The following is a 142,628-nucleotide window of genomic DNA, read 5'->3' as shown; positions in this document are numbered from 1 at the left end:
CATGATGTTATGTCATTCGAGCGTGCGACTCATATGACCCAAAAATAGAACCGTTTTGGCCACCGATTTTTTGGTCGATGGTTCGACCATTCGGTTCAAATGGACATCCCGTTCTAACAACAAAAATTTTAAAAATAAAAAAATGGCAAAAAACCATCGAACGAGTCAACGGGTTGACGGTTCGACCACTAAGATCAACCGGTTGCCTAGACGGTTCCCAATTAAAAAAATAAAAAAAAAATAGACGACCCGTTCTAACAACAAAAATTACAAGCAAAAAATTAAGTGTATGGGGTCCATTAAGTAGTACCATACGTGTTATGTCATTCAAGTGTGTGACTCATACGACCTAAAAGCGGAATTGTTCTAGCCACTGGTTTTCGGTTGACGGTTTAACTGTTCAATTAGAACGGATGGCCCGTTGTAACAACAAAAATTAAAAAAATAAAAAACGACCAAAAACCATTGAACGGGTCAATGGTTCAACCACCCGGGTCAATGGGTCATTGACCAATTCAATGATTTTTTGCCAGGGACCGAGATTAGGATAAAACGAAACCAATTGCCTAGATGGTTCTCTATTAAAAAAATAAAAAACAACGAAAAATCATTTTACGGGTCAATGGGTCAATGGTTCAACCGCTCGAGTCAATGGGTCGTTGACCGACTCAATAGTTTTTTGCTAGAGACCATGTCAACAGGTTGACGGTTCCATTCCAGCCCCTACGAAGCAGGGCCCATCCGCTAGTTCTATGTTAAAGAGAAAGGACGATCGAAAACCTGACTTTGTAATTTTACTTGATGAATTTGGTGGTATGGTTGCACTATCCTAAGGTTCAATTTGGAAGGAGTACAAATACAAATATGTAGAGTGCATTTTGTATTATTTTGTATGTATTTATGTTGTACATATTTGTATTTGTACTCCTTCCAAGCTGAGCCTAAGTTTGTGTTTGGTTGCAATGCAAAGATATGCAAAACTATGGCAATGCAAATGATTTGAGTGTAAATTCTAATCTATTTTTGTTTCAAATTTTAGTTTAATTATTTTGTTTGATTGCAATACAAATGAAGTACATTAAGACATGAAACAGAATAAAGTAAAACACAAAATAAAATTAAACAAGAATTTATACTTTTTTTCATTTGCGCTTCCATGCATTTGTACTAATGCAAATAAAATTGCACTGCAACCAAATGCATCCTAAGGGATTGGCAAGATAACAAGGAATACAGTTTTTTTTTTTTTTTTGAAGGCTTAAAGCATATTTCATTCATTCAAGAAATTGATACAAGTATATAGATTTGCCAACAAGGCCAATCAAAACCCATATACAATTTCTCAAGAAGAACAAAATATATAAATGGATGAATGAAAACATAACTAACTTCTGCAATCAAACAATGGTGAATTAAATCACTAATAGAAGTAGATAAGAACAACTCCAATCCACCACAACCGGCAAAAGAAATGACAGGAGAGGTTCCCAAAAGAGGCTGCAAAGAGCCGGTAATAGGATGTTTGGGGTAGATCCACAAAATATGGCAAAGCCCAAACATTGCAACCGTTACCAAAGACTATAACTGTCTTCCATAACTGCATCTGTTGGAGAATTACGAATGGAACTGACCATGAAATGCATCTGCCGACCCGTGAATGGACGTTACCATAGATGGAAAAATATAAATCAACTTCCACTGGTATAAAATGCCTAATATAGGATCAATATAGGATCCAAGAGAGAAAGTAACCCCCTTGTCATAACACCTATAAAAAGAAAAAAAAGCACAAAAAAGACAAATAATAGAGAGAACCGGATGGGAAAGGCGAATGAAAAGATAGGAGGAACAACAGTGGGAAGAATGAAGAGATCGAGGGAAGGGGGACTCCTCAAAGGGAGCCACACCAAAAGAATTTTTTAGGACAGAACGCGAACACCGATCAGAGAGATCGAGGAAACCTCGAAAAACTCGAGAGGGAAGCTCGATCTCTCTAAACAGAGAGAGGGGACAATTAAGGAATACACTTTTAGTTATGACTCATAAAGGACCAAGGCATACAATTGAAACCAGAAATTCAGGTTTAACATCATCAAATAGAAACTAGATCTCCTTGTAGTAGGTGAGGGTGAAGATGCCAAGGTCAATGTGGTTGAGCCACGTTGTCAAATTGGCATTTGTTGGAGGTGGGTGGTGCCGTTGGGGCAGGAGCAAGATGGGAACAATGGGTTCTATAGTGTTTTTTTTTTAATGAAACTGGGGGTTTTATGGGGTGGGGTGATAGAGGGAGAGAGATGGTGATAGTGGTGGTGGTGGTCATGGCAACAATTTTGATGGGCAGCCATCGTAGGTGATGGCAATGCCAGAGAGGAATAGAGTAATCCGACATCTTGTACAGTTTTATGTGGTTCTCTCGTCAAGGGTCTTTGAATGAGAAGAAAAAAATGATGATGATGATATGACATATTTTAAAAATTTAATGAATAGTTAATGATATCTTTGTATTTTAAATTGTATAGGTTTTGAAATTTCATTATAAATTTAAGTAGTTTCCTAAATATACAGGCACCTCTAACGTGTGCCTAATTTTCTAAAACATACCACCAGTCAAATACACCCCTTTAATGTGTTAAATGGCTGAATCTTAACGTAGGTAGTAAGGCATCTCTAAGGTTGTGTTTGGTACCATTGTCACTTTTAATTTCAATATTTTAGGTTGGTTAGTATAAATTTTATAAGAATATATCTTTCTTTACTACAAATGCTTTGAGTTGTCAATACAACATTTGGTACCATAGTCATTTCTTCAGAAAAATGTCAATTTTGGTGTTTCATAAAATGCCAATACCCAAACCAATGCCTATATTTTTTTAGCTGAAGTGATAATCTAATGTGATATGAGAAGACAATTTCTCAAAAATTTGAATTGACCAACCTAAAACGTTGCAAGTAGAAGTGGCAATGGTACCAAATACAACCTAAGTTTCTAACTAAAGCAAATTTATACTATGCTTATTGGATGGTGGAGAAAGGTTTTCTAATATAAATAAAGAATAGTGGAAATGTGTTTTAAGCATGGTTTTCTAAACCCAACGATCGGATCAGAAAAACCGGGAACTGGTTTGGCTGGTTTTTATTGTTTTCTCCAAAAACCATTGATTTGGTCAGTAAACCGCTGACCCGGGCATTCGAACCATTCAATGGTTTGACCGGTTTTTATTTTTTTTAATTTTTTATTTATTTTTGTTAAAACAGGTCATCCGTTGAGTTCAAACCATCGGAACATTCAACTTAACAACCTGACCGATTCATTGTCCATTTCAGTTTTAAAAACCTTGGTTTTAAACGTGATAAGTGGACATGACAGAGAGAACCTTTGTTCAAAACCAGAGTTATAGTCATATGGTTACTAAATTTTAGGGTAAATTACATATTATTACCTGTAATATGAGAGTAACATCACTTTATTACCCCAACTATAAAATGTCTCACTATTGTAATTGAACTTAAAAAAATCACTTTAGCCCCACGTTAGTTATTTGACGCATGCATAGTTACATACGATTTAAAACTTTCAAATAACAACGGTCAACGATGAGTAGTCCTAAATCCATCACCGGTCCACCTCCTTTCAAAACTCTTGGAGTCATAGTAAAGAATTCCTTGACTCAATATAGGCGGCATATGAAAGAGGCCAAGTAATCGACGACCTTACAAATATGAGAAACTTCGTGCTCTTTATAGATTTGTGATATAGGTGCATGTGGCAAAGCCTAGGATGGTGCTACGTGGCATCATCCGGATGCAATCCTGACTGCCCATTACTAATAACCTCCTATTATTCCCAAAGCAAGGTCAAGTATAAATAAGGGTGCCCCCTTTAGGTAATGGATTTTGTTCACTTTTGCTCTCTTGCTTATTAGCGCTCGAGTGGCCTCGTCTTAGACCTCGTTCGACCCCTCTCATACACTTGACTAATTTGACCGTCGGAGTCTCTGCCCTTACAGTAACACCTGGGGCCTCTGACGCGTGCTCTCTTACCCTCAGGTTGGACACATCGATCTCGACTAAGAAAGAAGATTTACCTTGTTGCCCTCGAGCCCATCCTTGGTAGTAACAATTGGCGCCGTCAGTGGGAACCTCTCTCGAGACTTCCCCCAAGAGAACATTGAACTCAAACAACTAAGCTTCCAAAGAAAATGGTTGATAAACAAGACAATAATTCAAACACTCAGAACCTGGTCACCAATGACCAATTCAGAATGGTCCTCGATAGATTGGACAACATAACTCAGAGACTAGATGAGGTGGGGTGCCCAATAAGAGGCCACCCACAAGGTGGCCACCCTATTGGGAGCCAGTGACAACACAGTGGATGCTCCACTCATGCACCACTAGTCCAACTCCCCATCGGCCCTCGCAAAGCTGACCCCTCAGCATCCAACAACAATAGCTGACAGGCAAGAAAGCCCCAATTAAAGATAGCCTGCCTCCCAAGCCAACAAGGAGTTATCCAAGTAGGTCCTGAAACAACCGTCGGGACCATGAAAGCTACCACCATGTAGAGAGCAATCAGGATGACAACGGGCGTTCTGGTCACTACACTCATCCTCTAAGGGTCGGCAGCCAATGCTACCTCTCCCTCACCAGTATCGGACCTGCGTGATCTCCTCAGCAATCATTGGGCCCGAAATGTCTAGGACATACCAACATCCAAGAACTCCAGGAATCGGGCCGACCCATTTCGTTCAGAGAAAACCCCAACAAGGCCCAAGCTCCCATTGACCGACGTTTTGGTGACCTATAGGCGTAGATCGGTGACATTAAAGATGAAATCAAACAGGTGAAGAGGGCCACGATGATGCCTCCACCAGTCAGAACCCCTCGTCCACCAGGATTGATGCCTTCACTGACTCCATCACCTCAAAGTTACTCCCACCTCACTTCACCCCCACGTTGGAGAAATACGATGGAACCATCGACCCGGACGACCACTTGAAGAGTTTTCAAGCACTCATGCTTCTCTACGGGTACTCCAATGACCTGACATATCGGTCTTTCCAAACAACCTTCAAGAGAGTGGCGGGCAAATGGTTCTCCATGCTCTCTCCCCGGTTCATCAACTCGTGGGAGGAATTCATTGACCTCTTCCTCTCCCACTTCGTCAGCAGTTGACGGTGCTAGAAAACAACCTTCAAGAGAGTGGCGGGCAAATGGTTCTCCATGCTCTCTCCCCGGTTCATCAACTCGTGGGAGGAATTCATTGACCTCTTCCTCTCCCACTTCGTCAGCAGTTGACGGTGCTAGAAAACAACCTTCAAGAGAGTGGCGGGCAAATGGTTCTCCATGCTCTCTCCCCGGTTCATCAACTCGTGGGAGGAATTCATTGACCTCTTCCTCTCCCACTTCGTCAGCAGTTGACGGTGCTAGAAGATTGTCATCTCATTCATGTCAATCAGGCAAAAGTGTGGACAGAGCCTCTAAGCATACATTGACCACTTCAAGAAGGAAGAACTCAAGGTATGAGACCTCAACCCCTCGGTCTCCAAGTGTGCCACCATAAATGGCCTCCAGCTTGGACCCCTCAATTGATCCATTTCCAAAATACTGCCCAAGAACAAAGTGGAATTCCTGAAGAAGGTGCAAAAATACATCACCGCTGAGGAGGCCTCGACCGGCAAGTGCCTCCAAGAGCATAAGGCTGACCCCAGCCGAGGGGCCTCGGAGAAGAAGAGAAAGGATAGAGACAGCTGCAGCCATGGCCACCACAACAAAACAAAGACGCTGATAAGAAGTCGTCAGCCCCATCCTTCAGCAAATACATGTCACTCATCCGAGAGGTACAGTACCCTAACTGGTTGTCCAATGTGGTCATGGTTAAGAAGGCTAACGGGAAATGGCGGACCTGTGTTCACTTCACAAACCTCAACCGAGTCTGTCCAAAATATAGCTTTCCATTGCCAAGGATTGACCACCTCGTCAACGCCACCTTAGGGTACGATCTATTGAGCTTAATGGAGCGACCTTCCAATGACTAGTGAACAAACTAGTCAATGACGAAATAGGAAGAAACGTTGACGACATGGTAGTAAAGAGCTTGAAGGCTGACCAACACACCTCGAACCTCTGTGAGACCTTTGTAGTGTTGAGAAAATACAATATGAATCTTAATCCAAGCAAGTGTGCATAGAAAGCACTAAGGCAAGGGTATTTTTGGCCGACCATACAGAAGGATGCACCGAGCTAGTGGAAAAGTGTGAATGATGGCAGAGACAATCCAACATCTCCCATCAGCCAACCACAATCCTCTCAGCCCTCAACAGTCTATGGGAATAGGAAATGAATCTAACATCTCCCATCTCCCTTTGCCAAGTAGGGAATGAATTTCCTTGGACCCTTCCCTGAAGGAACTGGGAATAGGAAATACCTCGTCACCGTAATAGACTACTTCACCAAGTGGGTCTAAGTCGAGCCCTTGGCGACCATCATGGAGAAAATGATTTAAAACTTCTTTTGGAAGAATGTCATCTGCCACTTCATCATCCCCCACATGCTTGTCACCGACAATGGTAAGTAGTTTGATGACGCCAGGTTCAGGGAATGGTGTACAAGCCTCAACATCAAATAGTAGTACACCTCAGTCGACTACCCTCAAACTAATGGCCTATCCAAGGTCACCAACAGAACCATCCTGGAGGGACTGAAGACAAGATTGGATAGAGCCAAGGGTATTTGGGCCGATGAGAATCAATCAGCTACCCCCAAACTAAGTTGGGGGTGTGATAACTCTATATTTTGATACCTTAAGGGCATAATTTTAGAAGTATTTTTGCCTTAAAATAGTCAAAGTATGCCATTTTCACAGTTAAATTCAATGTTGTGACCTTTGAGGGTCTCTGTGCAAAACTGGGAAGCTTTCATGGCTGAAATGTAGCTTTTGGGAAGCTGGTGTGAAGTCCAGTTGAGAGAGGGGGTGTTATTGTGAAAAAATGAGAGTAGGAGGGCAACTCCTATATGCTAAACCCAATTTGGCGCCCCTCCTACTATATTAGCATGCTCCCCACTCCTTAGCAAACCCTAGGGCGCCTTTTAACCCATTCTTTTCACTCTGAGCAAACCCTAGCCGCCCCTAAGTGTTTAATCTCCACCTTCCACCTCTTTTAATCTCAACTACTCATTCTAGGGCACTCTTTTTGCAGCTTTTAAACCCTAGGGTGCCACCTAACTACTAATCCTCACCATTCAGCCGCTCACCACTAGATCTCAACCCTCCACTCCATCTTATATCTCAGTCATCCACTCTAGGGTGTAACCCACCTCTTTTAATCTCCACTTTTCAACCCTAGGCACCTCAATCTCCTCCATTCATTTTTTGGTGCCCAAATCTCAGCCCTACATAATATTGGGCACCCTCTTCTTTTCTTCTCAGCCCTAGGATCACCCCAGAATCATCCTAACTCTCCACTAGAAACCCTAAGGCATCCATAACTTTGCTAAAACCTAGCTGTCGACCCCCTCTTTCTCTCTAATCCCAATTGTATCCACCATCCTCTATAAAAAAGGATCAAAGATGTCCTGAGAATGGGTTGGATTCTACCCCCAAGTATGATAGAAGGCTGATCTTGAGAAGTTCAAGGGCAGAGGAAGAGGAGGACACCCAGGCAAGAGGAGGGGTTCCAACTTGCAGTTCGCCAACACCACTACTACCACCTCTGGAATCGGATCCAAACCACTTTTACTTTATTTTAGTTTTAATTTATGTTCTTTCAATTCTAGTTTTGTTATTTAGTTTCTGCAATTTATTTTCATTCCGTTTGATCTTCGTTTTATTTTCTGCAGATCTGCAATTCGGCCAGGTAAGACAGAAGGCCTAGCTCGAGAAGTTCAAGGGTCAAAGGAGAGATCCGGAGACTGCTACCTCTAATCGGATTACATATTTTTATTTTGTTTCTTTTGTTAATTTATTTCTGTATTTATTTATGTTTCTACACTTTTAACTTTTAGTATTGTTCGAATTCTATAGTTTTCTCAGTTTAATTAATTAATTTTTATATTTCTGTACTTCCCTCTTGTGTTCTCTTGTCTATATTTGAGTATATATTAATTTATAAATGTTTAAATTGGTGTTCCAAAGTGCTTAACGACACACTTCTGGACACACCAAGTTTTTGGCACCGTTGCCGGGGAAGCAATGGAGAAAAAAAATTATTTCCTTTATTTGGATCTGTTTCATTATTTTTTTTTTCATTTTATTACTTGATCTGTTATTTCATTTTAATTCTTGTTTCTCTTTGATTCTATAAGATGGAATAGTGAAAGGTGGGGTACTGGAGCGTTACGAGACTGCGGGACGAAGATAAGAGAAATTGGATTGCGTTTCAGGTGTAATTGTCCCATTTTATTTTTTTATTTTTTTTTTATTTTTGAACTCTTTTTTTTTGTAGAATAGTGATTTTTGAATGTTTAATTATTTTTTTTCTCTAGGCCCAATTTATTTTTTTAGTCTTATTTTTCTTCCATTTTGTTTTCTAGATATATTTTTCTTTCTTTATTTTAATTTCTTGTTAGAATTCTTATCTTATTAGGTTTGTGTTTTTCTTTTATTTCAAATAAAATTTAGAAAAAATTTCATTTATTTTATTTTATTTATTTCCGCATAATTTTCTTTTGTTTATTTTATTTTCTGTTTAATTTTTAGAATAGCAATTTTCTTGTTAGAATTTATTTTGGTAGTAGTTGATTACGTTTTTAGCACAATTATTTCTTTTATTTTTTGCTTGTTATAATTAATTGTTGCTTTATTTAATTTCCTTTTTTTAGTTATTTAATTGAATAATTAATCGTAAATAGGAAATTGTTTAAATTTTTGAATTTGAGTTTAAATTTCGAATTTGAATTGGAATTTAAATTTTAATTCAAATCTGAATTTGAATTTGAATTGGAATTTGAATTTTAAATTTAAATTTTCGAATTAATAAATAAATCGAGAAAAAAATATTTTTTGCATTCCAACATTTAGGTTTTCATATTCAAGAGCATGCATCATATATGTTTATTTAATTGCTAAAGTTATTTTGTTAGTTGTGAATGTACTAGGTTTCTTTTTATTTTAATTGCTTCTTGTGCTTAGTTTATTATGTTATACTGCTTAATTGCATTTTAGAAATAATTGTTCATGCATTGTAATTAGTGCATTTGTTGTGCTTATTTTGTCTTTCCGTTAATCCATTTTAAGGGCATCCAACTTAAATAAGATAAGGTGGGGATTTCATCACCCTTCCTTGGCCCAAAGATCACACAGCTACACCTAAACAGGTTTTGTGGTTACTTAATTAGGTCCTTGCGAGAGCAAGGGGAGCCTCCCACATCCCCACCTCTTACCTGGCTAACCAAAGGAAGTGGTGTAATTCCAAGTGAATCTAAAAGGATTCACATTGGTTGAACCAGTAGTTTAGGAAAGCCTAGGTCAACCCTAGGTCGTGTGGTTGATTTGCTTGCAATTAAAAATAAAAAATAAAAATTTGAATTTAAATTTAAATTTCAAAATCGAAATTTGAATTTAAATTTCAAAAATTTAAATTTTGATTTTAAAAAAAGAAATTAAAAATTAAAAAGTAAAAACATAAAAAGAGGAGAAATTTTCAAATTTTGAGTTTAAATTTTAGAATTTAAATTTCAAAATCCAAAGTTCAAATTAAACTCAAAATTTAAAATTCAAATTTTAACAAGAAGAAAAGTGGCTTTTGAGTTGTATGTTGGGAAGTAGATCTCTAAGGAGAGAAACTGTAGAACCCATACCTGAAATAGAGAGATGCCTCCATCACCAACGCCGCAACCAAATGGCTGGAATCAATGATGCCCAACCCAGAAAGTTGAAGGAATACTTCACTCTGACCTAATACAACCCTTCATCCTGCATTCAGTTACTAGATACTCAGGCTTTACAATATGAGGTTAAGTGAAGCACAATCCAGATGCTCCCATCTTTTTATGGGAACCCGAGTGAGGACCTATACAAGCACATAGACGAGTTTATGGAAATATGTTCAACTGTAAGGATATAGAATTTCAATGATGATGCCCTTAGATTGACTCTTTTCCCATTCTCCTTGAAGGATAAGGCCAAGCACTGGTTTGGGACTATAGGGAAACCCATTAGAACTTGGGCAAAAATGCAACAAGAATTAGGCAGAACCAATACCATGAGAAGAGCCATCACTGGATTCACCCAAACACCGGGTGAACAAATTCGTGAGGCTTGGGAGAGGATGAAGGAGTTAATGAGAAAATGCCCACACCATGGCCTGTCCTACTGACAAATTGTCCAGGCCTTCTATGAAGGTTTGATAGATCAATACAGCCAAATGGTAGATGCATCCTATGGGGGGGGCATTTATGAGCAAGAGCGAGGATGAAACATATGCTCTTTTTGAGTCCCTGAGTGAGAATTCCATTAACAATGCATCCTTGTATTCCTACGAAATGCTGGTGGGACCCTCAAAGAGGGCAGGGCTCTATGAGGTTAGGAATAATATAGAGCCCGATGCAAAAATGGACTTAAATGCCATTTCTAGAAAGTTGGATAGGGTAGATCTTCTATCCAGAAGCTTGACCAGTTTTTCACCTTTAACCAGCAATCGGGCCCATCTACATCCTATCCTGAAGTGTGTTCCATTTGTGCCAGTCCAGCCCACCAGGTTGATGACCGTCTTACGACGGCCCAATTTTTACCCTTTATCCAAAAACAAGTTCAGGCATTCCAGAGTTTCTCAAGGCTCAACAATGATCCATATTCCAATACTTACAACCCTGTGTGAAGAAATCACCCTAACTTTTTTTTGGAGGACACATCAACAATCTACAGTCCGAGAAATATTAGCATCCGTCCAACTTCATTGCCTAGCAGTTTCAAAGGCCATCAATACAAAGTCAATTCTAGTAGGTGTACCCTAGGAATCAACCGACTCAATCGTATCAGGGTTACCCACAATCTCTGCAATCCCGTTCAGTAGATGATAAATTCATGCAGCTTCAGCCACTGATCCTAAATTAGCAGTAGTCCAATGCTAGGTTAGAAAGCTAAATAGGACAGCTAGCCGAAGCTAATGCAATGAGAGAAGTGGGGCAATTACCGAGTCGACCGGTTGCAAACCCTAGGAATCAGCCACCGGGTTTTCCTCAACAAATTCAACCACCTCTTAAGAAAGAGATTTGCAACGAGGAGATCAAGGAACTCTTCAAAGAATTACACATTAACATCCCTCTCCTCAATGCAATCCAACATGTCCTGGCTTACGCCAAGTTTCTAAAAGAGCTATGCACCCAAAAGAGGGAGCGACGATTGGCCCCACAAAAATTGATGCTCTTAACAGATGTGAGTGTAGTCCTCCTGAACCAACTTCCCCGGAAGATGAAAGACCCGGGTGCTCCTTTCATCAGTTGTATCATCTATAGAATCACCTTTGATCGGGCCCTATTAGATCTTGGGGCCAATGTAAACCTGCTTTCGTCCATCATTTACGAAAGGTTCAGGATCGATGAGTTGAAACCTACCCCGGTAATTCTACAACTCGCTAATCAGTTGGTCAAGACCCCTCGAGGTGTTATCGAGGATGTCATTGTTGGGATAGAGAACTGTTATTTCCCTATAAACTTTGTTGTCCTATACATGACCCCAACTGAAGAACCGAACCATAACCCGATAATCTTAGGATGACCATTTCTAGCAATGGCCAATGCAAATATCAACTGCAAGTCGGGGAAAATGGACATCTCATTTGGGGAGTAGAAGACAGTTGAATGTTTTCAATGCCTCCAAGTATCCAAACCTAGGGGAAAATGAATGCAATGTGGACATAGTGGACAATCTTGTAAATAACTTATCTACCCCTTGGTTAGCCGAGTCTAAGCCTTGTTGGTATGAAGAAGAAAGTGAATCCGAGAGTCTAGATGGAAGAAGTGAGTAAATGTGTCTAGCTGAAGACGTTAAACTTAGCGCTGGTTGGGAGGCAACTCAACATAGTTTTTTTTTGTTTTTAGGATTTGAATTTTCTTCTCTTGAATCGAGACTAAGTGGCAGACATTGAACCCCTCAGGGAAACCGTATTCATTGTTCCCTTTGGCCCAAATCCTTTTTGCATCATTCTAGTCTTGCCATTAGGGACAATAGATTTTAAGTTGGGGGTGAGGAAAGAGAGAAAATTTTGAAAAATTGAGAAGCTAAGTCTTTAAATATGTAGAATTAAAATTTCACTGAAAATTTTAAAATTTTTTCCAATAAAAGAAATTCCCAAAAAGAAAAGTTGAAGAAACTGATAAAAGAATATTGAATTTTGTAGAAATTAGTAGCAAGTGATAAGAGTCAAAGTTAATCTTATTTGAATATTGTCAAAACCAATTAGAAATTGGAAAATACTTCCAAGTTTTCCTCTGCCAAGATAAGAAGAGAAAGATGGAGAAATTAGATAAAAATTCTTCAAATTGTTAGAAACATTGGACTCCCCTAAACAATGTTTGCAAAAAAAATGGTTAATAGACACCCTAGACTTAGTAATCGGGTTAAGTGTTGACATTCGCGTTAAATGGGAAAGGGAATGCCAAAGACAATCACCTAATACTTAGTAATCGGGTCTCTTCACTTAAGGCAAATGTCAAGATTCGCGTCAAACAGTCGAAGGTAACAATAGAAATAAGTGTACAAGTCAAGTTCAGGGGTAGAAATCCACTGTCATAAATGATAAGAAAAATACATGTCTGATTTTAAAAATCAATCTCAGCTTATCAAGACAATCTGCAAATGGAAGGGTAAATAAGATTTTTAAGCAAAGTTTCTGTAATATTCAAAGTAAGACAATTTTACTCCTTAAGCCCAATACCGATCTCTACAGAGTTTGAGAATTCTAGAATCAAGATGCTTGACTAATTCTATCAGGGATGATCTTGAGATGGGAAGGATCTCTATGCTTAGTGTAATTTTAAGGATGCATTGCCAAGGGACTAGCAATGGTTAAGTTTGGGGATGTGATAACTTTGTATTTTGATGCCTTAACGGCATCATTTCAGGAGTATTTTTTGCCTTAGAATAGTCAAAATGTGTCATTTTCACAGTTAAATTCAATGTTGTGACCTCTGAGGGTCTCTGTGCAAAACTGGGAAGCTTTCATGGCTGAAATGTAGCTTTTGGGAAGCTGGTGTGAAGTCCAGCTGAGAGAGGGGATGTTATTGTGAAAAAACTGAGAGTAGGAGGGCGCCTCCTATCTGTTAAACCCACTTTGGCGCCCTTCTGCTGTATTAGCATGCTCCCCACGCCATAGCAAACCCTATGGCGCCTTTTAACCCATTCTTTTCACTCTTAAAAAACCCTATCCGCCCCTAGGTGTTTAGTCTCTACCTTCCACCTCTTTTAATTTCAACCACTCATTCTAGGACACTCTTTTTGCAGCTTTTAAACCCTAGAGTGCCACCTAACTACTAATCCTCACCATTCAGCCGCTCACCACTAGATCTCAGCCCTCCACTCCATCTTATATCTCAGCCATCCCCTCTAGGGTGCAACCCACCTCTTTTAATCTCCACCTTTCAACCCTAGGTGCCTCAATCTCCTCCATTAATTTCTAGGTGCCCAAATCTCAGCCCTACATAATATTGGGCACCCTCTTCTTTTCTTCTCAGCCCTAGGATCACCCCAAAATCATCCTAACCCTCCATTAGAAATCCTAGGGCACCCATAACTTTACTAAAACCCAGCTGCCACCCCCTCTTTCTCTCTAATCCCAATTGTATCCACCATTCTCTATAAAAACGACCCAAGAGCTCTTAAGAAAGGGTTGGATTCTGCCCCCAGGTAAGATGGAATGCTGATCTTGAGAAGTTTAAGGGTGAGGAAGGGGAGGATGCCCAGGTAAGAGGAGGGGTTCCTATTTGCAGTTTGCCAACACCACTATTGCCACCTCTGGAATCGGATCCCAACCACTTTACTTTATTTTAGTTTTAATTTATGTTCTTTCAATTCCTGTTTCGTTATTTATTTTCTGCAATTTATTTTCATTCTGTTTGATCTTCGTTTTATTTTCTGAAGATCTACAATTCGGCTAGGTAAAACGGAAGGCCTAGCTCGAGATGTTCAAGGGTCAAAGGAAAGATCCGGAGACTGCTACCTCTAATCAGATTACAGATTTTTATTTCGTTTCTTTTCTTAATTTATTTTTGTATTTATTTATGTTTATGCACTTTTAACTTTCAGTACTGTTCAAATTCTATATTATTCTCAGTTTAATTAATTAATTTTTATATTTCTACACTTCCCTCTTGTGTTCTCTTGTCTGGATTTGATTGTATATTATTTTTCCCTTGCTCCCTTGTGGATGTGACCCGTTCTCATCCATTTACTACATTAGTATTTGTTTAAGAGTTGAAAAATTTTATAAATGTTTTAACTAGTGTTCCGAAATGCTCAACGACATGCTTTCGAACACACCAGTCATACACCTACTCGCCTTCTCGCTTAGGCAAACTACCTCGAGGACCTCGGCCACAACATTGTCCCGCAATGATGGCCCACTACCTAATGAACAAATACACTAAAATAAGCAAGCTACTTCGCTAAGGCAAGAAACGCTCTATAACCTCAGCCAGGTGCCATTTTGTTGAGCCTCGATTGCACGCGGGTCCATTCACTAAGTCCCTAAGGAAAGTTAGACTAGGCAGGCTAAAGCATCACCTCCCCTTCCTTCTTTCTAAGGAAAGGGGCCCCGAGTCCTCAGTGGTGAAGCTCAGCCTCGGCCTAACTACCTTGACGGGGATGAAGAGCAAGCCAAGATAGCTAATGCAATCACCTCCCTTTCCCCTCGCTAAGGAAAGGGGCCCCAAACCCTCGGCAACAAAGCTTGACCTCAGCCTACATTCCTCAATTTAAACTCGTAAGCAAGTGGCTAAGTAAAATACAACAAATTTTTACTACTTGTGAATTGTGACCTCTCAGAGGGGGGCATCAACCCCTAGCATAACAAGGAAAGGAAAGAAGGGAAAGAAATAAAAAAGAGAAAGAAAAGGCATAAGTTAGGCAAAAAATTTGTTCGTTTCATTCATTATCACTATAAGCTCTACAAAAAATCAACCTCAATTGGGGGAGGTCGAGACTTTGGAGCTATAGGAGGATAGACAAAAGGTGGCCCCACGAAGAGCATCTTCAAGCTTTGACGTTCACATGCTTGTCCGCAGCTTTGGGCTATGTAGGCTACCCATTCATAGCTTTAGGCCATACAAGCGGCTCATCACTGTCCTGACCCTTAGAGGGCTGCACCAGATCGGCTGGCCTTGACTCCTCAACTGTTGAATCAGGCTAAACTCCCAACTGGCTGATGTTGAAATCAGGTAGTAGAGCCAACACCTTGGCCTTTGTATCTTTGATGCCCTCCAAGTAAGAGACGACACCAAACTTGGCCATCTCAGTCTCATAGGCCTCAGTAGTATTCCATTCTTCAATGGCCCAGGTCAAGGCCTCCTTTGCTCTCTCCTCAGCCTCTTTTAGCTTCTCCTTGGCCTCCTTCCGTTTTTCCTTAGCCTCACTTAGAGAGGCCCGGGTAGCATGCAACTTCTCTCTCTTGGCTGAGGCCTCAGCCTCCATCTCCTTTTGATGGTTGCAGTCCTCACGCGTCGCATGAATTGCAGTCTCTCGACCATTCTCGGCCTCGGTTAACTGCTGATCCAACTACTCCTTCTCCTCTTGCGAAGTCCTAAGTTGCTGCAGGAGGACTTCGACTTTGTTGCAAAGGCCGATGGCAGTTGGAGAAGTCTACAGGGAACAAGCAACCGTTAGTTAAGAAAAACCAAAGAAAGGAAATTTGACTAAGTATTCAAGGAAAGGAATCTTACCTCGCCCAAGCTATCCAAAAGGGTGTCCCACACACCCTAGATGCTCACCTGGGTCCAGGACTGCCTGTCCCCATCCAGAAGCATTCCAGTCACCAGGGCTCAGCCGACCCTTGGGGTGCTCAGAGTGTCGCCCTCTCGAACATTCCAATGAGGGCAGAAGATACGTTGTGCCACCAACGACATCTCGTTGCAGAAATCCGAAGAATGAGGCCTCAACTACCGCGAGCCCTGGGCAGCGCCCTCAACTGGATGCGAGCCCCTGGTAGTGCCCTCAACTGGATGAGAGACCCAGTAGCACCCTCGGCTAGACACTACTTCACCGCCAATCTTTTTCCCCTTAGAGGTTGGAGGGGCTCTACGGGTCTCTTTGGGATGGGCTCCTTCCTCCTCTCAACCTCAACGGGAGTCATCGCCCGAGGCGGTTCCTTCGCGGCAGTAGCTTCCCTCGTCGCCAGCTTCCAGACGAACCCCACCCGAAGTCGTCTTGTTGGATTTCGCCATCTGCATGATCTTGTCCTTGATGTTTCCCTGCATCTCTGCAAAACACAACAAGGCATGTTAGTACACGAAGCAAAGTAAGGAGGGAAGATGACATGTACAGCCGATAACAAGAGTTCCCCTACCGAAGCGAGCAGGGTTGAGACTAGCCCATAACAAGGCGTCCTCCACCACCAAGGGCTCAACATGAATCGTCCCTGACAACCAAATCTGGGTCATCACATCGGCCTCCTCGTTGTTATTATAAGGCGGTATCCTCTTGGCCACAAGATCCAGCTTCCCCCAGTTAGGCCTGAAAGGCCAACCCTTTGGATAAGATCCGAAGAAGTATTTCTTCTTCCAGATATGGATGGATGATAGCTTGTCAATCACTCTACCTCGTCAGCCTTGGAAGTAGAATAGACCTTACCCAACAGGGTGCTTCCTTAGGATGAACATGCACCAGAAGATGTTCACGGTCACATACACACCTTGGAGGCAAGCCATCACCAACACAACTATGATAGTCCTAATGGCGTTGGGGGCTAGCTAACTGAGGGAAAGGTTTTAACAATTCAGGAGATTGCAAACGAGAGGAGGAATGGGGGATCAAAGGCCGAAGTGGAGGTAGTGCTCATGCACGCACACCTCCCCCTCGGCTGGCTGCCATGGTCTATCGCCTACATTGGGAACTCTAAGCCTATAGCCCCTGAGGATATGGTACACCTCAGCAAGGGACCTCACTTGTTCCTTGCTTAGTTCTCTATCCAGGTCAGAGCGCAGATAGTGCATCATTGTAATGCCTCGGCCTTCGGCCTCGGCTATGTCATCAAGGCTCAGGTCCTCAGCTTCCTCAAACTCCACCACTTCGGGTTGCGCCAAGGCATTCCCAATGTTGTTGCCCCTCAACCTCGTAGAACCATTACTTTCATCAGAAGATTCACCACCTCACCAGTTTCACTCGATTCCTTTAGGAGCAGTTCTCACCCTCAGTACTTGGACCTCTGGTCTTCGAGGTGAGCCCTCAGACCCACTACTAGGACTCTCACTACTAGATGAGGTGGAACAGGGCGTGCTAGTGTTTGAGAGGTTAGGAAGTTCATAGCATTTGGGACTGTAGTCAGAATACGACATGGCTATGGAAGAAGTACTTTACCTAGTAGTCTGAGTTGAAGAAGAAGGCTAAGGGTTCGACTAGTAGGTGGTCGAAGTCTTTGAAGACTTAAGAGAAAGTAAGCAAATGGTAGCAACCACCTTAACGAATGACCCTATTTAAAGGGAAACGAACAGCTCAGATCTCTTTGATCCAACCGCCGTGGAGCAGTTGACCTAACAGTCCAAACTTATGCGTGCCATGTGGCGTCGACCTTGGGAATGCGAAATGACACTGAGCGAGTTAGTCGGTTTGCCCGCCAATCCCAGATCAGAAGCAACCCAACTCGGGTGACCCGTTGCCCGTCTTGCGTATGACCACGATCAACCGATCCGTCACCCATCTCGCACACAACCACAGCCAACCAACCCGTCGCCTGTCTCGCGCATGGTCATGGTCAGTTGACGCTAATGCACGTACCACGTACGGATCCACGATGACACCCGTGAAGAACACGACCAATGAACGCGGACTTCTCACGCCCGTACAGGACATGGCTTCTCGCCCTCAACCCTCTATGATTCTCCTAAGAGGCGGAGTCAACGACGAAGGAACTGCCACAGGACTTCCTAGTGGAGCTCTCACCAGTCAAGGCCAATGCCTTCGCATTTATGAACGATGCTCTCTCAACCAAGCTGAGGCCTTTGCATGATGCACCATCCAATTCCTTTCATGACACCGTGGCACTCTCTTCTTCCGAAGTCAAGGTCTCCGCTCAACGTGGCATCGATCGGATGGGGCAAGGCCTAGGATGGCGCAACGTGGCATCGATCGGATGCAATCCTGGTCGCCCACTACTAAATCACCTTCAGCTACTCCCAAGGCAAGGTCAAGTATAAATAGGGGTGCCCCCCTCGAGGTAATGGATCTTGTTCACTCTTGCTCTCTTGCTTATTAGCTCTTGAGTGACCTCATCTCATACCTCATCTGACCCCTCTCATATACTTGACTAACTTGGCTGTCGGAGTCTCCGCCTCGAGAATAACACTTATGGCCTCTAACGCTTGCTCTCTTATTCTCAGGTTGGATACATCGACCTCGGTTAAGGAAGCATATTTATCTTGTTGCTTTCGGCCCTATTCTTGGCAGCAACAATTGGTATATGGAAGAGATCAATTCACCAATTTTATAGATATATTTGGTTATTTACGACAATAAAAGAGTAATTTGGTAATTTAACTATCCATTCTAACAACCAGACTAAAATGGCAATTTTGGGAAGTTGAAGTATTGCACTAGCACGCTTTAAAGTTGAGATACTAAATACAAGATACTAATAAAGTAATACCCTAATAAAGTAGTACCCTAATACGTAATTCATTATCCTCTTTTTGCTCGTTGCAACTATCTTTCTACTTTCCTATGTAAATTATTTTCTTAAATAGATAAAATCAACCACTATCTATAATAGTTACTTTTTTTAATAGCTATTATTGAATAACGTCAATCTTCAAAGGCAATCTTCTTATGATAACTATTCTATTTTTTTTAGAAATAAAGACATGCTAGGAATTCAATTATCTTCTTTAAAAGGCATGTTGAATCTAAACTATTTTGATATCTATTTAGATTTCATTTAGGAAATAAAATGACCTTACAAATTTGTTAATAAAATAAAAAAATAACAAAATTATTAGCCTTAGAAAAAATCCCCTAATCCAATTAGGAAAGTCATAATGCTCCTTATTGGGTGCAACTTGGTTGAGTTGGGTTGGGTTGAGGGCCAACCCAAGCCCAACCCTAAGTCTCAAACCTTGAGCATAAACTTAACCTAACTCAAGGTTAAGCTTGAGTGTAGCAACCCATGCCTAACTTGAGCTTAACCCAAATCTCGGGTTGGGTATGCTGAGTTTTGTAGTTTAATTCTTAATAGATTGATAACATATAGATATGTATATCATAAAATATTGGGCAGGATCAAATTGGGTCAGGTCAAGTTGGGCTACCCAAGGCCTTAATTTAAGTTAAGTTAAGCTTGAATTTTATTACGCAAGACCAGATTGAAGTTCAAAAACTCAAGCCCAACTTGTACAAAAGCTTTGGTTGAGTCAAGTAGGACTCACCCAAATTGCACCCCTATCTCCTTTTGCTTTAAAATCTTTTGACAAAGCCCATGCCTATATGCATATATCATATATAGAAAATCTATGTATATCTATGATATATATTAGGGTTGGCAACAGGGCGGGTATGGGGCAGGGCACCCACTCCCCGTCCCCACCTTGTAGCTTAAATCCCCGCACTTGTCCCTGCCTCGTCCTTGGTACGGGGTGAAGATTCAACCCCCATCTCTGGCCCCATTGGGGATGGGGAATCCTTGACATGTACCCATCCCGCAAATGCACATAAGATTTCAGTTTACAAGAACAAAAAATTCAATTCGTTTGTTCTGTTTTGATTCAATTAGCAAGACAGTCTTTCAGAAACCCTCAACTATTGGACGATGAGGAGAATTCTCTCCATTCATCTTGGAAGTAGTTAACCACAGTAACAACCATGCGACTTTTATGACCTAGTACTAAGTCTTGCATTTAGAAAAATTGCTTAGGATTGCATGTGCAGATAATATGAGTTTTGATATACTTGAAACTTTAAGCATGATGAATCTTAGTCTAAAGAAGCTTGGACCTGATCTTGATGCGGCGGTCGGCGGACGAGCGGAGAGCAAGAAAGATTGAAGAAGATTGCAGACTGAGAAAGGTTGAAGAAGATTGCAGACTGAGAAAGGTTGAAGACGATTGTAGACTGAGAAAGGTTGAAGATGATTGTAGACTAAGAAAGGTTGAACTGTTGAAGATGATTGCAAATGTAGACTGAGCCGCAACTTTGTGCTACGGCGGTCGACATTCCTCTATGCTACGGTGGTGGTGGCGCCTGACGGTCGGCGATTGTGCGAAGGTTGAAGACTTGAAGGACTGAGGACTTTGAGTCTCCGTAGGACTGTAGTGAATTGCAAGTTTGCGAAGAAACACAGTACACAGGAAACACAGACCGAACTTAATAACTCCTAACCTAATAGGCTAATACGTTTAACACATTATATATATAAGGGTATATTTGTAAATAACAATTGGGGTTGGGCCGGGTTTGGGGATTTATAGGCAGACCCCATCCCTACCCCGTCCCCGGTCCGAGGCAAAAGAAAATTCCTCGAACCTGACCCGTATGCATTTGTGACTGGGGAAAATCCGCCTAGTTCGGGGTAGGTCGGATTGGGGACCTGATTGTGTGGGTAAAATTGCCACCCCTAATATATATATATATATGATATGATATGATATGATATTACAATGATATGGTACGAGAAGAGTTTGACCAATCAAAGCATTTCCTCTGAATTTTTTATGAATACCATCTAATTGATCACCTTTATGATACCAATTTGTTGGAAAATCTGATTGATTACCAAGACTTTCCCCATAGCCTTAAAAAAAGCGAAGAAGTACGAACAAGCCCAATGTGGATTTTTTATTTCCACTGCAGAGCTATAAACATTTAAAAGGTCAAAAATCCACACTCTATGCACCCATACCCACCCATGAATTAGCATCAATTACAAGATAGCACCTGCCCCAAATGTACTTTGAGCCTGCAAATTCTGACCTTGGGCTGAATCGTCATTCTCCTTAAAAAAAGGGAAAATTCCACTTTAGCACCCTGAACTTTGGGGGTAATGTCAAGTTAGTACCTGAACTTTCAAATGTGTCATTGCAGTACCTAAACTTTCAAAAAGTGTCAAATTAGTCCCTGCCATTAACCGACCATCAATTGTCTGTTGAAAATGTCAAAACTACCCTTCAAAAGAAGACACTGTTCATTGTCTTCTACCTTGAGGTTGAACCGGTTATCTTCAAAGAAAAAGAGAAAAAACATGAAATATGATAGAGGGAATGCAAAGAAATAACTAGACAAAAATGTGTTTCAGATCTAAAGGTAGAAGACAATGACTTCATTATTCTAGAATCTCAAACACCTTAACTGGTTCGGTCTCAAGATAGAAGATAGTGAACAATATATTATTTTGAAGGGTAGTTTTGATATTTTCAATTGATAACCGATGATCAGGTTAACAACGGGGATTAACTTAACATTTTTTAAAAGTTTAAGTATTACAATGACAGATTTGAAAGTTATTCACATTACCCCAAAGTTTAGGCTACTAAAATAGAATTTTCCCTAAAAAAATCATTTTCTTAATCGGCGACGACGAGGACACCACCCGACCTTTCTTTTATTATTTAAGAAAGATCAGAAAACAGGACTCTCTTTTTTTCCCTTTTAATCTTTTCCTTGCATAACTCTCCCTGCTCCCTTTCTTATCCTTTCATTTCTCTCGTTTTACTCATTTCCTTACAGGGCGAAAAAAAGAAGAAGAAAAGAACCGAGAAAAAACGAAAGAGCGAACAGAACAGACGCTTCGAACGAAGCACCGACCGAACTCCTTTCAACAAATAACGGGAGAAAAGGAAATTACCAGTCGCGGCGAAATAAGGGTTTTCTTTTCTATTTTTCCTTCTCACCTTGGACCTTGGGCGGCAGATATGTAAGTCAGAAACCTCTTAATTTATCCGATTTCCCTGTTCAGTCACTAGATGTCCATTGCACTTCTCTAAATGAATCTGCACAATACGAGCTGTGGTGGCAACGAACCGCACTGGTTGGAAACCTAATCGATCCATTTTTCACTTAAGGTTTCGGGGATTCAGGACTTTCATGTTTTCAAATAAAGGGGAAAGATACCGGAGCGCCATTTTCTGTATTTAGCGCCTTTTCAGGTTTCGTTCTTGTACATATATATGTCTATTTTTTATTGGATGAGAAATCATGGCATTTGAATACAATCCCGAGAAGAACGTAGGCTAGGGTTTGCTTGGGTAAAGATTGGTTTCTCTGTTAATTTCGTCTTGGGGAATTGCTTGGATTCAAAGAAGGGTTTTATTTGTTCTAGGGTTCCTTGGTTATTTGGAAAAGATAGGTGCGTGTTAGAGGATAATGTGTATACTGTGCGTCGTTCAGAAGTGGTCTCGGCGGGTTGCCACCATGCTTCCGTGGTTAGTAATTCCACTTATTGGGCTCTGGGCGCTTTCGCAGCTGTTGCCACCTGGTTTCCGGTTTGAGGTCACGTCTCCGAGGCTGGCCTGCGTTTTGGTTCTTTTGGTCACACTTTTCTGGTACGAGGTTTTGATGCCACAGCTTTCAGCATGGAGGGCGCGTAGGAATGCTCGTCTTAGGGAAAGGAAGAGGTTTGAGGCTATTGAGATGCAGAAGCTACGCAAGACCGCCACACGTCGGTGTAGGAACTGCTCGACGCCTTATCGGGATCAGAATCCAGGCGGTGGAAAGTTTATGTGTTCATATTGTGGGCATATATCTAAAAGGCCGGTTTTAGACTTGCCGGGTCCTGCTGGGTTGGGGATTGATAATTCTGGGATTGGGAAGATATGGAACGGGAAGCTTTGGTCGGAGAATGGATGGATTTGTGGTCAAGATTGGTTAGACAGCGGTAGTTGGGTTGGTGGATCTTTTCCCGGTAAGTCCAGTCATTGGGAGAAGAATGGAGGTGCAATTTTTGGCAGTGACGACCGTTGTTTGGCCGAGAGATCTTATTGTGGTGTTTTTGTTTGTGCCTGCAAGCTGTTGGCATCGCTAATCTTAAGCATTAGGTGGCTCTGGAGAAAGATTTTTAGGGTAAGTACTGAAAGAGGAGATGCTTCATTGGATGCAGAACACAAGGACATGTTGTCTAAGAAAGGAGAAAATGGGGTGAATTGTCATGAGAGCAGAGGTGAGAGGGCTCGGAGGAAAGCTGAGGAGAAGAGACAGGCTAGGTTAGAGAGAGAGCTTTTAGAGGAGGAAGAAAGAAAGCAGAGGGAAGAGGTGGCAAGGTTGGTGGAGGAACGGAGGAGATTGAGGGATGAAAAGATGGAGGCAGAAAAAGAGCGTGGAAAAGGATCATCTCCTGTCAGGGAAAAAGACAGTAAGAGAGAAGCAGAAAGGAAGCGCCAAGAGAGGAGGAGGGAGAAAGACAAAGTGTCCTGTAAAAGTAATTCTGATGGGGAGGAGTTGGAAAGGAAGGCTGGGAAGGATAATGAAAAGAAAAGGGATTCTGACAAGAGGAGTGAGCTTGAAAGACGAGACTTTCAGAAAGTGATAAATGAAGGTTCGAGAGTGCAGAGCTCAGAAGTGGGCCATGGTGTAAAGGTTATAACTGCAAACAATTTTATCAGGGGAAGCACTGGTTCTAGATATCTGGACCATGTGAAAGGTTCCTTCCTTAATTCATCTAAAGCTTTTAATGGAGCTAGTCTCTTTGGGAAGGGGACTCACCCCTCTGCGACTGTTATTTGTAAATCCAACAAGTTTAGTAATTCTGTAGAGCAGGTCCAAACTTCTGGCAATCGTAGAGAGGTACATTTGACTGAACGTACATCTGGGAAATTAATATTCAATGGAGATGATAAAACCAATGAGGGCAGTTTGCAACGGCCTGTAAGTCATGCTCATTTATTCTGATTTTGTATGTGCATTTTGGCTATAAGTAGTTTTTATACTTCTTGACCAGGTAAAGGTAAATTATTAGAAATCCTGTATTTTTATTTATTGAACTAGTTACATGATACATGTGTAACACAATGTCATTATTCTCTATGGACATTCCCTTGTTGAATGCATTTCACTACTAATTTTTTTAATCTGAATTGCTTAAATGGAGGGATGCCGCATGTAAATTTTGTAAAATTGCTTCTGATTAATGAAATATACTTTACCCTTTTCAAAAGAAGGGAGGGATGCTCAATGCCACAACTTCGTGACCTAAAGCCTAGGTTACTTGGACACCTCTGACCGATTGACAACCAACACTTTGATTTCCCTTTTGTACATTTGAACTTAAAGGGGCCATCACTTGGTATAATAGTAAAAGTTTGGGCTGGCAAGCATGAGAATGTGTGTTTGAGACTGAGAGTGGCCACGTTTTTTTTTAAGAGAAAGGTAAGGTAATTTTATTTATATGTAAGTGATTGTGGCCACTTTGTGTGAAAAAAGGACAAAGGTTAGGACCATATCCAGTCTACCCCTCCAAAGACTCCAGATACCTGGGATCAACATTGGTTAATGGCCTTTTTTTACCTTTTGAACTTAATGTTCTTTCAGTTCAAGTTTTACCTGGAGACTACAAAGTTGAGCTCTTTTATGACTCTGCCTTCATTAACCTTCCAAGGCCTACCATTGATTTAACAGTCTTGAAAAATGATTTTGTGAACACCATGATAAACCCTTGGGGGAAGGGGGTCTCATCTGTGAGGACTGCCAGATGGGGGTGGCATGTTCATGTATTGGATGTGAGGGACTCATTGTATAACATTTTCTCTACTTAAATATAACACCGAAATTACTTGCTATGCTATTTACTGTTGTTTTTCTGCTTACCCCTGATTCTTATCATGCAGGTAGCTTTGCACCGCCAACAAACAACACCAAAAAAGTCATGGCAGCAGCTGTTTTCTCGCAGCTCTGCAACTCCATCTTCAAGTGCAAATACCATAAGCAGGCATAATCATAAACCCCAGGCAGATAATGAAAACCTGTTGTTACCTGGTCAAGCATCACCATCACATCCTTTGGGCAGTCCAATCCATTTTGGAATGTCATCTCCTTTTACAATAGTCTCCTTTCCAAATGTTCTGGCAAGTAATGGTTCAGTTTCTTCTGCAGCTGAAGCTATATTTCCTCTTGTTGGAGAATCAACACATGAATCTATAGCTGAAGAGCCAGAGCTTTTTGAAGATCCGTGTTATGTTCCAGATCCAGAGTCCTTACTTGGTCCAGTTTCAGAATCACTTGACAATTTTCCTTTGGACATAGGTGGTGGATTTATAACAGACTTAGGACTGGAGAAGCCCCGCACTCTACAGGATGCCTCTGTTGAAGTTCACAGGCCATCTCCAATTGAGTCTCCTATTTCGCGTTTAAGAGTTGCTGAAGAAAAGCAAGCTAGCCTTCCTTGCACCCCAAAGATTGGTGATTTGCATCCTTCATCCTTGGAATCAAGCAATACCCATGAACAAGGGACATGGCAGATGTGGGGCACGTCTCCACTTGGTCAGGATGGACTTGGTTTAGTAGGTGGGCCTGTGAACTGGCTCTTGCCCCTAGGACAGAACAAATCAAATCAGGAAGATGCTGCACATCCTTTACCCTACAATACTATGCCATCTCAAATTATGAAGGAGAATCAAATCCTTCCTGGCACTCCACAAAAAGTTTGTTTTGAGAATTGCCAGAATGGTGGAATGTTTAAGCCTTTTGGTCCTGCTTCAAATGATAGTGATCCTTGGTTGCAGAAATCTGTCTTCCAGCCATTGTTGGGTAATGGAGATAACCAGTTCCCTCCACTTAATGCTAGGGAAGATGTTTCTCAGAGTGAAAAAACTTATGGTGGTCCAAGCATTTCAGCCGCTAACCATCCATTCGAACTGTCTGCAGCTAATTGCTGGTCCAAGTGAGTACTGATCGCTTGAATCTTTTCTCCTTTTTAATTATTCTGTCTGTGTAGCAGTGCTGTTTGTGTATGGGTGAGCACAATAAGAAGCTTCGAATGTGGCTTTTGTCATTGTATTGGAGCTTTTGGAGACATTACATGTTAATTCAGCATGCTTTCTTTCTTTCATTTATTTATTTATTTTTATAATTTTTATCCATATCAAATAAGTATTTTCTTTTCTTTTGAGTGGGGGTACTCCTTTGGCAGGTTGGCTGTTTACTTGGGTTAGTTCTAAAGTTTCTGCAAGTCCTGGAGGATGTTTCTCTTCAACCAGAAAGATTGTGCTTTCTTGTGATTTTAGTAATACATATTCTGTTATGACTCCATTAATTAAAAGTTGAAAAGCAATTGTACTTTCTTTATCAGTGGAAATGATTCGTAGTGTGGAGAGCCTTATTGTATATGTGCCATATGGCCCTGGCCCATTGACCAATTAGGAGGGACATGAAGTTGTTCATCACCATTTGCTCTATGTGGTGAAGAAGATTACAGAGCCAATCACCTAATTGTATAAAAAAAGAATTATTTTTATAAAGGAGCATGTATTATAAAGTTGGGGGAATCAAGAATTAAATTCTGGAAAGAGCTGTGATGCAATGATAAACCCCTTCTAGAGGTCTTGATTGGTTTATTGAGAAAGCTTTAGAAAAGGAGATTTTAGTCAAAATTTGCTATGAACTTGGGGAATAAGATTATGTGGATTATGGAGGCCTTGTCTATGCTCGTTTAAAAATCTCTTCCAAAAAATCACTATTTGAATAATGAGTTTTGAGCAAAAAGTGATTCTTTTTTTAAGCTGATTCCTTTATCCCCAAAAACAGCCCTAGATTCTGCAGGGGCTTAAATGATTGCATGATTTTTATCATTAGTGAGACAAGATTTTATAAGGTAGGACTAAAAACAAAAGTGCACCTCTCTCTACAAATGAGAAGGAAGAGCAGCATAAAACTGAAAACTCCTACTCATTAGTAGTTTCAATATATAATAGATTCTGATCCCTGATCCCCTAATATATTGGACTCTCCTAACCTCTCCCCTAGCCAAGCTATCCAGGGGGAGATGTTGGAGCTCGATGTCCAGTAGAAATAGCTGTTCATTCTTGTGACCAAGGACCTTCCCAACAGCCTTCTCTTCCCCAAAGTTGCTCCTGTAGCCTTTCCCTGGCTCCAGAAAAGTGCAAGCTTAAAGATTACTAATAGAAAATCCATCAGAGCTTAGCTTGACTCATCCTCTTGAAGATGAAATCTTACTGTTCTGACTGCCTATGGTATGAATAAGATGTCACATCCTGTCACCCCATCACAATGTTGGATGCAAGGTTAGTGTCTCATCGTGGATTAGTTGATTAGAGTGGGCAACCGCCTTAAGTAACTGCATAGAAAATTCAGATTTTATCCTTGGCTGCTCCCTTGAGATTTTGTGATTAAATGGATCTTCCCTAGTACTTTGAGTATGTGGCATTTAAAATCCTGAGCAAGGGTGGAGGCGCATGTTCTCATCGGCGATCATATGGTCAAAAAATGCATGAAGGCACACCATCTCTGAGTGGGATGTGTTAAGGATGTACAATGATACAGACATACAGTTTACTTGTGGCCTTTCACTCATGGTTCTTTGATTATGTGCAGTAGGGATAACTTCCCCCATTCAGATTCAGTACTAATATGCCAGCACTCAGATGACCCTACTATATGATTAGACTACACCATATAGTTGCTATGTAGCCCTTGCACCTTCCCCATGCAGATCAAGCCAACTCTTGTTCTCTTGTTACCCTTTATCTTTTAATAGCTTGCACTAGATTATTTGCTACCTTGGGACCACCTGAAAGATCTTTTCTTGCTGACCAAAAGCTCAATATTCTCTAATCATACATCTTAGGGACCTAGGGCCTTCTGAATTTGAGGTTACCATCCAATTACCACTTCACAGTCCCCTCCATAATTAATCCATTCCAGCCCGATGGAAAATGTTAGATTAGTCCTTGTAGAAGGGCAAGCAGCTTGGCCCTTAGAGAGATTCCTCCCCAGTTTTGCTCAAGTAGCTAAGTAGCAACCGCCAAAGCTGATAAAAAAAGCAGCAACCATCAAAGCTCATCTTTATCCTTCCCAAGTCTGGAGCTGCTCAAGCCAAAATAGTTGTGTGTCTTGTGGGGGGCAAAGCTAGCCATTGTAATCCATTTGAACTCGTTCCCAACTCTCACTATGACAAGGCCAATTATATTATTAACAATTTGTTCCTTATTTTTAAAAGTTCTGGCACTCCTTTCACGCCACATACTCCAGAAGACAGTTTCTTTTGTTTCATGATCTTTGTCCTTTTTGAATGTTGGGGATTCAAATGGGGAGAGAAGAGATCCACCATAGCCAAAGGGGATTCTACAGAGAACCATAAATGGGAAGAGAATGTTTCCATATCTTAGAAGTGAATGAGCAAGAGAGAACTAGGTGATTAGTTAGCATGATTTGCATTCTTCAAGCCAAGAATTGACACATAAGAGTTAGAGGTACCATGCCTTCTGTATCTGTTGCAACTCAGGACAGGGAAAAAGCTCTGATTTTTGGTAAAGTAGGGCCATTCCAAATAGGAATAATTGGAAATGATAGCAGTTGGTGAACTGAAATATAAGGAGTTTGAAAAAGGATGTGTGGGGAAAGGTAACAAGGGAATTGCTAGACCAAATTCCCTAATTAATTGATTCAAGAATAGAAAGTTGGACTGTGGGAGTATTGTGCAAAATAGATTTGGAAAATGTTATGACCACATGAATTGGAAAGTCCTGGATTTATTTCTTTTTCCTGCTCAGTTGTGATTATCTGTCATCACTAATAATTTGTTATCACAAATGTGGCATCTCTTGATTTACGTGTTCATAATTTAACAATCTATGCAGAACTAACAGATTGGAATGGTGAAACAGGATGCATGTAGTCAACCCGATATAGTTGGGGTAAGGCTTAGATGATGATGATGATAAATGTGGCATCTCAAGGAAAGTTCTTTAGCTCAAGGGGATATCAAGCAAGGAGATTCCTTGTCACCTTTTTCTCTTCATTTGTGTCACAAAAACTTTGACCAGGTTGAGGATGGGCCTTGGCGCAACGATTGGGTTGCTCCATTGCGACCTGGGTGACCAGTGTTCAAATCTTGGAAACAGCCTTTCTGTATGTGCAGGGGTAAGGCTGCATACATCTGTCCCTCCCCAGACCCTGCATTGGTGGGAGCTTCGTGCACTGGGCTGCCCTTTTAAACTTTGATCAGGTTGACTATCAAGGTAGTTAAAAGGGGCTATATTGAGGGCCTTCAGGTGGATGGGGAAATGGAAGCTATTCCTTCACTGCAATTTCAGACGATATTCAATTATTTGCAAGGCAGCCCTGGACCAAATGTAACACCTCTAATACATTTGATGGTGGTTTGGGGCAATTTCAAGGTTTATGTGCACAAGAGTGAAATAATGCAAGTAGGGGAGTTGACGAAGATCAGTGCACAGGTGGCAGAGTACTCCTTAATGAAAAATGAGGATGTGATATGGAGTCCACAGTTCAGAAGGAATATGAATGATTGGGAAGTTCAGACCTTGCTGAGCTATTGCAAAACATTCAGTGGATAAAGCTTTGTCCAACTGAAGAGACAGATGAGTGTGGGGGTGAGGCAGTTCCAGAGCTTTTTCTGTGAGGTCCTTTAGTAATATGCACCAAACAGTAGCAGGAAAATTTTCTATTCAATGATATGGTGCTTCACTGTGCCACCCAAAGTGGCATTTCTAGCTTGTAATACTGAATTGGAAAAGAACTTGATGATTGATAAAGTCAGTAAGAGGGGTATGATGCTAGATAATGAAATCTGTGTACTATTCTCAACACATCCAGAATCAGTCGGTCTTTTTTTTGCCCTGTCTTGGTGATACTGAACTATGGGCAAGATGTCTAGGTTTGTTTGGGGCAGAAGTTTGCTTCCCAATATTAGTTGAAAAGTTCATGTTTGGCTGGAAATCTTCAGGGATTGAGTAAGAGGGGCAAAATTTTAATTATCAAAAAAATGAGGGGAAAATTTTATAGAATATTATACCATTTGAAGTCTTTGGGACCATATCGGTGAACAAAATGAAAGATTTTTTTTTGAGTATAAAAGTAGTTCAAGCCTCAAGGTGAAATTAACAAGGATTAGGGGCATTTGCTATAATTCTTTTTTTTTTTCTTTTTGGTTAAACTTTTGTTTAAGAGTAAAAATTGATGTAATCTTTTGACACTTAAATAGATTTAATACAATACAATTCCTTGTTTAAAAGAGGCCATTAGTTTTATCTTGATAGGTTACTTCAATTACCAATGTTATTGTGGCCTTGACCTTTCATTGTAGAGCTGCTAAAATGGTCTTTAGCTCCAAGGTGAAGTGCAGACAGAAAACCTGTAAGAAGAAGAAAAAGAACAGGGATTTGAGGAAAAATCCTGTCAACTGGATATGTTCTCTTGGGGTTCTTTGTGGCCCAATCCAGCCACCCCAAGATGGGGGACAGGTTGTGGGGAGCCCATCCGAACTCAGATGATGGTCCAATTGGAGCTGCAGCTACAGAAGAACGTCTGCTATATTGTTAGATTTTTAGAGCTTTCAAAAGCCTTCTTGCATCTCTCTAATCTAACCAACTTCATTTTCTGTTTGATTTATAATGTCGGTTTGACTTTTACTCTCTAGGAAGATTTTTGTCATGATTATGTTAGTAGTAGCCCATAAGGAGTCTGCTAAATTATTGTAAATTTGCTTGGTTTAGGAAGCCTTCTCAGGTATTTAGCTAAGTGCTTTAGGATGTAAGTGATTAGATAATTTTCTTTATGATTTTCTCTTTTGTTGTTTTAGTTGGTTCTAATGGGCTAATGATCCTTTTGGGTCGTCACTGTGTAAAAAGCCTTATTATTATTTTTTTTTTTGAGAAAAGGGTATGCATTAAAGAAAGCAAAAGATTTACAAACCCTGCTCCAAAAGAAATTGAAGCAGGGGAGAGAAAAGCAAAAGCTGATTACATGTCTGAACTAGATACAAAAAGATTTCTATGATCAAAAAAAGAACTGAAAGGAATATCCTTTAGCTGTCTATGCATTCCAGACCAAGAATTGTTTCTTCTCCATATGCTCTTGAGAATTGTATCATCTGAATTACACGTGTTTGGAGATTTCCTGTTTCTTTCCAACGAAATAGACCAAACTACTACTGTCGGGACCACTTCCCATGAAGCTTTCCCTCTCTTGGGCAGACCCTCAAGCTGCCAGCACTCCAACAAAGAAATCAGATCTTTTGGGAAACAGAATTGAACTTCAAACAGCCCCAAGGATTTTCCCCAAATCCAGCTAGCAAGTTTGCAATGAATGAATAGATGTTCTGCATTTTCTGAAGCTGCCCCACATAAACTACATCTGCTTGGCTCCACCACCCAACCCCTTTTTGTTAATGAGTATGCTGTCAAACACTTCCCAAGAGTAGCTGTCCATAACATAAAAGCAACTTTAGGTCGAGCAACTAACTTCCAAATTCTCTGTTCAGGGAAGCTTCCTCCTCTCTAATTAAGCACTTGTAGAAAGATTTAACAGAGAACAACCCCGAGTGATCCCCCAACCAGATTCTTTTATCTGGACTGGAGGGGTCTGGCCTGATAGAACCAAGGTTCTACGTCAACTCCAACCAGTGTGCTATTTCCCAATCATTCAGATTCCTTCTGAATCTGGGACACCAGTCTCCTGTAAATCTGCCAAGGGAATATACCTCGGTTACCAGACAGTCCTTGTTTTGGGCTAATTCAAACAGTGTTGGGTATCTTTCTTTCAAAGTCCTTCCAGAACAACACCCTTTCAAAGGGCCCTCCTGTGAAAGGCCTTCTTATTGTATTAAAAAAATCAAAAGTTATGGAATGTTTAAGTATTATGATTATCCCTCTCTTATATTCTTATTTGTTCTTCTGTTATTCTTATTTTTATTGGCTGAAGTACTGCCTGCAACTTTACTGTTTGATCCCTTATATTTATTTTACCAATACCAACTTTATTCTTCTTTCCCCAATACCAGCCCATTAATCCATCATTTCAGCCCCTCACGGACTTGATTTTAACGGACTTCATAGCACCAAGTTCAAATGGCTGGTTTGGTCTTGAGAGGAAAGGGTGTCATTCTGTTAAGGCTGATAAAGAAATGGTTGATTTTAGATTCTTCTGGAAGATGTGTTTCAACTTGGGTTGATATTTTGATTTGCAGTATGGCGTAGTTGTTTAGGGGCAGAAATAGTGGGACTGCATCTCATGGCAGGGAAGGTTATTGATCTTGGTGTACTCATGACCTTCTGTTTTAGTTCTTTTAAGGGATTTGATAAGTTGATTTCCATTTATTTTTCTTTACAATTAGCCATTTATTTGTTTATTTCTACATTATTTTTATCTGTTTAGGTTTTGAAAAATATTGTTGAAATCCTTGGTGCCTTGTCTGATCATGAACTTTCCTTTTTCTGGTGATCTTGCAGAAAGGATTGGGTTGAGCGTGGTTCGGATGGTAGCAATGGAAATACAACCTTGACAAGGCCGCACATTGGGGGTCTATTTTCCACCCCAGATGTACAGTCACTTTGGTCATTTAATTGAAAAATATTAAAAAGAGAAGGAAGCAGAGGGAACATTTGAAACCCCATCTGTTCTGAAAGGCAAGCAGCCTCTTTCGAGAGTCATGAAATCATTGCCTTGTACCTTTCTTAAATGAGAATGATGGTCACTTGCATTACATAACCTTGGCATGAATCCATAGTTTTTTTCTGGATGGATGGATGACATGCTTGCATGCACTGGTGCATCCTCTACGGGCAGTTCACATTGCTGTTTGGAGGGAGTTTTTTCCCCCCCTTGGAGCACTGGAGTCCTAATTCCTAAAGCCAGAGACCGATGGGTGTGAGATATGACGGTGCATTTTGAGGCAAAATAGGATGTAGCGTTATTGCACTATTGTTGTCGACGTGGTTAGGCATTCATTTCATGTCATGTGGTTTCAATATGGAATATATTTTAACCATCTAGTCATCTGCATCTACTTAGCAGGCCCATAGCGCTTCCATCGTTCCTTTCTGCTTTCTCGTTCTGTTCCTTTTCCTTTAAGCGGGCTTACGGCCTTCATTCCTTGATGAAATCTTCGTTTTCAGGCCCATAGCGCCAATGGCCTCATATTGGTGGTAGTCTCATTTGGTATCGGGAATGCACGGGTTTGTCATAGTTACGAAAAGTTCAAGGCTATTTGTTATAAGTAATGTTTTAAGTATTGGAAATGCAAAGTGTACTTTAAGATACATACTAGGATTCACTTTGGATATACATTCATATCAGAGGATATGCATGAAAACACTATACATATTCAATAAGTCATAAAAATGTTAATAAATACAAGGTCACAATAAATAAGATATATACATAAAAATCACATATTCTAATAGGTTTTATGAAGAAAAATATCATAATAAACATACAATAACAAAACTTTAATAGTGCATTAAAATTTTTCTAATTATCCAACTATACTGTTCATACTTTGACTTTCACACTTAAATTATTTTTAAGAGAATGAAAGAATTTAATTATTTAGCTATCTAAATTAGAAATCATTCACAAGAATAAAATTAAATCAGTATCTCTTTTGGTATTTTAATTGTTATTTACTATTTATTTTTATTTTAAAAAATAAATAAAAATTCAAAAATTAATTAAGTACAGAGAAATCATAAAAATGTGTCATCATATCATAAAGAATATGTCAACTTCGTTTTTTATGTAATTTTATCTGGTTTTCAAGTTTCATTAAAAAAAGCCTTCCAAATGGCCCACAGTTCGGCCTCCACAGGTCCGTCCTGGATCACGCATGATCCTCCTGAAGTAGCCAAAATACACCCATCAGACTTATAAGAAAAGATCCCCTAGTAGAATTTATAATGCCCCCATCACAAATTATAAAACAGAGGATAAACCCGAACAACATCAAGATTTATATATACTTGCATTCGAGCCAATCCATTAAGCCTTGAAAAGGATTCAGAACAAAGAAAATCCAGAAAAGCAGATTTAATGATAATAATTAAACGATCCATAGATAACTGCTGATCCCTAAAAACCGCATTATTTCTAAAAATCCAAATATGATAAAAGGCTATAACCACCCAGGCCAACAACTTCATCATTTCCTGTATTGAAACAAGCAAATTCAGAATTTCTACTACCAAATCAAGACTTTCATTCCCTAGAAGAAAGTCTGTTCTTATATCCCGGGGGGTTGAGAACCAAATAGCTGTAACAATAGGGCATTTAAAAAACAAATGAGTGGGTGTGTTTCAGAATGGTCATAACAAAAAACACCGAAGAGAAAGAAAGTGATATGTCAACAACCAAAACTCCTTTCACGTATTTTTTTTTAGTTTCATGCCCTTAGTCTACACAAATTTTTAAATTTCCATAGTAAAACTAACTGTCTGATTTGCGCCCCTTAAGTCTAAACCATAACATGCACGGGCCAATTAATTGACACATGATAACATAAAAGTGGTGACTAAGTTCTCTATTGATAAGGATAAACGCAGGTGGCAAAGTAGTATATTGGGCTGGGAAATAAGTCCCTTGGCGTAGTAGGGGCCATGAAACTTTCAGATTACTGGTACCCACCACCACCATTATTTAGTGCAAATATTTTGTAGGTATTTGGTATATTGCTGCCAAATAGGATTTTTTTTGGGAAAATAATACTGATTTTATTTGGTACTAATGCTGTATAACCATTTTCAGCATTGGTCTACATTATCTAACGCTTCAGGTGATGCCACATTGGTGCCATGTCATTGTACCATTAGCAACAACAGGCTGGACCTTTAGAAAACATTGGATTTTATGTTTCCATAGACCACCATGTTTTCTGGATTTCTAAAATATGGTATGGAGCAATATTTTTCTGAAAAAATTGGAGCCAAAAATATGAAGCCATTTTCTGGGACAACGTTTTTTCTAGGGCAATGGCATCCATGCCAACACCGCCCTTATATATGGTCTGGGCAGTTGAAAAAAGTTGGAGGGTAAGAAAGAGCACATACTTTCTTTTGACTGGGGGTGGGGGATAGGGGTGATCATTTCAGTCGGCCCGCATAGGCTCAGCCTGGAAATTCCGGGCTTGGGCCTTGGTTTTATGTTCAGGCCCGATCAGGCCCGACCAGGCCCGACCCGCATATATTTAAACTTACACATTTTGTGTATAATATATATATATATGTATACAAGTTATTTTACATTATATTATATATTATATATATAAATATTATAGCATGACATGTATAATTTATATTATATAATGTATAAAATAAGTTTATATGCATGTTATGTGATTTAATATAAAATATTATAAATATGTAATATTTTATATATATGAAAGACATTGGCTTAGAGTTAGGCCCGGCCTGGGCCCGTGTAAACCTGGGCTAGGGCTTATTTTTCAGGCCCAAAACCCCGGGCCAGGCCCAGGCCTAAGCAATAGCCCTTATCATGTGCAAAGCTTGAGGGAGTTGGGTGTAAGCAAATTTTGTAAGACACGGAAGGCGAAGTTTGGGTGAAGTGAAACGAGGCATAAATCGTATGGCTGAAAAATTATGTGATCTTTTTCAAAGTCTCACCAATTGAGGGCTGTCTCGTTGATGTATTAGTTGGTTTGTTCCAACATTGACATAAAATCAAATCCCACAACCTTCAGGGAGGAAAAAAGGGGCCAGGGGGGAGTTTTTAGGGAGAATGACTGATCAACCCATCTCAGAATTCTTTAGCCTATTTTTTAGAGAAAAGTACTATACAACTCACTGCAGAATTTTGAATTACAGCCCCCCTATAAATCATCCTGCCCATGGATTTGACATCAATCCACAATCAGGATTCATCCCCCTATACTGTGGGGCTAAAGAATTATGAGCTGGGCTGATCAATCATTCTCCCTAAAAACTTCCCCCTACCCCTTTTTCCCTTCCCGAAGGTTGTGGGATTTGATTCCATGTCAATGCTGGAACAAACCAGCTAATACATCAATGAGCCAATTAGGCTGAGCAAAAAAAAAAAAAAAAAAAAACCAAAAAACCAAACCAATCGAAAAAACCAACCAAAATTGAACTGAAAAAATAGTTAACCGGTCAGTTCGGTTTTGGTTCGATGTTTGTAAAAAATCAAAGATTCCGGTTTAATTTTGGTTAACTAATATAAATAACTGGCGGTTAACCGAATCGACTAGTATACATATATTTCTATATATTATATATATTTTATATATTATAAATTAAGAAATATGCATTATATATAAATATATATTTAGAATATATTATATATTATATATTATTTAAAATATAATATTTTATATATATTTATAATAAATATTGTAAAAATTTAAAATTTGACAAACCAAACCAATGGTTAATCAAAACAGTCGACCGACTAATCGACTGGCTTCGATTTAATTTCAACTATCGGTTTTCAAAAAACTGATAATATCGATTCGCTTCAAAAAAACACCCCACGGTTCTATTCGTGAGCACCCCCAGAGCCAGCCCTCGACTGGTTGTATTGAAACTTTGAAAAAAATCACATAATTTTTGAAAAAATGACTTATCAGCCTGGTGCATAGCACCGAATACCAGAAAAAGAATCAGAAGACAGAGATGGTAGGCCCAGTGCAATACAGTACAGATTACACATTACAGAGTAGAGATTGGATAATAGTAGCGACCTAGCAGCATATTCTTCTTTTACTCCTAGATGCCATCTAGAAGAAAATAGCCAAATAGGACAAAGGAGAAGTGGGTGAGGAGTGAGGCGTGGCCTAACGCGTACAAAGTCAAAATACCCAGCCGACGGTGGCGTCCCACCCCCACCGATGGGAAATTCTATTCTGCCGGATGCCAGAAAATCATAATACGATTTTCACTCTTCACTCTATTTCATACTTCTCTGTCTCCCTCCCTCCCTCCCTCTGTCTCTCTCTCGTCTGTATAAAAATCGATCATGTGTCCTCTAAGGTTGATTCTGCTCTTCCTTTCCGCCACCCTCGCTGGATTTTTCGTGTTGAAGAACCTGAAATCGAAACAAGAAGATCCTGATGAATCATCGGCAGATCCTCCCTTTCACGAATCATCCTCTCCGTCGGTTCCTCTATCAACAAAGGTACCTTATCAATTAAGAAATCTACGGTTCCATGTGTCCTTCCTTTCCTCATTGCTTACTTCAGTAGATTCTATTTGTTATCCATTTTCGGCTACAGGTCTTCTCTGCTATTGCCTCGGGATTCTGGACTTGCGTTGATATGGCCAGTGGCCGCTACCTGTGGAGGAACTTGGTTTCTTCTTCCAAGCGCTCCGATTGATTGCTTCTTCGATGTTCTTCTCTCCTCTCGTCCTTGCTCTCTTTTTTTCACTTTTTTTTCCACCTCCTTGGGGGTCAAAGGGAATTCAGGTAGGTTTTATTGTGCATTATATCCTCCTGTTGTTTATGTTGCTTGAAGTCATTGAACATGAATCCACCCCTTTCTGATTAGATTGAAGTCATTGAACATGAATCCACCAGGGTTTGGATTACTGGATGTTAAATTTTTCGGAAAAAATAATGTCAAACCCCCATTCTATACTCTAATGCCCGCCCATAACACATAAATTGGTATCAATTTCGATCCAAGTGGCACCCATTCTACCTGTACTTTAGTCTTAAAAGTTCTAACCCTCAGCTAAACCGTCATTCAAATTTGGTAGAAATGTTTTCAATTCATTTTATTCTTCTTTTATCTAATAATAATAATAGTAATAATAGTCAATTCTTTTCGTTCATGGTATACAATATCAAGTTTCATACAACCCTAGTTTTGTACATTTTTTTTTTGGTTGAAAAAATAATCTCCTCTCCTTTGTAACTTATCTGATATCTCTCAGTTTCTCTGAACAAAATCCTTGATAGATATTACTTTCTGGATCCGAACAAAGCTTGAAAAAATCTAAATTCCCAATGGCAATGTTTCCTTTTAGTTTATGAAAAATTCTGAAACTAACATATAATCAAGTCGAGTCAGGCATTGGGCTACTTGACCTCGACTCAACTGAAAGTTCCGAGTTTCAAACTCAAGATGAGCTTCGATTGAGTTTTGAATTTCCTACTTGAATATCAACTCCATTATAATTAAATTATTACCAAAAAAATTATAAATAAATTGATATTAAAGATATTAAAAATAAAAATATATTAGAAAACACGAATATAAATTTAACGATCCACGCTCAAGTAGCTCAGGAGTAGGTTCAGCTCGCTTACACCCTATTTAATTTATATTCGTGATATGAGATTCTAATAATGGCATTATTTTGCTCAGGAGTGTTCTAAGCAAACATATGTGATATGAGATGTGTGGCATTTCTGAAAAATGATGAGAAGTTTCAATTTGTTAAAATTGGGTATATATGTGAAATGGATTATTGGGGTAGAGTTATTCTTACCTAGGTTTCATTTTCCTCTTGTATTAAAAAAAAAAAAAAGTATTGGAAAGTTTAATAATTTTCTTAACAAAGGCAAAATTCCTGATTAATACCTGTACTTTGTGTTTAGTGTCACTTTTGTCTTTGAATTTTAAAATGCGAAAATTTAGTACCTGAATTTTCAAAATGTGATAATTCAGTATTTGTCATTAATCAGCAGTTAATATGTCGTTAGGTGATTTGAAAATGACACAAATACCCTTCGAGTGTCATTTAATTTTATTTATCAACCATCTAAACGTTGACAAAAAATTAATAGTATCAAATTTTTGCTTTTTCCATTCAAGAAAATTAGGGTTACATTTGAGTGGGCATTCTGATGAGGCAAGAATTTAAGACTATTAATTTTTTTTGTCAAAACTTAGATAATTGATAAAGAAAATTAGATACCACTTGAAGGGTATTTGTGTTTTTATTTTTAAATGTCATTTAATGGCTCATTAACAGTTAATTAAGAGTAGGTATTAAATTATCATCTTTTAAAAATTCAGATACTAAAGTATTAGGTTTCAAAGTTTGAAAACCAAAGTCACATTAAAATTAAAATACATGATACTAATAAAAAATTTTCCAACAAAATATCCAACTGAAAAACATATATTAGGATATGATCTGAAATGGTAGATCTGTCTAAAATGGGATCAATCATAGGCAGTAGTTTGTGTCAAGCTGTAAATGGGGCGGGTCTGGTCCAGGATAATGTATCGGTCCCATACCAATAATTAATAGGTTTTATAGACGCAGAACCGTTTCAATTATTTATTGCTACAATCGGTCTGAACTTTCTATAATTAACTAAGATAATAACAAATTAAAACTTCATTTTTATGACAATTATTTATGCGTTGATAAAATAAGTATTTTTTAACCAAAATTATCTTATATGTTATCTATGAAATTTATCTTTTTAAATATAGGGTAAAATACAAAATCCTTGATAATCATAAAAACCTCTCCCATATTTACTTTAACAAAAACCTTCCCTCTATTTTTAAAAAATTTAATAAATATTTCCATTCCATTAATGATTAAGACGGAAAACATTAAAAAGATTATTTTTTACTAAAATAGCCCTGCACTCCCCCTCCTCGCCCTGGCTGTAACAACCATACTGGTGTCGTTGTCCCTAGAGAACACCGTCACCGACACTGTAACTGGCGGCGAGCTTGCAGTAGATGTGATAGCCCTTCCCTCTACGTACGGATCAAAGCCTAGCCGAATTGTTGCCGCCCATCACTTCCTCTTCTCGTGTGCCCCGATTCCTCTCTTGGCTCATCTGGGGGGCGGTGTCAAGGGAATGGTGGGTTTTCGGTCGCAACCAAATTGGGTTACTGTTGTAGCTTCCAGCAACGTTTAATTTCGATCGGAAGTTCGCTATCTGTTTGCCATCGTCAACCTCATCGGACGGAGTTGTTTTCTTTGGCAATGGGCCTTATACGGTGGTTCCAGGCATGGACCTATCAGAGATACTTCAGTTGGAGAAGAATCTTGTACAGTTGGATGTTGGTGCTTCGAGACTGGGGTTCAATTCTTCACTCTTGACTTGACAAACAACATGCTCCGACTTCAACCTCCATCCGATTCACAGAGGCTCCTCAGTTTTTCTCTCTCTCTGATTTATTAGGATTTGTATTAACAATCCTGCACTATTTATTTTGGACTAACCACGTGAATTTTAATTTACAGACATGAGAATGAAATTTTACTTTTTCCATCAAAGGAGATGGATGGGTTCGATAATTCAGACGCACATTCCCAAATAACAGTATTACACCAAAAAATCTAGGAAATTAAATTTTAATCGGATATTCAAACCTCAACTAGAAACTACGAGAAAGGTAATTGTAAAACTTACTCCGTTCTGCTTGCAATAGTTGACATCCGTCTAGCAGTCCTCCCCTTTGACGACATCAGCAGGCCAGTACTGACTTGGTATGGTGGGAGAGATCGATGACGTTACCACCACCCGTCTCACCCCACACTCCTTCGCCGCTTTTAGCACATTAATCGTCCCTTTGATCGCCAGATCCAAAAGCTCTCTCAATTAATTAAATAAAATTAATTTTCATTTGTTCTGCCTCAGAGCCTCCGAGAAGGACTTCAGGGTCTTCGACTTTATTCACAATGTAGGGGAAACAAGGTGGAATACACTGACGGTTCCATTAATCGCGGCCGCAATAGAATCGTAGTCAAGGAGATCGATGTAGAAGAGGCAGAGAGATGGGGACTCTTCTCCTTGTACAATCGATGTGCCGTTATCTTCTGAACTCAATAGCGGTCAGCCAAGTAGAACCAAATTGGTCGAGCGGGACAGTGTTGGAGCAGCGTCGTGAGGAAGAAGATGAATAGTATTCGGGCAGATTATGGAGATGCTGAGACGGTTATTTTAATTCATAAAAGGGTAAAATAGGTATTTTGAAAAAATATCATCTTTTCAACATTTTTCGTCTTGAAAATTGATGGAAGGGAGGTATTTGTTGAATTTTTCAAAAATAAAAGTGAGATTTTTAGTAAAATGAAATTATAAGAAAAGTTTTTATAATTGTCAGAAACTTTAGGGAATGTTTTTGTATTTTACACTTAAATATAAAATATAACAAAAATTACAAAAAATACCGTTATCTATTTATTAATTATATAATTGGTTTGAATATGGATCAATTCATAAAAGTAAGCGCCCATCTTAACCAATTATTAATCAAGACAAAAGCACAGACCCATGAGTTCTGTCCTAGACAGTCCGGAACTTATTGGACTATCAAGAAAGCTTTCACGTTACAAATTAGTTTGTGGGACAAAAAAAGGCAGCACATAGGGATGTGAACAGTTACAAATTAATTTAACTGGACCCCAACCCGATCCGATTGAACCTGTCCCACGAATTGCGAATTGTACCTGATGTAATCGTTTCTGGTTATATATCAATTTTTGTGATGTATCAATTTTTTTGGCTAAGTACCTTGTCATTTGACCTGCTCCCAGGAGAGGATGGTGGAGTTCCTTGGTGGTGAACTGCTTGGGGGAGAACTATGCCGAGCTGCCCGAATTATGTCGAGTTGGGGAGAGCTATGCCGAGCTACCCGAGCTATGCTGGGCTGGGGAGAGCTATGCCGAGCTGGGGGGAACTATGCCGAGCTCCCTAATGACAGACTGCCTGGGGGAGAGTTATGTTGAGCTCCCTAATGGTGAGCTACCTTGGTGGACTCATCATTTGACCTTTTCCTAGGCGGCCTGTAACTCTCAGAGGGTGGTGGAGCTCCCTAGTGTAGCGCAACTTGAATGCCCTCTGCATGAGGTGATCTCCTCTCCTTTGTAGGGGGCAGGAGCTGAGGGACCTGTGGGAACTCCATCCTTTCCTCCTCTTTGTAGGCGGCGGGAGCTGAGGAACCTGTGAGAATTGAATCAGAGGACCCGAGGGTATTTACCTAGTGGGGACTCTCCGATGCCTAAGTTAGCATTCTGATTGCAGAGAGCTTGGAGAGAAATGAGAGAGCTAGAGAGCAGGGATTACCTCCATTTTTCCATTCCCTCCCCCTTGGCTTTGGGGGTCGGAGTCCTTATATAGTGGTGCCCAGTCACATCAGGCGTAACCGCCATTGCCCAAGCCATTACTGCTAGGACTGAGGTGACAGGTGCAGGCTGCTGCTGCAGGGTACGGACTCGTCAGGTACGGTTGTCAAGAGATGTGGGCGTTGCCACCAGATATGTCAGGTACGGTTGTCAGGCAGGAGATCTTCATGCGATATGCCGAACTGCTCTTTTGTACCGAGCTACCCTGCAAGTGGCGAGCTGCCTATGGCGATGAGCTCCCTGGTGGCTACTTGGTGATGAGCTCCTCGGAGAGTTGCCGAGCTCCTTGGTGAGCTCCTTGGAGAGCTGCCTAGCTCCTTGGCGAGCTCCTTGCTGAGCTGCCGAGCTGTCGAGCTTCTTGGCGAGCTCCTTGGTGAGCTGGCGAGCTCCTTGGAGAGCTACCTAGCTCCTTGGCGAGCTCCTTGCTGAGCTGCCGAGCTCCTTGGCGAGCTCCTTGGTGAGTTGTCGAGCTCCTTGGCGAGCTCCTTGGTGAGCTGCCTAGCTCCTTGGAGGTAACCGCCATGCACGTTGACCAACTTTCAGAATGTGGGCCGGCCTCCACGGATCGTGGGGTATGCATGCCGAGTTTATCGGTGGGCACGTCTTATGGGTTGCCAGGTCGGCCAGGTCGGGTCGTGTGCCAGGCTGATCCAGGCCGGCCAGGTCGTGCAGGTCGCGCCAGGTCGGTGCTCGGGTGGGACACCAACTTGGTATGTTGTTGCCTGGGTGTCGCCTAGTTGTCACGAGGTGCCATGTGTCACAATTTCACTGGAGGGCCAAATCTGCCCTCATCATTTCCCCCCACTCCCGAGCAGAGAGTAACTCAGTGAAGGGAGTATTCTTCTTTTGGCCTGTAAGTCGGCGAGTTAGTGAGTGCCGATTCAATTCCTTAGGCCTTGGGAGTCGTCTGTATGTGGCGAGCTGCCTACAAGTAGTGAGCTGCCTATAAGGTGAGGAGGTCTCCGCCAGTTCAGTACTGTAGCCCTTAGGCTCTAGGGTTCACTTTTTGCTGATTTTGCCCATGCTGAGGAAGCAACTGGGTATTTAGCAATAATGTGGTCCGTAGGCTTTGGGAGCGACTTGTAGTCCACTCTTCTTGACTTTGCCCATGCCGAAGAGGTGACCGGGTCTTAAGCAGTAATGTGGCTCGTAGGTTTTGCCAGTGAGGTGCTGAGCTACCTGTGAGGTGTCAGGCTGACTAGGTGCCGAGCTGACTAGATGCTGAGCTGCCTGAGGTGTCGGGATGACTAGGTTTTGAGCTACCTGTGAGGTGCCGAGCTACCTAAGGTGTCGGGCTGATCAGGTGCCAAGCTACTTGTGAGGTGCCGAGCTGACTAGGTGCCAAGCTACCTGAGGTGTCGGGCTGATCGGATGTCGAGCTACCTATGAGGTGCCAAGCTACCTGAGGTGTCGGGCTGACCGGGTGTTGAGCTACCTGTGAGGTGCCAAGCTGACCAGGTGCCGAGATGCCTACGAGGTGCCGAACTGACTAGGTGCCGAGCTACTAGTGAGGTGCCGAGCTACCAGTGAGGTGCCGAGCTACTTGCAAGGTGTCGAGCTGACCAGGTGTCGAGCTACTAGTGAGGTGTTGAGTTGACCAGGTGCCGAGCTACCTGTAAGGTGCCGAGCTGATCAGGTGGGCGAGCTGCGAGGCGGGGGTAGTTTGTCTTTCCCTCCTGCCCGGGGATGAGGCCTGGCTTCTGGAGGGGTTCTGAAGTTGGGAGGCTTCCCCTCGGTGAAGGCGCCCACCCTGAGGGGAGGGCTTGACCGACTTCGGAGCAGGGTGCCGAGGTGGGAGTTGTGGTTGGTTCAGAGGCAGTTGGGGGAACTGTTGTTGGTAGTGATGCTAGGAAATGTGGTGTAGTACCTATTGCTGATGGAGCTGATGTTGCTGGAACTGTTGCATTTGGGCTTGCATTGCCTACATGCACTGCAGCAAGTCATCAAGCTGGTTTTGATTGGTCGCCAGAGGGACAGTAGTTGGTTTGGCGAGAGTTGTCTCGATAGGGAGAAGGGGAACATTCACAGGTGCCACCGCACTCAATGTATTGAGGCTAGGGATTCCGTTCGTCGAGAGGGGGGCAGTGAACTGTCTGATACATACAGTGGCGGGCTGAGGATGTTCCCCTACAACATTCAAGTCGGCGTTGTGCTTGTTGCTACTAGAGGAAGCCATGGAAGCTAAGGTTTCTTTGAGAGAGAGTTAAAGGCTAGGGGAGGCTTTTTGAAGTCTTCCTACCGACGGTGCCAAATGATGGTGCGCAATCCGATCGGTCCTAGCTGCCGGTTACCTTGCCTCTGACGGAATCGGAGGTGCCTAAAACAAGGAAGAAAATGGAGACTTCTGGGGAGGAACCCGGTTAGAACACTTCGAAGCTCAAGTTAGTGCTCTTGAGAAGGCAAGGGGAATGAGGGACTTCAAGACCAGAAAGCACAAGAATCACATACCTCCTTCTTTGGGAAATGGGGGCCTTTTATAATCACCCTGTACACTCACTCCCATACCTTTGCCAGATCGGGCATCATCACCTCCGCCAGATCGGGTGTCATCATCTCTACTAGACGCCAGTTCGGGTGTCATAACCTCTGTCAATTGCCAGTTCGGGTGACATAACCTCTTCCAGTTGCCAGTTCGGGTGTCATAACCACCACTGTCCTTGTCAGGGTCGTCTCGACCACGTCTGAGATGGCGGTGGCAGGTGGCCTTTGGAGGATCGATTGTAGCTGGATGCACCTCTACAGCAACTCGGGCATCAACCTGGGAGGCCGCCAGAGAAGGACAAAATCCCCCAAAGCAGCCTAGGATGGAAGACCCCATATTCTTCATCGAAGATGATGCATGCGGGGTCCACTACCCCCACAACGACACACTTGTCATAAAGGTAAAGATCATTGACTTCGAGGTTAGGCGCATACTGGTTGACTCAGGCAGCTCGACAGATGTTCTCTTCAAAGCCGCGTTCGACCAACTTTAGTTGCAGGGAAGTGACTTGAAACCCGCAAACACTCCTTTGGTGGGCTTCTGTGGAGAAGAAGTTAGGCCCCATTGGGAAAGTGATAGTACCTATGGAGGTCGGAACATGGCCCTATGTAGTCAGACTTAACCACGACTTCCTGGTGGTCGCAACCCCCTCCCCATACAATGCCATAATAGGTCGGCTGATCACGGATATCCTACGAGCGGTGGTCTCCACTTACCTCTTGGCAATGAAGTTCCCTACAGACTTCAGTGTGGGAGTAGCATGGGGCGACCAACTCAAGTCCCTCAAGTGCAATGTTGCCGCACTAAAGGGAAAGACCAAGGTAGCCAGCGACCTCGAACTGGAGCGGCTTACAGAGCAAGGCGAAGAACGAGTTGTGCCCACGGAAAAAACAGTCACCGTTCTGGCCTCAGCCGCAGACCCAGCTCGGACGCTTCAGATCGGTGCTTCTGTCTAGGAACCCCTACGAACCAAACTGGTAAGTTTCTTGCTCCAAAATTTAGACATTTTTGCATGGTCCGCGGCAGAGATGCCCGGTATAAACCCCGACCTTATAACTCACAAGCTGAATACTGACCCTGTAGTTAGACCCATTAGGCAGAAGAAATGCAACTTAGCCCCAGAACGCTGGAAGGCGGTCGATGAGGAGGTCGAGAAGCTCCTCGCACAAGATTTCATAAGGGAAGTTCATTACCCGAGCTGGGTAGCCAACCCCGTTCTGGTAAAAAAGGCGAATGGCAAGTGGTGCATGTGCGTTGACTACACCGACTTGAACCGAGCTTGCCCGAAAGATTGCTTCCCCCTCCCCAGGATTGACCGCCTAGTGAACGTGACCTCGGGACACGAGTTGCTAAGCTTTCTGGATGCCTACTCGGACTACAACCAAATCAGGATGGACCCAGCCGACGAGGAAAAAACCACCTTCATAACCGAGTTCAGCCTATACTGCTACAAGGTTATGCCCTTCAGACTGAAAAATGCTGGGGCAACTTTCAAAAGCTTGTGAATAAGCTGTTTCAACCCTTAATTGGCACAAAGATAGAATGTTATGTAGACGACATGGTCATCAAGACATAGTTTTCGCATGAATTAATACAAGACTTACATTCCGTCTTTCAAATTCTACGTCAATTTAGCATGAAACTAAACCCAAACAAGTGTGTTTTTGGTGTCACCTCGGGTAAGTTCCTAGGGTACATTGTCAACCGACGCGGTATTGAGGCCAACCCGGACAAAATAAAGGTCGTTCTAGATATGAGACCACCCCGAAAAGTAAAAGAGATTCAGAGATTAAACGACAGAATAGCCGCTCTGGATCGTTTTATGTCTAAATCAGTAGACTGTTGCCTGCCCTTCTTCAAGGCAATGAAATGCAAAGGGTTTGAATGGAACCCGGAATGCCAGCTCGCATTTGACGAGCTCAAAAGATACCTCGCCAGTATCCCAGTCTTGGCCTGGCCCGAAGAGGGCAATGTCTTAAAACTATACCTCTCGACAAGCGATGAAGTGGTCAGTTCGGTACTGATAAAGGAAGTAGATTGGGTCCAACGACCCATCTATTATGTTGGTAAAATATTGTAGGGAGAAGAAACGAGATATCCAGAGATAGAAAAGCTAGCCTATGCGCTGGTCATTGTGGCCCGCAAACTTTGTCCGTATTTCCAAGCCCATACCATCATCGTCCTCACCGACAAACCCTTGAGGCAAGTATTACTCAGGCCCGAGGTTTCTGGTCGATTGACGAAGTGGGCCATCGAACTCAGTGAGTACGACCTCTAGTACAAGCCATGAACCGTTATCAAAGCCCAAACCTTGGAAGATTTTGTGGCAAAATGCACGTTCAGCTCTGAGGTCCACAACTCGGTTGAGCACGAGGCTCCTAGTTCGGGTGAGCTCGGTGCTCCCAGGCCAGTTGAGTCCGAGCCCCGTGTGGTCGCACCCAGTTCGGTATCTCTCCTGGTTAGGCCGAGTGCGAACTAGGATGAAGAGCCTTGGATCCTTCACGTAGATGGCTCCTCAAATCAGTAGGGCAGTGGAGCTGGTGTAGTTCTCCACGGTCCGAGTGGCACGAAACTGGAGTACGCGCTACGCTTCAAGTTTGCGGCATCCAACAATGAGGCATAGTATGAGGCGTTAATAGCCGGGCTATCCCTGACGCAAGAGGTAAAGACAAAACACATAGTTATCTGCAGCAATTCCCAGCTCGTGGTAAACCAAGTTACAGGGGATTACGAAGCTCGCGAGCCAACTATGATCACTTACTTGGCAAAGGTAAAAGAGGCTCTGCTTAGCTTCCAGTCACACTTCATCAAGCAAATCCCGAGGTCAGAGAACGTGAGGCCGACGCCTTGTCCCGGCCAGCCAGCACCAGTGACAACACCATGAGAACTGTGTACATAGAGGACTTACCTCGGCCTAGCATTTTCCGGGGGGGTAGAGTAGGTTGCTCCTGTCGCCCAAGTAGAACCGAGTTGGATTGATCCACTCGCGAGCTTCCTGCTATATGGAATCATCCACACAGACTGCAATGCCGCCAGGAGGGTAGAGCACCAAGCAGCTAAGTATGTCATGATAAACGGACGATTGTACCGAAGATCCTACACGCTCCACTACCTGTGCTGCTTGCGACCTCCCGAAGCTGAGCTCGTACTCCACGACATTCATGAAGGCCCATGTGGCAGACACCTGGTGGGCAGGGTCGTCGCCCAGAAAGCACTACAACAGGGATACTATTGGCCAACAATGAAAGCAGACGTCGTCGGGCTAGTCAGGAAGTGCAAGAAGTGCCAAAAGCACGCCAATATTCACCACCAGCCCACCGCCAACTTGAAGTACCTCACCAGCCTGTGGCCCTTCGTACAATGGGGTATCGACCTACTCGGGCCATTCCCGCCAGTAACAGGAGGAAGGAAGTTCCTAGTAGTGGTGCTAGACTACTTCACCAAGTGGGTTGAAGCTGAAACTCTTGTAACTATCACAGCTCGAAACGTCTAGAACTTCTTCTGGAAGAACATAGTGTGCCGCTTCGGGCTACCTCGGGTGCTGATCTCCAACAATGGCAAGTAGTTCGAGGACATCAAATTCCAAGAGTGGTACCAAGACATGGGAATTCGGCAGAACTTCACGTCGGTTGCGCACCCACAAGCAAACGGTCAGGCAGAAGTCACGAACAGAGCTATCCTCCGTGGACTGAAAGCCAGGCTAGACCGAGCTAAGGGGTTATGGGCATACGAGCTGCCCAGCGTCCTATGGGCATACTGAACTACAGAAAAGACTGCCACCAGAGAAACTCCCTTCAACCTCACATATGGCACGGAGGCAGTCATCCCAGCTGAAATCGAAATCCCTTCACTTCAGTTGGAAGCATACAACGACAATACTAATAACGATGAGCTACGTACCAACCTCGACCTACTTGACGAGGTGAGAGGCCTCGCGTACATCAGGACCGCGGCGTACCAGCAAAGGGTAGCTCGGTACTACAACACTAGAGTTAAGAAACGAAACTTCCGCGTTGGCGACCTGGTTCTCTGCAAGGTCATGGTACCTGAGCCCGACGTTGGCAAACTTGGGCCGAACTGGGAAGGACCCTACCGAGTAAAGAGAGTACTCAGGGGAGCATACGAGTTCGAAACCCTGGAGGGTAAACAAATACCCTGGGCATGGAATATCGTCAACCTAAGACAATTTTACCTATAAATTATCAAACTAAGCAAGCCATGAGCCACTGCCAGAATGCCAAGCTAACAAGGACCTCGGCACCCCAAGGCCCAGAATGCCGAGCTAACAAGGACCTCGGCACCGTAAGGCCCAGAAGGCCAAGCTAACAAGGACCTTGGCACCGTAAGGGCTAGAATACCAAGCTAAAGATGACCTCAACACTATAAGCAGGCCATGAGCCACTACCAGAGCCTAAGGGCCAGAATACCGAGCTAAAGATGACTTTGACACCTCATCAACGAAAGCAATCTGCACAAGTATGGATCCCGAGTGCATAGCCCAGGGCCCAATTCAGCCTATGTTAATTAACCCGGGCGGAGAACAGATCGGGCATATAGCCTTACTATGTTAACTCACCTCGGGGCCTAAGTCCAGCAATTCGGAAACATAGTCAGCTCGGCATAAAAAAAAAGAAAATAACTACCCAACACTTTGCCAAAAAAGGAGAACTATTCATTGCAAAATAATCTTGTTTACACTTCATCCAAAAAACAAAAAACAAAAAACACAAACGAGGTCACAAGCTCGGAGGTACATCTTCCTTGCCTTCAGAAGGGACTTCGATAATACCTGAAGGTCCCGCTTCTTCTTCGAAATCCGCATCATCATCAGTTGCGGCAGACATTTCCTGAGTGATGCGCAAAGTAGTTATGGTACTAATGTCGAGCTCGGGGTACGTATTCCTTATTATCCACCCATCCATCGGCTCAACTTGAAACCCCTTCTGTATGAGCCCACCATCATGTCGTTAAAGTGCGGCGAAGTGATGTCATCCTCGACGGCTTTCACCTTTGCCTTCTCGACGGCCTGAGAGAAGATCTCAGTCTTCTCCCTGATATCATCCTGAAGGTACTCGACCTGATGCTCCAGGTCCAACTTTAGGTCCGCCATGTGTCTCACCACCATTCCTAAGGCCTCTTTGTCCCTTCGAGACCTCATTAGCTCGAATCGCGCAACACGGGAAGCCGCTTCGGCAGCTTGTGCTCGCTTCAAGCCCCTCTCCGCCTGAATTGCCAAAGCGTGGATAGAGGAGTTCACCTGCCAGAACAAGAATGAATTAGCTCGGTAAAAAAAAAAAAACAACACTACTCCGACTTACCACCATGGCGTGAGATGCAACACAAGCACCAATGAGATTCGTAGGAAGATCGGCCCACGCCGCGACCTCCTGAGGGCAAGTAGCCTTTTTACTTTTTCGGAGAGCGTAGCTTGGCGTCAGCACTCTCAATCTCATCCTGACTTCCCGAGCCTGAAGGCACAGCTCGGGTATAAGCTGTTTCGGCATAGGGGACCCCTACCGCTTCCTAAAATGGAGGGGCCACCTCGGGCTCCCCAGGAGGTTCCATTCTCGGTGCCTCAGGCTCCACAACCCGGGAAGGATCGGCACGGGCCCTCTTAGCAGCTCGCTTCCTCCTCCTCATACCATCAAACAAGCTCTTACCTCGAGTCTTCTCTGCCTCCATAACACCTGCAAAAAGGAGCTCGGCGTCAAAAGACGGAAATAAAAACAAAGCAAAAGCAAGCCTCTGAGCAAGAAACCTACCCGAACTCAGACCGGCCTGAATAAGCTTGGCCTCCGTCAGGTAGACTTCACATTTGAGTCCAAGCCCGGCCCAGTCCTGGAGGCCCTTCACCGTTTCTTCATCTAACATGACACTGGGGTCAGGAACAGCCAATCCCCACTCGGTAGGAAACGACCATCCCATGGCACTTCGAACCACGAAGTAGTCATGCTTCCATGCCGGAACCTTATTTGGAAGATCGTGCAAGAGATTGAACCTCGGACAAAGTGACAAGTAGTAGGCCCGCCTACGCCCGGGCATGGGACCCACTTGTTTCTTGAGCATAAGAATGGCGGAAAAGATTTCTAGGTCCAAGGGAAGGCAGTGTTCGCAACAAAGAGAGATGGTCCCAACAAGGTTACGAATGGAGTTCGGGTGGAGCTGACCAACAGTAACGCCGAAGTGATTCATGACCTCGACGATGAGAGAGTGGAAAGGAAGGCGTAGTCTGGCAACAAGCTGCTCCCAGAATATCACGATCTCATCCGGACCGTGCTCCCAAGGGAAGTCGCTTGAGGGTAAAATGTAAGTATACTCCCCGGGCAGGTTGTACTAAGCGACAAGGGACCAAAGCCTCTCGGGCATCATAGTGGAAGGCCTGAACTTATCTGGCACCCGTCCTCGACGGGAGGCCAAGCTACCCGAGGTGACTCGACCTACGGGCTCAAACTCGAGCTCTTCTTTGATCTCTACTTCGGGCTCCGCCTCGGACTTGCTAAGGCTGTCAGGGGCAACAACTCGGTTTGTAGAACTAGCATCTGACCCCCCAGAAAACTATCTAAGCTATCCGAGCTAGACATTGAATCAAAAAGAGGGTTGAGGACTCACTGGGAAAAGCTACCGGACTATGAAAAGTGACGCGAGCTCAAGAAATGAATGCTGAAGAATGGCGAAGGAAAGTGACCAGGGCCCCCCACTATTTATAGCCACTGTACTCGCGCATCAACGGCCAAGATCAAAACCATCCAACGGCTCCCCGCAAAACCGGTTGTGCGCCCTTGAGGAGAAGTTAGTTTAGCGTGCATTTTCGACGTTTAAAAATTTAAAATCGTTTTGCGTCCGCACGTGAGCTGCACGCAACCCGGGATTGACCCCTGGTTGAACCAAGCCAGCCCTGATCGGGCCAAAAACACAAGCAGGTCAAACCGAAGAAGCTCCAAACCAAGGCCAAAGCGTCACGAGGCGAATCCACCCGTCATCCCGTGAACTCTCCACGCTGGGTCAGGACCCCGAGCATGGGGAGTGGGGACAATTGATGGAGGGAGATTTGGCCCGACCCCTTGACCATGCAACACGTGGAAGTAATCGAGAGTGACCTGGCAGAAGCGCTAGCTCGGCACAACAGCGGGCCCACAACCTGAGCTTTGAGGAAAGGAGTCCCGAGCTCCCTCAAAGAAGGAACCCACAACTCGAGCCCCCCAAGGATGAACCCGAGCTCTCTCTTGGAGGTTCTGAGCCTTACAAGGAGCACAAGGGGAAAAAACCTGAGCTGACCTACCCTGGGGCAGTTCGGGCCACACTTCTATCCGAACTCAAGACTTCACCTTGCACACCACTTCGGCTCCAAGTCACCTGACTGAACAACCGTACCTGACGCCCAGGAAGCCCGTACACGGAGGCGGTGCACCTGACTGATTAGGGGTCAGACACATGACGACCGCCCTCCAACGGCCACTTGCCACTGCCATCTCAGACGTGGCCGAGACAACCCTGACAAGGACAATGGTGGTTATGACACCCGAACTGGCAACTGGCAGAGGTTATGTCACCCGAACTGGCAACTGGCAGAGGTTATGTCGCCCGAACTGGCAACTGACAGATGTTATGACGCCTGAACTAACATTTGGCAGGGATGATGACACCCGAACTAGCATTTGGCAGGGATGATGACACCCGATCTGGCGGAGGTGATGATGCCCGATCTGGCAGAGGTATGGAAGTGAGTGTACAGGGTGATTATAAAATGCCCCCATCTCCAAAAGAAGGAGGTATGTGATTCTTGTCCTTTCTGGTCTTGAAGTCCCTCATTCCCCTTGTCTTCTCAAAAGCACTAACTTGAGCTTCGGAGTGTTCTAACTGGGTTCCTCCTCGGAAGTCTCTATTTTCTTCCTTGTTTCAGGCACCTCCAATTTTGTCAAAGGCAAGGTAACCGGAAGATAGGACCGACTGGATTGCACACCATCAGTACCCCTATATTCAACTAAGGCTGTTTTTACAAAATTTGCAATGCTACTATGCAAGTGGGTCGGGTTTGGCATGGCTTACCTCAACACAACCCTAACGGGTCAAGGCAGATTTACCACATAACCCGATCCACCGACATCCCTAGGGAGCACATGTTTCTTTTGATACTTAAATGGGCCAAATTTCGGTTAAAATAACCTTTGCCATGTGAATAGTGTAAGAATCCATAGTTTGAATTCATGAACATGGTATAGAAATTCTTTTATCAAGTATGGATGGGTTCAGTACTTCATCTCTATTGAGAAAACATGATCCAACGCCCTATGGTATAGTTTTCTTCTAGGCGCATGGAGAAACAATTACTCGGTGGAGTATTGATGAGTGCCCGGGTTCAAAGTATTAACTCTTGTTTGGAAACCACTATGGTATTTGCGTAGATAAGTTTAAAAATCCATGGAGTCAGTATTTCACTACTTCATTTTTATTTATTTGGGTATAATACATTTTTCTTTTAAGTAAAACATGTCAAGATAAGCAAGTTCTAGCATTCTTTGTATCCAGTAATTCAGGCAAAGAGAGAGGTGAGAGGGAGAGAGCGCTATCGACTTCAGCAGGTGGGCAGGTAAGATGTAATTGAACGTAGGTATTATGGTCAACTTATACTAATTGACTGACTTACCCCGCTAAATATTGACAAATGAATAGGGTGTAAGTGGAAAGGTAGGAGACGAGACATAGTGATGCAAATGGATTTGATCGGATTTGATTCAGGGTATATCTCGACCTGATATGGTAATACAAATCCCACATCCAATTTGATCTGAAGATCTGATCAAATCTCACAAATGTTGATTAACTCGAATCTGTTAATGATGTCGAATATTTGAATCTGATCCAATTCGATTTGATTTTTAAAGAAATTAATAAATTATTAAAAGAAAAACACATAACGGTTTGTATAAAGAAAAACAAAAAAATATAAATACAATATAAAATATTATAAATATATACATATCTTTTATATATATTATAAAAGACAATATAAAATACAAAAATATATACATGTCTTTTATAAAAAATGCAAAAAATACAATATAAAATATTATAAATAAATAACTTATATATAACTCAGATTGGATTCTTTTGGATCGGATAGAGAGGTGATTTGAATTCGATCTAATTATCTGATCTGATCCAAAAATTCAACAAGGAGGATATCCGAATAAGACAAAATAGGATCTAATTGCGATGATCTGGTCCATTTTCACTCTAATGAGACAAAAATAAGAGCAAAACTGGATTTTCTTCATGTTTATGTATTTGGATATTATTTAAAAAATATAACAGATTTTGTTAATTTAAAAATCTCCTATTATTCATCTTGCAAAAAGTAAAAAAAGGGCACAATATTAGGAATGACAATAGGCAAGGATCATATTTCCCATCTCCCGACCCCAATTATGAAATAAATCCCAATCCCAAAGCCTGTGTTAAAAGTTGCCCTCCACCTCCCATCTAATTGGGTTCTTGATAAGGAATGGGGCTGTAAGCCTATAAATATCAGTGTGAGGTGCGCTCTGCGAGGAGCAAATTCCGATTCTCCCTTACAGGTGGACTGAATTTCATTTGTTAATGATTGAGTTTATCCAATTTCAAATCTAGTCGATGTTACATGCAAATCGAGGGTCCGAATGTGGATACAACAGCTATTACATCCGTATATTGGGAACTTCTCAACCGTACATCGTAAACATCTCGCCACAAAGACCATTGTACAGTTGCAGTGGCTATTGGGGCCGTGTATGGTATTGCCTTATTGGTATTTGGACCAGATCCGAGCTTGAAAATCCACAAATCCGATACTGTCAAATTCCAATATGAGATGGGATAAATTTTCTTTAATTATCCTTATGGTTTAATTAATTGACTAAGTATATTTTTATTATAACTTTTAAAAATACTCAATTTACCTTTATTATAACTTTTGGCACTAATTCCGACGGAATATCTCATTGTCCCCTTTGGCACCGATTCTAATGCACCTACATCTGCTACTTGCGGTTGGAAATAGACAACCAGCATTTTTTGAGCTTTATAAAGCTTGTTAGAAAGTCTTACAAGCAAAGCATAAGCTTTATGTTTTCTTGGTTCTTCACTCTCTGGTATCTGTTTCTTCATAGGCACTCCTTGTTCGGTATCCTCAGGTTCTTTAGTTTTAGTTTCGGCTTTGCTTTTGGCTTTGGCTTTGGTTTTCAAGGGTTTTTGCCTTGAGGAGATGGGCTTCTGTCTTGGATCTCCTTATACCAATTAATAGTTGATTTTTTGAGAGGAGAAAGATGAGGAGCTTGTGAAGGTTTTGGATTCTTCCAGGCGGAGTTGCAAAGATGTGAGACCCATTGGAGTTTGAATCGGATTCCATTGTTGTTTTGGGGAGAGATGGAGGTACCAAGAGCGGCGTGAGGATTTCCCCGCCAAATGATGTACACAAAGATGGAATCCACTTTCAAGCCTCACGTAGCTCTTCTAATCGTTTTGGTTCAAAACTTGAAATGGTTCCGAAGCAAATTCATTTCACAAACACAAAGGCAACAGATGGAGTTAGTTTTTGGGTTTGAAAGGTTATGATTTTGATGAAACAACATCTCTTTCCTCTTTTATCTATTTTATTTTGAAAAGAATGAAGGGTAAAATAGTTTTTGTCTTTCTATAGAATCAACGGCAAGTATTAATCAATTTTCAAAAAAAGTACGGATAGTTTTATTTCACTTAGTCAATCAGCTAAACCAACTTAACAGTAGTCGAACTGTATTTAGTCTGTCAAAGGTTTCCTGAGGGGCATTTTCGTCATTTTGAGCATATAGAGGAATCCCTGCTTTAAAGGTCAAGCTTTAAAAATAGTTTCCGACTCTGCTAGGGTATCTAACGGTCGAATCCATCACTAGAGCGGCTAGAGAGAGAGAGAGATGAGAAAAAGAAAAGAGGAAGAAAGATCAGAAATCCGAATTTCGGAAGAAGAGGAAGACGAAGAAGTAGGGCATGACACGGGGAAGGAAGGGAAAGGAGGTGGGTTCTTTGCGTGCTATCTTCTCTGCTCCTTGAGCCCTAGGCATAAAGGCCAGACCTATATCGGGTTCGTTCCTCCTTACTCTCGTTCCAATTTTGCTATCGAATGTTATTCTGGGCTTATTTATGCTGTTCCTTTCCATCGCTTAAAGTTTTTAAATTCTCATTTATTTTTCTTTTCTTTCTCTTTCCAAACTTCTCAAGGGAATCGCTTCTCAGATTCAAGTAGGATTTTCTGGAGTCTAATCAAATTCATTTATTAATTGATAAAATACTGGAATATTAGCATTTTCTTATGATTAATACCTGTTTGATGACTTCTAACTGTCTTCAGAAACCTCCATGAAATTTTGAGGTTTCTAATTTCTTGTCCCCATAATTTTTAAGGCCTTACTTCTTTTTTCCAATTTATCAGGTTAGACAAGTATAATGGTGAACCTATATTTATAGGTGTTTAATCTTCAAAACTAGTAAACGAGGAACCCTTTGAGCTGGGAATAAAACCATGCTTATTTATTGGTAAAGATCATATTTGAATGGGTTATGGTCATAGTGTCGTTCAATTTCTTGCCTACATTTTTAGTAGGCAAGGTTGTTGGCCCTAGAGGCAATGGGTAGGCCCAAAATGGGTAAGCCTCAAATAAACAATCAAATTTCATGACTATAATCTGCAAACCTCTCTAAATTATATTTAGTTTTTCAAAATCTCACTTCCCATGCCAGAGGAAGCACCTTTTATGTGTCTTCTTTTATCATTTGAGTGACTTTTTATGTTATTTCACTAATTTGGATAGAATTCATTTCCACATGTATATCTATAATCCTCCATTTGTTGTATTTTTGCTACCAAGTTTAGCGATTGGTAGCAAAGAGAGATTTTAGTCTTGAGATTCTATTGACTTGTATGCATGTAAGTTCAATTGAGGAATGGCTTAACTAATCGAACATATCCCTTGGGGAACTATAGATTCACCATAAATCCTCGACGTCGAATAAGGCAACATAATGGCGAAATAACTTCTGGTGCATGGAGAACAAAGAGAATGCGCCCTTGGGAAATGATATTATGCATATATGGTTTCCCAACAAATGTCTCTGCACTTCAGGTAAATATTATGCCAAGAATTTTTTTTCCTTTTACTTTCATGTTGCACGAAGCTATCTTAAGTTGGTCGGTATTTTTCACTTGGCACTTTGAACATTTTCCAAGTTACTGTAACTAAGCTGCATTTATTTCATATTTGAATTTATTCTTTTCATACAGTAGTCTCTTGTCCCCATACAGAGGTTGAATGTTTGGATCTATTCTTTTCTCTGTCTTGTACCATGGATGTGCACCATTTATCATGTACCAATTGTAGGATTAGGGATGGCATTTCACGGGAATATTAGGGTACCTGACCTGTCCCAACCCTAACAGGACTTGTTTATCAAAGCCTTATAGGACTTGGGACAGGTTTGGGTTTGACCTTAGTGTACCTAGGACCTGAACCCAGTTATATTTAAAGTGGTATATATATATATATATATTATTAAATATATTATAAGAAATAATATACATAGTAAAAAAGGATGATACCTACTCCTGATACCTAATTATAAACCCATCTTTAGCACTAGCCTACCACACCATTTCTACTTAAGAGGGGCATCACATTTTACTTTTGTAATGTAAAATTGGGTGCAAAGTTCAAAGTATCAAAACCCTAACAGGAATATTAGGGTACCTGACCTGTCCCAACCATAACAGGACTTGTTTATCAAAGCCTTTTAGGGCTTGGGACAGGTTTGGGTTTGACCTTAGTGTACCTAGGACCTGAACTCAATTATATTTAAAGTGGGTACCTACTCTTGATACCTGATTATAAACCCATATATATATATATATATATATATATATATTATTAAATATATTATAAGAAATAATATACATAGTAAAAAAGGTTGATACCTACTCCTGATACCTGATTATAAACCCATCTTTAGCACTAGCCTACCACACCATTTCTACTTAAGAGGGGCATCACATTTTACTTTTGTAATGTAAAATTGGGTGCAAAGTTCAAAGTATCAAAAACTACAAAAGAATATTGAATTGGCAATTTAAAGATATGTATATGGATTCTGGATACACTTTAAATATGCATGGATACAATGGAAAAATTAAGATACGCATAGATATGCCATGGAAATTCAAATATATTAAAAATATATGATAATTGGGTGGGATGGGTTTAATGGGTTTGGAAAATTAGGAGGAAAAGTTAAATGGATTTGGGACCAAGGGTACCCAAGTGGGTTTAGGAATGGGAAGGGCAATTTTCGCAAGTACCCTACTCGTTGCCATCCCTGTGTAGGATGGGTTATTCATAAAAGTTCCTGCATTCGGACAGTCCGTATACCAAATTAAATGGCTGAAATCACTAAAATTGCTCTTAAACTTGTGGGATTCAAGTGGAGGCAATATGTGATACAGGACACTATAGTTGATTTTAAATTCAGCTTCATGGTTCATCACTTGCATACTGAAGTACTTCTGATCAACTGAAACTTGCAGTTTGAATGGGCTTGGCAGCACCCAAAAGAGTCCTTGGCAGTAAGGAATGCAGCTGCAAGTTTCAAGTCCCTCTCTGGGGTTGCCAATAAGATCAAACTTGCTTACACAATGCTTACACTTCCAGCCTGGCAGAGGTAACTAATCTCTCTCTCTAACAGACATACAGAGGTTGGATGTTTTTTGTGTTTATTTTATGTTTGTGGTTAGGATGGGTGAGGGCAGTGCATGGTTGTTGCACACCTCCTGTAAAAACAGTTTTTATTTTTTATTTTTTTTTCTGTACATAGAAAACTGATGTGAATGGACACAGTTAGATGCACAAGTCTAATCCAGAGGGTCACTTATAAGATGGAAACCAGTTGAGTTAATCTTGTGGCTGATCCAAACCATCCATCAGATTTCTGGATTAGCTATGTGAACACTTGACCAGTCCATAGCAGCCTTATACCCTACTATTGGAGTTTCCTTGGCTACTACTAGCTAAACACTAATACTGTTACTTCTTTTCTACCAGCTTGAACCTCACAGTGAACTTTTTCTCGACCAAATACACAAAATATTCTGCTGGCTGCCCAAGATTGCCAGAGCACATGAAGGTCCAAGTTTGTCCCATGGATGAACTTCCCCACTACATCGGAGGTGGACAGGCTTTAGATGAAAGCAAACACATTGATGGAGACAAAAGTGAAGACGATAAAAATTTTAATGGTGCAGACCAAGTTAAGGAGGCTTTGCATGTTAAACCAGTTTATAATAGTGGTGACAAGACTACTGGTGACAAATCTGAACATACTGAAGATGATGGTTTTTGTCTGCTAAAAGATCCTCAAAATCTAGAAGGGGAAGATGACAGAATGCCTGTTTGTATTGCCGGTTCCCTGACGAGTCCATTGGAAGCAGTAGAAATAATTGAAGATAGAAATCCCTTGAGAATATCTTCTTCAAGTATAATCAGCCCCCTGGACACAGAAGAAATGATGGAAGGTAGAAATCCCTTCAGCTTGAATGAAGAGAGTAATAATTCAGGTAAATCAAACAAGCACCTTCAAACTCCAAATGCTGCTGATGATAATCAAGCGCCATCAGCCAAGAGATCTCTTTACTCTCCTGAAGTGGAGATAATAAATCTGTTGAGTCCCTCGCCTGATTGTGTAACTTATTTCTATCGTAAGAAGAAGAGGGCTTCTTGTCCTCAGATTATTGACTTGACAAAGTCACCGACTTTCATCCAACTATAGTACGTTGGATATGTAAACCTACGAAAAAAGCAAATACATTGCATTTGTATGAATAATGTTTACTATATTGTAGAATTTCTTATTGTGATTCCCCGCTTCAATAGAAAAGAAATAAATCAGCTTTCTCATCTGAATGCATAGCTCCCTTGCATAGTGCAAGAAAATGAGATTATTTATTTGATGAAATCACCTGTTTTCTTCCAATATTGAATGAGAAAAGCAGCTGATCCTTTTACGGGAAGAAGTAATTGACATCTCTATTATCATGGCTTGGACATGGCTTCTTTTTATATCCACGTTTCAATAAGCAAAGGTTTCCGAGTATTATTCCCCATGCTATATTTGGCATGAGCAAGAACTGGACAGTGCACCAACTTCCCCAGGCAACATCATACACGGTATCATTCTCTTTACTTCAGAATAATTGTGCACTGGCTGCCTCCTCCCTCCTAATCCTATGGGAATAATTGAGTCATTCCTTGGTAATAATTTTTTCCCATGATAATTTGGTGCTTGATGAATGAAGCAAATGCATTATACAAAAAATTAAAAAAAAAAGAAGCAAATACAGGTTTTAGGAACCGAAAATCATTCTCAAGAGTCGGAGAGAATTTGACAATGGTGGTCTTGCACGCATTATAGTGAGGTGACTTCATCATTACAAGAAGCTCCACTGGTGCTAAATTAGAAATTTCTATCCAAATTAAGGCAGCATTTGGACTCAACTCCTTTTTTCAGTTAAAATGCCTCAATAAACACTGAGTTTTTAATTGCAAAAAGGAGATAAATCCTTAAAATAAGGAATGCTAAAATGCAGCCTCAATTATATGCTCCACCCAGTAGAGCCAAAACACATTGCATCAATCTCAATTATCGGAACCGTGAATCAGTGGATTTTGTCTGAAAGAGGACGCACAGCCTCAGCTGTCTCCAAAGGAGGATGCTGCCCTCAACACGTTGAAGATTTCTGTAGAATTGTTCTCCAGCTTAGAGCCGGGGGAAGGCCGGATGGGGCGCTTGTAATTTGTAAATGGCAAATCCCTTGAGTTGGGTTGAGCTTCAAGCATAAATCCACTTGTCACTTTGCCAGAATAGCCGTAGTATGTTGGAGTCGGGAATGAAGTGTCCTGCAATTGTCAATGGCTTCTAGCATTTTGCTTACAAAAAGAAATTGTTTTAGGAACATAGAAGTAGCAGAATGCATGTAAAGGATGGAGTGTTGATGCACAATCCGAACCATCCAAATAAAGAGAAGGCAAGGTCATAACCAATACAATTAATTCCTCAAGAATGCAAGTAATTTACTTTCATGGAAAAGGGTAAAGCAAAATGTTTGGAAACTCTGGTGGTTATAAATATCTGGTTGCTCTAGTTTCTGAGGCCTGGATGTATCTACGGATGTTTTCAATCATTGGGATATGAACACAAGCAAAGGAAGAAGAAGACAAGTTGTGATTAGGATAGATGTGTCCTGAGGCTCCAGACTGGAGAATGAAGAAGACCAGAGAGGTCCAGTTGTCCAGACCCCGCCAAATCAAACATTGAGATGCTCCAACTCATTAAGGCTGGGCAATTTGTGTGGCGTGTGGACCAACTCTTCGCATCAAATCAGAGTGGGTTCCTTCTTGAAATTATTATTATTATCTTCTTCGATGGATGATTTCCATCATGACTTGAAATTCTAGTCTAGGTATTAAGTTAGGTGAGTGTTGCGAGTGGTTGCTTTACTCGTCTACCCCTTGTCTTCAAAGTGAATATCCGTAACCTTGGCCAAATCTTCTGCATTACTGTGGGCTACATGGACCCTACAAAACGAAAACCACACACGTTGCTCGACCTACTTTTGTGTCAATTCCCATCATTTTAGTAAATGGGCCATATGATGGCGCCCTGTCTATGCTTGTCTCCGATGATTGGCAATGAATCGCAGGGATCAATTGGTGCTTTGCCAAATGAAACCATCCCAAACACAACTAATTACGACCCAAGAGAGCACCCACAGAGAAGCCATACCGACCACTTATTTATTTATTTATTTTTTCCTCCTCTTGTCTAGGCTTTCAGAAATTGACTGCATAAACAATGCAATATCCCGACATTCTATTTTAATCATGAATTTTGAACTAAAAGGGTAAAAAACTCAGTTGTTTAATTGTTTGTGAGCCGTTCTGTGGGCTTGAACTGCACCGTCCCATGAGTTGATGACCAAGTCTGCCAAAAATTCTCAATGAAATAATGGACAACGACGCCTCAACAGCTCGTCCATAGTTAAATAATAAACACAACCACCTAATAGTATTAAGAAGTTTCGGAGAATTGGGCTTTTAAAAGTCGCAGACGGCGCTAGAATTTTAATAAACACAACCACCTAATAGTATTAATAATCTGGGTTTCTTAAGATGAGAGTAATCCTAATATGATATTGTAACCACTAACCAGGAGATGAGAAATCAAACACACTTCGTAGCAAAGTTAAAAGACAACTCAATAAGCTTTAGAACCGTCAGTAACTTAAACCAATCAATATCAGAATTCAGAAACAGACGGGTAGGGAGCAACTAGCAATATAGCAGACATTAATTACGTAACAGTTAATTCTTTCTTACATAGGACAGCAAATTTACGATCACAACAAAACAACGTAAATAATCATAACTTGTAAGGAAAAAACAGACACCAAATCACAATATAAGAAAACAAGTGATACTTCTTGAAAACATCAACTCCAAGGAAAAAGAATGGCCATACAAGCACATTCTAACTGGCCTGCAGCTGTTATTCTTGTTGTTGTTGTTGCTGCTGCTGTAAATCACCTTGCCAAGCCCAAACAATGTCCTTGAGAGCCGGCCTTATGTCCTCATTCAATATCTTCTGATACTCCAAAGTGTCTCCACTTGATTTTTTCACTTCAACCAAATGACAAGTTGGAGTGATCTCGAAGATCTCTGCATCAATTGAAAACGCTCCTTTCCTCCCTTCTCTTGATCCCTCCAATTTCAACAAGCCTCCATCCTTCTTCATCACCTTCAGCTTAAGATGCTTAGCAATGTCCTCCAACTTTGAGATGATGACTGAGGCAGGCTTCCTGGATGTAAATCGTGCTTCTTTCTTCTTATCGCTTTCCTCAAACAAACCAGACAAGTCAAATCCTGCTGAAAGAGAGATGATATCAAAAGCATTCAAGTTGTTTAGTTTTGCTAACTCTTGCTTTGCCTCAGCGGCAGTTCCACTTTTCTCAGAAGAATCACAAGGTACATCAGCATTTATAGGAGTCGATTCCTTGCTTGATGTTGATTTTGAGTTCAACCCTTTCCTGAACCAAGAACTCTCCATAATCTTCGTAATGGATATCCTAGTATTTGGATTTGGATCCAAGATCTTTGACAGCAGCCTTCGTACATCAGATGGAAACCACGATGGGCATTTAAACTCTCCTCTACCAATTTTCCTATACATCTCCATCAGATTTGGATCATGGAATGGAAGATACCCAGCCAATAGAACAAACAGGATCACCCCACAAGACCAAATGTCAGCTTTGGGCCCATCATATCCCTTTCTGCTGATCACTTCAGGAGCAACATAGGCAGGGGTCCCACAAGTTGTGTGGAGTAATCCATCTTGCCGCTTGGATTCTGCAAGGGCACTCAAACCAAAATCAGAAACCTTCAAATTCCCATTATCATCCAACAGAAGGTTCTCAGGTTTTAAATCCCTGTGATAAACGCCTCTACTGTGGCAAAAGTCAACTGCACTGATCAGCTGTTGAAAATATTTCCTTGCAACATCCTCCTTCAGCTTGCCCTTGGCTACCTTGTTAAAAAGCTCACCTCCTTTACAATATTCCATGACAAAGTAAATTTTGCTCTTGCTAGCCATGACTTCATAAAGCTGCACAATGTTTGGGTGCCTAACTAGTCTCATTATGGATATCTCTCGTTTAATCTGATCAATCAGTCCAACTTTCAATACCTTCTCTTTGTCAATTACCTTGATGGCCACACTCTGGCCAGTTTTAAGGTTCCTTGCATAATAAACCTTAGCGAATGTGCCTTGGCCTAACAATCTCCCTAGTTCATACCTTTGCATCAACACACTTCCTTTATTTTCCATTATTCTCACAACTTCTAATATGCACTAATATTAGTTCCCCCGCAAGTAAGATATATGTTATTTATGGGGAAGGAGATTTTATAAGTAAAAGAGATCAACCGTCTTCGCAAAGATCGTGATGTAACACAAGAGGCTTTCTACAATGACCCCCATTGATTATTTGGGCACAAAACCGGGATGGGCTGTAAATTATATGTCCAATCTCATCAAGGATGAAGAAGGGGAGATCAAACAGAGCTATAATTCCATTGCCCTCAGGGATGGAAATCCTGGTGCTCAAGCACATCTTTCAGCATTCCCTGAACTTTGTCTTTCAATGATCACTTAGAATGCTTAAGTAAAATGGTAAAGATTTAAAGCTCAGACCTTTTCCAGCACCCAAATAACAAGATGATAAATTATTCCGAGTTTAATGCCTCCAACAAGTATGGGATACAGACCTGAATAAGGAATAAAAAGGATTACACTTCAGAATTTACAAGGAGAAATAGAAAGAGTTATAGAATATTATTAAAACCAGAAGATAGTGAAGAATAAATAAAAATAAAGAAGAATTCAATATTTCAATAGCCTCCCAGACTAGAAGAACTCTTTCTGGGTTGATATGAACTAATACCATTGTTTAACCAAAAGATACTGCAGAGATATTTGTACAGGAATGGATATTGAATTAAAAACATAAATGTAGGAGAAGGTATTATATACAAGTAGAGACAGCAAAGCATAATAAATGAGATATTTATTTTGGCTTATGATTAGTAGGAATCTCCTGCAACTTAACAGATATATGGGTTTACGGCCAAAGAAAGTTAATAACCAGATCCACGTTCCCTGAATTTTGAAATCAAAGACAAAGCTTTCACAAAAATTATTTGGGGAGCACATGCTCATGAAAACAAAGCCAACAACTAAAAGAAGAGGGAAAGAATACCTGGTCTTAAAAAATCAATGACTAATTTAGATGGTGAAAAGAAATTACATAATCACATCTTGAGAATGCAAGCATCAGGTGAATAAGGCGGAAGATCAAGGCAAGAAGTCAGAAGAACAAGTCATGTATACAAAAGAAAGAAAAATTTTATCTTGTTACAAAACAAGTGTTCGAGAAGGTCTCTCCCATTAATAGAAATCAAGAATATCCAAAAGGCAGGAAATCAATACTAGATGAAAATACGCAGACTAGCAGGAAATATTGATAAAAAAGTCATTGCCAAAAAAAGCAGGAAATATCAAATATTAAGACATACAGTAATCAATATGCAAAAAAATAAAAAAAAGATAATTGAAACTTCGAAGTGAAACATTGTAATTTCCAGAAGAAGCAAAATCTGAATCAAGCTCAATTAGCAATCACGTGTGAACAAACAAAAAGTTCAAGGACGTAGAAGATTTAATACACAGCAATCACGTCTTCAAACTTAGATTAAAAATACACAGCAATCTGACAACGAATAGAGCGGACATTAAAAACCATCCAGATCGAGAAACTCAGAATGAAATCGACAAAAATCACTCAGATTCAACGGAATTCAGCAGGGAAAAGGGCAAAAAATGCAACTTTTTTTAACCCACGAAAAATGGAAGAAATTCATCGTATAATAATATCAAAAAGCAACCAGAAAGATCTGAAATTCAATAAGATCAGTATTACCTTTGGAGATAGAATGGAAATAAGAAGCAGCTTCGGTAATCAAGGGAGATCTGCAGCTCTCAAAAGATTAAAAAGACAGAGACAGAGATGGATGGATGCGAGTTGTAAGTTGTAATAGGTGCTTCCTCCACCTAACGGTATATTTTATTAACTATTTGATTCTTTTATCATAAAATTATTTGTATCGGGAATAAACCCTAACCCCCTGCTCCTACTTTCGGATTCCAGTCCACAAAGAGGTAAATTTAATTTTACATTTCTCATCCGTTAATTCTTCTTCTAAAAAATGAATATATAAATTATGATGACAAGTAGGTATTTGCATGGTTTTCAACCGGAAAAACCGGGAACCGGTCATCTGATTGGTTCTGTTTTACCCCAAAACTGTTTTTTGGCCGAAAAAAAGGTGATTTGGTTAGCAATTCATTGACCTGTGCGGTTGAACCGTTGAACTGTCGACCCGAATAATGTTTTTGGTTGTTTTTTATTAATTTTTTATTTTTTTTGTCAGAACGAACCATCTATTCAGATCAGATGATTGGACCATTTGACTCAGGAACTAGAACCAGAATGGTTCCCTGTCCGGTCTGGTTTTAAAATCCTTGAGTATTTGGCATTGATGCCATTGCTTCAAAGATGGTTTTAAAATCCGGTTTGATTTTTGAGAAAACAGTATTATATGCATGAGAGTCTATTACATTGATTTATCAGAAAATGGCTCATTTTTTTTGATTGGGCATTGGTCTATATTATCCAACGCCCAAAATATGGTCTAAAACAAAGTTTTTTTTTTTTGAAAAAGTGGCATCAATGCCAAACATAACCTCCATTTGAGGTGAGTGGAAAAACAAAATCTGGAAGACTCTTATTAGGCATTCGTATGTCGTATCAAGCTATCAATAATTAAACAAGAATTGTATCAAAATTCAAAATACTGTGTGAATGGTATGGCCGGCCCACGGCCCACCCTGCGACAAGCGTTTGGGAGGGCTTTCCAGACACAGTTTATGGCATTTTAAGCTGGGCCCATACACGAATGCTAAGTTATATTTGGTGAAAATCTGGTAAGCATGCTACTATGAAATGAGTGTAATTTGAAGCTACTCTAGGTAACTGTTGGGAAGCACAGGCGTTCAACCATCACGGCTCTATCACCTTCGATGCAAAAACCATACCAAACAGATTCTAAGGAAGGCACTGTATATTTACATTTGGGCACATCTCCGCCCCCCCCCCCCCCAACGTCCCACCCCATCATGCCCCACAGCTCACAGCTCATCCCGCGGTGTATTGTGAATATCTCCCTCTCTTAATAATGACTTATCGTACATGTGCTTCGTATTATTTAACATTTTTTTATTAAATAAATAATACAGTCTGCTCTATTTTATTATAATACAGTCGACCCTCTGTGAAAGAGCTTTTAATGACCGATCAGCCAAAATCAGAATTTTATAACTTTATAGTAAAGGGGGAATGCATCATGACAGTGAATTAATGTTAAATTCACGGGTAGGATGTGATTTATAGAGGGAGAGAAGGATAATAATAAAGAGGGATGCTGCAATTCAAAATTCTGCATCGGATGATTCCGCACTTTTCTGAAAAATATATGGATTCTTAGTGGTGGGTATGGTATTAGGAATACTCAGCTCGCCTACAGGTCCTATGTTGTTGTTTGACTTGTTTCGTCTCCGTCATTCATGATTTGGAACTAGAATGGTTGGTGGTTGCTCGCTTCTCCTTCGCCAAATGTCACGTAATTAACCAGTTAGCTTCCGACGATCATACAGGTACAGAACTGCAAGTAGGAGTCCACATTTTGCTAGATACGTTATATAGCGTAGAGTTACTGCAGTTGCCCCACCAACATCAAGGCACTTCACACTGATTCAAGGTGGGGCCCTAGTAAATGAGGCGCCTCACAACGTCTTACGGTACATTGTCCTTATCGTTTATTAAGAATATCTCTCGATAATGATATCATCATTTTTTATATTATGATCAGGAAATATTCTCACGGCAGGGATGTACTGTACAACGTTAAGGGAGCGCAGATATGAACGGATGGTAACGATATTGTCGTAGTAAATGTGATTAGTACGAAGTATACGTGAGGATTGATTGCCACGCGTGGCCGACAACGTTTTTTTAAAAAATAATAGAAAAAGTTTGGTAGAGAGTACGGAACGGTAAATGGCAAAGCAAAGCAAAGTAGCAAACTCTTTCTTTTTCTTTTTATGATTTATTTATTTATCCAAAAAGTATACTTTCTTATTTTTCTGATGGTAATGGGAGACAGTGTGTCCTGTTCTCTCCATTGTCCATTGCTTAGCTCCAAAATACATATTTAAACCTCATCACTTTTGTGATTTTTGTTTGTCCTAACTCGTAACCGGAGAAGGTTTCACCAGGAAAGATCTAGGAATTGGGACTGAGAGCGCTTTGTATCTCTGTGGTACATGGCGTTCCATATAGGTAATCCCAGATTCCCATTCGTCGTCCACCACAATTATATTCACAATAGTTACGCTACTGAACCAATAGGCAATCGCCACATCACCTTATCTTCACGTGATGCAAGGACGAAACCACTGACCTTTATTTTTCCCTTCCCACACAACGCCACGTGATGTATCATGAAATCCCAATCCCTAAGGCCAAGCATTCTTGCAGCCAGCGCGCAATAAAACCCTTGAGACACGTGGCATGATACGTCATGATAAAACTTTGGGAGAATGACGGTTTAGCGCAGAGTTTGAATTTTTAGGGCGAAAATACAGCTGGAGTAAGTGTCAGCTCAAAATTGATGTCAATTCATGAACGGACATTAATCTATAGAATGGAAATTTTTGACATTTTGAATATTTACATTTCTGCAGTGGAATTTAGAATTGTGCATATCTGACGGATATGGGTGCATATTGGCCCGAATGGCATTATAACGGTTGATATGTAGCATTTTCAATTAAAATTGCAAATACTGTTAATAGTGTGATTTGAACCTAGAATACCATGCGCATGGTGCCAAAAAGTCTTAAAATCTCCATCAAACTACTTGTCCATGCCATGCATTGTAATATTTAGTGTATAGCACAGTTTTTATTAATGTCTATCCAAATAAATAATCAATATTTATATTTAATAGCCCCAATTAAAAATTAAAATAAATAATATTTAAAATTCATTTTTATGAACAAATAGAATAAATAATCTATCAATTCTATATTTACATCAAAAGGAATATCAAAAAAATATATATTTACATCAAAAGATGATTTTAATCTCAAGAAATTTATACAAATAAAATATTACTAGTAGAATAATTACCTTTCTACTTAAAATTTATAAATTTGCACATGATATATATCTTACAAATTTTATATATTTTATAATTATTAGTTAATATTTAAATTCACATTAAATGATAACATATTTATTATTTACAAAAAATAAAAATCTATTTTCAAAATATTCAAGAATATAATATTAAATTGTATTTATCAAATCCACTAATTTACATTTATATGAAAATTTGATTTTTAATTTCAAAAAATTATACAAATAAAATTTTAATAATGAAATAATTATTGTAATAATTAATTATTATGAATTTGCATATGATATATATCTTTGAAATTTTAACCAATTTTATATATTTTAAGTTAAAATTATATAGTTTTATAGCTTATTAAATGATAATTTAATTTATATTTGAGAATTTAATATTTGGTTAACTTTTTTTGTTAATGTTAAAATGTAAAAATAATAAAATAGAAAATAATTGATATAATAATTAGTATAAATATAATAAGTCCATCTTGGACTCTTAATTAATGCATTATATGATATCTGTGCATTCTGCTATTAATTATAATATATTTTTATGTATACCATTAAATATATATTTGTACATTATTTATGGCTATTTGACCATAAATTTAGTGTTATTAATGTATTTATGAAATTTGCATGTGTTTCCCTAGTGTATCCAAGTTTTTCATATTTTTCGTCCATATCCATGCATTTCCAAAAAGTATACATATCCAAGTTGTCCAATACGATACTTGATACCAATACTTTAATAGAGTTGTGTTAAATGACATTATGTACTACTACTTCAAATCTAAATCATTAAGTTGTAAGCCATAGACTCGTATCAATTATGTACTTCTTTGAAATCTCTAGAGTTGATACAAAAATATTGGCCCAACTAGCTACTACTAAGAAGATAACGTCTTACCAAGCACTTTGGAGAAAAGGGGGTCAAGGGGGGGGGGAAGTTATCAATGGTGCATGGCACCAAACTCTCCCGCTGGCCACCGCGCCTTATAATATAAGCCGGTCAACTTAAGTTTTATATCTTTACTTTTAACCAGTGTGCTTGGGATCAAACTCGATCGCATTCAACGAGCTAAGGTTATTGGCCTATTGGGGTTTTGGGAGGCTAGGAGTGCTACTCTGTTGTGTATGTGTTTCCTTTAACAAACTCACAAAATCACTAACTTTAACAAACCTGGTTCAACCACCAACAGAAAGATAAAAATGCAAAAAAAGGTGTGAATAGGTGGCAAGAAATCCGAGCCCTAATCATCCGAACTCTCCCCTCCCTATCTCTTGTCCTCATCTCCTCCAAGCCCTAACCCATCCTTGACTATGCAGTAATAGCAAGAAATTCGGCATTCTTCTTCTTCTTCTTCTAATGTTGTTTTTTGCATGTTCTCTTCTCAACAGATCGAAGATCCCTCACACCGGCGATCAAATAAGATAAACAAGAAACTGGGTTGAAGTTCAATGTTTTCATTGGATCCAATTGTAATATATATATACAGGTTACAAAGACATGTCTGACTATACAGATTACAAGATTAAGCTTATCTCCAATAGGAGATAACAATAACAGGTGATTATCAAGATTATCTTATCGCTTGGGACACACATGTTGGATGTGCATCAGTTATGTCACTAACACCCCCCTCAAGCGAGACAAGGTTGAGAGTCGAAGCTTGTCACAAAGAAAGAAAAATCGGGATATATGGAGTGGCTTTGTAAAGATGTTAGCAGTCTAATCTTTAGTGGATATAAACCGAATGTCGAACATCCACCTTTGCATTTTCTCACGAACAAAGTAGAAGTCTAGTTCAATGTGCTTTGTGCACATATGTTGGATGGGATTAGATGCAAGGTAGGTTGCTCCTATGTTTTCACACCACAATATAGGAGGTGAGGAAAGGGGAAAACCAATTTCAAGAAGGAGCATTTGGAGCCACGTGATGACCAAGGAACACACAGAAACCACCATGGGAGCGTCTATCTTCATGGTAGCCAGCCCAATCCAAACCACTAAAGCCATATAGTTGCATGGAAGATGACTTGGTGAATGTAATGCCAAGAGAGGTTGTATGTTTAACATAACATAAGATACATTTAATAGTTGCCAAGTGAACATTAAAGGGATTGGCCATGAATTGATAGACCTTATTGATAGGGAAGGAGAGGTCTAGGCGTGTTACAGTGAGGTATTGAAGTGCCCCCACCACCTGTCTATATAGAGAGGGATCAACAAAAAGGTCAGTGGAGTCAGACTAATTGAGTGTCAGCAGCCATGGGGGTTGAACAACGCTTAGCATCCAACATGTTGGTAAGTTTGAGGAGTCCAAGAGCATAATTTTGTTGAGATAAGTGAATACCATTAGCAATAGGTAGACATTCAATCCCCAAGAAGTAACAAAGAGAACCAAGGTCCCGGAGAGAAAAATTAGAGGAGAGATGAGATATGATATCAGCCACCACATCAAATGTAGAAGCAGTGATGATAATGTCGGCAACGTATACCAAAACAAGGGCAACTATAGAGTGAGTGTGTAGAATAAATAACGAAGCATTCCCCTTAGATTCCATGAAACCAAAAAGAACAAGACAATCCCGCAGCTGTTGAAACCAAGCGCGCAGGGCCTGCTTGAGGCCATAAATGGAGAAATGTAACTTGCATACATGTGAGGGTTGTAAAGGATCAACAAAGCCTGGAGATTGGGCCATGTAAACCTCTTTAGAGTTATTACCATAAAGGAATGCATTGTTGATGTCTAGTTGGTGAATGGGCCAAGAGTGTGATATGGAAAGAGAGAGAATGACTCGTACAATGGCTGGTTTAACAATCGGGCTAAAGGTCTTGTCAAAATTAATGCCTTCTTGTTGGTGGAAGCCCTTGGCGACTAGATGGGCCTTGAAGCATTCCACTGAACCACCACTCTTTCTTTTAATTTTAATTACCCATTTGCAAGGAATAATATTGTGACTTCAAGGAGGAAGAACCAAAGACCAGGTGTCATTTTGTAAGAGAGCATGAAACCCATCACTCATTGTAGCATGCCATCGACTGTCACGTGAGGCAATGGAGTAAGAAGAAGGTCCCTCTTCAGGAAGAGAAGTAACACTTAGTGCATAACGTGGGTTAGACTTGTAGACACCGAATTTAGATCGGGTTTGCATGCCATGAGTGGACGTGGTAGAAGATATTTTAGTGGAGTCACGAGGCTCATCAGAGAGGGTGGGTCTTGTGGCAGTAGTGGAGGTGTCAAGTTGAACTATGGCATCATTAATGGTGGTGTCCAGAGGGCATGTGGGGTGGATGCAATGGAGGTTCAACAACATCTGTAGTGGGCTGAGAAGGAAACACACATGGTGGCGGCCCCAAAATAGAGGTGGTGTCCATTGAGGATGAAACGGTGGGAGAGTCTTTCATGTCCTTATAAGAGAAAAATGACTCATTAAAAACCACGTCACGTGATATATAGATGCGGCCAGTAGGAACATGAAGGCAACAATATCCTTTGTGATTCGGGTTGTAGCCGATGAATGTGCACAAGTCAATGTGGAAATCAAATTTTTCTTTATTGTATGGTCACAAATTTGGATAGAAATCACATCCAAAGACCTCTAGAAAGCCATAATCTAGGTGGTTTCTAAATAATAGATCAAATGGTCTTGTGGCAAAGAGAAGGGGAGGGCAATCGATTGACTAAGTATACAGCAGTAGAAACAACTTCATGCCATAGAGTATGTGGTAATTTGGCACGATCAAGCAATGTAAGTGCAGTATCAACGATGTGATGATGCTTTTGCTCTAAAACCCCATTCTGAGTATGAGTGTGAGGGTAGTTGAGGCGATGGACAATACCACCCTCAGAAAGATAATTTTTGAATTTTTTAAATTCACCACCTTCATCAGATTGAAAAATTTTAATAGAGCGACCCAATAGTTTCTCAAACATGTTACGGAAGGAGATGAAAATCGATAGTGCATCAGATTTAGCATTAATAGGGAATAACCAAGTAAAACGACTAAAGGCATCAACAAAGATGATATAATATCAATGTCCATCATCAAAAACTAACAGGGTAGGTCCCCATATGTCAAAATAAACTAAATGCAATGACCATCATCAGAAACTAATATCAATATCCATCATGAGCTTTGCCCCGAAGGCAAGAGGAAAACATAGGTAAGTTGCCTTTTGTACTGACAGAGATAAGCTTGTGACGAGCCAAATGTTGAAGTACACCCTCATGTGGATGACCAAGCTTATAGTTCCAATCAAGAAGATAAGTTTGAGTGCCCATCATAGTCACAAGTCCATTATTAGAAGACTTATCAAAAGCAACTGAAGATACGTCAAGATGATATAAACCATCCTTAAGCTGTTTGGAAATGAGTGGGGTCCTCTGGTGTTTGTCCTTGACAATAAACCTAGAAACAGTAAATTCAAACACAACATCATTATCATGGCAAAATTGTCTAACAGATAGGAGATTTTTGGTTATGGCAGGGACATGAAGTATATTCTTTAAATGAAATGAATGAAGGGGAGTATGTAGAACAGTAGTCCTAGTATGATGAATATCCAAACTTGTGCCATTTTCAACAGCGATTTTGTCATTGCCATGATAAGTATTGTGAATGGAGAGATTGCCTAATTCGAAACTAAGATGATGAGTTGCACCAGTGTTAGGGTACCAATCATTCTCTGTAGTATTAGTTGTATGAGTTGCAGATAAGGCCTTTGAGTTGGTAGATGAGTTTGATGCCTGAAATGCTAGATCAAAGCAATGGGAGCAAGAGAGGGCTGAGTGTCCTACTTTCCCACAAACTTGGCATGTCACTTTAGGTGCAGAAGAGCCAGGTCTAGCCATATTAGGAGAGCGACCATGACCTCTTCCCCAAGTGAAAAAACCACCACGACCACGAGTATTAGAGAAGGGTCGGTCCTATGGAGGGTGAGACTTGTGCATAATAATATTTGCTTGAAGAGTAAGATTTGAATGTGAAGATTGGCATTCAAAACGAAGTTCATGTTGGAGTAAAAGACCATGCAACTCATCAATTAATATTTCATCAGTTTTAGTGGTGATAACAGTGATTAATGAATCATATTTAGAGCCAAGTCCACCAATAGTGTAAAGAATAATATCATCTATATGTAAGGGATGCCCAACAACAACTAAGAAATCAGTGAGAGACTTCACCTTGTGGAGATATTCAGTCATTGATTTGGATCCTTTGTTCAGATGATGTAGAACATGTTTAATCTGCATGAGATGAGCATGTGATGGAGAGGCATAGACATGGCATAGGGTACTCCAGGCTTCATGGGATGTACTACAACCAACCACAGTGGCAAGGGCTTCTTCCTTCAGAGTTGTGAGAAGCCAACTCAATAGCAGTTTGTCTTGAGTGCACCAATTGAGATAGTCATGGTTGATTGAGGAGGTGTTGTAGGGTTTATCTGAGGTAGGCACAAAGTTGTAAGCACACTCAATGAACACTTGAATTTTTTTTTTAACACCTGCCCTTTAAAATACCCTCACCCTACCCTTGAAAAAGATTAATACCCACTTTTGATAGTTGTCAAAATATTTATCAAGTGCTCATTTAACATGCTTAATTTGATGCGCCTACTAGATCTGGTCCCAACTACACTATTTTTCTTAGTGGTGACATTCATTGGTGGGCAAGGGACTGATCCATCAAGGTAGCCCAAAAGGTGAAGGCCCTCTAGTAATGGTTGGTATTGAGCCCTCTAGAGAAGAAAGTTGTGCTTGTCTAATTTCACTTATATAAAATTAGAGAGATTCCCAAAGAGAGACTGAGTGGAAGAGGGAGCGAAGGAAGAGAGAGAAGATGAAGTGAAAGCCATTTTTGTTTTTAATGGCTCTGACACCAAGATAAACAAGAAACGGATCGAAGTTCAATATTTTCATTAGATCCATTTGCAATATATATACTGGTTACAAAGATGTGTCTGAACAAATTACAAGATTAAGCTTATCTCCAAGAAGAGATAACAATAACAGGTGATTATCAAGATTATCTTATCCCTTGGGATGCGCATGTTGGACGTGCATCAGTTACATTACTAACAAATAATCATCAGAACCCACTTAAATTGGGTGTTTTTCACTACTTCAAGAATGACAAACATCAATTTAGATGTACTCCTATTACCTGAGTTTGAATGACCTGAAATCAAAAAATTCAAGGGGTGGGTTCTATGTTGTAAAACAAAGTTTGGGGGCAGGTTCTATACTTCTGAGAGCTCTTAACCATCTTATATGCTTGAGCATAGGGCTTTGTGTTGGTTGGGTTCCACATCGGTGCCATAAAAGTAGGAAAACAAGGGCCCATTTGGCACATCTTTCCATGCGGTCTTTCAGCTGTTTACAAGCCAGGAAGACCGATTTTTGGTCTATTCCCATTTGGCTCGAGGAAAATCTAGCCACCAAAAGACGGTGCACTGAAAAGATGCGAGAAGCCCATTTCGGGCTGAAAGACGCGGGTTTATTCCCGCGTCTTTTACGTTTTAATATCACACAGAAAGACACGGGTAGACACACATCTGCCAAACTGCCTTCAGGCTACCCAAATCTTATGTCAAAAGCTCAATGCGCCTTTTGACTATCAGAGCTACAAAAAGGTCTTCTCAAAAGGATATGCCTAATGGGCCCCAAGTAATGATTAGCCATGGGCACTTCATATGATTTTCTAGGTAGTAAGACCTAGGTATGAGCTTATGGGTTAATAGGAAAAAGTTGTTGCTGGACTCATAGTGAAATAGGTGCTGTCTCCAAGTTTATATTAGCTTTTTGAGGCTAAAATTGCAATAGCAGATGTTGTAAATAAACCGTTCCTATTTTAAGGTTGAAAAGATGGAATTGATCGGCTAGAATGAGCAACTATGTCAGCAGAATTCTGTAACAACAATAAAGATGTAACAAAATTAGAAATAGAGCAATGGAAAGAGAAGGGTATTTAGAGCAATGGAGAATATAACTTTCGTCAAAAAGAGATGTGTGCCATTGTTCTTGATGGTGCGCGATTTGGGTACTCCTAGCTGGAGGGCAATTCAAAGTTCAATTGGGCGGCGAGCTGGATTAATCTGCAAAGCAGTGGATCAGAGAAATCGGGGTAGCTAACCCGACGAGGCCGTGCTGATGCTTAAGTCAGTACTTATGCTGTAAATGCGAGTTGAATGCTTGAGAGTTTAAATGCTAGTGAGTAGAATAATCACACATACCTTTGCCTTGAGGTTTCATGTCTTTATATACTGAACTAGTTGTGGGCCTTACGAAAGAGCTCTGGGATCTCCGGATTGTGGAGATAAGGTTTATTCCGCTTTTTAAGGAGAGTAATATGTTGATAAGGTTTATCGTTTACCTCCGATTCAGGCGGAGCCGACGAACTCTCATCATGATCTCAAAAAATTTGAGATCTGTTAGGCTCATTGTGATCACGAGAAATTCGGGATCTATTTGGGAGACGCTCGTGTTGGGCTGGGCATGATATGGGCTTAGTCCACCCGAGGGCTCAACCTGAACCCTCCATAAATAAGGTCCAACCCAAGTTTTCCAAGCAACGAGTCATACTCATGGTTCAAAGCATCATAATATACCCTTAATAATATAATATCTCCACTAGAGAAGTGGCATTTGGTCCCTGAACTTTGTGACAATCCAATACTTAAAACCATATGTGTACTTTGGGTCTAGTGCCACAGCGGTAATGACAGTGAAGAAGAGAACGAATAGAAGTTGCTACTGCCACTAGTTCGAATTGGAATAGGGGTACCAAGAAGAAAAGAAAAAGAAAAGGAAGAAGAAAGGAACTTTCCGGTAATTTCACCTGTTTCCCTCTCAAGAAAATTCCCTCTGGTGAATTCTTTTCCCGCAGCCTCTCGCCTTGTGCTAAAACCGAGTAAGCAAAATCCTCCATCATTTTTCTATAGAAGTTCTTTCCAGTATCAGCATCAGCCTACTTAGCTACTCTCTCTTTGTCTTTCCATTCTCCATAATTATACATTACAATACACCAACCAAAAGTCGTTTTCTTGGTCTCATCGTGGCTCATTCAAATCTTTCTTGATCCCTGGAACTAGTCTTTTAATCCTTCATCATTTGTTCATCGATCCTCTCTGCCATACCAGACCCATGGTGGCCTCTAACATCAGTAACACTGTTGCGAAAATGGCCGGCCTTGTGAAGCCTGCGAGCATACACAGCAGAGGAGCATCGCCAAATTCTTGAATCCCAAGGATGCCGTTGTCAGAGTCAGAGAAATATAGCCGGTGTATCCTCGAGGAAACCAGATCCAATTCGACATGGCATATTACATCATCAACTACTCCAAACTGCGAATCTGGGAGGTATGTGTATGTATGTGCATGGGATCCACGGAACCATTGATGGATGAGTAATGACTTGGTGCTTACACATGGCAATGCCATGGGATGGTATGCAGGCACCTGTCCAGAGACCGGATCTGTTCCTCATACATGGCGCCTCATATTGTGAGCATCTCCCGTATTTATATGCTATTATTTACGGAAATGTTAACTCATTTTTCGATGCATGTTGGGATGTATCTGTGAGGCGCCCTGAGTGAGGAGAAGATCCCAATTCACCTGTCCATCATATGGTGGCTCATGGCCCTGATTTGATTAAGGCATAGATTTCTTCTTTTCTTATCGCCCAAAACTAACGAGAATTGAATTGAAAAGTATACAGTAAGGGTGCAATCGACTGGTTTTGGATTGGACTCGTTCAGTCCAAAATCAATTTAGATATATTGGACGGATTAATAAGATTGGATTAATTCAGTTTAAAATATTTATCAGATTGAATTGGACCTCATTCTTCTATAATAAATTTTTTTTGGATTGGTTTGGATTAAGTCAATATTTGGTCCATTAATATAAGATAAGAATATAGGTGTCAATAACTCGGATTTGGGTTAAAACCCATCTAAATCAAAATGAATTTGAACAGATTGGATAGTCCAAATTATTCAGTGAATTGGATTAGATTGATCCCCTTTATAATGGATTCACATTGGACTGGAATCCAATTGACACCCCAGTATGTCGCTATGTTTCAATTTGTGTCATTTGCCGTTTGTGCAATACAACAAGATGATATACATCATCTCTTTGATCTCCCAGGCCACTTTTACGCAATGATGGATTGTCATTGCGAGAAAACATGGAGTAACACTCCCCAATGCAAGATCAGATACTGCCATCAGTGCCCAGATAAGGTGCGGTGGCCTGCTTATACAGGCAAGGCGAGAGGTTAGGTAAGTAGTTAGTTGTCTTAGCATTTGCTGACATACCTTGTTGTCGTGATCTGGATGCAGAGAGCTGAATCTAGTTTGAACTTTGAACTCTGGTTTCACAGGGTGATATGTTTAATGAATCCAGTATAAGTTGGTTTTATGGTTATGTTCATCAATGGTTTGGTCTATAGATGTATTGTCATTGTCATTATGTGTTTGGTAGTTGATGCCATCGAAAAATGCTTCAGTCCCTGAAACAGTTCGGGTATATCCTGTAAGGAGGAAAACAAGGTTAAAGGGCCCGGGGTGATATTTCGGGCTTGTAATTCAGTGAGATATAAAGTATGAATTGAATGCTAATCTGTCTCTTATATAGGATTCAGGATGACTATCAGAGTATATACGTATTGGATAGATGTAAGGCACTTGTGACACCTGGAGCTTATTTTGCCTTGGTGGAGTTCGTATAGGACACCTGGGGCTCTGTTAAGACACATGTTACTTGAGATCGGTCACATAGGACACCTGGGGCTCTGTTAAGACACCTGTTACTCAAGTGTGGCCACATAGTGCTCGACTGAGACATCTGTGACCTGATTCAGGCCAGTTGGTATTCGGTCGAGACACCTGGAACCCGGCCTAGGCACCTGGAGCCTAATTAGGGCTACTTGTTAAGCCACTTGTAGTATGCATTGGCCACTTGGTGCATAGTTGTGACATGCTGTGGTGATTTGTTCTCCATGTTTCCAATGTATGAAGTGGGCCCGAGACTGGCTACCTGACAGGCTTACCTTACGTGTTGATGGTCTTGTTGCATGTGCCGCTAAGTGGTCACAAGTGTCGGAGTGTGGAGCTCTACTAAGGGAGCTCGTCTCGATAGGAAGGTCTCCTTTGAGATGACAGCAAGATGATCCCCAAGCTCCACCCAAACGTGTCACATGTTCAGTAGTTTGGAGGTCGGATTTACTCTGATCAGTAGTGAAGAGTTGACACAAAAGAACAAAGTAGGATATGGAAATGGGATCAAGAGTGGCAATTATTTTATATCATTTCTTACCAGATTCGTGGTCTCTATTTGCTTGACCTTTTTTATTTCTCTTTTTATCTTATGATCAAAAGTAAGGCTTCAGATACAGATATGCGGTTGTGCATGCTAATTTCCATGTCTGGCATTTGATTTAGAGACGAAAGAATGTGTGAAAAAATAAATGAAGAATCTGCATATGCTAACTCCAAAAACTAAAAAAGAGATCTTTGTCCCATGAATTTTAGAACAAGTTTATTGTGGGGTGCATTAGTCCAATATCTCTTATACTTGATTGGATAAACAAGTTATTTTTGCAACTAGTTGGATAAATAAAATTAAAGCTAAAACAACAAACTAGTTGCGCAAGCTCATTGTTTATGTTCTCTGTTAGCTTTTGCTAGATCTGTTTTGTGTCTTCTTTGTCGTTGGTCTGTTCTCTGTTTGCTGTTCTCTTTTTTGTCTTCTTCGCCGTTTGTTCAACCCATTGACGAGAAAAAGAGCCTTTTTTTAACGTTTAAAAGAAAAGGGTAAAATGATCCAGTTCATATCATAAATGGTAGTTTTGTCAAATGATGGTCCTGCCTTCCGTTAAGGTGTTAACGGCAGGTACTAGATTGTCGTACTTTGAAAGTTCAGGTACTGAGTTGTTACGTTTTAAAGTTCGGGAACCAAAGTGGGACTAGACCCAAAGTACAATATACTAATCGGGAATTTTCCCTAATTTTATTGGTTTTATAGTTGGAATTCTAGCTTATAAGGGCAACTTTTGCATTCTAATATTAAAATAAAATCTTTTTTACATAATTTCTAGAATAGTCTGACTTTTTTTTTAAATATCAAACAAGGGCAGAAATACTGTTCATCTCCTTCCTCCTCCAAACCACCATACAAATGTCCCCCACCTCTCTCCCTCTCTCTCTCTCTCTCTCTTCTTCTTCTTCTTCTTCTTCTCTGCATCTGAGTTGTTCCAAACACAGAGCAGAGCTGCTATGAATTCTTCTGAATTAGTTAGAACACATGAAACACCATACCAGGTACATGGATCGGTGGTTTGGTTCCAACTACTAAGCCTGTTAAAGGTATCTAAAGCAGTTTTTAACGCCATTAAAGCCTGGAAATCGGGATTGGAAGAGATCGCAAGTATGCTAAGTGAAGTAAGATACACAACGAAATGGAAAAAAGAAAGAGTGGGCTTTGCCATTTTTGCTTGTATCAAGCCTGCAACTACAAGGACAAATAAAGTATAGATCTGTGATCAATATTTATTAATCTTGGGAGGAGATTTATTGATAGTTTGGAGGGAGGAGATGAACAGTATTTCTGTCCTTATTTGATAGTTCTAAAAAAAGTTATCCCATTCTATAAATTATGTTAAATAGATTGTTTTTATTGATATTAGGACCCAAAAGTTGCCCTCATCAACTAGAATCCCTTTATAATTGTGGGATAGTGTTTTGGAGATCCCTAGATACAATATGATACGCCCAAATCTTTGCATTTGAACTTTGAACCTTGGTGGTTACACATCCAATCGTCTATCTGTATTTGAGTTGAAGGAAATTCATAGGGAAGGATGCAGAACAGAAGCAACGCTCTAGATAGCAGATGCTTTCCAAAGCTGAGAGGATCAGTGTATTGAAAAACTAACCCAAGCCACCAATCTTTATTACCAGAGAGCGAGTGCGCCAGTACCCAGTATTATTATTCGCTCGTTGCTGAACTGCAATTCTCAATATAGATTCAAATTTTAATGTATAAGAAGATCTGAAGATGCAAAGAAGTTAAAGCCTTCATATCCACAAAGGACTACCTTTTAGGCTTGTACTTTGGAGGTAAGAACACTGGGGTCCCCAAACTTCTATTTGACAAAGGACTACCCTATACTTGCAATCTCAGTTTTGAACTTTCATTTTATGAGACCATTTTGTTCTCTGTATAACTTTTCCTATCTTTTTTTTTTTTTTTTCTTGGTGGCTCTTTTGGTTTAGTAAATCAACCATGCAGGTGTATGCATAATTCCATATTCATTTTTCATAGAATGACAAATTGCCAAAAAAAGGCATATCAAATGGGTTGAATTCCCTACTCCTTCCAAAACAAAAGAAATATGAGGTTTAACTCATAACAGCCCATAGGCAAGTAGAGTCCTTAATACAATTCAAAATGGTATTCAGGGACCAGCATCCCCCTAGAAAAGCCAAATGCGAAAAAAAAAAAAATGTTGAATAAAAAAAGATCCTTGCTACCTACCTAAGCTTAAAATAACTCCCTTAGCATGTCCTCAGGCATTACCCTGGGAGGACTAAAACTTGGGATTTTTTAAACCAAGAAAAAAGGGGGAGGGTATTAGAATCCTAGTGTTACTTTACAATAGCCAAATGACTTGCCTTTGAGAAGAGACTTTAAATGATAGAACATTTTGTCAGCCACTCGATCCTTGTTGACAGGAGTGAAATGTTCCAAATGATTCAAAACATGTTCAGTAAAAACATGACACCCTTGGGATTTTCAATTTTAAGGATGCTGGCAGTGCAGTTAAGTGTATGGTGCCCCTGTTCCACAAGAGATGACTACCATATATCAGAGATGGAAAGTCAGTACATTAGAAAAACTTTTATAGCATGTGTGTGTGTGTGTGAGAGAGAGAGATTACAATTCAGAATTTTCTTTTTCTTTAAAAAAAAAACTACCTTTAGATCTTTCTATGTTCTCAAAGCTAGGAGTTTTAGCAGTGGTCTTATTGCTTATAGTTCTAATAACATTATTAAAACCAGAAAACCGTAACCAGATCTGGAGATCAGTCGGTCTAAGATCTTTGGACAATGCTCAGTCACACAAGAAAAGCCATTACATAATGTTGGTCCCAACAGTCTGGGGTCTTGTGGGGGGTATGCATTACATAATGCATTACATAATGTTGGTCCCAATCTATGGAGCTGGCATAATCATAGATTAGAATCATTTGCCATATGGTTTCCTTAGACATGCAGATCTCATATGGTTTATGAGATTTGCACCCCACTCATTGGATGGATACAACAAAACATATCTTTATCTTCTTAGAATTAATATCAGTCAATAAGACCAAGATATGTAAAAATGAGCAGAGGAACCACACAAACTAGATCAGACTTCCCAACTGTTTCCGAATCCACCTTGATGAGGGCAGATTTGGCCCTCCAGTGGAATTGTGACATGTGGCACCTCGTGACAACTAGGCAAACATTCAGCCAACAAATTTACGAAGTTGGTGACCCACCCGGGCACTAGTCTGGCCGGCCTGGCATGACCTGCGCGCGGCCTGATGCGCGGCACGCGATACCTGCGCATGGCATGCGCGACCTGTGCACGGCCTGCGCGACTTGCGCACAGCCTGACACATGGCCTACGCGACCTGGCTGACCTGGACCAGCCTAGCACATGATCCGGCCAAGCCGCCCATAAGACGCCCACCGATAAACTCGGCAGCATACATACCCCACGAGCTCGGTAGCTCACCAGGGAGCTCGCCAAAGAGCCAGGTAGCTCGGCAGAGCTCGCCACAAACAGTTCGGCAGAGCTCGCCACAGGCAGCTCGCCACAGGGAGTTCACCCCCAGGGAGTTCGCCCCAGACAGCTCGCTATAGGCAGTTCGCCACTTGTAGAGAAGTTCGGTGTAGGAGTAGTTTGGCGTATCGCAGGAAGATCTCCTGCCTAACGACCTGGCCTAGACACTGACCCGCCGAATGACGAAGCGCCAACCTGACGACCTAGCCTAGACACCGACCCGCCGACTGACGCAAGCACCGCCCTGACAACCCGGCCCAGGCACCGACCTGGCCGCCTGACACAAGCGCCAGCCTGACGACCTCGAGGAGTTCACCACTGTACCCCAGTTCTGACAGGATGTGACAAGTCTTACCGTGTGGAGGCTTTTCACCCACCTAACCCACGAGGACTCCGATATATAAAGACCTCACCCCCCAAAGGGGAAGGGGATGCAAAAAGGGAAGTAACCCCTCCTCTCTAGCTCTCTCATATTATCTTCAGAGCTCTCTACAATCAGAGTGCTAACTTAAGCATCGGAGAGCCCCCGCCGGGAAAATACCCCCGGGACCTCCGATTCAGTTCTCGCAGGTCCCTCAGTTCCTGCCGCCTACAAAGAGGAGGAAAATGTGGAGTTCTCGCAGGTCCCTCATCTCCCACCACCTACAAAGAGGAGGAAAAGGTGGAGTTCTCGTAGGTCCCTCAGCTCCCGCCACCTACAAAGAGGAGGAAAAGATGGAGTTCTCGTAGGTCCCTCAGCTCCCACTGCCTACAAAGGAACGAAGACCACCTCATGCTGAGGACAGTCGGATTGCGCTGCACCAGGGAACTCCACTATTCTCTAAGTCACCGGCCGCCTAGTAGGGAGTTTGCCACCAGGTAGCTCTCCGCCAGGCAGTTCACCACCGAGCAGCTCGCCACCAGGCAGTTCACCACCAAGCAGCTCGCCACCAGGCATTTCACCACCGAGCAGCTCGCCACCGAACAGTTCGCCACCGGACAACTCGCCACCAGGGAGCTTGCCACCAAGCAGTTCGCCATCAGGTAGCTCGCCACCAGGCAGTTCACCACTAGACAGTTCGCCACCGAGCAATTCGCCACCAGGCAGTTCGCCCCTAGGCAGTTTTCCACCAAACAGTTCGCCAATAGGCAGTTCACCACCAAGTAGTTCATCACTAAGGCACACCACCACCGAGTCAAATGACGAGGTACTTAGCCAAAAAATTTTACATCACAAAACATTTGCACGTGGCCGAAAACGGTTACATCACACCTCCTCATTAACCTAAAAACAACCATAATCTCTCAACTAAATAAATGAGACAGTCTCATCATTAAGAACTCTCCATCATCAATCTGTTTCTCTTATTTTCTGATAGACTAAACACAACCTAAAGGAAAAGATTGTGAAGACAGCACTGAAACTTCTTTCAAAGGAATTGAGGAAGAGTACATTCATATTTACCAGTAATAAAATTTCAAATATTAAAAAAGAAATTCCCAATCAAAGTAAAATCCTAATGTTGCATTTTAGACCATAGAAGATAACCTTTACAAAGAAAAGGAAAAATAAGAGAAAGCCAAAACAAAAATAAACTGGCATAAATCAGAGAAAGTGAAAAATCACAGTTTTCCTGGAACAATTGCTACAACACATGACAAAACACAGATTTTTTTTTTTTTGAAAAATGATAAGGTAATATTATTAATGAAATAGCAAACATGACTAAACACAGATCTACCCATTGAATAGATCATAAGTACCTTTGCTGGGAAAATAAAACACACAAGAAATCCTCGTAAGTTCCATAAAAACAAGAAAATCCTTGAAAGAATTGAGGCTAGTTAGTGCTTTCAGTGGAACTTAAAATCAAAATCTATGATACCCAGATGCAAGGGTGGAATATTGTGCCAGATACTTCAATTTTTAGTGTAAATTTTGTATCCTTTACCATGTCAAGTCATGTCCATGCCATATCTGTGTAATATAACTGAAAACGAGAAATGGGAATCCCAATATCTACCTTTTGTTTGCCTGAAGATAGTCCACAGCAGATAGGAAAATTAGGGGAAAAGAGATAATGGCAAATCCTATATCTATTACATAAGAATGAAAGCTTTGACTAGGATTCGAGAATATCTGTGATCCTTAGAAATGTATCATATACTGTAAATGCCTATGATATGCATGAATAATTTCCATATTATTGGCAACTAACATAGGGTATATCAGAGTGGACCTAACAATGTTAACGGGGAATCTGAAATTTAATTGTCTATCCAATGCCAAAGCTTGGTACTTACAGAATACTTGCTGTATTTTGTAAATGCATCCAATAAGGGTATACAACAATGAAAAGGTACTCAGCACTCTTAGACAATGTGTAAAGAGAAGCATCCAATAAGGTGCAAACACTTTGGCATGTTACTAAATCTTTACATAAATATTTATTTTTAGCCATGTTACCATGTCATATTTTCTATAGGTTGATGTGCCAGTACCACATGCTAGTGTGACATTAGGAGCAACTATGTAACATAACAAGATTATATTTATATCCTCAATATACAGCACTATTTAGCTATCTTCAACACAATGAGGGATGTAGGAATCTAATAAGTAGCATCATTTACATCATGATGAATGCCTGTTCCCATGGTCTTGGCCTCCTTGGAACCTCCGTATTTGCAGCAAATCCCCTGTTTACACTTTGTCACATTGTGATTTAATGTCTCCTTAATGGATGGACAAGACCCACGATGCCATCATTGCTCTTTACATCTTTCATGAAGAGGCCATAATAAGATCAGCCACTCATGGATGTCACATATATGATGGACGAATTTTTTTTCCATAATATCCAAATTCATAAAATTACTACAAGGATTAAAAGCAGGGCATGATTCTTACCACATTATTGGATGCATCATTAACTTCTCCTTGCAAGGTTTTCTGGTTAAACTCTCAACTTGGATAACAAAGTAATGCCTTTCCTGAGAAATTTCAATGTAACACAATTAGAATGTGAAGAAATTAGCCTGAGTATTTTTATACAAAAATTTCAAATGCGGCTTCCACCTTGGCAAACATGTTTTTCCATGTCTCATATCCTTTTACATTGATCCAATCCTCATTTTCATGGGTCCTCTTAAAACTTTTCCTACAAAATCAGGTCAAGAATAATACACACTCACTTTATTTTGTCTCATGGTTTTAATAATAACAAGGGACTATTGTTAAATTTACCAGAAGTCCTAACAGAAGTTAGAAATGCAAAAGAATACAGCAATGGATACAGATAAGAGTATTGGCAAATTGGCATACTTGAACAATGCATGCATACGCCCCAGCTCCAGGCATGCCTGTCTATGTGTATGTGAGAAATATATACACATCGATGAGCAACACATTCAAGGATTAGATGGAAACATCAATGCATTAATCAGTATCTGGTAATCTATCATTCGGTAAGAAACCAAAATATAACAAAACCACCAAGTCAAGAAAACAAGTGAAGAGAACATACCTGAAGATGCAGTACATCGATCTAAATCTGTTGTAAAAGCTTAATTTTATGGGATCTTTATTTCCGTCTGCGCCTTTCAGTCTCTCGTGTTCCTTCTTCAATTTAAACTCGTTCATGTCGGATAGAGCGACTGGCAACAGAACGCTACAGAAACAACTCTGTAGAAGAGAATAGTAGCGAGGGGGTAGAAAAGAGCGAAGAGGTGAGACAAGAAAACAGAGCGAGGAAAACGATTATTCGATAAATGTAGTCAGAGTGACTGAAAGAGAAAGATCAACAGAGAAAACAGGCATAAGAAGTGATCAGAGAGAGAGAAGGTGTGCTTATTTACTATTATAAATAATTAAGGAGGAAAAGGGTAGGATGAGAAGAGAAGAGGGAGTTGAGGATTTAAAATAGATACCGAACCAGTTTCGGAAGGTGCTTCGGTCGATGGCACGGCGCATTGCATGGACCCTCTTCCCGGTTATAGGCGGAATCGCCACTACAGATACAAGCCTCCCACCGGAGCTCCGAGCTTATCTGCTCTGCACCTGAAGTTCAGCAGACTCATATTTCATTCGAACCGCCTTCCCAGTTCCCTGTATTAAGGTGGTAAGGCGCTCTTTTGGTTTCGGAGTTTGGACTTTAGGTACCGTGTAAAACAGAAACTGAATTAACTGAAAGGGCTTGGGCCGCTTGGCCACTTGAATTGGGCAGTGCGCACGACAGTCGAGAGGAGGTGAATCTGTACAGCTATAGTTGCTAACCAGCGGCGGTGAATTGACGGCTTAGGTAGGGGGAGGTGATGTACTGATGTAAGCGTTTCGGGTAGGGAGCTATGAGCTGTCGATCTTTCCTCGTACATCAGAAAAAGTCAGTTTTCCTTCCCGGATTATTCACTAATAAAAGCTTCTCAGGATTGTCGTAATTATTGTGTCTTAATTAGAAACAGTGGTGTGGTGTAGTTGTCAACTTGCCAAGCTGCTCAGCAGTCGGCAGTGCAGGCGCCTGAGCCATTCATGGGCTCTGAAATCTGAATTCGAGCTATAACTGCAGGGCAAGGGCTCCAACTCTAGTTCAATCTCTGTCTGTGCATCGAGGTTTATATGATAATAAATTCGGATTTCCTTGCCCTGGCGGTCCTGGCTTTTTTTGGCGTAGCTTACCGTAGTTTTAGGCTTTTAGCATCAGCACACAAACTAATGAACTATGTTTGTTTTCAAAATCTTCACGTTTCATGGTTTTATGAAAATTTTTAACTCGTGATAGGTTCATTCAGACTAGTCTATTCACTCTCTATTCGTCTCTCTGTCAAGATTCAAGATCAAACCCATGTTCATCGCCAAAAAAAAAAAATCAAAACCATATTAGATTTTTTAAGAGTGCAAAACCTTTTATTTTGTATTATTTTATATGTATTTGTATTGTGCATATTTGTATTTGTAATTCTTTCAAACTGAGTGTGGTGGGATGCTAATGAGGTATTTTCCCCATAAATGCTTATGTTGAAAATAATGATTTTCACCAATATTCATATAAAAAATGAAAAAAATACAATCACAAATCAATAAAACATGGGAACATTTAACCAATTATTAGTCACAACAAAATATAAAAAGCACCACAAATGTTCATATAAAAAATAAAGAAAAATACAATCACAAATCAATAAAAATGCAATCATTTAACTAATTATTCATGCAAAAAAATTAAGAAAAATGTTGCAACCACATATTTAAGCATAGTTTTTGCATGACCTTCAACAAAAAAAATGCCCAAAAAACCCTACTTATCCATAGGAATCATTACACATACAATGCAGCCAAAGAATGCCCAAAATATTTCCGGTTTCTTATCTATAAAATCTGAAAAAATCGATTCATCCAAATATTCATCCAAAAAAACATCAAACATGAAGGGGGTTCATTTGGGCGAACTAACCTTCATTCGCTAGTGTCTAGACGATGGGTTGTCACCATTAAACTCGCCCAAGATAGATCTGAAAATACACCAAAGAGGGGAGTTTCAGGCATTAAGAAAACCCTGAAAAATAGTTCAAGTCAATGAAGGAACGCATAAATCGGTAGTCATTGGCAAAACAACTGGTTCGCCGGTCATTTTTTCTCACCATCAGTTGTTGTTGGTCACAAACTAGGTATCATGCACTACCCCTTGCGTGTTTGGAGTTCGAATGGAAGAAAAGAGAAGAAAACCCTCATATAGGGGTAGTTTGGGGATTAAAAAAATATCAGGGACTGAATCATCCCATGTCATTTGAAATAAGCACTTCTCCAATAAGTGTTGAAAAAAAGCCTCTCGGGTCATTTTTTTCTATAAGTGTTTATTTTTTAAAAAAAGTACTTATTGGTAATTTTTTTACCAAACATACATAAACACTTAATGTATGGTCCCAACACTTAAAATAAGCACTTGTTAAAGCAAATACTTATTCTAAATGAAATCAAACAAGGTCTAAAGACAGCCTGATGAAGTGTGAAGGGGAATTCGAAAGGAATACTCTATGTTTGTTTCTTTGGGGCACCGGTATAGATTTCTGTAAATTGGGTTTTCACTAGTGATGATTAGTTGGAAGTAGACTTGTTCATAGGCTGGGCTGTTGGGTCGGGATAAGGCCAGGCTTTAACTCTTTATTAAGAGAATATCTTCAGCCCAAACCTGAGCGGAATCCAACCATTGGGCCAACATGTTGAGCGGAACCAATCTATTAATTGGGCAAGGAGATTTTCTTAATCAACAATATATCTGATTTATTCCTATTAAATGACCCTAAAATCCAAAAATACTAAAATTTTACATCATGACTCAAAGAAAGAGAAGATAAACAAAGAAAAAAAAAAGATATTATATAAAATATTATCAGATTGGACTGAGGTTGAATTTTTTGAGAAAGCTTGAAAAAATCGAGTCCAATGTTTTGCGCCCAAGCTCAAGCCTATAATCCTAAAATTATGTCCAAACCCAACAATAACGGGTTGGACAATGCTGGGGGCCCGCATCAAACTAGTTTTGTAAGGCTCATTTTGTTTGTAGTGCAAATTTTATTTGTTTGGCCGTGAGGTAAGAAGGTAGATCATGTGGTCCACCTTATATGATCAAGAATTCAGGTAGTAAGAAGGAATCTGATCTTCTACCCACATGACACTACAGTTGTATATTAAGAACAACTCCCCATGAATGATAACATGTAAACTGGGAAGATGTTTCTCATGTGCAACTGTAGTGTCCTGTAGTTAGGTATGGATAAGATCGTTGTTGGCAGGAGATATGAGCTTGAAGATAGTGCAAATTTTACAATAATTTTTGGAATACAAAATTGCACTGCCAATGAATGCAAATAAGAGAAAAGGTACACATCTATAATTAGGTAGGACTGTAACAAGCAAGTATAAAACTTTTATTTAAATTTTTTTGGTGAAACTTTTTGTATTTGATTTAGACTTGTGCTACACACACACAGAACCCAAGTATCATGTTACAAATGGTTCTATTGTGCATGCATGGGTATTTATCATGTGTTGCGGTCTTGCCACCTTAAACTTTTTCCTCATTAAAGACTATGATAGCTTGTTCCCAATAATCTCCAATTGTAATTTCTCATCTTCCTCTTAAGTTATTTCTCTCTCTTCTATGTTCGTTTGCAAATTAGGTGATGTCCACCAAAATGCATTGTTTTGGTTTTGATACTAAGAAAATTGGGCTGTATAAATGGTTTCAAAAGAATCGTCTTTTCTTAAACGAAACACACACACAAAAAAAAAAAAAGAAAAAACATTGGTTGTGTGGTGTTTTTCTTTTTTTCTTTATTTTTTATTTTTAAAGTGAAACCAACAATATTATTATTAAACTATTAGTTTTCACTTGTACTAATGTAAATGCATGAGAATGCAAATAGGCTGTCTAATTATGGGTTTATTCTTACCTCAGATCTGTCATTGCCTCATTTGTTTTTAATAAGGGGATTTTTGGAATCGTGGCCATTTAACAAAAAATAAATAAAAATAACTGTCACGTCAGATCCACATAGGCATTTCAACAAACGCCCATGTATCTCATTGTTTGGTTCAACCGATTATTAAAAGATCAGGCATGCCTCAAAAATTGGGACCCCACCGATATGTATCCCGTGTGATGCTTATTTGTCAGTACATACATGAAAATTGGTAATGGAAATCATCTTACCAAACAGCATAGTATTGCTCATTACCTATATGACAGAAATATATTTTTATGAAAAATGGGTCTTGGAAGCATGAGAGTTTTTTTTTTTGAGAATCAGTTCCAAAAAACGCCCACACTTTCAAACACTAAAACGATTATGCAACCGAAAGGAAGGGGTATTTATTTGGGAATGAGGTAAGAAGAAAGGGGCCGGGATTTGCTACTAATAAAATGCTCCCAACACTATCCTTAACAAGCCACTGCAGCTGTACAATAAGATGTTGGGAAAATGTTAGAATGGTATGTTTGAGACAATGTTGGGAGCAGTGTTGCAAAATTTTATTACATTTTGAGATGCAAAATTTGTATTACCAGTGAGGGAGAAATGGGATAAAAAATATATACACTAGGTAGCGGGTAAGAGTGCAGGATTATAATTGCAATACAACAACACTGAACCGGATGCAAACAAAAACAGGAAAATAGGAAATGCATCCTATTCTGTCCCGAAGAAGGAAAAGACATCCTGGGCGGGCTGTTTGGGAACTCCCTGCGCATGACACGCCACCACTACCATGGGTGTGGGTGTGGTCCGTGTGGATAATAAGACAAGAAAAAAGAAACAAGAAACTGAATGGCATAATATTATTGTCACGCTCAGTTCAGCCAAAAATTTTCCCGTCCCCACCCCCTTAATCCCGTTTATGAAAACACAGATGCCAACGTGATCTCTAACCACAGATCTCACACACGTGTCGTATTTGTATATTTTGATAGATCGTACTTTGTGAGGTGGTAATCATGCATGAGATGTGCGGCTATATATTATATTGGAAGTTATATTGATGACATGTATTGGTAGCAGATCAGACTTCTTATTCTTTGTACTTTATAGTTGTAGCTAAGCAATTTTGTGCAACACGTGTTCGGAAGGTAGTGTAAAATTTGCATGATGCAGTCTTTACAGAGGTGTAACGAAATACCTATGACCCGGTGATTGATTTTCCTTTTTTCTTTGAATGGGCCCCGGTGGACGTTGATGTTGATTTAGACGGAGGAGGAAGTGAATGGAGAAAACTGAGTGGGATTATTGACGGTCGGCAAAATTTGCAGCATATAAGTAGGGCCACTGAGCCAGAGATGAGATGCATACAAAATGTCAAAATACACTCCGCTTTTTTACCTTTGGGATTAGTTGCATCACAAGGGTGTTTTGGTAAATTTAGGCACACTAATGCCACTGCATAAATGGTTGCAGCTTGCAGGTGGAAATTGCTGGGCGAAATCACGAGAGACGAGAGAGTGAACACTGAACAGCAGCACTGGTGACTGGACGGGCTCGCACCAACTAAGTCTCAGTCGATTGAGATTTGTTGCAGACGACGACGAAAAGATGCCGCGGAGCAGATTATCTGGTTCTTTCAATTCCCCGAAGGTCGACGTTGTGATCGACATGGGGAACCCTTTCCTTAATCACACTGTCGATGGCTTCGTCAAGATTGGAACTGTAAATTCTCAAATACATTCCCTCTCACTCCTTCATTTGCTTTCACCTTTCGGAGAGATATATTTATTTTAAAATAGTCTTTATGTCTTATCATCCGGCTATTTTGTATAATCTATAATCTGATTATTTTTTGTAGGTGGGAGCAGCGAGAGTGACCGCAGAAGAAACATTTCACTGCTTGAAGAAAGGTCCAGTCCTTGACCCTTGCTTGTTAATTCATTTTCTCTCATCTGTTAAAAAAACTTGCCTTTTCTTTTAATTATATTGTTGATGTTGGCTCTTTTTTGGTTCAGTCTAAACTGTTTTTATTAAAATTTGAATATGTATGGCGAATTCCTGTATTTGCATTGGTATTTTAATCAAATTCACGCAAGTGCATATCTAAACTAAGAGCGTACAGGAATTAGCTAGACCTAATAATCTGGGCAACCAGTAGATGCAAAAATCTTCAGTTGGTTGCTTAATGTGCCTGCTGCAGTGATTCTGCCATCCTTGTTGCATATTGACTTAATGCTGCATATTAAAGGTTTATTCAATTCACCTAATTGTATAAATTATGTGCAGGGGAATTTTCAAAACACATACTTGAGCACACGGTAAGATTTCCTCTCTTCATTACCCACAATTGGTTTGATTATATTCAGTTTTGGAGCTGATGAATTAGTAGCTTTTAGGGTCTGAGGTTGTGGCTGAATTGCTTGTTCTAATTTGCAACCATGAAACCTGGATCCTAGTATGCTCGTTTACATAGAAAAAGGAAATAGAAGTGGTCATCGTAAGGTTATATTGATCTTACCAAAATCGATCTAACTGGAACTTGTTATCTTTTTTCTATATTTTCTTAGTTCCTTCCCCACCTTTAGAAAGGATTAATGGCCTAAGGCATCTGATCAAGTTTACATTTACAATACAGTAAGGAGAGCATTATCTTCTTGGCCTCCCTCCCTTAACACAATTGTCCTTGAAGATTAGATGTTGATGGGTTCCTAACAACTTACAGTTTACCAGATTTTGATAAGGCATCATGGGCATATGACAAGTTTCGAACAATTTCTCTTTACCATATTTAGCATTGAATGAATTACAATTCTCGTCAATGTGCAAATACACCCAATGTCAGGTATTGAGCAAAGCTCAGATCAAATGTTAGACTACCATGAGGATTATTGGGTTAAAGACATATTTCAGGTATGGAGATTGACAAGATAACAGCAGTTCAATATGTGTGTTTTGTCTAAGCGTATGGATTTATAATCTGAGCATAATGACCTGAGCTATGGCATCCCTACATCCCTTTGGACCAGTCTTGGTAAAGACTGTAACACTTCAATCAAGATAGTTTTCAATGAAAGGAGATACATAAGTTGGATCTATTAAATGGCAGACTGCGATCTTCCTGTGCATGCATGTGTTACATTCATTGATGATAGTTCTCAATATGCAAAGTTTTCCATGAGAATGATATGTCCAATGCCATCATATCTTGTTCTTTGATTAGTGTTATTGATATGGCTGATATAACTAGTAGTGTGTCCTGAAAGTGCTGCTACCCGGAAGCCTTATTCCTTTGACTAATAATCCAGAAAGAGAATCAGAATGTAGCTGTTTTCTAATGCTACTAATGTGGTGACTATCATTGCAGTTGAAGAAGATGTGCAAAGAGGGCGCTTACTGGGGTAAGCCAAATTAAAAGTAAAGATGTTTGGTCTTGGATATTCTTCTGCTCGGGATTCAGTAGATTGGCCCAAAAGATACCTTGATTACTTTATATTCTTCTGTAAAGAGAGACAAATGAGAAAGAAATTGTTTTTTGTAACTTTTGCAGGGACTGTAGCTGGAGTTTATGTGGGAATGGAATATGGAATTGAAAGGATCCGTGGCACTAGAGACTGGGTAATTCCTGCCCTTGGTTTCTAAGTGCTTTTGTAATATGGCTGAGCAATTTTCATTCAAGCATAATAACAAGCAGTTTCACCCATGGGCCATGGATCCAAGCTGTAACTGCTTAGTAAGCATTATTTGGCTGAGATCATGTTTTCATGGTTGTGTAATCTTCCTATGCCATTAGGTCTACTTTCTGAAACCAAATATTGACTCTTATTTTGGGGTAATGAACATCTTTCTGGGTGGGATTGGAATGTTGTAAAATCTTAGGGTGAGAAGGTAGGAATATTAAATTGCAAAGGTAGAAATGCCCATTTTGTTTAGTTAGATAAATTGGGTTAGAAGTCAATTCAAGCTTGTAAGTGTAGCCATTGGAAATTGTTGATTTATTTTATATATAGACCATTGTATTAATTCCATCTGATTAAGATGCACAAACACCACCAAGGGGAATAGGACATAAACATTTTGTTAGTCACTCAGCGAGCATACATGGTTCTGTCATTTACTTATTTTTTGGTCATCTTGTAGAAAAACGCAACCCTTAGCGGTGCATTGAGTGGAGCTCTGATTTCTGCAGCCAGCAACAATAGCAGAGACAAAATTGTAGTGGATGCCATTACAGGGAGTGCCATTGCCACTGCTGCAGAGTTCCTCAGTTATCTCACATGAAAAAAAGGAGAGCAACAAAAGAAGGAAAGAAGGTAGCATCTTTCTCCTTTGCATGTTTTGCTTTGCAAGTGAACAACTTCTAATTTCGTGTATTGTTCAAATGTTCTTTGGGTCTGGGTTAAGAGTGTCTACGAAAACTGAATGTTGAAAAAAAATCTCTATGACGCATAAAGAACAGGAGGAAAGTTATAATATTAGGTTATTGTTATGGTCATGATACAAGTACTAGTTTGGTGTGGAAATAATGCGTCTTTTGCCCTTTATGTTCTCAAATTTCCTTTTTCATGAAGGCTGTGGATTAATGGATATAAATATAACATGTTGATTGAGGACCATCGGATGGCGCGGATACTCACAACAATACTGCAAACCTAGCAAAATTATCGTCGTCTTGTTTTTAACTTTTTGTTTCGGTGATTCAATTAATATCACATGATTTAACTATCACAGTTGATATCGTAATAATTAAGTTGGTTGGGAGTTAGGACATACATTCGAAAATACATGCATCAAGAGGCTGATTGTATGTTTTGGCATCTGAATTCCTATCCCCTGTGAGGCTGTGACCATGAGCAACTTTTGCTTATGCAAGAATTATCATAGCGATGCAGGTGGTGCGCCACTTGATAAAATTTGCGAAATTGGAGAATTGGAATAAGTTAGAATGGGATTTTATTCTCAAACAGACAAACCTGAGGGAATGGGAATAGGTTTGATGGAATCCAAATGACCTCTTCCTATTCCGATTCCAGTGAACCATACGGGCCCTTTATATGGCGCATCCTGACCTGATGACAATTACTTAAAAACATATTTAAAAGCTGGCTTCTCCCAAAAACAGACCTCATTTGGGAAGAGGACGGGTGTCTGTACTACTCTATAACTAGGTTGTGACTTGTGAGGCAGCTCAGATTTCTGAACACCTCATACATCTTTCTATATTAGAAATTAAAAGAGTCCCAACCTTAATGGCAGTCCGGACTCTAAAAGTGATGAAATGCATTTGATATTTTGACAACCCGCCAAACTCTCGATAGCTTACATCGTCTGTTCCCTAGGGCCCACCGCCCACGTCATTGGTTCCATTTACCATTTCAAACCGACAGAGTTTAGACTTCACGTCTATGGGATTCCAAATTTCTTTTTGTTTTCGTTTGGGCGCCAAATCCACCTCCATTCTCTTTATTTTCATTTCTCTCATCCGCTCGTTCAACCGAATATGCTACAACCATCGATGTTTAATTTTGTCTTTCCTCTAATATGTTCAGTTTCACCGTGAATATCTTCTCATTTAAAATGACAGTATATTCCTCCACCGGTGAATAATTTTCAGCTCGAGAAGAACAAAGACATGATTGATATGCAATATCTGGATAGTTGAAATGATAATGGGATTCTTTCACACAGCAAAATTAATTTCATAAATTTCAAGTATCGATTTTTTTTAATAAAAATCAAAAAATTGAAATGGGAAGCAAAATCTCTATTACCCAAGGATTAGGAGTGTATCTTTTTCAGGTGATAGAAATGTGTGGAATTTGTCTTACAGCTTCCCTAAGTTTTCAATTCCCCAAGTTCATTAATTCACTACTATATGTATGAAATAGGGTATCCTTCTCATCTTCATCGACTCCCAAAACCCAGAACTCAATGCAAGTTCCTTTTTTCACTTAAAAATAAAGGAACAAAATCCATATGATTTACCATCTTTTCTTTTTAATTTGTTTGTAGGCTGCATATATCACTTTGCTAGTAAGAAAGAAAAGTGAGAATTCATTTCTTCACAAGGAAAAACATTAATAGAGCATATATGCTGGAATCCGATAATAGTTCTTGCCTTCTTGGTACAGCAATAGAGAACTATAATGTAAGATGAAAATTAACAAGATGTTTTATTAAATGGCAATAGGATGATGAGCCATTAGCTCTTTCAAAGGTACATAGTTTTTCATACATTTCAATTATGTAGAGCCACTACATGACTGCATCCCCCTGCAATAAACCAGAGAGCACCGAGAAATTGGAATTTGTAAATCTAGAAATAGAGTAAGAGAGAAATGGCACTCAGTTGCTTTCACTTATTTCATTCTTTCCTTTGGTTATATCATTTATTTCCTTTACCATGTGATAGATAGATCAGAATATCTGAAACCAATTGTTTTCCTTGGGATCTATTAGATTTAGAAGAGCTGCCTCCAGTTGTTTCTTTGTGATCTCAGCAACTAGAGCTGAATGTCGGTGATTGTAGGATGTTGGGTTGAACGAGTGAAGAAGAGTTTGGCTTCAGTCAGAACAAGCTCATGCTCACACCATTCCAACAGTCTCTTGTAACCCTGTATTAGGAATATCTACCCATGAAGCAAAGCACATAAATAGGGATATATTTCCAATGCAAGGCTGTAAAATTTGTTCAAACAGGCTTTATTCTGACTGAAGCCAAACTGCAATTGAAGGGGACAGAAATCTTTCTGTACGATCCAAACTCGAGCAGCCTTTTCATTCCTCCCTCTATGTCAAACTCGTCTTTCTCCCACTTCTTTTTCTTCCTCCCCTCTCACATTTGATTCCACCGGTGCCACTAACCGCCAGAGATTGTTGCTAACAACTGCCGGAAACCATGTTCAACTACTCACCCCTCTCCCTCCCTCCCTCCCTCTCTCTCTCTCTCTCTCTGAATTTCAAACTTTAAAGTTCTCAGAAGTGGCTGAACAGGCCTCGACTTTCTCCAGACAAAGTTGTTTGTAAGGTTTGCCGAAACTAAGGGCGGAGATATCCAGAGTGTGTATCTGGATCCCTAATTGCCTCACCAGCTGTATCCTGGAGTGATTTTCAACCATGTATATAGCCTTAGGTAGTTAGGTTCACCTTCTTGCAACCACCCGTATTGTTGCCATCCATGTTGCTGGGTCGACAGGAGGCACATTACCTTAGGAGAAGATGGATGCTTGGAAATAGAGATAGATGAGTTATTTAACGACATAGGAGAAGATGGGGAAGTGGGTATGTATATCATGGAGGTGAAGGGTGGTCACTGGACGTTTGGTCTTATTATCCAAGGAAATGATATTAGGCCTAAATAGAGTAATTAAATAATATATGCTTTTCTTTTGCTCTACTTTGTATATACTATATACTTTTTCATTTCAATGAATGTTACATATGGGAATTGAACAAGTATGTTTTGATAAAGTCGATGTAAAATTCAGCTATATCATGTGTGCTTGTCATCCTTGTTCTTGATTTATTTGTGCTCTATGGATTCAAAATTTTCCTCAAAGATGGAACAAATAGGATTGCAAGCCTAAAATCCGTTAAATTATTGTTGGTCAGTTTTACATCATTATACTAGAATTAAATAACATTGGCAATGTTTGGTTAAAAAGATCGGATGTGATTATTACTTCTTTTTTTATCTTTTTTTTTCCCTTTTTAGCCTCCTCCAAAGTCTTAATTGTTCTAGGCAAAAATGAATTGGTTTGCCGATTCTTGGTCTTGCCTCATTTCAACAAGATCAATTGAACCGGACTGACAGACCGGAAAAACCAGGAATTGGTCACCTGACCGGTTCCATTTTACCACAGAACCGTCATTTTGCCAAAAACCACTAACTCGGGTGTTCGAACCATTCGAACCATTCAGTGGTTTTTAGCCTTTTTTTTGTCAGAACGAGCTGTTTGTTTGGTTCAAACGGTCGGACCATTCGATCGGGAAACTAGACCCCTGAATGATTTATTGTCTTATTCGGTTTTAAAAACCTTAATATGGATGATTAAAAATATCAATCATTTCAATAAAAGATTCTACAATTTAAATAAATTTGTTTGAAATGGACAATTGCCCACCAAAATTAGAAAACATTGTTATAATTCATTATTCTGTTAGTTGTTGCTCATTCTGAAATTCTCTCCCAAAATGAGCAATTTGATATGGCTACATATCTTGTAATTGCTAATCAATTTACTTGGTATTCTATGAGCTCAAACTAAGAGAGGAATTGGAGATCATTTTGACACTAGCAGAATTAGAGGCTTTTAGGTTTCAAAGACTAAAACATAGTTGAGTTGTCTGTGGTTATTTTCCTTAGAGACATTTCTTTATACATATATATATATATATATATATATATATATATATATATATATATATATATATATATATATATATATGATGAGGGTAGATTTGTCCCTCCAGTAAAATTGTGACACGTGGCACCTCGTGACAACTAGGAAAACACCCAGCCAACAAACTTATGAAGTTGGTGACCCACCCGGGTCACCTCACTACTTAAGACCCGGTTGCCTCTCCGACACGAGCAAAAGTCAAAAAAGAGAGTAGACTACGAGTCGCTCCCAAAAGCCTACGGGCCACATTACTGCTTAAGACCCAGTCGCCTCTCCGGCACGGGCAAAAGTCAAAAAAGAGTAGACTACGAGTCACTCCCAAAAGCCTACGGTCCACATTACTGCTTAAGACCCGGTCGCCTCTCCGGCACGGGCAAAAGTCAAAAAAGAGTAGACTACGAGTCGCTCCCAAAAGCCTACGGGCCACATTACTGCTTAAGACCCGGTTGCCTCTCCGGCACGAGCAAAAGTCAAAAAAGAGTAGACTACGAGTCACTCCCAAAAGCCTACGGGCCACATTACTGCTTAAGACCCGGTCGCCTCTCCGACACGGGCAAAAGTCAAAAAAGAGTAGACTACGAGTCGCTCCCAAAAGCCTACGGGCCACATTACTGCTCAAGACCCGGTCGCCTCTCCGGCACGGGCAAAGTCAAAAAAGAATAGACTACGAGTCGCTCCCAAAGCCTACGGGCCATACTAGTAATTGGATCAGCACTTACTAGCTCATCGACTTACGGGCCAAAAGAAATCTACTCCCTTCGCTGAGTTACTATCAACTCGGAAGTGGGGAGCTATTGATGAGGACAGATTTGGCCCTCCAGTAAAATTGTGACACGTGGCACCTCGTGACAACTAGGAAAACACCCAGGCAACAAACTTATGTTGGTGACCCACTCGGGCACCAGTCCGGCCGCCCTGGCGCGGCCTGATGCGCGCCTGCGCGACCTGCGCGACCTGCGCACGGGGCGCGCGAACTGCGCGCGGCCTGCGCGAACTACGCGTGGCCTAGCGTGCGGCCTGCGCGAACTACGCACAGCCTGCGCAACCTGCCCGACCTGGACCAGCCTAGCGCATGATCCGGCCAAGGCGCCAGCTTGACGACCTGATCTAGACACTGACCCGCCGACTAACACAGGCGCCAGCTTGACAACCTGATCTAGACACTGACCCGCCGACTGACACAAGCGCCGACCTGACGACCTGGCCTAGACACTGACCCTCCGGCTGACACAAGCGCCAGCTTGACGACCTGATCTAGACACTGACCCGCCGGCTGACACAGGCGCCGACCTGACGACCTGGCCTAGACACTGACCCGCCGACTGACACAGGCGCCAGCTTGACGACCTGATCTAGACACTGACCCGCCGACTGACACAGGCGCCGACCTGACGACCTAGCCTAGACACTGACCCGCCGACTGACGCAGGCACCTCTCTTGACAACCCGGCCCAGGCGCCGACCTGGCTGCCTAACACAAGCGCCAGCCTGACGACCTCGAGGAGTTCACCACCGTACCCCGGTTCTGACAGGATGCGACGAGTCTTACCGTTTGGAGGCTTTTCACCCACCTAACCCGCGAGGACTCCGGTATATAAAGACCTCACCCCCCAAAGGGGATGAGGATGAAAAAGAAAGGGAAGTAACCCTGCTCTCTAGCTCTCTCATATTTATCTTCAAAGCTCTCTACAATAAGAGTGCTAACTTAGGCATCGAAGAGCCCCCACCGAGAAAGTACCCCCGGGACCTCTGATTCAGTTCTTGCAGGTCCTTCAGCTCCCGCCGCCTACGAAGAGGAGGAAAAGATGCAGTTCTCGGAAGTCCCTCAGCTCCCCCCACCTACAAGGAGGAGGAAGAGATGGAGTTCTCGGAGGTCCCTCAGCTCCTGCCACCTACAAGGAGGAGGAAAAGATGGAGTTCTCGGAGGTCCCTTAGCTCCCGCCACCTACAAAGAGGAGGAAAAGATGGAGTTCTCGCAGGTCTCTCAGCTCCCGCCACCTACAAAGAGGAGGAGAAGATGAAGTTCTCGTAGGTCCCTCATCTCCCGCAACCTACAAAGGAAAGAAGACCACCTCATGCTGAGGGCAGTCGGATTGCGCCGCACTAGGGAGCTCCAACATTCTCTTAAGGCATCGGCCGCAGGCAGTTCGTCCTCAAGCAGGGAGTTCGCCAGGCAGTTCGCCCCCAGGCAGTTCGCCACCAAGGCAGTTCGCTTCCAAGCAGTTCTTTCCCAGGCAGTTCGCCACCAGGGAGTTCGCCACCAGGCAGTTCGCCACCAAGGCAGTTCGCCCCAAGGCAGTTCGCCACCAAGGCAGTTCGCCCCCAGGCAGTTCGCCACCAAGGCAGTTCGCCCCCATGCAGTTCACCACCAAGACAGTTCGCAACCAGGGAGTTTGCCACCAGGCAGTTCGCCCCGGGCAGTTCGCCACCAAGGCAGTTCGCCCCCAGGCAGTTCGCCCCCAGGCAGTTCGCCACCAAGGCAGTTCGCCACCAAGGCAGTTCGCCCCCAAGCAGTTCGCCACCAGGGAGTTCGCCACCAGGCAGTTCGCCACCAGGTAGTTCGCCCCCAGGCAGTTCGCCACCAAGGCAGTTCGCCCCCTGGCAGTTCGCCCCCAGGCAGTTCGCCCCCAAGGCAGTTCGCCCCCAGACAGTTCGCCACCAAGGCAGTTCGCCCCCAGGCAGTTCGCCACCAAGGCAGTTCGCCCCCAGACAGTTCGCCCCCAGGCAGTTCACCACCAAGGCAGTTCGCCACCAGGCAGTTCGCCACCAAGGCAGTTCGCCACCAAGTAGTTAATCACCAAGCAGTTCTCCCCCAGGGAGTTCGCCACCAAGTAGCTCGTGACTAAGGCACGCCACCACTGGGTCGAATGACGATGTACTTTGCCAAAAAATTTTACATCACAAAACATTGGTACATGGCTGAAAACGCTTACATCAATATATATATATATATTGTCTTCCCATGCCAAAGAATCCAATAAATCGATTAATTACAACAAAGAATGTTGGTTTTGATTAGGGTGTAACAGGAAACCCTGTATTAAAAGGTACTAATACAGAGTGAAAGATTTTCACCATTAGAGGCTTAGTTAGAGCTACTTAATGAGTAGCTTTATTACAATTCCTACTAATATCAAGACATACACAACCATATTTTATCCAAAATCCCCAACAAATATAGCCAAATCTGATCCATTAACAGCCAACGTAGTTTTGCTTCTTGCACTGCACACCAAAAGGAATATCCACTTGAGCTCTTGCAATACAAACTAAAAGTAATTTGAGAGAGAGAAAGAGAGAGGAACGGACATCTTGAAAAGAATGCCGCTTGTAGGAATTGCAGCGAAGGAACAATTGGTTCCAACGTGAGTGGCCTCCAGTGGAAAGAAAAAAGGAGAGAGAGAGAGAGAGAGGGAGGGAAGGAGGGAGGTTGAGCATGGTTTTTCAGCAGTTGGTAGCAATGGTGGAAGTAGATATGAGAGAGGAGGAAGAAAGAAGAGGGAAAGAGAGAGAGATGGGTTAGAGATGAAGGAATAAATGAAAGGGTTCGAGAGTTTAAGCGAAATATCAAAATATCAAACGCATTTGATGTGTTTTCTGGAGCCGGGGTCTGCTTCTCACAAATGGCCACCTCACAGGCACATCCCACCGTGCATTAAGAACATCTCCTATAAATAATAACATATATAAGTACGGGAGAAGTTCCCAATGTGCGGTAGGATGTGCCTGTGAGGTCGTTCTGAGACGCCATATGTGAGGAGGAGATCTACTCTCCAAGGGAGATCAGATCTGCTCCTTACACAGCACTTCTTACCTTACAGTCGCATCCCATTATGTATTGAGAATATCTCCCGTATTTAGAATTCGCATCTGCTCTTCACAGTGTGTGCCTCACACTGATGAGTTCAAATCAGGCCCCCCACAACGTCCCACAGCACATCTCCACTGTGTATTGAGAACATCTCCCGATGATAATACCAGAAATGATGATGTCATCATCGGGAGATATTCCCAATACACGGGAAGGATGTGCTCTAGGACGTTGTGAGGGGCTGGATTTGATTTCCACACTGACCTTGCAGCATATTGTGGCCACACATTGGAAACATTTCCCATCCTTGAATTTATTATTCATGGGAGATGTTTCCAATGCAAAGTGGGATGTGGCTGTGAGGTAGGTATGAGGTGCACTACGTGAGAAGCATATCCCAATTTCCGTACTTATGTGTTAGGGAAAATTCCACTTTGTACCTTGAACTTTGGGATAGTGTCAAGTTAGTACTTGAGCTTTCAAAATTGACTGTTAGTTATCTATCGAAAATGTCAAAACTACCCTTCAAAAGAAGACATTGTTCATTGTCTTCTGCCTTGAGAATGAATTGGTTATGTTCAAAGAAAAAGAAAGAAAAAACATGAAATATGATAAGGAGAAACAATAACTAAAAGCAAAAAAAATAACTAGACAAGAATGTGTTTCAGATCTAAAAGTAGAAGACAATGACTTCATTAGTCTAGAATCTCAAACACCTCAACCGGTTTAGTCTCAAGGTATAAGACAATGAACAATTTCTTCTTTTAAAGGGTAGTTTTGACATTTTCAACAAATTACTGACAATCGGTTAATGGTAGAGACCAAACTGGCACTTTTTGAAAGTTTAAGTACTGTAGTGACACATTTGAAAGTTTGGGTACTAATTTGATACTACCCCCAAAGTTCATGGTACTAAAGTATAATTTTCCCTATGTATTATTATTTATTATTCATGGGAAACGTTCCTAATGCTGGTGTGAGGTGCTCTCTATGAGGAGCAAATCCCAAATCTAAACGAGGATTGAGACTTGGGTAGAGTAGGTGGATGAGTGGGACTCCAGATCTCCTGCCTATACAAAGTTTACACACATCTACCCACGTAACACCACCCTCATGAATTGGGAACATCTCCCCTTGCATAATACTATGTAAGATGATGAGATCCCGGACTCGCTGAGTGGAGTACACATATTTAGTGACTTAAATATCTTTTTTAATTTCTCGAATTTGTCTGGCCAATCAAAATGTTTGCAGGTTGCTGCTTTATCACCGCAAAATCACCCGTAGACGGTAGAACTAGAACCATTACCTCTCATTCATCAAAGGCTGTAGAGAAGAATCTTCCTCTATTGTTTATTAATTAAAACAGTCTTAATTTTAGTCCGTTAACATCTCCATCGACTCTAGAAAATCACCACTACTTCTAACTTTATTACTTAATTATTCAAATTCCTAATTTATAATCAAAAAAATCTAAACAGTATGATATAATTGCAGTAGCAGGACTTCATCAAGATATATGCAGCCACCCATAACCCGGACTAGAGAGTTGAGTACACTTCATGTCAATCTATTCTACTGTTTTCCTTCTGGATTTTTCTCCTTCTTTCTTCTCCAGCAATAGCAAGAGCTGAAGGTGTTCTGTGTAACGTTGTTCAGTAGCAAATGGTTTGACGTGGGGATGACTAGATGAGAACATGAGAGTCAATATATCGGTGGAGCTCACAAAAACCAATTTGAGTTGGTCCATACTCGTCGCAGACCAAACAACTCTGCCGAATGGCATGTTTTCTGGCTCTCTTACACCTTCCAAGTTGGATGTTGCAATCGATACGGGGAACCCCTTCCTTCATCACACCATACATGGCTTCCTTAAGATCGGAACAGTAATTCCTTCCCGCCACTACCTCTTTGAATTATTCTTGGAGTTTGGAGATTTTTGTATCTTATAATTCGATTATTTACTCTCCATCAGGTTTGCTTTTGTAGGTGGCAGCCATGAGAGTAGCAGCGGAAGAAATCTATTACCGCTTGCAGAAAGGTCTTTTACCTTCGATTTCTTCAACTTTTTGGTTTTAATTTATTTTTCTTCCTTTTCTTATTAATTTACTTTACTTATTGTCATCAGTCATCACTCTTGTTATTAACAAGTTAGACCTAACCAAGTTGAATTTGTAGAGGGCAGAAAGGGCTCATATGTTTCTTGCCGTTTTTTTCTTCGTAAAACACACTAGTGTTTATTTTTCCTTCTTTGCATTTGTAATTTAAAGCTGCAATTTTAACTCTTCACTGTTTATGCCTCTTAATTGCGTATTTTTTTTTTATGTAGGAAAATTTTCAAAACACAAATTCAAGCACAAGGTAAGAATTCGTTGATTCGTTTCTTTTAACTTGTTAGCTTATATTCAGTCTTGTAGTTGCAATTTAATAGCTTTTGCGTCCAAGATTGTAGGCTGAATTTTTAAGTTCCAACTTGGGATCATGACATGGGAGATGGGGACCAAAATCAGTGTACTCTTATAAAGAGAAGAGAAGTAAAAAAAAGGTGATAGCAACTTCTCTGTTAGGTAGGTCATAGAAACGTTTGTGCTGATTATATAAGCAGGACTTGATACAGGGCAGCATTTAGATTTCTGATTTTGTAGAGGATAGGTGTGACATCTGATACCATCTGGGCCGACTTTTTTAAAAGGAAGTAGAGCAGCATTTTCCAGGCCTTCCTGACACCTATACCTGAAAAATTTTATCTTTGAAACAAGATTCAGTTTAACTGCATTGATGCATAATGAATTCCCAACAGCTTCATTTACCAGATTTAGAAAACATCTTTTAAATGTGCACATATTGCCAAACTTTAGACTGAACCTACAGGAGGCAGGGCAATTCAACTAATGCAATGTTTCCAGCTAATTCTGGCTCCCAGTTATTGGGCCAAGCATGACTTTCAGAAATGAAGATAAACAAGACACCAGAATATTCATTCTTTCAATGACATACAAGTAAAGTAATAACCTCTTTTATATGTCTTCTTCATTAAGATCAAACGAAATTGGCTCACTTTAATGGTCTGAACTGTGACATCCCTTCAAGGTTGCCATGATTCAATGAGGTTAATTTTCAATCTACTCAGTTCAACTCAACTCAACAAAGTCTTAATCCTTTCTCTCCATTCTATTCTATCAAGAGCCATAAATAAGTATAATTTTCTATGTAAGATATGTAAGGTGGATCATTAAATGGTGCACTACAGTCCTATGCATGCCATGTATTATACCCCAATATTCCTGTTACGGTGCTGCTTTTAAATTCCCAAGGGGTTACCCTGAGGATAGTCTATGCAATGTCATCACATATGTCATGGGAAGGCTTATTTGTCTGATTAATAATTTTATAAACAATCAGAAAATAACCTAGGATCCTACTGAGGGTTGGCACTGTCATTGCAGCTGAAGAAGATGTACAAGGAAGGAACTTACTGGGGTAAGCCAATGTGAAATTTACTTGTTTAGTACTGGGATTCTCTTCTGTGAGGATTTTGTATATGCAAAGAGAGGTACCTGGGCAAACAATTGAACTTTGCAATTTTTACCAGGAACCCTAGCTGGAGCATATGTGGGAATGGGGCATGGAATTCAAAGAATCTGTGGCACCAGAGACTGGGTAATTTCTGCTAATGCATAGTTGCATCCTGCTTTTGTTACCTGGCCTGGATGTTTTTAATTCCAACACTACCAGTAGTTTCACCCATATATCATGGTTTCAAGCTGTGAATGATTACTCCAGTGATACTAATGCTGTACATGTTTCATGATTGTTAGTCTTTCTATGCAATTGTTCTACTTTTGGAAAGCTATGGTGGTGTTCTACAATATGAATGTTTACTCCCTTGTTTTACTGTGGTATAGAGGAATGCAATGCTCAGTGGAGCGCTAAGCGGAGCTCTCATTTCTGCAACCAAAAACAATAGCAGAGACAGGATCATGATTGATGCAATTACAGGAGGTGCCATTGCTACTGCTGCAGAGTTAATTATACTATCCCAATTCCCAACTAGGGGTGCAACTGGGGTGGGTTTGGATTGAGAGATTGTTAAAATTTGAATGGACCTGCCCTGAATGCCTCGGCATAACACTGTGTAAATCTGTCATCTCAGGTAGACAGGTACCTGACATGCATCCCTAATCTGAACAGAAAGAACCAAGACAACTACCAGTCTCCCAGATATTTTAGGAAAGCAGCATTTACTAGTTCATTCTTCTTGCCTTAGATTGCAAGAAATAGCTAGTTTGATGTATCATTCTGATGGTATCTGAGTTTTCCACAAGTCTACCATACAACTGAATGTTCATAGCATCTCTATGTTGGATATGGAACCATAGGAAAGGAAAAGGTTTTAGGTTGTTACAGGAGATAAGACATTAATGATCTCAAATTTTGAGAACATCATGGACACATTTTCTTTGAAGGTTGTAAGCTTAACCTATTTGTCAGATCCAGCTTGAGCTTAACGCACAAATGGAGAATCCTGATTTTGTAACTCATAAACTGATTCTCAATGCATACGTTCTAAGCTCCATGATGAATTCTAATTTGTATGAAAGTTAAATAATCAGTAGCCCTGCCATTTGGTTGGTCCAGAACAAGATGTCCATTTCTTGATAAAGATTGCTCATCTTTGTCAAAAACATCTTCTATCATCTTCTGTAGCGGTTTAATAATGTAGCTTCCTAGGTGCATGGTGTCTTCAAGGCTTCATTGTCACATAATTACTCTGTTAAAGGTAGGAATAGGAAGCAAGCATGCAAGCAGGTCATGCAAGAATAAATAAAAACCTTACAAAATAAGCAGTTTTTTTGTTTTTTTTTTTTTTGTCTACAAAAGTGAAGTTTCTCTTCCCCCAACTTTTATGGTCTATAAATTATTAAAAGTAATAGGTGCCAGTGCAAAGTAATTACAGTTGCAGTCTTGCAGACAAGTAGGAACAGATACAGAATGAATTTCTAGCCCAAGGATAAAAGGATGATGTTTGATTGCCGTGAAGATGTCTAAGGCTGTCATGAAGAGCAATCTGGTTGGAAAGCTGATTTGTGCACATAGAAGGACAGAACCACATTTACGCACACGGCTGAAGTGGAAAGTATCCAAACCTCTCATGAGTGATACAAATCTCAAATTGGACTACCTCATTTGACCATAATCTGGAATATGTCCTCATGATATTCCTTTCCTCCACATTCAACTTTTTATCCAGAATTCTACTTTTAGGTTTCAAGGAATGCAAATAAAATATAAATAGCACACTATGCTTGTTTACAAGCCAAAGTCAGTCCTGAAACTGCTCTAGAAGTTTCATGAGACTATAGGTCTCAGAATCTGGTCTAGCCCCTCCTAGAATCATCTTCCGCAAGAGGTCTGGATCATAAACCTTAGCCTTCAGATGGGCCCTTATCAGGGTATTGTATACAAAAGTATATCTGGTATACCTTGCTTCTTGCAACTCTGCAAACAGCTTCTTCACATTCTCCAGATCACCCATGTCTGCAAAAATTTGAACTATTGAATGAGTTGTCTCCAGCCATGGGGTTGATCTCCGAACTGTTTTTGTGGCTATCTGATCCATCCCCATCTTTAGGGTCTTCAAGGCTTCTTGTACCAACCCTGCCTTCAAACAGCCCAGTGTAAGATGTCGGTAAGTAATTGCATTTGGTTTGCCCCCATTTGCCTCCAATTCCTTAAATAACTCTGAAGCTTTATCAATTAGTCCATGTTTGCAATACACTGATATAATTGAATTAAACTGCTCAGTTGACTTCAACTCTTTTCTTGACTTCATTTCTAACCAAAGCTCCTCAGCTTGATCTACACGGCCAATCCTCCCAAATGCTTCAATTGCCAGCACAAAACTCTTAGATCTAACATGGGGGAGCTCTTGCACAGAACACCATGTGCACTCTAGGTGTTTCTCCTTCCTCAAATACCCATACAATATGAGCAGAACATCAAATGTTGACCAATTATTCCCTGTCTTGGACTTTTCCACTGCTTCAACATAGGCTTCAGCCACAGTATACAACCTTGCCACAGCATGTGCAGTAGCTAAAATACAGTAGGTTATCTCGTTAGGCTCAACTTTTGCCCGCTTCATCTCTTCAAACACTTTCACCAACCCCTCAATATTCTGCTGATTAGCTTCTATCTTCAAGAGAATATTATATGTGGAGACATGAGGGGTTACACCATCCGCCTTCATTTGGGTGAGAATTCTTGGAATCGCTTTCTTGCGGCCAGGTGATGAGTGAAGGATTATGAGCCGGTTGAAGACCAATGGAGAGATAGGGTGGCCCAGTTCCCTCATTTTTTTCATGTATGCCAATGAAAGCCTGATTACACCCTTATCCAAGCAAGCGATGACAAGATTGTTGTACAGCAACTCGTTCCGGAATTCTGAAGGGATACGAGAGAAAAGTTTCTCACCATGAGATATCCCATGAAGCTTTATTGTGAATTCCAACAGATAAGAGTAGTCAAGTTCTTTCAGCTTGTAAGGCCTCTCCCTAATAACCCACTCCATCACCTGTAAAAAATAAGAGAAATTAAAACTACACTCATGTGGTGATTTGCTTCTTCAAGAACATCATAAAATGGTACTTGAATTTAATGAGGGCCGGAGGAGCCCAGGGATTTGGTTTGCACTATTTTTCAATATGCACCAACAGTATGTCAGTCACAACAAGCTTGGACGGCACCAACTCTGTGCTAGGTAATTGGTATCTGGAAAACAGAAGCCAAATCTTGATTTTTGTTCAGGAAAAATCGGTGATGCCGGAAAGACATGATACCAGAAACACTTTGAGCAATCAAACCTCCATGAATTTTGATGAAAACCCATCTGACTGGTTGCCACTTTTATGATACCAGTTGATTGGTTGGTTATAAGTTTTTCCAGTATCATGTCTTTCCGTCGTCATCATAGTCGACTATCACAAATTGTTCAACGGGCCCTATGAGGCTGTAATAGAAGTAGTTGCCAACATTTACGTATCTGTCCATAAAGTACATAAAACAAATAGGCAGTAATAATTGGATAAAGATCAACATTGAGGTGTTTCCTTTGGGGTGTGACTCTGTTAGCAATTTCACCTATTTGGTTTGATTACTTAAAATTATTCGTTTAAGCATTGAAACGAACAGTTACTGTGCTGAGCAGGATTCGTGCGTATTCCCCATCGAATATCAATCCAACAGCTTTTGTCTACAACTCGACCAGCTATCATTAAACAAAACTCTAACAAAACGAAGTCGACACTATTACATGGCATTGAAACAATGCGATCACCCCTTTGAAAACTACCTCAAAATTCATAATGCACTGGAAGGAAAAACAGAAAACGAAAAAGAATTACTGACCAGAACAAGGGTGAAGAATCAGGGGACAATCACCTCAAGCGCACGCTTGTTCTTATTGAGCTTCCTCAAGCGATTAATTGTATGGAAGACATGGCCTCTGTGAATCGAAAACCCCTCGCCCATCCAGCTCTGGAAGGCAGAGACAACCGATTCTCCTCTGGGAAGCTTCTCAACCCTCCAAGATAAACACTTGGGTTCCTCCCCTTTTGTGTTTCCTTCGAAGGAAACATCCGGGTTTAGAGTGCAAAAGGAGAAAGAAGAAGAAATGTAATGGAAAGAGGCTGGTGCGGCAAGTGTTCGATATATGGTTCCAACGGCCATCCTTCTGCATAGCAGAGCATGCATTCTTTTTCTTCTCTCTTCGCAACATTTGTTTCGATGAGTTGGTCTCTTCAAGATAATAATCATGCTATGTCCAATTTTCGGCCGTTCGATGAAGATCTTATTTTGTAAATCAATACGCCTGACGTATTGTGCAGATGGCCTCCTTATCGACCTACTGGTGAATGACGTGGACGCACCATCTATCTATTAGTTAAAAGCCGAAAATCAAAATCAACTGATGTCTCGCTGGCCGCTGCGGATTAAATTCAAACAGAAAGGGTTCAAAATTATATACGACGGCTTCTTAACGGTTAAAACTTTCAAAATCAAATTCTCTCACCTTTGTCTGGCCTCTTCTTCCTGCAATTCGAAATCTTGCAAGTTTCTACTCTCATGGCAACGCAAACAGAAACATTAAACACCCCCAAGACGACTAGGTTTGAGGTATCTTCAAAATACTTACATTGCAATTTGGTGACCAAAGTGAGGGTGATTGTAAGGATGCGCCCATTTCTCCTTTCTGAAATAGAATCCAAGGGAGGAAACCCCATACCATGTGTCTCAGTTGTCAGCCCAGAGAACGGATCTGGCCAAGAAGTCTCTGTTTATCTAAAAGACTATGAGACCAGGTAAAGACGATCTCCTACATAATCTTGCAAGGAAAAAACATAAAAGAATGCTCATGGTTAGTGGGTGAATGTTTTTTGTTTTTTTTTTTTCGTTTTGTTGCAGTCGAAACGAATGTTACAAGTTAGATTCGTTCTACGGTCAGGAGAACGACAATGTGAGTCAGATATTTCAGAAAGAGGTTAGTCCTTTGATTCCAGGGATCTTTGATGGTCGCAATGCTACTATTTTTGCTTATGGAGCTACAGGCAGCGGAAAGACCTTCACGATGCAGGTAAGAGTTCCAAAAACCATGGATTTACTTTCTTCTTATTGCAGTATTAGCTTTACCCAGAATTTTAGCTTATACGATGTAGGTAACCGTTCCAAAAACCTTGGATTTACTTTCTTCTTATCGTAGTCTTAGTGTTACCCAGAATTTTAGTTTATTTGGTTTCCATGCATTATGTTGTTTTTGTAAATACATAAACATATGGTTCTTTGATGATACAGGGCACTGATGAGCTGCCTGGTCTCATGCCACTCACAATGTCAGAAGTCCTGTCTCTTTGCGAGAGGACCGGATGTTCAGCAGAGATTTCCTACTATGAAGTCTATTTGGACAGGTGCTATGATCTCTTAGAACCCAAAGTAAAAGAAATTTCGGTGTTGGAAGACAAGGATGGACAGGTTCATCTTAGGGGGCTCTCTCGGGTCCCTATGACTTCCATGTCCAATTTCCACCAGATCTTTTCTTCTGGAGTTCAAAGGCGCAAAGTTGCACATACAAGTCTGAATGACGTCTCTAGTAGAAGCCATGGGGTACTTGTGATTCTTGTTTCAACCCCATCTGGTGATGGTTCTGGAAATGTTGTCAAAGGAAAGCTGAACCTCATAGACCTAGCAGGTTGTACACACCGATCAATATCTAATTGTTCTGTGAGGATCGAGTCTTTATACAAACCACTTCCACTTCTCTTCTCATTTTCACTGTTCTTGCGATTCAATCAGGTAATGAAGACAACAGAAAGACCTGCAATGAAGGAATTCGTCTGCAAGAGAGTGCAAAAATCAACCAGTCTTTGTTTGCTTTGTCCAATGTGATCTATGCTCTTAATAACAACAAAGCCAGAGTGCCTTACCGAGAAAGTAAACTGACCCGGATATTACAGGATTCTCTTGGTGGAAAGAGTCGTTCCTTAATGGTCGCTTGTCTCGTAAGGAGTTCATCACATTTACCTTCTTCAACAGTTCGTTCTTAGGTGTTGTTTAAATTTATTATGTCCTTTTCATTTTAATAGAATCCAGGGGAATACCAAGAATCAGTTAACACAGTCAGCTTAGCTGCACGGTCACGCCAGATTTCAAATTATGTCCCTTCAGCTAAAAAACAAAATACACCAAACGTGAAAATTGACATGGAGGCAAAACTACGTGCTTGGCTTGAATCAAAGGGCAAGACGAAGAACACACAGAGAAGTGGAGCCTTTGCTTCTCCTCTTTTAAGCAAAACTCCCGATTCTTTGAGTTCTGTAAAGAAGCCCAGTTTACACCAGAGCTCTGCAAAAGCCAAGCCAACTGGCAATCAAGGTTTATCTAATGCAAAAGAGCGGTGAGGCCTGACTATACCAAGTGTCTTCATAACAGAAGCTAACACCCTCACATTCTGTCACTCATTTTCTTGTTTGATTCCGTTTTAATTTGCAGGAATCCAGCTGCTGGAGCAGAAGATTCTTTAATGGAGGTAAAGGTAAAAAAAGTGCTAATACATTTTATGTTGAACTGCTAATGTTTATTTTTATAGCCAGTTGAACTGCAAATTTTCTAATCAAGACCGTTAATAAACACCTTCATTACAAATAAGTAGGTAACTATAAAGCTGCTCTATAGTACTTTTTCTTCCTTTCCCAATTGAACAAACCCTATGAAATTACTAAATCTGAAGTGAAGAATAAGCTCGCAAGTAGTGACTAGTAAGTTTTGTGCAATATTTTCTATTATCTCTGTGGACTGTTGTAGATGATCCTTGGATTTTTATTTGTGGGAGTTGTATAAGTGCTCCAAAAGCTGTTAGTAGACCTGTTTTAATCAAGTATCATGAATTTAAATCACTACGCCACTATTAAGAGGGATAATCTACAATTTGGTCTGAAGTCTATACCTAAACTGCACTCTGGTACATAATTTGTGGTGCACGTTAAGGGTGGAAAGGTTCACCACTCAACTACATTAATTGATTGCACTTTGGCTCATAGAGATACTGACCAGTTAGATTTTTTTTTTTTTTTTGAGTGTTTCCTCGTACTCACCAATGATATGATCCCACATCAAAGGGTGGTTTGCATGGTTACATATATGGTGGCCCACATCAGATTAAGGACACTTAACCATGAACAAGAAACTTAACCATCACTGAAAGTTGGTCAGTATGAGGAAACACTCTGACTTATAAGAGAACTCCAATTGATCAAAATTCATCACCAAAAGTGTACAAGCATTTTCTTTTCTGGTCATATTTTTGAAACTATCCAAAAGGGTATGTGATATATCAGGTGGTTACTATTAGTTGTTTGTATTATGCTTTTCATAGGAGATCCCTCCAACTACCCGAATCTTTTTTTTTTTTTTTTTGCAGGAAAAGATACTTCACAAGATGAATGATTCTAACTTGTTCAGTGTTACGAAGGATGATGGATCAACAATTGCCATGGATGACAGCTGTAAAGACTGCTCGATTGGTCCGCTGCATGCTGATATTCAGTATAATGTAAATTTGTTCCTACCTTCCTCATTCATGCATGAAATCAAATAAATATGCCTTGTTTTTCCTCTAAATAGAAGCTTCATGCAGATAAATAACCAAGGAGTTAAGGATCATATAGAAAGCAATGATACAGATTCTGGAAAGACTAGCAGTCTCAAGTCAGAAACCTATCATCCTGGTACCTTCCTACTTTTACCATTCATGTAACTACATACATGTTTTATATGAATTTTATGGCACTTGACTACTTGAGTGGAGTTTATTTTATTTATTTTTTTAGTGGAATTTATTGAACTTCTTGTAAATATTACTCCACAAATTATAGTGCAATATCAGGGGGAGTTTACTGAATCTTTCTTGATTATTTGCTGCTTTAAAAATTCTGGGGAAAGATTGTTGGGGGTTTAGTGGACTTGTAGTGATGCATAAGGCATTATATCATGGACATCTAATGAAGTGGGCTTGCTTGCTATTCCACATGCTGTTCTACCTTCATGCAGGTGGATGTTTGAGCGAGGGGAAGACAACCATCCCATGTAACAAGTCTGTAGGATCACCATTAATTGGTGAGAGGATTCAAATATCATGTATATGTTGCTTTATATGTTTTGTGGAAATGAAATGGTGTCAATGGTAATTGCTTATACCATACTGGTGCAGATGAATCTTTTCACAAGGAGTACAAGACAACCATCCTTAGTGAATCTCTGGAGTCAATACCAGTAAGTCAGAGGATTAGAGCACTGCAAAATTCTCTAAGAAAAGTTCTTTCCCCCATTCACTCCAATATAAAAGCAAATACAATAGAAAATCTTTCATCCAAAGACCGGATATGTTTCGTTCTTTTTGAGCCAGAGACTCCAAAAACACCACTTGACAGCAGTCAACTGACAGTCACTCCGCTTGACAAGTTCAATACACAGAGTGCCAACTTGAAGGTTTGTTGGAATATTAAAGCATCATAATGGTTTAAGTTATTTCAGCTTTGAGTTCTAATATTTTAATTGAGCTTTTTTGCACTCGAACAGGCTTCTCTAGTTGAAGAATATCTTGCATTCTTGAATTGGGCAACCAGGTAAGCTATATTTTTCTCCTGTGTTTTCATTCTTCATTCAATTTTCGTCATCTTATAGTTTCCTAATTGTGTTTATATATTTTTTCCTATTTCAGAGAGGAGCTACAGAGGTTAAAGGTATATTTCAGCAGATTCAATCACAAGGGTGTATTTCCTTCCTTTCACATGTCTCTTATTTGTTTCTGTTTCTTTCTAAATAATCCAGGGGATTGGGCAGAAGAGAGCAGGTTACATACTCCAGCTTAGAGAAACCAGCCCTTTAAAATCGGTAAGAAAATTGATATCTCATGAATTGTTATGACCAATTATCTTGGTTAACACAGCTGATCTGAAAGGAATAATGTGGGTTGTTCCAGCTATGTGATTTGGAGAAGATAGGCCTTTCTTCCAAACAGGTAGTCACTCTTCAAGTAAAAATGATCATTTTCAATTTCTTTTGCAAACTTTCCTTCACTGAATTATATAAACGCATCAATTCTTCATACAGGTCCATGACATGTTTCGAAAAGCTGCAAGAGGAATTTTTGACTGAACCGGATGATTCCACGTATATTCGTTAGTTGGTAAAGCAACTTAAGTGAGTTGCCATGTAGACATTGTTGGGCCTCCCTGGAGTGGTGCTCCTGACGGAACAGGAAGGATTTGGTTTGGCATTGAGCTCAGTGATGCTGTCTGAGCTATTGATTTGTATTTTAGATTGGATAGAATTTAATTTGGCATTGAGCTCTTGATACGTACAATTGTAATATTGCAATATTTTTAACTGCAGTGTTTACTTTTTTATTTCGCTTTTCTGATGGGAGATTGTCATCCCCAGTTGTAAAACGCCTATAATGCCTTTCCCGGTTTTCTCAAATGTAGTAAATAGTGTAACTTGCTTATTGGCATCAATAGGAGGAAGTATCCAGCGATTTGAACAAGGGCATGGGTTGAATGGCCTAACCATTCCGTTTGACGATCTGAGTCAGACTGTATTTTATTTATGAATCAAACTGTAAAAACAAAGAAAACAGAGAGAGTGCGTGAGTTTATCGCAAGTGAAGTAGGTTCATCGCAGAGGCAAGGAAGCTTATCACAGGTCTTTCTTGCATTAATTGAGAAGGGAACGAGGACGAGGTATAAATACATTTTGGGTCGGTGGGTAATCGACTTACAACTAATTGGCGCAAGTGGTACAAGTGCTAACCGTCTTTGTAACTAAATGCCACGTGGAGTAAGTCAGCTGTTCTTATTCTAATACCCTCCCCTCAAGTTGAAGTTGGAGCATGAGAAGACGAAATGCCCAAATTGAGAACAGGTTTTGAAATGGTGACACCCCGAGAGCTTTGGTTGGGAGATCCGCTGGTTGGTTGTGGCTATTGATGTAGAAAGTTTTGATCTCGTTATTCTGAATATGCTCTTGGACAAAATGACAGTTAATATCAATGTGTTTTGTGCATTAATGGAAAACCGGATTTACAGTGATGTAAAGGATAGCTTGATTATCATAATGTAATTTCATGGGTATTGTGATGTGAATTGTTAGATCTGCAAAAACTAGTTTGAGCCAAATGAGTTCTAAGGTTGTGACTGCCATATAAAAACAAGGAAAACAGAGGCGGGGTGCATGAGTTTATCACAAATGATGTAGATTCGTCGCAGAGGCAAAGAAGCTTATCGCAGGTATTTCTTGCATTAATTGAGAAGGGAATGAGGTATAAATACATTTTGGGTCAGTGGGTAACCGACTTACAACTAATTGGCGCAAGAGATACAAGTGGTAACCGTCTTTGTAACTAAATGCCACCTGGAGTAAGTCAGCTATCCTTCACCAGCTGTTCTTATTCTAACACAAACTAGACCTAGTATGCTCTTCAAGTTCAAAAAGACATTTCTGAAAATCCAAATAATATCTCCCTCTTAAATCTTGAGAATGCTCTTCAAAAACAACTTGAGAAAATATTGAAAAGAGGTGAGGCTTATTGGGTTCAAAGAGCAAGAATTGATGGATCAATTTGAGTGTCAGGAACAATAAGTTCTTTAATACAATGGCTACTATTAAAAAACATCAACATTAAATTATTAAAATAAAAAATGATGAGGGTGATTGGATTGATGACCAACCAGGAATTACATCACACTTCACAAAAAAATATAGGCAAAGATTCAAATCAGAGGATACGTATGGAATCAAAATTTTTCATAAATGAAATTAATCAATGTGTTACTGAGGAGCAGAATGCTCAAATCTCTAGAGATGTTACTAATGTTGAGATTGGTGAGGCTCTTGGTTCTATGAAGGATTTAAGGCTCCAAGTTCAGATTGTTTAAATGTATTATTTTTCAAAAAAGTTTGGAATATTATAGGAGATTCAATGTGTGATGTAGTTAATGCTTTCTTCCATAGTGGAAAACTATGTGGGATTTTAAACCAGACTTTTATCACTCTCATCCCAAAAAAGAAGAACCCTGAAACTGTGAATGACTATAGGTCTATCAGTCTCTGTAATGTCATTTATAAAATCATTACTAAAATCTTTGTCAATAGGATTAAACATCTTCTAGACAAAATTATATCCCCTTATTAAAGTGCCTTTGTGCCGAATAGACAAATAAATGATAATATCTTAATTGCACATGAGATGATACATATTATGAAAAAAAGAAAGGAAGCTCGGGGATTATGGTCTGTAAAATTGATATGAAGAAGGCCTATGATAAATTGGAATGGGAATTTATTAAGAAAGTTCTAAAGATATTTAGCTTTCAAGAGAAATGGATTGCTTAGGTTATGGAGTGTATAAAAATGGTATCCTATAAGATTTTAATCAATGGGAATCCAACAAATGAATTTAGACACAGTAGAGGTATTAGGTAAAGGGATCATCTATCTCCTTACATTTATGTTCTATGTGTCAAAACACTTTCAAAGAAACTAGAAAATGAAGCAAGGGAAAATGAAAAGCAAATTGGTTGCAAAGTCTCAAAAGGAGGTCCAAAGATTCTCATCTTGCAATTTGCATATGACTACTTCATTTTTGCAAATACTATCACTCCTGCATGCACGAAAATTAAGGAAATCATTACAAATTATGCAAAGACCTCAGACCAATGTCCAAATTTTAACAAATCTATAATTTTTTCTCTAACAATGCTCCTCATAGATTCTAGAATATGCTCTCTAAAATGCTCAAAATCCCTTTGGAGGCTAATTCTAATTCTTATTTAGGGGCCCCTATTATCACTGGAAGAATTACAAAGAACACATTTACTCAGATTAAAGAGAAATGATGAATAAATTGGCAAATTGGAAAAAAACATTCCCTATCAATTGCAGGTAAATTAACCCTCATCAATTCAACAACAAGAATGATGCCTCAATATATAATGAATTCATTCAAAATCCCTAAAAATACTATAAATGAGTTGGATAAAATTCAAAGAGAGTTTCTTTGGGACAATACTAATGGTAAAAAGAGTCCACTTCATGAATTGGGAAAAAAATCTGTACTCCCAAAAGGTGAGGAGGTACGGGAAGAAGAAGACTCTACTGGGTCAATGAGGCTAGATTGGCTAAGTTAAGGTGGAGGATACTAAACGAAGAAAATAACTTGTGGGTAAAAGTTATTAAGAGCAAATATTTGAGAAGGGAAAACTTTTTGAACATTAAAATTAAAAAGGGAATCTCTTAGACCTAGAGAGGCATCCTCCTTGCTAGAGCTCATTAAAATGAGATCTCGTAGGCAAGTGGGTGATGGAAGTTCTATAAATTTCTAACTAGATAATTGGGTATATGACAAACCTCTAATTGAAACTTCGAATCATGAAAATATTACAAATATTAATATTAAAGTAGCAAAAATGATTGATTTTGAGAGGGATTGTTTGAAGGAGGAAAATTTAAAAATGAGGTCTGAAAATGTTTAGCAAGACATTAAGACTATTCATATTGCCCCTAACTACATGGAGGATAAAAGAGTTTGGGGGTGCAATCCTAAGGGGACAATCTCTATAAAAACAATTTATTTACTTAAATGTTCCTCTATTTCAAACCCACCTGGAAACTTTAATTGGTTGAGTAGCATTTGGTATTTGAAATGCTCTCCCATTTCTATTTTTTCTATTTAATAATAAACGGCCTACTAAAAGCCATTTGCGAAAAAGATGATTTAATATTGATGGCTCTTACAGTTTTTGTGGGTTTGAGGAAGATAATGAACATATTTTTAAAACTTGTGATTACACAAAGCAAGTTTGGCTTAATTTAAACACACCATTGGAGGGCTCAAGTGAAAATGAAAATCTCAGTGATTGGTGGATAAGAATGTGCATTAAAAAAAGAAAGCAAAACTCTATTCATAAAGGAAAAACTAGATTTTGTTCTATGGGTGGTATGGTAAAATAGGAACTTCAAAAACTTTAATGATGGTACTACTTCCATTCCAATAATGTTAGATAGAGCTCTCAATATGTTTATAGAAACTTTTGATGGGAATAAATTTACTACCTCTACCACATCTTGCAAGATTTGGAAACAGATTAGTTGGAATGCTCCAAAATATAGTTTTATTAAAATAAATTTGGATATCCCTCACAATAGTGATGGAAAATGTTCAATGGCCTATATAGTCTGGGACCATCTTGGCAAGGTACTAGCGGTCAAAGCATATAAACTTGGTTCTTGTTCTATCAACTAGGCTGAAGCTTGGGCTGCATGCGTAGCCCATATCCAAGCTACAAACCATAGGGAGTTTCTTATCATCATAGAGAGAAATTCGTCTCTTGTCATCTCCTACCTCATAAGAAAGGTGGATATTCCTTGGAAGATGAAAAGTATTATCTTATGGTGCTTGTAGAGGAGAGATTTACTGGCTGGATCGTGAGGCTCTTTCATCTTCTTCTCTAGAATTTAGCATCTCATATCTTCCCTCTTCTCTTCTTCATATTTGTGTGTCTATTTCTTTTCAATAAATAAATAAGTAAATAAATAAATTGGATGTAAAAACAGAGGACATGGTTTTGTCCTGCTAGGTGGAGAATGCGGTCCAATGAGGTTATTGCCTTTTCATAACAATACTTCTTCTCGGTGATTTGGGAGAGTGAAGCTTTAGTTGAGAGCTCTTTCACTTTGGAGCAAAACATCTGCAAGCAAAGACTCTTCTTTCAATGAGCAGAGCTTTTGCTTGCATGAGATCGGGTTCGCACCACCAAAACAAGCTTCAATGGAAGGACAGCAAATTGCGCTTTCTGGATTTTTCATAAAAAATTGCTTATATGCTTATGTGCTGTCCAGATGAGGCCCACTTCTAGGAATGTTTATGGTTCAGGTTTGGAAGCTCTCTCAAATGAGCACTGATGAAGGAAGATTTGGCCCGACCTCTCTATTACGTGACACGTGGCAGAATCAACAGCTCGGCAAAAGGGGCCAAGCCTAGGCGGGAACAAGGGGACACGAGCGGACTGAACTCCCTACCAGGGGCCCGAACTCACCCTTTGTAACAGCTCGGGATACATTTCGCCGAACTGACCCACTTTGTAACAGCTCAGGATACACTTCGCCAAATTGACCCACTTTGTAACAGCTCGGGATACACTTCACCGAACTGACCCACCTTGTAACAGTTCGGGATACACCTCGCTGAACTAACCTGCCCTATAGATACCTCCGAGCTCAAGACCGCCTCGCTCAGCACTTCGCATCACCTTCTGGGCACCAAAACCAAACAAGTTGTACCATGCCTGACACTAAGGAAGTCTGTGCCCGAGGGCGCCGCGCCTGACTGACTTGGGATCTGACATTCGGCGGTAGCACTCTAAACGGCCACCTGCCACCGCCACTGACACCGCCATCTCCAGTTAGAAAGACGGTTAGGCAGTGACGGTTCTGTCTCAGCAGAAAGGACGACGGCCGAATTGACAAGCACAAGGGTAATCATACTTGACCTGACAAGGGCCTCGGGACGAGTGCACAAAGTGATTATAAGAACCCCCTGCCCCCGACAAAGGAGGTATGCAAACTTTGCGCTATCTGGTATTACCTTGCTTTTGAAGGATTCTAACTTGAGCTTCGGAGCCTCTACACCGGGTTCCCCTCGGAGCTTCCCCATCTCCTCTGTTTCAGGTTCCCTGCTACCCCGTTCAGAAGCAAGGCCGCAGACAGCTAAGACCGACCGGATCGCGCTCCATCAATTGGCGCCGTCTGTGGGAAAACGCTTCAAAAAGCCCCCCTCCAAACTTCGATAACCCCTTTTCTTCAAAAAACCCAACACTCATGGCCTCCTCCAGCAACACCGGATGTAGCACGGAGACAAACGCCACCGGGGAACAACTTCAAGTCCCCGTGGTGTGCGTTGGATAGTTCATCATCGCCCTTTTGGCGGATGGGATCCCCAGCTTGAACGCGCCACAAGCAGTGGCACCCATAAACCCTCCTACCACAAGCATCCCCTTTCCTCTCCCCATTGAGACAACCTTCACTGAACCGACTGCCGTCCCCCTGGCAGCCAGCCAAAACCGGTTGGAGGACCTGATGCAGTGCATGCGGGCAATGCAAGCCCAAATGCAACAGTTCCAGCAGCACCAGCTTCACCAGCACCAAGTACTGCACAACATCTCCCAGTATCACTATCAACAGCAGTTCCCCCAACTGCCACTGAACCAACCACTACTTCCACCTCGCCACCCCGCTCCGAGGCCGGTCAAGGCCTCCCCGCAGGATGGACGCCCCCACCAGGCGAAGGCCTCCTGGCCCCAGAACCACCCTAACAGCCAGGCCTCGTCCCTAGGCCGAAGGGAGAAAAATGTCATCCCCGCCTAGCAACCCGCAAGTGGGTCGGGAACCTCGCCCGCGAGGTCGGCACCCCGGCGCTCCAAGCCCAAGCTCCCGCTCACCGAAAACCGATTCAGCCCCCTGGCGGCAGACTACCAGCATTCTGGGCCCATCGAGCTCGGATGAGGTAGGGGCTGCCCCGATTCTCTCGGTTCCTTCCCCCCTCACATCGGAACTCCTGGCGGTCCCCTTACCCAGAGACTTCAAGCTCCCACCTCTGGACAAGTACGACGGGTCCTTCGACCCCAACGACCACATTGACGCCTTTCAGTCCCAAATGCACCTTGCCAGAGCCAGCGAATGGTGCATGTGCGTGGCCTTTACCACCACCCTCAGGGGGGTAGCCCGCACTTGGTACAGGAACCTGGCCCCCGGGTCGATAAAGTGCTGGGCCCAGTTCGTGCAGGTCTTCACCGCACACTTCGTCACCAGCCAACGGTGCCCCAGAACAAAGGAAAGCATCTTCGGAGTAGTCCAAAGAGAAGGAGAATCCATCCGGGGCTACATCAAGCGATTCAACGAAGCATGCTTGCAGATACCGCGGTTGGACCCCGCAGTGCAGCTCGCGACGGCCAAAAGAGGGGTGACGCACAAAGAATTCAAATGGCACATGGTGGCCAACCAACCCGCAACCGAGGCCGAATTCCTCAAGATCGCGGATAAGTTCATGAGGACAGAGGAAGAAATCAACCAACGAACCGAAGGCGGGAACGAGAAAAGAAAGAGAGAAGGTGAGCTCTCTAACCCGGTGAATAGAAAAAACCCGACCCGGGAGCCGAAGCCGAACCAGTCATTTCGGGCCCCCCTAGCAGTTCGGACAGACTACATGTCGTTAAACATGAGGCGGACGGAGATCTTAATGACGATCAAAGACACCCCGTACGTTAAGTGGCCACCTCGCCTAAAGGGAAATCCGAACGAGAGAAATAAGAATTTGTATTGTAGTTTCCATAGAGACCATGGTCATAGTACCGAACAGTGTAATAACCTCAGGGACGAGATAGAGGGGCTCATCCATCGCGGATACTTGAGAAACTTTGTACAGCACAACAGTAATAACAATAAGGTAGATCGGCAAGGGGAGCACGAAAAGGATGCCCCCGAGTCCAGCAACAGACCTGCCAAACCGTTGCAGAAGCAGCCTCCGGAAGAGAGGCCAGTTCGGGGAACCATCCACGTAATCGTGGGAGGTTCGGTGGTAGCGGGGTGTACCTCGGCAGCAGCCCGGACTTCAGTTCGCGAAGCGGTCCTCGAAGAACGGAACCCCCCGAAGAGACCAAAGACCGAAGAACCAATCATCTTCACGGAGGATGACGCGCGAGGGGTCCACTACCCCCATGATGACGTGCTTGTCATTAAACTAAGGATCAGCGACTTCGAGGTCAGGTGCGTACTCATAGATTCGGGCAGCTCAGCGGACATCCTCTTCAAATCAGCATTTGACCAGCTGCAGTTACAGAGGAGCGAGCTGAAGCCCGCGAACACTCCCCTGGTGGGCTTCAGCGAAGAGGAAGTCAGGCCCCTCAGAAAAATAACCGTCCCTGTGGAAGTCTCAACCATGATTTCCTGGTAGTCGCGACCCCCTCCCCATACAATGCCATAATAGGGCGGCCGATCACGCATATCCTACGGGCGGCGGTCTCCACCTACTATTTGGCCATGAAGTTCCCTACGGACTTCGGTGTAGGGGTAGCGCGGGGCGACCAGCTCAAGTCCCACAAGTGTTATGTTGCCGCCCTGAAGGGAAAAACCAAGGCGGCCGACGACCTCGAACTGGAGCGGCCTGCGGAACAAGGTAAGGAGCGAGCTTCGCCCACGGAGGAAACGGTCGCAATCCCAACTTCGGCTACGGACCCAGCTCGCACACTTCAGGTCGGAGCTTCCATCGAGGACCCTCTACGAACCGAACTGGTGAGTTTTTTACTTCAAAATTTAGATATTTTTGCCTGGTCCACGGCCGACATGCCCGGCATTAGCCCCGGACTGATAACTCACAAACTTAATACTGACCCTGTAGTCAGACCCGTTAGACAGAAGAAACGCAACTTAGCCCCAGGATGCTGAAGGGCGGTCGACGAGGAGGTCGAGAAGCTCCTCGCAGCAAACTTCATAAGGGAAGTCCATTACCTGAGCTGGGTGGCCAACCCGGTGTTGGTAAAATGGCAAGGGGCAAGTGGCGCATGTGCGTCGACTATACCGACCTGAACCGAGCTTACCCAAAAGATTGCTTCCCCCTCCCCGGAATTGAACGCCTAGTGGATGCGACCTCGGGAAACGAGTTGCTAAGCTTCCTGGATGCCTACTCGGGCTACAACCAAGTCAGGATGGACCCATTTGATGAGGAAAAAACCAGCTTCATAACTGAGTTCGGCCTGTATTGCTACAAGGTCATGCCCTTCGGCCAAAAAAATGCCGGGGCGACTTTCCAAAGACTTGTAAATAGGCTATTTTGGCCCCTAATTGGCACGAAGATAGAGTGCTATGTAGACGACATGGTCGTCAAGACTCAGTTTTCACAAGAATTAATACAAGACTTAGACTCTGTCTTCCAAATCCTGCGTCAGTTTAGCATGAAATTGAACCCCAACAAATGTGTCTTCGGCGTCACCTCGGGCAAGTTCCTAGGATACATTGTCAATCGACGCGGTATTGAGGACAACCCGGACAAAATAAAAGCCATTCTAGATATGAGACCACCTTGGAAAGTAAAAGATGTTCAGAGGCTAAACGGCCGCATAGCCGCTCTAAGCCGCTTCATGTCCAAATCAGCAGACCGATGCCTACCCTTCTTCAAGGCAATCAAAGGCAAAGGGTTCGAGTGGACCCAAGACTGCCAGCTCACGTTCGACGAACTAAAAGGTTACCTCGCTAGTGTGCCAACCTTATCCCGGCCCGAGGTGGGCGAGGTCTTAGAATTGTACCTCTCGGCAAGCAACGAGGTGGTCAATTCGGTACTAATAAAAGAAACAGACCGGGTCCAGCGACCCATCTATTATGTTAGTAAAATTTTGCAGGGAGCAGAGGCAAGGTACCCGGAGATAGAAAAACTAGCATACGCCCTAGTAACAGTAGCTCGAAAACTCCGCCCATACTTCCAGGCTCACACCATCATCGTCCTAACTAACAAACCTCTTAGACAAGTTTTACTCAAACCCGAGGTTTCCGGTCGACTGACGAAATGGGCCATCGGACTCAGCGAGTATGACCTCCAGTACAAACCAAGAACCGCTATTAAGGCCCAAGCTTTGGTAGATTTTATCGCCGAGTGCACTTTCAGCCACGAAGCCCCACAGGTCGAGCCCGAGATCCCCAATTCGGGTGGACCCGGAGATCCCGAGCCCATAGAGTCTGAACCCCGTGAAGTAGCAACCAATGTGGCATCTCTCCTGGTCAGGCAAAGCGCGAACTGGGATGAGGAGCCCTGGATCCTTCATGTGGATGGTTCCTTGAACCGGCAAGGCAGCGGAGCTGGAATAGTCTTGTGCGGCTCGGGCGGCACAAAATTAGAATATGCACTACGCTTTGAGTTCGCGGCATCCAACAACGAGGCGGAGTACGAAGCACTGATCGCCGGGCTGGACCTAGCGCGAAAGGTAAGGGCAAAACACTTGGTCATCTGCAGCGATTCTCAGCTCGTGGTCAACCAAGTTATAGGCGAGTACGAAGCACGCGAGCTCTCCATGATCACATATTTGGCCAAAGTAAAAGAAGCCCTGCTCAACTTCCAGTCACACATCATCAAGAAAATCCCGAGGTCAGAGAACACTGAGGCCGACGCTTTGTCCCGGTTAGCCAGTACAAGTCACAACAATATGAGAACTATGTATATAGAGGACTTACCTCGGCCTAGTATTCTCGGGGGGACAGAGGAGGTCGCTCCCGTCTTGGAGGCAGAGCCGAGTTGGATCAACCCACTCGCAAGCTTCTTGATAGACGGAACCCTCTCTGCAGAACGCAATGCGGCCAAGAGGGTGCAGCACCAGGCAGCCAAATACGTCATAATAGACGAACGGTTATACCGACGGTCGTACACGCTCCCTACTTGCGTTGCTTGCAACCTGCCGAAGCCGAGTTCGTACTCCGCGACACTCATGAAGGCCTGTGCGGCGGACACTTGGGGGGCAGAGCATTCGCCCAAAAAGCACTTCGACAAGGATACTACTGGCCAACGATGAAGGCAGAAGCTGTCGAGCTCGTCAGAAAATGCGACAAGTGTCAGAAGCACGCCAATATCCACCATCAACCTGCCTCCGACCTCAAATACCTTGCCAGCCAGTGGCCCTTTGCACAATGGGGCATCAACCTCCTGGGGCCATTCCCACCAGCAACAGGTGGAAGAAAATTCCTAGTTATTGCAGTAGATTACTTTATGAAGTGGATAGAAGCCGAACCTCTGGCAACTGTTACGGCTCGAAACATACAGAACTTCTTTTGGAAGAACATAGTATGTCAGTTCGGGTTACCTCGGGTACTAATCTCCGACAACGGCAAGCAGTTCGAGGATATCAAGTTCCAAGAGTGGTGCCAAAACATGGGGATTCGGCAAAACTTCACGTCAGTCGCGCACCCGCAGGCAAACGGTCAGACGGAAGTAATGAACAGAGCCATCCTGTGCAGACTAAAAGCATGTCTAGATTGAGCTAAGGGACTGTGGGCTGAAGAGCTACCAAGTGTCTTATGGGCTCACCGAACTACCGAAAAAACTGCCACTGGAGAAACCCCCTTCAACCTCACCTACGGCAATAAAGCAGTGATTCCGGCGGAAATCGAAATACCAACATTGCGATTAGAAACATACGACGATCAGACGAACGGAGACGAGTTACGTACCAACCTTGACCTACTGGACGAGGTAAGGGACCTCGCGCACATCCGAACAGCGGCATACCAGCAGCAGGTAGCTCGCTACTACAATAGCAGAGTAAAGCAACGAAGCTTCCGAGTCGGCGACCTAGTCCTTTGTAAGATTATGGTGCCCGAACCCGGCGTGGGCAAGCTTGGACCTAACTGGGAAGGGCCCTATAAAGTAAAAAGAGCGCTCGGGGGGGCATACGAACTCAAAACCTTTGAAGGCAAATGAGTACCTCGAGCGTGGAACATCGTGAACTTAAGGCGATACTACCTATAAACCACCAAGCGAAGTGGACGAAATCAGGTCCTATGTGCCACGATGCAAGCCAAGAGGAACCTCGGCGTAGACAAGCAAAGAAGTCGAGCATATTATCAGCTCGGCAAAAAACTAGTTCGCGGCAGAACAGACCGTGGAAATATAATAACCCGGACAAAGTGGCATAGAAAGAATCAGTTCGGGGAAGAAGAACATGGGGAAAAAGACATATTCCATTGCAAGAAACAGTACATTGGCCATCAGAAAGGACTTACAAAAAAAAAAATAAAAATTTACATGCCCGAAGCCACTTCTTCGCCATCGGAAGGCACTTCAACAACACCCGAAGGCCCTGCCTCTCCTTCAGAGTCCGGCTCGCCATCGGCAGCATTGGCCATCTCCTGAGTTATACGCGAAGTGGATATGACACTTACATCGAGGTCGGGGTACGTATTCCGGATCATCCACCGGCTCAACTTGAACCCCCTCCTGTAAGAATCCACCATCAGATCATCAAAACGCGGAGAGGCAATGTAGTCTTCAACTGCCTTCTTCTTGGCGTCTTCAATGCCTTGGGAAAAAATCTGTGTCCTCTCCCTGATGTCCTCTTGAAGATATTCGACTTGATGCTGCAAATCCAACTTCAAGTCCGCCATATGCTTGACAACTACCCCCATGGCCTCGGCGTTACGCTGAGACCTCGCCTGCCTGGCCATCGCAACGCGAGCAGCCTCTTCAGCAGCGTAAGCAGCCGCCTCAACAGCCCGGGTATTTGCCTCTGTAGCACGGAAAGCTTCTTCAGCAGCATGAGCGGCAGCCTCAACAGCTCGCGCCTGTCGCGAGCTCCTCTCCACTTGGGTCGCCAAGGCATGAATTGAAGAATTCACCTACCAAAAGAAACAAGTGAGCAAATAACAGTAGAAGCAACAAAATAAAAAAGGAAGACGAAATCTAACTTACCACCATGGCATGTGTTACGGCGCGGCAAGCGACCTGATTCAAGGGAAGATCGGTCCACGCCGCGACCTCCTCAGGGAAAGTAGCATCCCTACTCTTCTAAAGAGCGTAGTTCGGCGTCAACACGCTCCTAAACTCCCCTTGAGCTCCCGAGCCTGAGGGCCCAGCCCGCATATGAGCGGACCCGGAGTGAGCAGGAGCACTTGAGTATGCAGAAGCGCCCGTATGAGTGGTCTCAGCGTAAGGCGCCCCGGCAGTTTCGTGCACCGGTGGAGTCACTTCAAGCTCCCTGGGCAGATCCTCCGGCGTATGGTCTGGAACTTGGGGCTCCTCATCCAAGGGCAGCTCGGTACAAGTTCGCTTGGCGACCCGCTTCCTCTTCTTCATACCTTGGAACAAACGCCCCCCACGAGTTCTCTCCGCATCCATTACACCTGCAGAAACAAGTTCGACATCAAAAAAAACGAAAAGAACAGAGCAAGCAAGAAAACCGCATAGCTAGAAACCTACCCGAACTCAGGCCGGCTGCAATAAGCTTGGCCTCCGTTAAGTAGTGGTGGCACTTTAAACCTTGTCGTGCCCATTGCCGGAGGCCCTTCACCGTCTCTTTATCGAGAGTCACGCCTAAATCGGGAGCGGCCTCACCCCACCCGGTCTGAAAGGGCCATCCTTGTGCACTTCGCACGCCAAAGTAGTCCCGCTTCCACGCTGGGACCTTATTAGGAAGATCGTGCAGAAACTTAAAACCCTGGCGAGGAGAAAGGTAATACGCCCGTCTCCCCCCAGGAAGAGAACCTGCCTGTCTCTTGAGCATCAAGATAGAGGAGAATTTCTCTAAGTCCAAGGGGAAGTTCTGCTCGCAAAAAAGGGAAATTGTCCCCACCAGGTTCCGAATAGAGTTCGGATGAAGCTGGCCAATGGTGACACCGAAGTGGTTTATGACTTCGACGAGAAGGGGATGGAAAGGAAGTCGCAACCCCGCAGCGAGCTGCTCTCGAAAAATCACGATCTCGTCAGGACCGTGTTCCCAAGGAAAGCTACCCAAAGGAATAAAATATGTGTACCCCCTAGGAAGATTGTAAGAAAGAAGTATGGATTGAAGCCCCTCAGGCGTCATGGTCGAAGAACCAAACTTGTCTAGCATCTGACCTCGGTGGGAGGTAGACGCCAAACTGCCCGAAGCGACTTGGCCTACTGGTTCATAGTCCTCAAGCTCCACCTCAGGATCACTGAGGCAGTCGGGGGACACGGCTCGGTTGGTGGAACCTACGTCGGCCCTACTCGAAGAATCGTCTGAGCTATCAAAGCTAGACATTGGGGAAAAGATGGATTCAGGAAAGTAGTCACCGGAAAGTTTGAAGAACAAGCCAAAGAACCGTGAAGACTGTATAACCAGCCTTAACGCGAGCTGGAAAAGACTTGGACGCGAGCTGAAAGGTTGGACGCGAACTCAGTAGACAAACCACAGAAGTGACAAAACGACCGGGGTCCCCCACTATTTATAGCTACAGTAACCAAGAATCGACCGTGCAGATCGAAGACGATCCGATGGCCCACGTTCTTACTAACCGCACGACCCTTAAGGTCGATACGTGATTGGCGCACGTCTTTCCGAAAAAAGTGAAACGTCAGCGCATGTCTTTTTGAAACCGACGTTGCTTCGACACGCGTCTTTCCGAAACTGACGCACCGCACATCTCCCCGACAGTCGCCCGCGCACGTACAGCAGTGGCGCGCCTTTTTGAAATGACCCGCTGTCACGTCCCAGCAGCGCGAATTGGTTTGAAATTTAGAATGTGCGCTGTCACAACCACCTGCGTCCTTGAGTAAGCATGTTTCCAGCACGTACAGCAGTGAAGGTTCGAAGGACGGGACAAATCCACCTGCTACCTCGCAAAACTCCCCGCACCATGGCAAAACCTCCGGCACAAGGAGTGGGGGGCAATTGATGAAGGAAGATTTGGCCTGACCTCTCTATTATGTGACAACGTGGCAGAAACAACAGCTCGGCAAAAGGGGCCAAGCCTAGGCGGGAACAAGGGGACACGAGCGGACTGAACTCCCTACCGGGGACCTGAACTCACCCTTTGTAACAGCTCGGGATACACTTCGCCGAACTGACCCACTTTGTAACAGCTCGGGATACACTTCGTCGAACTGACCCACTTTGTAACAGCTCGGGATACACTTCGCCGAACTGACCCACCTTGTAACAGTTCGGGATACACCTCGCCGAACTGACCTGCCCTATAGATACCTCCGAGCTCAAGACCGCTTCGCTCGGCACTTCGCATCACCTTCTGGGCACCAAAACCAAACAAGTTGTACCATGCCTGACACTAAGGAAGTCTGTGCCCGAGGGCGCCGCGCCTGACTGACTTGGGATCTGACGTTCGGCAGCAGCACTCTAAACGGCCACCTGCCACCGCCACTGACACCGCCATCTCCAGTTAGAAAGACGGTTAGGCAGTGACGGTTCTGTCTCAGCAGAAAGGACGACGGCCGAATTGACAAGCACAAGGGTAATCATACTTGACCTGACAAGGGCCTCGGGCCGAGTGCACGAAGTGATTATAAGAGCCTCTTGCCCCCCGACAAAGGAGGTATGCAAACTTTGCGCTATCTGGTATTACCTTGCTTTTGAAGGATTCTAACTTGAGCTTCGGAGCCTCTACACCGGGTTCCCCCCGGAGCTTCCCTATCTCCTTCGTTTCAGGTTCCCTGTTACCCCGTTCAGAAGCAAGGCCGCGGACAGCTAAGACCGGCCGGATCGTGCTCCATCAAGCACTATTGTTTGTACTTTGTAGTGCAAATTTATATTAACAAACACAAATGCTTAGGCTGTATTTGGATGTGATGTAAAATTTACATCGATTCGCTTTTGTATGCTTTTGATAAACAAGTGTAATTATTATCAACGTAAAACTACATTCCGGTTCAGTTTTGCGTATGTTTGGATGGGGTATAATTTTACATCAATGATAAATGTAAAACCTCATCACATTTAAAGTTTTACATCAATAATCAATGTAAAAACTACATCGATTTTATGGATGTAAAACTTAAACCACGGTCATATATATTTAAGGTTCAGTGTAAAACGGGAAGAAAGCAACTATGCAAATTCTTTAAGTTTTACTTCATCTTTGCACCGAGTCTACACTTAAGTTTTACTCAAACTGATCTAATACTGGGATTTTCACTTTTGTTTTGACAAAAGCGGTTTTATAAAATTCTATAAATTTTTTTACATAATTAAATAACATTTATTTACTCATTGCTGAGGAGTGGGGAGAAAACTTCGCTAATAGTAATACATAGGGGGACGAGACTTGGGCCTCCAACACTCTCCCTTCGTTGTGGGCATAAAATATCAGCAATTCTTAGCCAAAAACTAAAGAGAAGAAAAGGTTTGCAACTGCAGGCAGAGAAAACCATTGAGAACACCCAAATATCTTGGCAGAAGATAAGCTAAGCTAAGGGCAGAAGAGCCCACCACCACCACCACCACCACCAGGGCTGGCTCCCGGTCTCTGACTTGGAATTGTGAAATGCCTTAGTCTGCCTTGTTGTTCCTTCGTGTACCCATCACACAAAAAGGCCCTGGAAAACTTGTCCTCCACCAGTCTGTCAACATCATGCACAAACACATCTGTGTCCCCATCCTTCCTATTCCTAGCCATCAATCCGGCCGTGTAGAGGGCAGTCATCCTCCCCGGTGCATCCTCGAAATAACCGGTCGGTGCATCCACCATGATCAAATCCCATTCTATCTCATAAATCTCATCTGGCATTCCCTTCAAAGCGAGCCTACATTTGGAAGATCTTGGATCACCCACCACTGCACACTCCTCTCCCTTGCCAACTTTCAATAAATCCTCTGCTTGTCGAACCTTGGTATCATAAACCACATGATGAGATTCCAAGGTCGGAAACCGCTGTTTGATCTGATCGATCCATGCCCTATCTTCTTCCAGAAAAACTGTACGCCCACCATGATTGAGGGCGCTCCACATTAGGCTGTCGTGGCCCAGGCCAAAGACCAAGAAGTTGCAGGGGGACCTCTTCTCCAGGACTTTCCATGTTACGGAAATTTCTTTCGGTGTTTGCTGTGGAGTGACGTTTGAGGTTGAGTAGTGGATGAGAGCCTGGGCTAGTGAGGGTGGGATTTTAGAACAAGATGAAGTTGATGAAGAGGAGGAGGGAGGACAGGATGTTGTTGATGGTACAACAACTACTTCTTTATTAAAGACGCTTGATGCTTTCCAAGATTCGAGCTGTGCGCTGGGAGGTTGGTACGCTGCCGGTGATGACGAGTTTGAATTTACTATAAAGACGAGGAGGAGGAATGCCAAAAGAACACCGATCATCAACAGGAACTTGACCTTCACGTCGAGTGGGTACTGCATCGTTTTGAACTTCATCTCTTCTGATGGATCTCTTGAGCTTTTAGCCATATATGTGGCTGATGCCTGATTGTGATTGTGGGGTTATATTTTGGTATGAATTGGAGGAGAAAACAGGAGAAGAATGTGGTTGCTTTGGGTTTGTTAACATCGCTTCTTCTTTTTCTGTAGGATGGATGGAACAAGTAGCAAGACTTAAAACGCCATGTGCCCATGCGGTGTTGCTACTAGGCAAGCAAGGCCAGGTGATTGATGAAGACAGGAGAGCTACCATACCAAGTACCAACACTTTAAGTGAAGAGAGAAATGATTTGATATGAAGTCAGTCATTGAGTAATCCGTCAGACCCTACCGTGTCCACCATCTATTGGCCAAACGTTCAACATTTGTTTTCATTCAGTTATAGAATCTTATATTGACAGGGATTTGGTGACAGAGAAATACAACGGCATATATGTTAAAAGAGTCAAGGACTAGTATCTCCCACTCCCACTTCACTGTATATTCATATCGATGCACCAGTAGTCTGAACCCAAAAATCACTTTACGCTTCGTTTGTTTGAAGTGTAAATACAAAAATACACCAGTGTAAATGAAAAACGGTCAGATAAATCCAAAATTTGAACCGATTCTGTGTTGTTTTTACAGTTATGTACGTTTGGAAGAATAGTGTAAATGTGAGTGTATAGTTGTTTATAACTATTGGGAACAGTGTAAAAGTCCACCGCAACTAAGAGGTTGCGGTCCTGCCGGTCGGCCAAGAGACAGAGCACTGCAAGCGGCGGTGAGCGCCGGTCCCTCTTGTTCCACCGTCGGAGCAGGAGTCGAAGTAGATGAGCTAGACCCGGGGTGTCTCGACGATAGCCGACCACGGTCACCTTCTCTCCCTTTTGGCAATTCTCCTCAGTTCCGTTGATGAAGTAGAACAGCCCCGACCAGTCAAGCTCAACCTTGGTGTTCCCATTCTTGTAGATAGGCCTGTAAATCGTATTCAAAATTCGAATTCGAATATGAGATTTGACACAATCGAATCGAATTTGGATAATTCGAATTGGATATTCAATCGAATTTGAATATTAATTTTTTATTGTTTAAATTACCGGATCGAATTCGGATATGCATTGATCCGATCCAATAAATATATGAACTGATATATGTTGGATTTTGATCTCATAAGAGATTAAATCCAATGGGTTTGATTGGTCAATTATATGAGAAATTGCACTTGCACACTTGATTGAAAAATCGGTTTTTCTCTTACAAAGCCCAGTTTTGAACTTGTCCCACATTGGAAAATTATAAGTTTTATTTTCAGTATTTCAATAGGAGTTGATTTACACTCCTTAGAATTAGTAGAGGAGAGTATGGGGATTTGATACCATGCATGCGTGTGCGCACATGTGTGCTGTGCAATGAGGCGCTTTAGAGGCGCACTTTGCTTGCACTTCCCATGGCTCACGATGGGCAACTTTGGTTTTGGTGCGTTGCTGACCGTTGATCGCCGTTGATGAGATCAACGGTCACGATTCGATTAGGTGTGATCAAGAGGCACAATTCAAAGTTAACAGTCGCCAACTGTTAACTACTTTTTGAACAGTCACAATATTTGAAATTGTGACTGTTCAAGGTGCTTTCTCTAAACCACCACCTACATTTTCTTCATACCTCTTCACAAATTATTTAAGGAGCATGAATCAAACTCCAAGACACACAATTTCGAAATTCACTCTCTCGCTCTCTCATTCTGGTCTGCTACAGTCTCACAGAAGGTTTCTTTGGAAACTCTTCAACTTTGTTGGTTGCAGATTCTTGCCCAAGGCTCTGTTGTATCCTAGAAACGAATTTGCCTGTAACCCAACAGCAAACTCAATAAAACTGAGTGGGGGAAAATAACGTTCTAAAGACAATCTTCACACACGCCTCAGAGCTTCTCCTCCAAAGTTAGAGTGACCCCATTTTCCCAACAATATATTTGTACATTAATATAATAAATAAAATCTCTTAGGGGTAAATGAGGATATTTGTTCCTCAAACCCCCAGCCAGCCGACCCTAAACCCTAAATCACCCGACATTTTCTTCTCAACCCAGGTTTTCTTCTCTCTTCTATCTCCTTACAAACCCTAACCCCAATCCTCCCTTTGCCGCCGTTGCCGCCACCGCCGTCACCCGAGCAACCACACCGGCCACACCAGCAACACGATGCCGCTCGAGCAACCACCACCACCAATAGGCAAGAAGCAACAACAACATCTGTGATAGCGGTCGAGTGACAGTAGTCTCAATGGCAACCACCATCACCGACGACAGCGATTATCTTCTCTATCTCTCCTTCAACGCACTATCGTTATTAGTGATAGTAGTCTCGACGGCAACCACCATCATCGACGATAACCATCATCTTCTCTATCTCTCCTTCTCCATCGTCACGCTACCATCACCATTTGAATCGAATCGAATATTCGATTTGATAATCAAAACTGAATTCGAACTCAAAGATTTGATATCCGTCAGGTATCGAATTGAATTCGAATATTAGTGTTCATAATCGGTTTCAAATTCGAATCTAACCTGATTTGATTCGAATTTGATCCGTTTACAAGCCTACTTGTAGACAATGATTGGGTTCGATGTGTTGCAAGTTGTTTATGCTTCCTTCATCACTTACAAAACCAAGTCCTTCTATGGATCGTACTTCCAAACTACAGAAAAAAGAGAAGACATGAACATAATCAGAATCAGAAGAGAATCTAGACGAGGAAATGCCTCAAAAAGTTCTAATTTCAAATGGAGAGGATCAGCGTGAGAGTCTCCGGTTCTAAAACGAGTAGCTGCAGCCCACAGACTTAAGGATGCGCTTTCATTGGATGGGATTTTCCAAGCTCAACAGATCCATGTTCTTCTAGTAGTAGGCTCGGCGACGACCTCTTTTCTACAACAAGCTCTCATCTTCATATTTGAAACAAGGAAAAGATGATGAAAGCGGTGGCAACAGATAACCACTGCAACAGCCCATAGATCCATGTTCCACCGCCTCCACTGCTTCGGCAACCATCAAAGCGACGGTCATGGGGAAGGCAACCATTGTTGTTCTCATCGCCGCCTCTTTGTTCTTTTCGAAGGAAGATGATGAACAAATAACCATTATTGTCGCCACCTCCCACTACCGTTGCTGACAGTCAACCATTGTTGTTTCCGCCTCTCTGTTCTCGTCAGAGGAAGAAAGAAGGAGGAGAAAGAGAGAGAGAGAGAGAGAGAGAGAGTGAGCGAGAAGGAGAAGAAGAAGAAGAAGAAGAAAGAGAGAGAGAGCGAGCAAGAAGGAGAAGAAGAAGAAGAAGAAGAGAGAGAGAGAGAGAGAGCGATGTAGCAAATACATCGAAAATTTCGATATCGATGTAATTAAACGATAAAATATAATTTTACATCGATTTTCAGTGTAAAATTACATGTTTACCAAATGCTTGCAAGATCAAACCTGGGTGCAAAGTTTATTCCGGTTTGATTTTACACCTCTACCAAACACAGCCTTAATAAATCAGAAATCACACCACCCATATTTTTCTATATTTATTTTACTTAATGGTTAACAATAAAATTGATTATTGCAAGTTTGCAACAAGAAAAAGAACAACAATCGCAAAAAAAAAAAATTAGCAAATGTGATGGAGTCCTGATCCTCAGTCAGTCATTCTCCCATAATAATGCTTGCGGTAAGGTGGTGATGGAATCCTGAGTCTTGAGTCCAGCTCAACAAATGCTTCATTTGTTTGCGATACAAATGCTGAACCGGGGTATTTTTGTACATGGGTTTGTGTTTGTGAGCATTTGTTTGATATGTAAAAGTAATGATTATCAGAGTGAAAATGTATTTTTTGACATTTTTGTGCTCTGAAAAAGAAAGTATTATTGTACCTATTTTTTGAATACAATTTTGTATTCTTTTGATAATTAATTTTTTTATCAAAGTTAAGGCATTGGAGCATAAGATAATTGAAGCATTTAATGATGAACCCACACTTTTGCACCGATTTCAATCAAACAAGATGAATACAAAAATGATTTAAAATGTGAACTGTATTTACATTTATAAACCTAAAAATGGGTAAATATGTAGCATTGAACCAAACGCAGCCAAAGAAACATATCAGATTTGACATTTGAGTATCCACCAACAATAAAATTTAGCAAAGGTGAAACCGTGAAAAGCCATTGGAGGCCTATCACCATTCACTAGTGTTAGAAAATTGAAATCCCCACCAGCCCACCGAGCTAGATTATGTCGTACACGAAAGATTGATATGGTTTTGTACTGCTTTGAAAAACTAACGAGGCAGTAGAAATAATAAACCATTAGGCCCCCTTGTTCTCAAATTGAAAAGTGGTGTCATTTAACCATGCAGATATGCAGATATAGGTTACACATTATTTCAAAAAATAAATAAATAAATAAAACTGTTACAAAAATCATGCAAAATGTGCAACCCCACTTAGACAGACTTGGGGGCCTTTGGTAACAACTCAAAGTTGCTGGATTAATGAAATGTTTATTAAACTGCGATTTTGTGAATAAGTTTTTCAAAGGTTGCAATTATTTTTGGTGTAAAGTTTTTATCAATGAAAAAGTACATCGATCGGTTTAAATATTGAACCATTGTAAAGTGAAAAGGGTATGTCAACGTGTGGAAAAAATTACACCGATTATCAAGGAAAAACTCCACCATGAATGTAGTTTACATCGTTCTTCCATGTAAAACTTTGTATCGAAAAGAAAAATGCAAGTAAAATCGAATTGGGTATAAAGTTTATTCCATTCTCATTTACACCCAAAATAAATGCAACCTAAGTAGTTTGTGGCTTCGTTAATGGCTGAAGCACAGCTGAAGTTGGGCAGATTATTATGTATATGTGGTTCCGTAGGCAATTATTATGTATATGTCTGATTATTATGTGTATTTTGGTTGAGAATTACTTTAAACGTTTTTTTACTTTCTACATCAGATTAACACCCCATAAAAGTGTGCCATATAATCATTTTATTTCAAGAAATGCTGGGGTATTGGGAGAAATGAGAATATGACATTTCCCCAAGTGACCTATGCACATAAATGGAAGCGTTCCAATTTTTAGTGTTTATTTGATAAAGGGTGAGACCAAATAATTGTTTAATATGCAATAAAGGCTAATACCTATGTGACACTGATGTAGCGATATTTTTTTAATAAATGACTGCAAAACCAAACACCCTCTATGTCATTGAATATTTTATTTTACTTTTTACTTCTTCTATCCACTAAAGCACAATGCCCCAAAAGTAGAGATAGGCCCACGGCCCATCTCCTATGAATTAGGAACATTTCCCCATGACAAGCACAAGAGATGTTCCCATGCATGGGGAAATGGGCTGTGGAACACCTGTGGGGCATGCTCCGTGGGTATTGTATGCAATGCATTATGCAAGTTGTGTTTTGAAGCTTGTAGTTGAAGAATGCGACTTTAGAGTGGTCAAACTGGGAATCAGTTCCGATGAATGATTGGTTTATAATGGTTTTGTGCTCTAGATCCATATGATATGACAAAATAAACGGGATGGGGTTGTTTGTACTTCTCTTTCATCCCTGTCAGTAGAGCAACAAATGGTATTCATCCCGAATTTGAATTTGATCCTATTAAGCATGAATTAAATTTGATCCGTTTATAATTGGATCATATATGGATCTACCCCTAACAGATTTGAAGCATGAATTGAATTTGATCCGTTTATAATTGGATCAAATATATATAATCTAATACAATTCGATTTAAATAATATATCTTCATATATAATTAAAAAGTATATTAACATATCTATCATTGAAGTTGATCTTAATGTTGTATTTTCACTAAGTTATCATATGTTCCACTTTTATACAAGTAACTTTCAATTCATTTTGTTCATAAAATATATTATTAAAGTCATTTTTAGCTCATCTTATTAATAATATATAATATTTTGGTTATTTTTAGGGGTGATAATGGGTCGGGTCGGGCTAGGCTTTACACTTATGATAAGGGCTATAGCTTAGGCCAGGGCCGGGGTTCTGGGCTTGAAACATAAGCCCTAGCCCAAGTCTATACGGACTCGGGCCCGAGCTAATGTCACTCATATATAAATCATTACATATCTATATATTAAATAACATAATATGCATATAAACTTATTTTATACATTATATAATATAAAATATTACATATAATATAAATTATACATGTCATCTTATAATATTTATATATAATATATAATATAATGCAAAATAACATGTATACATATGTATATAATATATACAAAATGTGTAAGTTTAAATATATGCAGGTCGGGCCGGGCTTGAAGTATTAAGCCTTAGCCCGGCCCTAAAATTTATGGGTTGTTAGAATTAGTTCCAACCTATCAAGATGTATAGACAGTTGCTTATACGTGTAATCTTGTCAATAAATATTTAATATAAATCTCATGCGAAGTGACAACTTTTCTTCATTCACAAATACTCTGTGTATTGACAACAACCTACCAATCCAGTTTTGAGGCGAATGTGCATTGACAAAAGCTTACCTAATCAATTATTTGCCCATGCTACTTCTCTCTAATAAACCACCTTATGAAATGCTACTTGGTAAGCCACCGCACAATGATCATTTACATGTATTTGGGTGTCTCTGTTATGGTGTCTCCTTTTTCTCCCCCTTGGTTCACCTCTCTCTCTCTCTCTCTCTCGTTCCCTCTTCCTACACACTTTCTCTTTCCTATGTAATTGTGTTTATAATTGGCTTTCTAAAATATGGGAGAACCTTCTCTATGGGTTCATTATCTCAGAGAGTTTTAGAAATTTGTTACATTGTTACACGTGAATTGTTAGAATTAGTTACAACCTATCAAGATGTATAGACAGTTGCTTATACGTTTAATCTTGTTATAAATATTAATATGAATCTCATGCGAAGAGACAACTTTTCTTCATTCACAAATACTCTGTGTATTGACAGCAACCTACCAATCCATTTTTGGGGCGAATGTGCATTGACAACAGCCTACCTAACCAATTATTTGCCCACGCTACTTCTCTCCAGTAAACCACCTTATGAAATGCTACTTGGTAAGCCACCGCACTATGGTCATTTACATGTATTTAGGTGTCTCTGTTATAACTGAATTCATGGTTTCTCCACGACAACTAGGTGCATGTTTCTTGGATATCCACATGCTCAAAAGGGCTTTTAAGTTTATGATTTGGACACTAAAAAAATATTTGTATCCTGGGGTATTCATTTTTATGAAAAGCGGTTTCCATTTATTGAGTATGGCAGTTTAGCTAAATTAAATCTACCCAGCATAGCTATTCCCTCAAATCCTAATCCAATCTTTTCGGATAACACCCAGCTTCCTCATTCATTCATTGAACCCACAACTGAGTCCTATCTTGAAAACACCACTCAACCCATTCAAAAATACACTTGAATCACCTCAACATGTTTTAAGACCACCTAAACTCACCCGGTCAAATCCTAGACCCACTAGGACCACCCGAGTTCCCAAACATTTTCAAGACTTTGTTTTCCTCCACTTTACTAGCCACCAATTTTTCTACAGCTTATCAATTGACAAGCCTTGTTGAGCAACACCCATCCACCTTTACTACTTGCCTACTACACACCACTAAACCTCGTCCATATACTCAAACCATTACAAATCCGAAGTGGTGTCAAGCAATGAATGATGAGATTGAAGCTCTTAATTGCAATCATACTTGGGACTTGACTCAATTACCTCCAGCTCTAGGTAAACAACCCATAGGATGCAAATGGGTGTATAAAGTTAAGCTCAAGCCCGATGGAACTGTAGGGCTAGGCTTGTAGCAAAAGGCTACACTAAAACTGAAGGCATTTACTATAATGAGACATATGCTCCCGTAGCCAAACTTACTACCGTACAATGTTTTTTGTCTATCTGTTGCGGTTTGCAAGTGGGATGTAAATAATGCATTCCTACATGGAGATTTACATGAAAAAGTTTATATGCTCCCCCCCCCCTCCTAGATTACCCAAGGATGGTGATACTCGATTTTGCAAACTCTAGTGCTCCCTTTATGATCTTAAGGAAGCTTCAAGATAATGGTTTGAAAAACTTGTTGTTGCAATCCGAAGACATGGTTTCCAAGTGGCAAATGCTGATTGCACTTTATTCACCTTATCAAGCCCAAACAACTCCCTTGTTGTCTTAGTATATGTAGACGATCTTGTCATTTCAAGTAGTGACCCTAGCCAAACTTGTGCTCTCAAAGAATACCTGGTCTCATGTTTCCACATAAAAGATCTAGGGCCACTCATTTATTTTTTGGGAATTGAGGGCTCACGATCTAAGACTGGCATACACCTTTGTTAGAGGAAATACACTAGATATTCTTCAGGATGTTGGCATGACTGAGTGCAAGCCTAGCCCATTTCCAATGCTACAACAACAACACCTTGCTTTAGCTACTGGGTCGTTGCTCCAAGATGCAGCCCAATACAGAAGGCTGACATCTAGTCTATTTGCAAGTTACAAGGCTTGACATAACATTTGTTGTCAATGTGCTCACACAATTCATGAGTGCACCTCGACAAGAACATTTGGATGCTGCATTTCACATCCTCAAATATTTGAAGGCTACAATTTCATATGGCATATTCTTGTCTGCATCAAGTGATTTAAAACTTATAGCTTACTGCGATTCAGATTGAGTCGGTTGCCCAATAACTTGACGTCCAACCACTGGCTATATCACAATGTTGGGCAGTTCTCCCTTATCCCGGAAGTCCAAGAAGCAAAGTCCAAGAAGCAGAATATTGTCCCAAGGTCTTCAATAGAGGCGGAGTATCGCACCATGGCTGTTGCAGGAAGTGAACTTCTTTAACCAAAACACCTCTTTCTTAACATTGGGCTTTCTCATGCTCAACGCATGCAACTATACTGTGATAACAAAGCAGACTTGCATATAGCAGTTAATCCAGTTGACATTTTTACCAAGGCCTTTACTGGAAACACCTCTTTCAAGCTTCAGCCAGCTGACATTTTTACCAAGGCCCTTGGTCGTGATCATTTTCACTCATTATTCAAGTTGGACTGTTTTTCTCCAACATCCAGTCCAGCTTGAGGGGGAGTCTTAGCTGTATAACAAAATCTGTATAACACGTGGACTATGAATTTGTTAGAATTAGTTACAACCTGTCAAGATGTATAGATGGTTGCTTATACATATAATCTTGTCTATAAATATTAAATATTTAATATTTAATACAACCTGTCAAAGAGACAACTTTTCTTCATTCACAAATACTCTGTTTTTGTACCATTTTACAGAGAAAGAAACCAGACAATGAAAAATCAAGAAAAGAGAATGGCAATTTATTTTCCTTTCAAATGTTAAAAATCAAAACAAAAAGAGGAGAGAAAGAGGTGGTTTTTCCTCTTGGTGTTTTTGCAGAAGAACAATAATAAAAGATTTTGCAGAAGCATATGATACTTGACCCATGGTGCGTTGGGGATAAGAGTTTGAAGGGGTTTATATCTAAATGTTGTAGTTACAAGGATTTGATTCGGAAATGAAAAGCAGAGAAAGAACTTAGCTAAAACAAATCGCCGTGAACAGAGAAGATGACTGGAGAGGCAGAACAAGTGCCATGAACAGCGATCGTAGAAAAAAAGAGATTTTGGAGGAGAAATATAATGGGCAGTATTTTTCATTTTTAATAAAAAGAAAACACGAAAGTAAGAGTCTTAAAGATTTCACACAAATGAACTAACAGAGGATCCCATTCCCAAATGAACACAACCATGTAACAAACAGCTCTTGAACAGCACCCCAACACTCAACCAATTTAAAACAAAATTTAACATGAAGAATTAAAAATTTTAAAAACAAAAGTTCATTATTTGGGTTACACATGATGTTTAATTATATTTCATCAAGAATAATTAAAAATATTCATTTAACCACTAAATTAAGTATATTGCTACCGTCAGTATTACTAGTAAAAGTCGAATACTAAAATTGTCATATTTTATTATATATTCTATAAGCATAAAACATAGATAAATTACTTCCGCTTAACAAATGACTTTTTCTTCGAATCGTTTTAACTTTTAACCACCATTACTACTACTATGACTTTTAATCATAACAAATTTCCAATGTTATTTTAGATTATTAAAAGGTAAAAAAATCTTGACCCATTTTCTCTCATTATAATATCTCTCTCAAGACTTGTGATATAATGAGTTAAATTGTTCTATGATTTAAAATAGTTAATTTTATGAGATAATAATATACTTTCAGTTAAAATATATTAGAATTTCACAGTTTAGGGTGTATTTGGTTTGAAAGGAAAGGTAGTAAAACCTCTATATGAAAGAGAAATGAAGCCAGAGGAAGGATATTTATTTTGGGAGGAGCTATATAGGAAGATAATTGATGGGGTTCTCACTTCTCACTCTATGGTCCTATTTGTGTTTGTTAAATGATTTACTTGACTAAATGCACTTATTTGGGTATATGCTTACTGGTTACCTGAATAAAAGCACTTAGTAGTAAATCTTTTATTCTTCAAGTAAAGGTGTATAATAACCAATTTATCCAAAAAAAACAGTGACATTATTGATAATTTATGGATAAATAATTTATCCAACTATGAAAAGAGTTGAATAAATGAACAACCCGGAAATTATTCTTTTCCACGGAACCCACTAATACCAAAAATAAATGAACATGAATTTATTTCTTTCGCATGGGACGTACCAACTTGCACACTCCTACTTATCGAACAAGGCCTATATGATAAAGAATTAATGTTAGAGAAATAGTGCAAATTTTGCACTGGTAATGAATGCAAAATGAGACCAAATGTACTAAGAATACAAATCACGTTCACATATAAGTGGATGCAATCATGCAAAACTAAATACGGTGCAAAATTTGTCAAACAAATGCAGCCTTCCTGTCAAAACTTTTGAGAAGGCAGGGTATTTGTCACTGTTGGGTTTGTTCATGTGAGCAAGGAGTAGAAAAAAGTATTCCCTGTTTGGAAATT

General features: G+C 41.1%; 8 protein-coding genes, 3 long non-coding RNA genes, 1 other non-coding gene and 1 pseudogene across 24 annotated transcripts; 7 read left to right on the top strand and 6 right to left on the bottom strand.

Annotated features, from left to right (window-relative positions):
- Positions 1–10,199: 10,199 nt before the first annotated feature.
- LOC148853140 (small nucleolar RNA R71) lies at positions 10,200–10,306 on the bottom strand. The gene has a single exon (XR_016100024.1). It is a non-coding gene; the product is annotated as a small nucleolar RNA R71 (small nucleolar RNA).
- An 11,461-nt stretch (positions 10,307–21,767) lies between these two features.
- Positions 21,768–32,840, top strand: LOC148853139 (uncharacterized). 2 transcript variants are annotated; one of them, XM_088947852.1, is made up of 3 exons: positions 21,768–23,992; positions 24,952–26,003; positions 32,551–32,840. In XM_088947852.1, exons 1-3 carry the CDS (start codon positions 22,496–22,498, stop codon positions 32,666–32,668), a joined length of 2,667 nt encoding a protein of 888 aa, XP_088803978.1. In that variant the 5' UTR covers positions 21,768–22,495; the 3' UTR covers positions 32,669–32,840. The 2 variants fall into 2 exon arrangements, with proteins under 2 accessions (XP_088803978.1, XP_088803979.1); XM_088947853.1 differs by lacking the exon at positions 32,551–32,840 and adding an exon at positions 26,253–26,628.
- A 4,007-nt stretch (positions 32,841–36,847) lies between these two features.
- Positions 36,848–37,708, top strand: LOC148853138 (uncharacterized). Its single transcript, XR_016099483.1, has 2 exons — positions 36,848–37,243; positions 37,341–37,708. It is a non-coding gene; the product is annotated as an uncharacterized LOC148853138 (long non-coding RNA).
- Positions 37,709–39,532: 1,824 nt separating this feature from the next.
- On the bottom strand, positions 39,533–40,956 carry LOC148853137 (uncharacterized). Its single transcript, XR_016099484.1, has 2 exons — positions 40,454–40,956; positions 39,533–40,244 (listed from the first exon to the last, which is right to left on the bottom strand). It is a non-coding gene; the product is annotated as an uncharacterized LOC148853137 (long non-coding RNA).
- A 13,871-nt stretch (positions 40,957–54,827) lies between these two features.
- LOC148853136 (Excinuclease ABC, C subunit, N-terminal) lies at positions 54,828–59,607 on the top strand. The gene is made up of 5 exons (XM_088942474.1): positions 54,828–55,233; positions 55,530–55,745; positions 56,646–56,784; positions 58,236–58,369; positions 58,750–59,607. The coding sequence occupies exons 2-5, from the start codon at positions 55,579–55,581 to the stop codon at positions 59,471–59,473; spliced, it is 1,164 nt and encodes a 387-aa protein (XP_088798600.1). The 5' UTR covers positions 54,828–55,233; positions 55,530–55,578; the 3' UTR covers positions 59,474–59,607.
- A 2,414-nt stretch (positions 59,608–62,021) lies between these two features.
- LOC148853135 (CBL-interacting protein kinase 18-like) lies at positions 62,022–65,506 on the bottom strand. Its single transcript, XM_088944171.1, has 2 exons — positions 65,238–65,506; positions 62,022–64,026 (listed from the first exon to the last, which is right to left on the bottom strand). Exon 2 carries the CDS (start codon positions 63,584–63,586, stop codon positions 62,249–62,251), a length of 1,338 nt encoding a protein of 445 aa, XP_088800297.1. The 5' UTR covers positions 63,587–64,026; positions 65,238–65,506; the 3' UTR covers positions 62,022–62,248.
- A 10,754-nt stretch (positions 65,507–76,260) lies between these two features.
- Positions 76,261–82,170, top strand: LOC148853134 (uncharacterized). Its single transcript, XR_016099040.1, has 2 exons — positions 76,261–76,936; positions 77,732–82,170. It is a non-coding gene; the product is annotated as an uncharacterized LOC148853134 (long non-coding RNA).
- On the bottom strand, positions 80,918–87,213 carry LOC148853133 (uncharacterized). 7 transcript variants are annotated; one of them, XM_088943732.1, is made up of 7 exons: positions 86,332–87,072; positions 85,924–86,081; positions 85,722–85,763; positions 85,476–85,557; positions 85,308–85,390; positions 84,349–84,431; positions 80,918–81,423 (listed from the first exon to the last, which is right to left on the bottom strand). In XM_088943732.1, exons 2-6 carry the CDS (start codon positions 86,037–86,039, stop codon positions 84,353–84,355), a joined length of 402 nt encoding a protein of 133 aa, XP_088799858.1. In that variant the 5' UTR covers positions 86,040–86,081; positions 86,332–87,072; the 3' UTR covers positions 80,918–81,423; positions 84,349–84,352. The 7 variants fall into 7 exon arrangements, with proteins under 7 accessions (XP_088799858.1, XP_088799854.1, XP_088799855.1 ...); XM_088943728.1 differs by having other exon boundaries at positions 86,327–87,071; XM_088943729.1 differs by lacking the exon at positions 84,349–84,431 and having other exon boundaries at positions 86,327–87,213.
- A 4,131-nt stretch (positions 87,214–91,344) lies between these two features.
- OEP16-1 (outer plastid envelope protein 16-1) lies at positions 91,345–94,361 on the top strand. The gene is made up of 6 exons (XM_088943727.1): positions 91,345–91,591; positions 91,728–91,779; positions 92,156–92,187; positions 93,234–93,267; positions 93,417–93,484; positions 94,007–94,361. The coding sequence occupies exons 1-6, from the start codon at positions 91,478–91,480 to the stop codon at positions 94,145–94,147; spliced, it is 441 nt and encodes a 146-aa protein (XP_088799853.1). The 5' UTR covers positions 91,345–91,477; the 3' UTR covers positions 94,148–94,361.
- Positions 94,362–103,347: 8,986 nt separating this feature from the next.
- On the top strand, positions 103,348–106,662 carry LOC148853131 (outer envelope pore protein 16, chloroplastic-like). Of its 2 annotated transcripts, none has more exons than XM_088943725.1 (6): positions 103,348–103,965; positions 104,069–104,120; positions 104,409–104,440; positions 105,526–105,559; positions 105,672–105,739; positions 105,985–106,662. In XM_088943725.1, exons 1-6 carry the CDS (start codon positions 103,777–103,779, stop codon positions 106,159–106,161), a joined length of 552 nt encoding a protein of 183 aa, XP_088799851.1. In that variant the 5' UTR covers positions 103,348–103,776; the 3' UTR covers positions 106,162–106,662. The 2 variants fall into 2 exon arrangements, with proteins under 2 accessions (XP_088799851.1, XP_088799852.1); XM_088943726.1 differs by having other exon boundaries at positions 103,623–103,965; positions 104,055–104,120.
- Positions 106,663–106,892: 230 nt separating this feature from the next.
- Positions 106,893–109,894, bottom strand: LOC148853130 (Tetratricopeptide repeat (TPR)-like superfamily protein). Of its 2 annotated transcripts, none has more exons than XM_088943723.1 (2): positions 109,520–109,894; positions 106,893–108,653 (listed from the first exon to the last, which is right to left on the bottom strand). In XM_088943723.1, the coding sequence occupies exons 1-2, from the start codon at positions 109,892–109,894 to the stop codon at positions 107,403–107,405; spliced, it is 1,626 nt and encodes a 541-aa protein (XP_088799849.1). In that variant the 3' UTR covers positions 106,893–107,402. The 2 variants fall into 2 exon arrangements, with proteins under 2 accessions (XP_088799849.1, XP_088799850.1); XM_088943724.1 differs by having other exon boundaries at positions 109,487–109,863.
- Positions 109,895–110,058: 164 nt separating this feature from the next.
- LOC148853129 (ATP binding microtubule motor family protein) lies at positions 110,059–115,175 on the top strand. 3 transcript variants are annotated; one of them, XR_016099039.1, is made up of 16 exons: positions 110,059–110,439; positions 110,543–110,711; positions 110,930–111,323; positions 111,428–111,633; positions 111,718–112,028; positions 112,124–112,166; positions 113,052–113,183; positions 113,268–113,358; positions 113,681–113,746; positions 113,841–113,902; positions 114,036–114,118; positions 114,209–114,255; positions 114,351–114,372; positions 114,461–114,523; positions 114,612–114,650; positions 114,743–115,175. XR_016099039.1 is itself a non-coding variant. In XM_088943721.1 (15 exons), exons 1-15 carry the CDS (start codon positions 110,204–110,206, stop codon positions 114,785–114,787), a joined length of 2,136 nt encoding a protein of 711 aa, XP_088799847.1. In that variant the 5' UTR covers positions 110,059–110,203; the 3' UTR covers positions 114,788–115,175. The 3 variants fall into 3 exon arrangements, 2 of the variants coding, with proteins under 2 accessions (XP_088799847.1, XP_088799846.1); XM_088943721.1 differs by having other exon boundaries at positions 112,124–112,160; positions 113,841–114,118; XM_088943720.1 differs by having other exon boundaries at positions 113,841–114,118.
- A 15,155-nt stretch (positions 115,176–130,330) lies between these two features.
- LOC148853128 (glucuronoxylan 4-O-methyltransferase 1 pseudogene) lies at positions 130,331–131,788 on the bottom strand (annotated as a pseudogene). Its single transcript, XR_016099038.1, has one exon. The product of XR_016099038.1 is annotated as a glucuronoxylan 4-O-methyltransferase 1 pseudogene (transcript).
- Positions 131,789–142,628: the final 10,840 nt, after the last annotated feature.

The sequence above is a fragment of the Nelumbo lutea genome, chromosome 5 (genome assembly GCF_056320005.1).
Source record: "Nelumbo lutea isolate HS-2025 chromosome 5, American lotus-T2T, whole genome shotgun sequence".
Taxonomy (NCBI): domain Eukaryota; kingdom Viridiplantae; phylum Streptophyta; class Magnoliopsida; order Proteales; family Nelumbonaceae; genus Nelumbo; species Nelumbo lutea.
This window is presented reverse-complemented; position numbering and strand designations above follow the sequence as displayed.

Coding starts and splice junctions, on each gene's coding strand:
- LOC148853139 (XM_088947852.1), top strand. CDS start 22,496: ATGTGTATACTGTGCGTCGTTCAGAAGTGGTCTCGGCGGGTTGCCACC. Junction 23,993..24,951: donor AGGGCAGTTTGCAACGGCCT/GTAAGTCATGCT, acceptor CTTATCATGCAG/GTAGCTTTGCACCGCCAACA. Junction 26,004..32,550: donor GCAGCTAATTGCTGGTCCAA/GTGAGTACTGAT, acceptor GTGATCTTGCAG/AAAGGATTGGGTTGAGCGTG.
- LOC148853136 (XM_088942474.1), top strand. CDS start 55,579: ATGAGAAAAAGAAAAGAGGAAGAAAGATCAGAAATCCGAATTTCGGAA. Junction 55,746..56,645: donor AAAGGCCAGACCTATATCGG/GTTCGTTCCTCC, acceptor GGGGAACTATAG/ATTCACCATAAATCCTCGAC. Junction 56,785..58,235: donor CAAATGTCTCTGCACTTCAG/GTAAATATTATG, acceptor TGAAACTTGCAG/TTTGAATGGGCTTGGCAGCA.
- LOC148853135 (XM_088944171.1), bottom strand. CDS start 63,586: ATGGAAAATAAAGGAAGTGTGTTGATGCAAAGGTATGAACTAGGGAGA.
- LOC148853133 (XM_088943728.1), bottom strand. CDS start 86,374: ATGCAATGCGCCGTGCCATCGACCGAAGCACCTTCCGAAACTGGTTCG. Junction 85,764..85,923: donor TCGATGTACTGCATCTTCAG/GTATGTTCTCTT, acceptor ACATACACATAG/ACAGGCATGCCTGGAGCTGG. Junction 85,558..85,721: donor CGTATGCATGCATTGTTCAA/GTATGCCAATTT, acceptor CTGATTTTGTAG/GAAAAGTTTTAAGAGGACCC.
- OEP16-1 (XM_088943727.1), top strand. CDS start 91,478: ATGCCGCGGAGCAGATTATCTGGTTCTTTCAATTCCCCGAAGGTCGAC. Junction 91,780..92,155: donor ATTTCACTGCTTGAAGAAAG/GTCCAGTCCTTG, acceptor AATTATGTGCAG/GGGAATTTTCAAAACACATA. Junction 93,485..94,006: donor TCCGTGGCACTAGAGACTGG/GTAATTCCTGCC, acceptor GTCATCTTGTAG/AAAAACGCAACCCTTAGCGG.
- LOC148853131 (XM_088943725.1), top strand. CDS start 103,777: ATGAGAGTCAATATATCGGTGGAGCTCACAAAAACCAATTTGAGTTGG. Junction 103,966..104,068: donor GCTTCCTTAAGATCGGAACA/GTAATTCCTTCC, acceptor TTGCTTTTGTAG/GTGGCAGCCATGAGAGTAGC. Junction 105,740..105,984: donor TCTGTGGCACCAGAGACTGG/GTAATTTCTGCT, acceptor ACTGTGGTATAG/AGGAATGCAATGCTCAGTGG.
- LOC148853130 (XM_088943723.1), bottom strand. CDS start 109,894: ATGATTATTATCTTGAAGAGACCAACTCATCGAAACAAATGTTGCGAA. Junction 108,654..109,519: donor AGAACAAGCGTGCGCTTGAG/GTGATTGTCCCC, acceptor TATTTTTTACAG/GTGATGGAGTGGGTTATTAG.
- LOC148853129 (XM_088943720.1), top strand. CDS start 110,204: ATGGCAACGCAAACAGAAACATTAAACACCCCCAAGACGACTAGGTTT. Junction 114,524..114,611: donor AAACCAGCCCTTTAAAATCG/GTAAGAAAATTG, acceptor GGGTTGTTCCAG/CTATGTGATTTGGAGAAGAT. Junction 114,651..114,742: donor TAGGCCTTTCTTCCAAACAG/GTAGTCACTCTT, acceptor TTCTTCATACAG/GTCCATGACATGTTTCGAAA.